A 105,469-nucleotide genomic window follows, 5' to 3' on the forward strand; every position below is an offset into this window, starting at 1 on the left:
TTGATTTTTAAACAGTCACAGCATTTTATTGGTAGAAAAAGCAATTCCAAATGTTTTTTTTCTGGACAAAAAAGTGCTACACAAACAGAATAAGACTCCAGGATACTAGTGAGTGCACCTCATATGTCACTCCCTCAACTCTACCACTTCTTAATAAATTTGTTAATTCTTAGGGGTAGTGTTGGTTCCAGATATGGCCAATGGTCAATGTCTACACTACACATAGTTAATATTTCATTAATCATGTCCATCTCTTGCTAACAGAATTAGTTAAAGGACTTTGCTAATTGTGTGCATGACTTACACTCTCAATATAAAATCTATCAGATAGTAATCTGGGTACAAGAGCCAGGATGATTAAATCACACTTTCATTTCCCCAAGAATTATATACTTAGGAGGTAAGGATGCAACTGCAAAAGTTTCAGACAAATGCCCAAAGAATTAAGAACAGACTACTCAGTAAGCTTGCTTGGTTAAGGAATTCCTACTATCTTCTACTTCCAGGTTTCTGATTTTCTTTCATCTAGACCCAGCTAACTGCACATGCCACATTCTCTGAAAAAAAATGGAAAATGGAAGACATTAGGAGACACTTATTTAATTTTCCATGCTTATATAAAGATGTGATAAGTGTGCTCATGACTCATGCTATAAAACACAGCAATGTGGGAAGCATTCCACCACACAGTGTGAACTTCAGTCATTCTTCCAGGGATGAATTAAAATCAGACAGCGAAGCACTTGCAACATGAGTAATCTGACATTTAAAGAAGATTTACTCATACAATGAACTTCCTTTCTGTCAGTAGGGGTTGTGGTTTCTTTTAAGAAAACACTAATGACAGAATTACAAATTTAACAAGAGAACATGACAGATACCAAGATGCTTAAACAATGTCAGTTGGAGTGAAAAAAAACCTAACAAAGGAAGGCTTAAAAGTGGCTGTAACAAAGCTTTTCGGGAAATATTTATATATTCTGGTATGCTGGGTTACGATTCAAGGAAAGTAATGAGACAAAGCCTTTCATCTTGAACTTGGTGGAAAATAGCTTGGAACAGTGGTAACTAGAAGTCTGTTCGACCAGGTGGCTGCTCTGTGAGGTCTGAGTTCCTGGTTTCAGTACAGTTTATATAGCCTATATTCCCACACCAAAACAGCCACCATTGCTAGTGGTACCTTGGTGGCAGCCTCAATTACAAAATTAAAGACTGAATGGATCTTCTTTTATATGGCATTTGAAAAGTAACAAGTTGGGATTTAAGCTGAATTTTAAGATAAGAAAGCTATTTTAATTCATCCAAGTTCCCTTTTGTTCCACCACTGTAAACATGAATGGGGCAATTGTGTTTCATGGTTCATATTTGCCCACAATTTGGTAAACCTTTTATTTTCCATTTGTGGAGAAAATAACCTTCCAGGTATGCAGTTGATGCAGGAAGACAGAATCCCAGGACTTCTTTGATTTGATCTTCAATCATTTCTCTGTTTGGGATGTCAGAAAAATCCCACAATTAGAGCCAGTGAGTGCTATTGTCCTTTCCATTGGCCTGAAACATTGATGCATGGATCCAAGAAGGCTTTCTTGATTTAAGTTGGGGGAGTGGCAGTGAAGTGAGATCTTGGTGGATGATAGAGATGACAGCCTTCACATGGTTTCCCCTGTTAGTGTAAAATCACAACAAATGTAATAAAATCAGTGGCTGAATGACCTTAAAGACCTTCTAGTCAGAAAAGCAATGACAATAATGACACACATCAGGGCCAAACTTTCCATCCAGTAAGCCTATTGTTGCATACTATGCAGCTCAATGTTGAGGGTCTATACAATGCAAATTACAGTCATAACACAATGATCCTGTGGGCTCAAAGCACTGATGTCCTTGCACTACAAGAAACACTACTGGAGAATGAAGGCTGCTGATCAAAGCTCAACAGATAAGTCCTTGTATCTTCAAGCCATCATCACAAATATGGACTTGCAATGTAAGCAAAATATGAACTTAAGTATTCCATCTGGGTCTTGCCTATCACACACATTTAATTAACTTCCAAACTGCCATCAAAATGAGTGATCTGACAGCCTTAAAAGCATACAAGCCTCCATCAATGAATTGGTCAGTTCCAGAGTTACCAAAATCAAACCATCCTATCACCCATGTCAGTGATTTCAATAGCTATAATAGCCTGAGGCTATATCAGGAACTACCATTATGGGGAACAACTGGCTTCCTGGGCTTTCACTGAAGACCAGCACCTCGTTTATGATGCCAAAGACATTCCGGTTAGCCCTATGGAAGAAGTATTACACTTCTGACCTTTGTTTTGTGCCATGCAACATTAGTGGTCATCCAATACCATCTACAAAGTCAGTTCTGGATGACGTTTCTAACAATGAACACCTTCCAGTTGTGATTTGTGTAGGCTTACAAGTTCCACTTATTCAATCAATCCCTTCTGAAACCATGCTGGAAATTACAGTCTGCTAACTGGTCCTGCTATATGGTAATAGCAGAAGGATCAACAAACCACAGTCCACCATATCCATTTTATTACAATTTTGTAGGCCTGTCAAATTGAATAATACAAGGGGCTTCAGAAAAGCTTTCAATGCTTGCTGGACAGAAGACAGTGAGGCATTCTTCTGGCAATATCAGGCTAAGAAAAGGCCTCAAACCACAAGGGCATTGATGGAGCTTCCCAACTCACCAAGAAGAAAAATGTAATGCAAAAGCATGATGGCTCTTGACTTCACAGGGCCAAGCCACAAAGCTGGGATAGTTCTTCATCTTTTAGACAATACATCTTCAGCAGCATACAAACTACCTGAAGTAAGTGCAGATGCTATCACAGTACAGTTAATTGCCAGTTGCCATCTGCAGATGGATAAAAACAAAAGGCTGCAAGTCCATGTTCAATTGCAAAGTGCACTAAATCGGTATAAGTTGTCTCCCCTTCTTTCTGTCCTCCTAAACAGTAGATGAAATGGGCAAGGGTCTGTCCAATAGTGAGTCTAGGAAAGTGGCAGGAATGGATAGAATATATTCAGAATTTCGAATAACTTTGGCCCAAAGACAAAAAGATAGTTGGCAAACTTCTTCAGCAACATCCATTCTTCTGGCACACAATTAAAACAGGGGAATTTAGCTAAGATCCTAGACATTTCTGAATCCCAGAAAAGCTAGTCGTCCTCCTGAGCTACTGCTTTACACTGTTGGAACAGCTTTGACTTAAAAGGTTACAGTTGATACCAAAGCAACTAGTTACCAAAGAGCAAGCTGGTTTAGAACTGGTCACAACTGCTGGGACCAGGTGCCGACCTTAAGCAGTGACATAAAATTCAGACATTAGCACATTTAAAAGTAGATACAGCATTTACTGACCTTTCTTCAGCAAAAAAAAAAAAAACAGTATGAAGATCTTCTGCTGACATTATCATTAGCTTTTGCATCCTAATCAAGCATCAGACTCATCATTCAGATACTGAGTAATAGGAAATTCATTACACGTTATGGTGAATCTGCTAGCAAATCTTGGATACTGAACAACAGGTTCCCAGAGAGATCTGTTTTGTGCCCACACTATTCAATCTTGTGTAAGTGACATTTGGGTCGCATCATCCAACTAAATTCATTTGTGCAGATGACAATGCACTTGCACCACAAATATCCTCACTGAAGGCCACAGAAAAGGTCATGAACTTGACCTCTGGACACTTGAGCTATATTTCAAAGTCTGACAACTAAAACCTACTGCTTCACAAATGCTTATCTCTGCCATCCACTTGAACAAATGTGAGACAAAAATGTCAGTGGAAGAGGACTTTTGCAATTTGCCTTTATTGCACACCTACAATTCATGGCACATTGGAGTTATCCTCGATTGGATGCTGAGGTATTGCCAATACTCAACAACATCAAAAAAAAAGGACAAAACAAGGACAAAATCATGCAAAACCTTACTGGCACTTCTTGGGATTGTGATGCATGCACAATTTAACTGTTAGTACAAGCCTTCACTTTGTTAACATTGGAGTATGGCACTTGAATTTGGTACAACAGTTCTCACACCAGCCACACAGACACAGAAATCAATGCCCCTCCCAGGGTTGTTAGCAGTTCTTTCAAATAAATGCCAATAGGTTTAATGGGAATTGTGTCAGTCAATATCAGGTGAGATGCTGCTGTGGTCTGGGATTACAATATGATCTCTGCCAGCATGGCCCTGCTGATACACTAAGATCTCATTGAATGGATAATGAAGATAGAACTACTCCAAAAAAAGTAACTATGCTCAGGGAATGACTACACGTGGAAATTTGCTGACATATCTAAATTACAACACTATAATTATACCAATATAACTCCACACATGGACACTCTTATTTGAAAATAAGTATGTTTTTTTCTGATTGAGCTTAAATTGCTTTCAAAGCACTGTAGTCATACAGGTAAATTTCCCCACATGGTGAATCCCTCACAAAGATGATGGTTGTATCTATTCTGGGGATAAATAAAGGACTTTGGTGAATGGGACTGTTAAAATAGGATTTCTCACAAGCACTAAATGCAGTCTACAAATTAAACAACAATTACAGATGCTGAGTTAAACAAATTGCTGATTTAAACTACTTATTCAGATAGCTCTGAAAAGGAGCATGGAGTAGAGGACAGGTTAGGAGCTCCTACATTTGCTGCAATGGTAAAATACATGAAATCTTGATGATGATTTAAGATTATTCTAACTCTGTAATCTCTGCAGTCTTAAATGTGTGATTTACTGTTTATTTGCCTTAATCACACTAGAGATACCATAAATCTGCAAACTAAACAGGACATCTACTAGTATGGCATTAGGATATCAAATGGGTGTATGGATAAACATGCTTTTTTGGATGGTTCTCAGAGCACATAATACACCTACTGAAATTTCCATGGGGTCTTCCATCCCTTACTTTCTCAGAGAGCAGCAGCAAAGTTAAATAGGATTTGCCATATTATACTTAAGATTTTCCTATCTGCCCTTTCTATGTCTATGCTACAACTTATGTTTGCATAAAGTACATCATTCAGGAGCGTGAAAATACCCCCTCCAGCTGTATTAGCTAGCCAAGATAAGCACCAGTGTGGATAGCGCTATGTTTGCAAGAGTGCTTTGCACTCTGACATAGCTATTGCCTCTCACAGAGATGGTTTTACTGTGCCAACAGCAGAGCTCGCTCCTATTGCTGTAGAGTGCCCTCACCAGATGCACTGCAGCCCCACAGCCATAGAAAAGCCCTTATCCTCCCAGTTGCGGGCATGGCACATTATCTGCTGCTAGATTTGTTGCAAAAATCTAGGTGAAAGCAAGTCCAACTGACATTATAGACATGAAATATGTTTTATGTCTGACAAAACACTTCCCTTCAACCCAACCTCTTTGATCTAGTATTGGGCCATCTTTTAATCTGGCTACAGCAGCATGGACTATATACAGTAGGGTCTCAACATCTGCAAGGGTTCCATATTGAGAACCCTTGTGAATGTTGAACTTCGCGAACATGGCAGCTGCTCCCCACCTGGAGCCTGGCTGCCAGGGCTTCTGCCTAGAGCCCCAGAGAGGCAGCAACTGCTGGTGCTCCCCGCTCTGGAGCTCCGGGAAGCAGCAGCTGCCGGCGCTTCTGCCCATAGCCCATCGGAAGCAGCCGCTTGTGAATAATTGAATTTGTGAACCTTTAGTTTGCAAATGTTGAGACTGTACTCTATTTGAATTTCAAGCTGTAACTGATTTAAACCCCTCCCCACGCAACTCCACTGAAGCCCATTGGGGAGGCATCTTGATAAGGAAATCTCCATGTGACTCTCCATCCTCTTGCAATGATTCTAGTCTCCCCACCACCCTGCCTTCCCCAGCCAGTTTTCCTGAAAGAAGCAAAGAGTGGTGTTTGTCTTCTGCAGAAATCGTCTGGAATGTGGTCACATGACTGGTATATCTTAGGGGATCTGTGAGAAGCCCAACTCCTGGCAGTGCAGTTTCTTCAGAAAGCCTCAAACCCATGGGTATATGATGGAACTGCTTCCAAATGACCTGGGTTGGACAAGAGGGATGCCCAAAAATGAGCTCTCTCCCTAATTTCCCCTTTATTTGCCAGATCTCTTATGCTACATCTGCAATATAAGATAAACTGGAATGTATTAATATTGATTTTGTAATTCTGGAATTTATAAGTTCAAATTTTACCATCCTCACCTCCCCACATGCTCCTCAGAAAGATGACTTATTGCTGCCATACTCAATTGGCAAACATCAACTGTTGCAGTAGTGCATTGTGGGAACCTATCCCACAGTTCCCTCATCCCCGCAGCATTCTGGGTATGCTCGCTGGTCTTTGAGATCATCTTCCCACATTGTATTTTCCTCATTCCCCTCCCGTGGTAATCAAACGCCCATTTTTCCCATTGGAAGGAAGGAAAGTAGAGCATCCACAGTGATAGCAAAAAGCTTACAGAAATATCTTTCTTCTGTAGCTGAAATCTCAACTGGACATCCACTGAGTGTCCCCCCTCCCATCATTGCACCCAATCCCTGAAAATAATACAGGGACCCGGAGTGTATTCTCAAAGTTAGAAGAAAGAGGATAGAAAAGTCTAGGAAAAAATAATTTTGACTTTCCTCTTCACTACACAGACATTGCGAACATGTGCGATGGCAGTGAAATATAATAAACTGAACTTAGAATGGATGAAGGAACCTCAACTAGCCCTCCTCCCTGTGTTTCTGAGGGGGTCAAAGCATGACAAATAGGAAATATTAGCAAAATATTTTTAAAACAGAAACATCAAACCAGCAGGTTTCTGCAATGGACAGCAGGCTCCCAAAAATATTTTTTGTCGGGGTGGGGGGTCGCAGGGGGTTGTGGTCTGTGGCTGCAGAGCAGGTTGGAATGTTGAAGTAGTTGAAATAGTCCCCCCAAATATCTTTGCTGCCGGGGGAGAATTCCCCCCAGCAGCAGCAAGCCCCCAAGTATCTTAGCCGCTAGAAGAGACTTCCCATCCCCCGGTGGCAGCAAGCCCCTGAAATTGTTTCCCACCCTTGGCGCCCTAAACATGCACAAGCTAGGTCACAGTGCTGCCTCACAGCACGGTCAGCACCGAACGGCAGGAACATCCTTTTATTGGGTCAGGAACTACCCACGTGATGTGGCTGAGTACAGGAAAGACCCCAACTGCGTGGCACATGTGGAAAAAAAAAGGGGTTTGCACACAAATGTAAATTACTGAGTAGAAGTTTCTCAGCCTCTTTTGCAGGCATGACCCCCACAACAGCAGTGTTGCCACGTGGGGTGGTAGTGCAGTGGCTGGAGCCTGGCAGTGCAGAAAAAAGTAACAAGTGTAGAGACAGAACCACAAACTCCCTGAAGGGGCTATTTGTAACAGGCAGATGCTCTCATGGTGCTAATAGCAAAGAAAGAAAGACATTTCTCAGGCTGTCATACAAACATGAGATCACAGCCACAGGCTGCTGCTGCTTTGAAATTCATGGTGTTCCTGTTACCTAATTCTCGTGCACCTGAGAGCAGCAGCCAGAGCAGAGCACTGTGGGGCACTGTGGGTTACATATGGGACACCTCTGGAGGCTAATAAATTCAATTTTAACACACGGCTCTTCTACACTGCCCTTTAATCAGACTTTTGAATTCGAGCTTGGCACTATGTCCATCAGGTAACGATGATACTATAATCTCGATATTAGTGCTCCCTATATCTAGCTAATGATATTGGAAGTGATATTGAAAGTCATGTGGTAATATTGAGCTAACTGTCTTAAATTCGAATTTATCTCGTAGTCTAGACGCAACCGTAGATACATCCCTCCTTCCTCACAGAAGCATGGGACGTATCCAGCTCTATGATCTTCTGGCTTATATAACAAGTAAATATTCCTAGAAACTTCTTTATCAATGGTAGGTATTTGCAGATTAAAAAAAAAAAAAAAAAAAAAAAAGCTACCAAGCCCACAGGATTCCCTTCAAATGCTTGGATTTCAGAAAGAATAATCCTGTTTACAGTATTAAAGGATTTAATAGAAAGCTATTAAAAGTGAAGCAAGATAGCTACAACTGATGAAGACTGAATAGCGCCAGGCAATAAAAAGAGAAAGAAAGCAAAGAAATATGGAAAAAAATGGACAAAATTGAAAGAAGTGTCTCCATTCAGTTTGTAATTTATTTCATTTTCCTAAAATTTTCAATTTTTTCTGTGTCCTCTGACTGTGACATTTTACTGAAAAAAATTCAGAGAGATATCCATGCTAATCCATATACTATCAAAACAAAAAAGCAGTCCAGTAGCACTTTAAAGACTAACAAAATAATTTATTAGGTGGTGAGCTTTCGTGGGACAGACCCACTTCTTCAGACCATATTCATATCAGAACAGACTCAATATTTGTTTTAAAAAAAATTCAGAGTGTCAGCTATTACTGGAGTTTCCAGTAAAAACTGAAATGTAGAGGTACTGATTTAGCATTTACTTATTTAAGAGACAGAAGAAAGCATTACAAATTTATACGGGCTAAAATTAATAGCTTTCCTCATCATTATTCTCCTATCCTGCTTTACAAACAATTATATTTTACCATACTTGTCTAAAGAAGCTTTATCATGACATGATGAAGTCCTATCCACTTACTTCTTTATGGATCTGCATCAGTTATGGTGCCAGGACACTTATAAAACATATATACAGAAACACATAAAATAGATATTGTATCCAGGCACAGTTTCAGAAAGGATGTCTGACAAAGCTCTGAAGATATTGTCTGTGCCTCACCATTGTAAGGCCCTAACTCCAAGACTTCAAATGTTTTCATAGCTTGGCTAGCATTCTGGCCCCTTTACATCTTTCCTGCAATATAAAGAGACTGAAAAGCACCTTAAGTCCCCCAGGCTTAGGAAATTCCATTCACATAAGAGGCTTCCCTGGACATCATAAGTCTGCTGTAATGGCTGTATCCCACCTTGTCTTACAAGCACAGCATAGAGATATGTTGTGGGCTAGAAAAGTTGTATTTGAACACATGGCACTCTAAGTATTCTGGCCTGCTGGACAGTCCCTTGGGGTATGTCTAAACTGCAGCTGGGAGCAAACTTTGCAGACCACGTAGATGGACTTGTGGTGGTCTGCTTCAGCTAACATACTAAAAATAGCTCTGTGGATGTTGTGGCATTGGACTCACCCTGGCTCTAAGCTTGGGTAGCTGTCTAGAGCCTCCTATTTTTAATGCACTAGTAGAAGCTCTGCTACCACAAGTCCTTTCATCTGGGAAGGGAGTATCACTCTCAGGTACAGTGTAGACACATCTGTAAGGATCATTAGAGCACAAGCTTGAGTTAGAGCAGCTATTGAGTAAGTGGCTGTTCTTGTTTCTTTATGACATACAAAGAAGAACCCTAAATTTTTGACTTTTTTCCCCATCCCCCTCAAAAAGGAGGGTGATGGGAAGGTTCTACTTTTTATTATTTATTATGATGACTTTATTATTGTTAATACTAGAAAATCAGCTTTTTTCTATCCTAGAAGACTCATGAACTTTGTCAATAAATGGGTTATAGAACAAAAATATCCCACCTGCACAAGTCCCCTTTCTGAGTTGTAACTGTAATATAGGTTCCTAGGTGTGGGCTGCATTTTGATCATCATATTGTAGAGAAACATGTTGTTTTGAATGGTTAAACATAAATGATAGCTATTGACATATTTAATGTCTTAGAGATAGATGAGTTGGGTTCATGTTCCATGTGTACAAGGTCTGTCTCACTTAGCTCTTTCTAGAACAGGGCTGGTCAAAATATGGGCCATGAGCCACATCAATCCTGCCAAGCTGCAGGGTTCAACCCACAGCTACAGTGGGTAGCCTCGGGCAGGCTCCCTAGCTGCCTTGCCTCTCTCTCCTGCCCATCATGCCACTCAGAAAAATGGCTGCAGGGCCCTTTTCATCTTTCAATAACTGAGACCAGTGTCGGGGGAAGAGAGGCTTCAGATATTGCCACTGCCCCCAGCACAATCCCATTAATTGATTTCTGGCCAATGGAAGCTTCCTGTTTGAAGCATCCTCCCCCCCGGCCCCTTCAGGCTCTCAGGCGCACTTGGCTTCTGGCATGGCTGGGCAGGTAGAAAGCCTGCCTGCAAAATCAGCTCCTGGCCCAGAGTCACCCAAGTAAGTGTCCCCCAACTCCTACCTCCATACCCTACATCACCCAAACCCTCTGCCATGCTTCCTGCACACATACCCGCTTCCAGACCCTGCACCCCAATTCCCTGCCCCAGGTCACAACCTCTCCTTCCTAAGGTCACAACTCAAACCCCTGCATCCTGTCCCTTGCTTCATGCCCCATCCTTCACCCGAACTCCCTCCCGCACCCCACACATACCCCTGCACCCCAGTTCCTTACCCCAGGCTCCTTTCTGCATCCAACCTCCACCCCGACATCATTCCTCCTCCATTAATATCATGGAAGAGTGCAGCCCTTGACCACTTCCCAAATTCTTGGAGTGGTCCCCATAAAAATTATTGCCCACCCCATTCTAGAATAACAAATGTACATTCTTGAACTGTTTGGGCAGGTACCAAATATTATGAACCTCAGGTAACTAAAAGTCACCAGATTAAATTATTCTACTCTACCAAAAATCCAAATTTTACCTGATTTCCACAACAGCATAACTTTAAACATCTTCATATTTATGATTACAATAATCTTATGTGAGATGTATTATACTATTGTGTATTATATAACATTCCATTACATATTTATGCTTTTTAGCATCTTTGTACCTTCACTGTAAATATTTTTGTAAATATTCTTGCTGTAGATATGAGGTTTGGGATGTTACTTACCATTCCGTAATTCACCCTTCGGGGCCAATAAAATCTGTTTTCATGTGTTTTTAAATACATGAGTTTTCCTCCAAAGGAAAGTAATTTTCTAGTTTTAGATGCTTTTTCTCCTGAATACACATTTGCAAACCTGCTAATGACTCTAATGAAGTTTTTAGCACAAGACTTAACAACCTTTTAATGATTATGACACTTACAGGTCCACTGGGGTTGCAATGGCCCAATTACAAATATTTGTTTCCTTTTTAAAAATAAAGGAAGGATAAATTAATAGAAAAATTACACGCTAGCTTAGTTATGGCTGACAAACTGACAAGAAGAATAGTAATGTGGAGTTTTCAGATCATATATTCCAAGCACATATTGTTAATTCTAAATATGAGGCTCAGAGTGAAGCTGGCACCTTTACTTCTCATGAGCAGTAATAAGCTGTGTCTACACGTGCACAAAACATTGAAATAAGTGGCCCTCTTTTGAAAGAACAGGAGGAGCATCCACACACCTAACACCATCTTTCAAAAGGAAATTGAAGGAATGAAGCAAAGACGTTGAAATCCGAACCCTGATTCCATATCAGGAAGATCGTCCCCTTTCGAAAAACTAAATCGAAAGAGTACACATGTAGACGCTCCTTATTCAGCTCTTTCGAAAGACGTATCCGCCATGGCGCCGGTCACCTGGAGCACAGGGCTGCTCCAGCCAGCAACAGCGGGGCTCTATGGTCCCTGCGTCCAGCTGCCTTAAAGCGGCATGCACACAGGAAACCCACCGCAGGAAACTGAGACCATGCTGGGAGCAGTACCTGAAAGTGCTCCAGCCCCACACTCCAGCATCGCAGCAATGTCCAGCAGCCAGCCCCCATGTGAGCCTCATGGCCCCCCCCCTTCTGAGCCCCCACAGGGCTCCCAGGGTGAGGAAAAAAAAAGGGACCCCTCCTGGATGGAACAGGAGCTGCAGGACCTCCTCGGTCTGGAAGAAGGAGGAGGAGGTCCTGCACGAGATGGGGGTCAAGCGCCGCAATGCAGCCGCCTTTGGCTGCCTGGTACAGGGCCACCTGACCGGGGGCCATCCAGAGCATACCACGGAGCAGGTATGCTCCAAGGTCAAGGAGCTGTGGCAGGGCTATGCCCAGGTCAGGGAACAGGCTGGCCACTCTGGGGCACACCCAGCCACATGCCCCTACTACCGGGAGCTCCGGGGCATCCTGGGGCTCCAGGACAGCTCCCCACCTCTGGCGTTCCTGGACACCTCAGCTGACGACCTGCAGCCAGAAGAGGAGGAGCAGCCCGGATCACAGACCCCAGAGGGCAGGGCACCACGGAGTAGTCGAGTGAGGAGGGGTACCTCGCCATATACATCCCCTCCCGCTTCTCCAGCTAGGCAACCAGGAGCTGGGCATTGCTGGACGTCATCGAGGGACCCTCCGGTATGTACATGGAGGGGCATGCACCTGCTCCGCAGGGCAGGGGCAATACAACAGCTAGTTGGCCGCACACAGGACTGGTGGTCCCGGGCTGCATGCAGGCCAGACCCACATGTTATGTGGCACCCTGCAGTGGCCCACTAGCGATGCCCAGCACCCGCCTTCAGTGGACAGCACCGCAAGCCGCACACGGGGCAGTAGCCAGTCAGTGCTGGACAGCACCTGGGGCCTGAATACCACAAGCCAGGATGGGTCACCTAAACGAGAGACCCCTGGATGCACCCCCATTGGCCAGGAGGCCCAGCCCATGGGGGTGGGTTGGTGCCCCTTGGAGGGGGTCAGTATCTCTTGGGGGGGCAGGGGCCCCATGGGGGGGCCTGGGTGAGTGGGCCACAGCCAGGTCCCCTCCGCTTGGGGCACCTTACTGACATGCTGTCCCCCTCTCCATACAGCCACACCATTCATGGGCTGGGAGAGCCCTGCGCCATCCCTTGTCCCTGAGAGCCCCCCTGCAGCTGCAACATGATACATCTAAAAGTATCAAAACAAAAAGCAGTCAAGTAGCACTTTAAAGACTAGCAAAATAGTTTATTAGGTGAGCTTTCGTGGGACAGATCCACTTCTTCAGACCATAGCCAGACCAGAACAGACTCAATATTTAAGACACAGAAAACCAAAAACAGTAATCAAGGAGGACAAAGCAGAAAAAAATGATCAAGGTGAGCAAATCAGAGAGTGGAGGGGTTGGGGGGGAAGGTCAAGAATTAGATTAAGCCAAGTATGCAGATGTGCCCCTATAGTGACTCAGAAAGTTCCCATCCCAGTTCAAACCATGTGTTAATGTGCCGAATTTGAATATAAAAGCCAGCTCGGCTGTTTCTCTTTGAAGAGTGGTGCGAAAGTTTTCTTTTGTAACACACATACCTTTAGGTCATTAACAGAATGGCCCATTCCATTAAAATGTTGACTAACTTGTTTGTGAATCTGGAGTGTTTTCGTGTCTGTTTTGTGCCCATTAACCCTTTGTCTAAGGGAGTTAGAAGTCTGTCCAATATACAAAGCATCTGGGCATTGTTGGCACACGATGGCATATATGATGTTAGCAGAGGAGCATGAGAAAGTGCCCGTGATTATGTGAGTAACCTGGTTGGGTCCAGTGATGGTATTTCCAGAAAGATATGTGGATAAAGCTGGCAGCGGGCTTTGTTGCAAGGAAAGGTTGCAAATAAAATAAAATAAATTAAAATAAAGAAAATAAAATAAAATAAATAAAAGTGTATTTTTCTTTAGCTAGCTCTTTACTTTTTCTTAAATTGGGACAGTAGAATAGCCGCTGCTCTTCGAAGCTGCGTCTACACGTGCAGGCTACTTTGAAGTAGCGGCACCAACTTCGACGTTAGGCAGCGAGACGTCGAAGTTGCTAACCTCATGAGGAGATAGGAATAGCGCCCTACTTCGACGTTCAACGTCGAAGTAGGGACCGTGTAGACGATCCGCGTCCCGCAACATCGAAATTGCTGGGTCCTCCATGGCGGCCATCATCTGGGGGGTTGAGAGATGCTCTCTCTCCAGCCCCTGCGGGGCTCTATGGTCACCGTGGGCAGCAGCCCTTAGCCCAGGGCTTCTGGCTGCTTCTGCGGCAGCTGGGGATCTATGCTGCAGGCACAGGGTCTGCAACCAGTTGTCAGCTCTGTGTATCTTGTGTTGTTTAGTGCAACTGTGTCTGGGAGGGGCCCTTTAAGGGAGCGGCTTGCTGTTGAGTCCGCCCTGTGACCCTGTCTGCAGCTGTGCCTGGCATCCCTATTTCGATGTGTGCTACTTTGACGTGTAGACGTTCCCTTGCTGCGCCTATTTCGATGTTGGGCTGAGCAACGTCGAAGTTGAACATCGACGTTGCTGGCCCTGGAGGACGTGTAGACGTTATTCATCGAAATAGACTATTTCGATGTTGGCTGCATGTGTAGACGTAGCCCAAATTATATAACAAGGTGATATTATGGCATTGTTGACATATGACAAGTGTTTTACAACATTTCCAATATTTTGTTAAAATTATATAAAGTAATTGACTACATGTTCAAGTACATTTTAATTAGTGTACTGGAAAAGAAAAAGTTTATATCTAGCATTTTATTCTTAGAGTATCAGGATAATTACTTGTAAAACAATGTATTCATTAATTCTTCATTAATTGTAAAACAATGTATTCATTAATTCATCTGATGAAGTGAGTCTGTGCTCACGAAAGCTCATGCTCAAAACTTTTCTGTTAGTCTATAAGGTGCCACAGGACCCGTCGTTGCTGTTATAAATATTACAAAGAGGAATACTTATTTGACCAACTGATCGTTCCGGGACTGATTTGGTACTCCCCACTAAAGGAGACAAGGGGTGCAACCAAGCCCCAAACCAAAGAGAAAATGGGGGAAATAGGAAGTAGGCCAGGGGATGATGGTCAGGTGTACCAAAAAGAAGAACATGAGGTTCTTCATGTCTCTCTCTCTTGGGTCCTGGGCAAGGATCACGTAGAGAGGAAAGTTTCTTGTCCCCTATCTGCAGAATTTGGCTCCTCTTTGCAGACTAAGAAAAAAATAATCCTTAAAAATAATGACATAGACAAAGGTAGGTTCTCTTCTTTATTATTGCATAAATATAGTCTTCCCATAATGTACATGCAGACAACCTTTTTACTCCCGGTGCCTTCTCCTTTCACTCTGCTTATCATATTCATGCTTGCTTTCAGTGTATTCTTATGGTTATTTCCATGGTCTTTGCCAAGTATTTCTGTTTTATTGATTCATATTGTTATTTCTGAAAAGTAACTAAAATTATTACAAAAAATCCCTTAGAAAAGGGATTTCACTTGTGTGTTACTAATCCTCTTTGCCTGTCATCTTACACTTGAATAAATTGTATAGTAAACCTTGCAGCAACACAATATAATTCCTGAGGTCCCAGACACTGCACTGTTATAAAACTTAAAATCCACAGAGCATACTCCAGATCTGTTTCAGGCCTTCAGCATTTTTCAGTCACTTTGTCCTGGAGTAAAAGATCTTATCAACACTTCCATATAATCTTCTAGAATCACATTGACTTTTCTCTGGCTTTTGTGACTTCCCTGTGCTGCTGAATCTGCTTGAGGCACCCTGAGTACAGCAAAGTATCTTGAATTCTTGTACTTATTCCTGTTTTTCCCTTTGCCCAGCAGGAAAATTATGAACCATTTCTAATATTAAAACATTCTCTCTCTGCTCACTAGATATTTGAACAGTATATTTTTAACACATCAGGTACATTTTGGGAGCAATCCGATGTGCTACTGTATTTCTTCTCAATATGTGCCTCGATGCCTGTTCAATGGGATTGCAAGTTGTGCTCAGAGGCCTTTTTCTGCTGATTGCATAGGCATTTTCACTAATAATGTCTTATAATCTTTAACTTGCCATGGTGGCTGTAAGACCATAAAGACCTCTTTAATTTTTAACATTGAATTAGCAGATGTGTTGTGAACAAGACACGAGAAATCATTCTCCACTCTACTCTGCACTGGTTAGGCCTCAGCTGGAATATTGTGTCCAGTTCTGGGCACCCCAATTCAAGAAAGATGTGGAGAAATTAGAGAAGGTCCAGAGAAGAGCAACTAGAATGATAAAAGGTCTGGAGAACATAACTTATGAAGAAAGGCTGAAAGAATTGGGCTTGTTTAGCTTGGAAAAGAGAAGATTGAGGGGGGACATGATAGCGGTTTTCGGATATCTTAAAGGGTGTCATAAGGAAGAGGGAGAAAACTTGTTCTTCTTGGCCTCTGAGGAGAGAACAAGAGGCAATGGACTTAAGCTGCAGCAAGGGAAGTTTAGGTTGGACATTAGGAAAAAGTTCCTAACTGTCAGGGTGGTCAAGTACTGGAATAAGTTGCCAAGGGAGGTTGTGGAATCTCCCTTGCTGGAGATATTTAAGAACAGATTAGATAGATGTCTATCAGGGATGGTGTAGATAGTGGTCGGTCCTGCCGTAGGGGCAGGGGACTGGACTCGATGGCCTCTCGAGGCCCCCTTCCTGTCCTAGTGTTCTATGATTCTATGATTCTATGATTATGTGTGGGAGTGGATCATTTATTAAATTACATGTTATTTTTATTTTTATTTGGTATTTATATTAAGGTATAAGGTATTTATGTTAAGGTATAGTATTTATATTAGAGTATATTAACCCTAAAGCACCAGTTCAGGAAGCATAAAAGCAGCCAGCCAATGAGTGTGCCACCTCCTCCTCCTGGACATCTTCTACTGCTGAGATGGCATTCTGTCTCCTTGTTTATCCAGTTCTTGGATCTCCACTGGAACTACCAATAACTGTGGCACTGGTGGGCTTTGTAAACGTGAACTCTGTCAACACAGAATTGTCCAGAGAGCACAACTTTTCCTTTTACACAGGTTCGACAGTCGCAGGTAATGACTTTCAGTTGCTACAAATCTGAGAGAAGTTGTGTTATCACTTATTCTGCAGCAAACACATGGACTTCCTGGCACCAGTCTGAGAGTACAGTTTCGCCTCTGCTCTAGAGCCATAGAATCATAGACTCATAGAATGCTAGGACTGGAAGGGACCTTGAGAGGTCATCAAGCCCAGCCCCTGCCCTCATGGCAGGACTAAGTACTGTCTAGACCATCCCTGATAGACATTTATCTAACCTGTTCTTAAATATCTCCCGAGATGGAGATTCCACAACCTCCCTAAGCAATTTATTCCAGCGTTTGACCACCCTGACAGCTGGGAACTTTTTCGTAATCTCCAACCTAAACCTCCCTTGCTGCAGTTTAAGCCAATTGCTTCTTGTCCTATCCTCAGAGGCCAAGAAGAACAAGTTTTCTCCCTCCTCCTTATGACACCCTTTGAGATACTTGAAAACCGCTCTCATGTCCCCCCTTAATCTTCTTTTTTCCAAACTAAACAAAGCCAATTCTTTTAGCCTTTCTTCATAGGTCATGTTCTCTAGACCTTTGATCATTCTTGTTGCTCTTTTCCAGATCCTTCTTGAAATGCTGTGCCCAGACCTGGACACAATAATCCAACTGAGGCCTAACCAGTGCAGAGTACAGCTGAAGAATGACTTCTTGTGTCTTGTTCACAATACTCTTGTTAATGCATCCCAGAATCATGTTTGCTTTTTTTGGAACAGCATCACACTGTTGACTCATATTTAACTTGTGGTCCACTATAACCCCTACATCCCTTTCTGCCTTCCTCCTTCCTAGACAGTCACTTCCCATTCTGTATGTGTGAAACTAACTGTTCCTTCCTAAGTGGAGCACTTTGCATTTGTCTTGATTAAACTTCATTCTGTTTACTTCAGACCACTTCTCCAATTTGTCCAGATCAATTTGAATGTTGACCCTATTCTCCAAAGCAATTGCAACCCCTTCTAGCTTGGTATCATCTGCAAACTTAGTAAGTGTACTTTCTATGCCCATATCCAAATCATTGATGAAAATATTGAACAGAACCGGTCCCAAAACAGATCCCTACGGAACCCCACTTGTTATACCTTTCCAGCAGGATTGAGATCCATTAATAACTACTCTCTGAGTACGGTTATCCAGCCAGTTTTGCACCCACCTTATAGTAGCCCCATCTAAGTTGTATTTGCCTGGTGTATTGATAAGAATATCATGCGAGACCATATCAAATGCTTTAGTAAAGTCTACGTATACCATATCCACCCCTGCTCCCTTATCCACAAGGCTCGTTTTCCTACCAAGGAAAACTATCGGATTGGTTTGACATGATTTGTTCTTTGCGAATCCATGCTGGCTGTTCCCTATCAACTTACCACCTTTCAAATTTTTGCAGATGATTTCCTTAATTACTTGCTCCATTATCTTTCCTGGCACAGAAGTTAAACTGACTGGTCTGTAGTTTCCTGCATTGTTCTTATTCCCCTTTTTACAGATGGGCACTATATTTGCCTTTTTCCAGTCTTCTGGAATCTCTCCTGTCTCTCATGATTTTCCAAAGAGGATAGCTAATGGCTCAGATACCTCCTCTATCAGCTCCTTGAGTATTGTAGGATGCACTTCATCAGGCCCTGGTGACTTGTAGATATCTAACTTCCCGAAGTGATTTTTAACTTGTTCTTTTTTTATTTTATCTTCTAAACCTACCCCTTTCCCACTAACCTTCACCATGTTAGACATTCCTTCTTCAGACTTCTCAGTGAAGACCCAAACAAAGAAATCATTAAGCATCTCTGCCATTTCCAAGTTTCCTGTTACTGTTTCTCCCTCCTCACTGAGCAATGGGCCTATCCTATCCTTGGTCGTCTTCTTGCTTTGAATGTATTTATAAAAAGTCTTGTTGTTTCCCTTTATGCCAGTAGCTAATTTGAGCTCATTTTGTGCCTTTGCCTTTCTAATCTTGCCCCTGCATTCCTGTGTTGTTTGCCAATATTCATCCTTCGTAATTTGTCCTAGTTTCCATTTTTTAAATGATTCCTTTTTTATTTTGAGATCACGCAAGATCTCCTGCTTAAGCCAAGGTGGTCTTTTGACATATTTTCTATCTTTCCTACACAGAGGAATAGCTTGCTTTTGGGCCCTTAATAACGTCCCCTTGAAAAACTGTCAATTCTCCTCCATTTTTTCCCCTCAGTCTTGCTTCCCATGGGACCCTACCTACCAGCTCTCTGAGTTTACCAAAATCCACCTTCCTGAAATCCATTGTCTCTATTTTGCTGCTCTCCCTTCTACCCTTCCTTAAAATTGTGAACTCTATGATTTCATGATCACTTTTACCCAAGCTGCCTTCCACTTTCAGATTCTCAACCAGTTCCTCCCTATTTGTTAAAATCAAATCTAGGACAGCTTCCCCCTGGTAGGTTTTTCAACCTTCTGAAATAAAAAGTTGTCTCCAATGCAGTCCAAGAACTCAGTGGATAGTCTGTGTGTCGCTGTGTTAATTTCCCAACATACATCTGGACAGCTGAAGTCCCCCATCACCACCAAATCCTGGGCCCTGGATGATTTTGTGAGTTGTTTAAAGAAAGCCTCATCCACCTCTTCCATATGGGTAAGTGGCCTGTAGGCGACTCCTAGCAAGACATCACCCTTGTTTTTTACCCCTTTTAGCTTAATCCAGAGGCTCTCAACATATCCGTTTCCTATGTCCACCTCCACCTCAGTCCAAGTGTGTACATTTTTAATATACAAGGCAACACCTCCTCCCTTTTTCCAGTCTGTCTTTCCTGAGCAAGCTGTACCCTTCCATACCAACATTCCAATCATGTGTATTATCCCACCAAGTTTCTGTGATGCCAACAATGTCATAGTTGTATTTATTTATTAGCACTTCCAGTTCTTCCTGCTTATTACCCATACTTCTTGCATTTGTGTATAGGTATCTAAGATATTGATTTGATCCTGTCTCCCAGTTTTGCGCTGACCCTCCCTTTTCTCTGCCATTATAGCCCGTGCACCCTCCCTTTTCCGACCCACCTCCCAGATCTCCATCTTCTCTACTTACCTGTGGGCTTTGCTTCCCTGTCCCCGTTGAACCTAGTTTAAAGTCCTCCTCACTAGGTTAGCCAGTCTGTGTGCAAATAGGGTCTTCCCTCTCCTCAAAAGGTGAATGCCATCTCTGCCTAGCAGTCCTTCCTGGAACAGCATCCCATGGTCGAGGAAGCCAAAGCCCTCCTGGCAACACCATTTATGCAGCCAAGCATTCACCTCCAGGATGCACCTGTCTCTGCCTGGGCCCCTACCTTTGACAGGAAGGACTGAAGAGAATACCACCTGTGCCCCAAACTCCTTCACCCGTACTCCCAGAGCCCTGTCGTCACTCTTGATCTGCTCAATGTCACACCTTGCAGTATCATTAATGCCTACATGGATGAGTGGCATGGGGTAGTAGTCAGAGGGCTGGATAATCCTCAACAATGCCTCCGTAACGTCTCGGATACAGGCCCCTGGAAGGCAGCATACCTCCCAAGATGAAATGTCAGGGCGACAGATGGGCGCCTCTGTCCTCCTCAGAAGAGAATCGCTGACCACCACTACTCTCCATTTCCTCCTCACAGTGGTGGCAGCTGACCTCCCAGCCTTGTGGGTATGAGGCTTCTCCTCTGCAGTACAGGGTGATTCCTTGTCTCCTGTATCAAGTACAGCATCACGGTTTCCTAGCACCCCAGTTGGAGGGTTGGGTGCAGGGGTGGAGCACTGCCTGCTGCCAGCTATGACCTTAAAGTAAAAAGCTCTCTGTCCTACTGTCAGTCCTTTGAACCATCTAAAGGGGAAAAATGGCAGATATATTCTCAGAGATGCTTTTTGTTTGTTTCAAACACAACTATTACACTAAGACCCCTTGCCTCCTACGAGACGTTAACTCTGTGCTTTTATAGTTGCCAAGTTTTGAAGTGTTCCCTGACTGACCTTTCTCATAGGTGCAAGAGAGCTTTAGCATAGAATAGAACATGCCTTCTTGCTGAAAAATTGTGGTGTTAGTCCTCTCCCACTATTGTGCTTCCCGCAATTGAGTTCCCCTTTCTCAGTCCTTCTTTCTTCACCCAAGTTTTTCTCTCCCTCATTCAACTTTCTCTGGGTATTATGTTTCCGTCAATTGCCTTCTTCCCCAGTTTGCTGGAGCTCAACTTCTCTACCTTCATTCCTAACTCACCAGTGGAACACTGACCAATCACCTCCCTTAAACCTCTTCTGCTGCTCCTTTCCTGCCAGCAGGGGAGTGCTAAGTAGCCAAAGAAAGGGCTATCTGGGTGACTGCCATCCGAGCCAAATCAAAGGTTGGCAATGAGGAATAATTGGAGGGAAAACCCAACTCAATGTATGCAGCTTCACCGATGTGAGATATTTCAAATGGGCTGCAAAAAGTGAATGGGTTGGGTGCGAGGTGCAAACTGAGTGTCATTCCTACGTGAGTTGGCATATCAGGGAACCTTGGCCATCTGTATGATCTTGAGCCCCTTTTGTTACCCCAGGTGTGTAACCAGGATTTTGGGGGCCTGTGTCTATCTATGGGCATTAGAGCTTGCTCCTTACACTCATGTGAGCTGGGTTCTATGTGGCATTTATGAAGGTCTGAGGTCCACTCCCATCCCCCCATATGAGCAAGTATCTGGTAGGAGACCAAAGAACAGGCAAATTTCATACAGGTCAGAAACTTTAAAGCATTTGGGAAGAGGGTGTGAACACTCACTGAGATGATCAGAGCAGTTTTCATGTCCCAGAGTTATTATCTTATGTTTTTTCATTTGTCATGGTGATTCTCATTCATCTGTGATCATCATTCTACTGTGAATGGGCCCCCTTATATCTCTTAGAAACTGTCTATACTACGAACTTACCTCTAATCTAACTTCGAAGTAAGGGGCTACCTTGAAGTAGCCTGCAGAGCATTTATGCATGCTTTTCCTTACTTCAAAGTTTGAAGTAAGAGAGGCTAACTTCGAAGTCACTATTCTATTCCTGGGAATGCAGTAGTGCCCTACTTTGAAGTTTAAGGAGTGTGTAGATATTCTGCACTCACTACTTGGAAGTAAGGGGTCTGCCAAGGAGGCAGCCCCCCTGGAGGATGGACACAGTCTGGCCAGCCCAGGCAGGGCTCTACTGTCCCTGCTGGCTGCCTTAAAGGAAGCAGCTCCCTGGCAATCCCAGGCGGGAAACTGACACTTTGGCACAAGCAGGAACAGCACAAGCTCTCCCTTGGACTGCCCTTGCTCAAAGTATCAGCCAGCCTCCACACTCCTAGGCCACCACAGCAGCATGCCATGACCCCCCTACCCTGCCAGGGGCTCCAGACAAGGAGTCCAAGGACTCACAGCACTTGGGCAAGGGCAGTGCCAGGAGGAGATCCTCCTGGTCTGAGGGAGAGCTGAAGGACCTCCTTACTCTGTGGGGGCAGGAGGAAGCCCTTTAGCAAACTGTTGCCTGCCAGCGCAATGCAGAGGCCTTAGACCAGCTGGCTAGTGGGCTCGCCACCCAAGGCCACCCCGAGTGCACTGGCAGCAGCATCAGGATAAAGATGAAAGAACTGAGGTAAGCATACGTCAAAGCCCTGGATGACGCCAGCCTGTAGGGAGCTGCACAAGCTCCTGGGGCTGAGGGAGGTGGCTGCCCTGGAGTACCTCGTGGACACTGCTGGTCCCCCTGCCCCTGCAGACACCAACAAGGAGGCAGGTCACTCTGGCACCACCAGCCCTCCCCCCACTGCAGGGACCAGCCTACTGAGACCAAGGGCGATGACAAGGGCTCCGGCAATGGGACCCTCATCATCACCCTCCCATCCAGGACACCCAGCCAAGCCTTGTTCACCAGAGCCTCGCTCAGGCCCTGGGAGGTCGCAGCCGGTATATACGGGGTGAGTGGGATGCCGCAAGGGCAGAGGACAGGGCCCCCCACAGAACAGCCCCACAGCCACATGCCTGGAGACAGGGAGGAGGAGCGAACACAGCCCAACCCTTGCCAGGTGGGAACCTCTGGGCACCCGGGATCCCACAAGGCTCATGGGCCATCGGGCAGCAGGGGAGTGTGGTGGGGGCGGGGACCCAGCACTCACAGGCCATCCCCCTATCCCCTTTTGTCTCCACAGGTCCATTGTTGGGAAGCCACCACAGCCCACCTGAATGGGCTGCAGCTTCAGGGGGTTGGGAGGCCACTCCAACACCCCCACCTGCATTCACCCATGGCCACAGCTGGGCCTCCCAGAGACAATGCTGGAGAGATGAGGAGAGGGCTACCAACTGGGTGGTCACGTGAGAGATGACCAAGGTGGTCCGGGACTTGCTGGTGATGGAGAGGGACATGTGGGTGCGGCTGGCTGGCAGCATGGATGCTGTGGCCCATGACTTGGCCACTGGCCTCACCCAGTCTCCCTCCCCACCACCAGCCCATCCTGCAGCCACCCCTCTGGCAGCCACCCCCGCCAAAGACACCCACCATGTGACAGACATGTCACTGGCCGCCAGTGTCAATCTGGTGTGTTGGCTGCTGGTCAGGATAGGCATACCTGGCTTGGCCCCAGTGGCTCCCCCCCGGCACACTCCCGCCCTGCAGAGGCCAATCCCACAACACCCCCTACGCCCAGCCCTAGCTCTCGATGGTCCTGGTCCCATTGCAGCCCCACAGGGGGCCCCAGACCTGGGGCAGCAAGGAGAGTAGAGGTCGCTGTGGCTCCCAGCACCCCCACCCCTGACCAACTGACCCTTCTCCCATCCCAGCCCCCCTTCCAGTTCAGTCCCCCCACCTAGCCCTCCACCTCCACTCTGTGAACCATTTCCCCTGCGCACTGTCAATAGTTTAACACATGGTTCTGTTTTGTTTTCTCAAATACATTTATTGCCCAAACTGAAGTGTATTGTTCCCACCCTAACCCCGTGTCCCTGGGGTGCAGTGGGAAAGTGGTGAGGGGGGGAGCAGAAAGGGTCGGGGAATGTGGAGGTCAGTGGTGCAGAATGTGGCTGTGTGGGTCAGGGCAGGCCCTGCGTGAAGGCCAGGCACAAGGCCGCCCAGACCCTGACTCCATCCCTTTAGGCCTTGCGGCATGGGGCAGCGGGCAGCTGTCCATAACCCGCCCCTGGGTCCACGGCTCAACCCTGGGTAAAGGGTTTCCACTGGCCCGCCACAAGACTGGGGAGGGCACAGCAGGTGGCAATCACCACGGGGATGTTTTGGAGGCTGATATCCAGCCTGGTGAGGAGGCCGCAAAACCTTCCCTTCAGCCTCCCAAATGCCCACTCAAATGTGCCCCTGGCATGGTTAAGGCAACTGTTGAAGGTGTCCTGGGCCAGCGTGGTGTGTCTGGTATGGGGCCACATGGGCCACAAGTGCAGCGGGTACACGGCTTCAGCCATAATGCAGGGAGGGCATCGTGATGTCCCCGAGTGGGGGCTCCCATGGAGAGACATATGTGCCCTCCTGCATCCAGCGTTCCAAACATGAATTCTGGAACACCCAGGTGTCATGGATGGGCACTGGGCAGCCACCCCATGCACATGTCCAGGAAACGGCCCCTCATGTCCTCCAGGGCCTGGAGTACCACCAAGTGGTACCCCTTCCTGTTAATGTAGGTGCCCCGATGTGGTCCAGATAGCCACATGCGTACCGTCCAAAGCTCCGAAGCAATAGGAGAAGCCCAGGTCTGCAAACCCAGTGAGGATGGGATCCAGGTCTCCCAGGGTGACAATGCGTTGCAGGAGCACTGTGTTGATGACTCAGATGACCTGCAGGTGGACGGGGGAAGGCAAGACACATCCACAAACTCCTGACTAGGAGTTCTCCCTGCTTCCTGCCCGCCAGGGGCCTCCTTCCCCCTGCCCAGTAGCCACGCCTACCGGGTGGGTCCGTGGTGGGGGCTGGACTTACCTCAATCAGTACTGCTCCAATGGTTGCTGTGGCAACTCCAAATTGGTGGCTGATGGACTGGTGGCTGTCGGGAGTGGCCAGCCTCCACAGTGCAATGGCCACCCTCTTCTGCAACAAGAGCCCTCGTGCTGGAGGACTGGGGCAAGCCAGTGGCAGAGGTCCTCAAATGTCTGGAGACTCATTCTGAAGTTCCTCAGCCACCACTCATCATTCCAGTCCTCCAGCACCAGATTTTCCCACCACTCAGTGCTGGTGGCGAAGGCCCATCAGTGGATTAGGGGAGCCTGGGGGAGGGCAGCAGGGCTTGGAGACTGGGTCCCATGCAGGTGACGCAGCCATGCCACTGAAATAGCAGGATGAACAGCATGGCCAGCAAGCTGGCCAGGATGGAAAGGACATTGTCCTTTCGGGGGTAAGGGGGTTAAGCAGGCATGGTCTCCGGATCTTCTCCCCAGCACGTGCTCTGCCGCTGTCTGCAGCCTGACAACCTTGAGCATGTGCATTGCGAGGATGTTGGGAGGGGCCCTTTAAGGGGTCGGCTGGCTGCAAGGCTGGAAGAGCTTGTTGGCCATGTGACCCCATGCCTGCGTCACTTCCTGGCCCCTCATTTTGCAGTAGGGGCTATTTTGTGTAGACATTTAACTTCAAAGTAGTGGGGAGCCTACTTCGAAGTAAGGGAGGGTGCATTTTGTGTGTGGATGCTCTACTTTGAAGTTGCTTTCTTGGAAGTTATACTTTGAAGAAAAGAATTTCAACGTTATTTTGTAATGTAGATGTATCCGGAGACTCCTATGTTGCAGACAGGGCAAAAGATCCCCAGATTTGGATGGACACACAAGTAGGAAAAATGTGGGATAGGTACCTCTTGCCTAAATCCCAAGCTGCCCTAAGTGAAGCCCCCAACCTCTCCTCTCCCTTACTACCATCCCCATTTATTCCCTTTCCTTAATATTCCTCCCTTCACTACAACCCCAAACTTCTCTCCTCCTATTTTCCCATTCCTCCATGCCCAATAGTCCTTCCCTCCTTCGCAGGAAGTATTCACGTGTGTAATTTTCTCCCCCAAGCACTCTCATTACATTTTCACAAAATAAAATTGCCACCCATAACTCACAAAAGCTACGTCTACAAGTGAAGCCTACATCGAAGTAGCTTATTTCGATGTAGCGACATCGAAATAGGCTATTTCAATGAATAACGTCTACACGTCCTCCAGGGCTGGCAACGTCGACGTTCAACATCGACGTTGCGCAGCACCACATCAAAATAGGCGCTGCGAGGGAACGTCTACATGCCAAAGTAGCACACATCGAAATAAGGGTGCCAGGCACAGCTGTAGACAGAGTGACAGGGCGGACTCAACAGCAAGCCGCTCCCTTAAGGGGCCCCTCCCAGACACAGTTGCACTAAACAACACAAGATCCACAGAGCCGACAACTGGTTGCAGACCCTGTGCATGCAGCATGGATCCCCAGCTGCCGCAGCAGCAGCCAGAAGCCCTGGGCTAAGGGCTGCTGCCCACGGTGACCATAGAGCCCCGCAGGGGCTGGAGAGAGAGCATCTCTCAACCCCTCAGCTGATGGCCACCATGGCGGACCCCGCTATTTCGATGTTGCAGGACGCGGATCGTCTACACGTGCCCTACTTCGACGTTCAACTTCGAAGTAGGGCGCTATTCCCATCCCCTCATGGGGTTAGCGACTTCGACGTCTCGCTGCCTAACGTCGATGTTAACATCGAAATAGCGCCCAACACGTGTAGCCGTGACAGGCGCTATTTCGAAGTTAGTGCCGCTACTTCAAAGTAGCATGAATGTGTAGACATGGCTAAATTGTAGCAACCTCCATCCACTCAGTCCAAACCCTTTTTTGTCTTAGGTGGAGGTGATATCTTCATGTTTATGTTAACTGAAGGACAAGTTCACAGTCATTAGTCATAACGAAAATTGTAATATACCTAGTCAGATTTTAGAGCACTAACAAGAGCACATAAAATGGTAAGAATGGAAACCCTATAGTCAATTTTCTGCATTGATTCAGGTGTGCTGTAAATAATGTACATTTTCTTAAATACACGAAGGCTACGTCTACACGTGAAGCCTACATCGAAATAGCTTATTTCGATGTAGCAACATCGAAATAGGCTATTTCGATGAGTAACGTCTACACGTCCTCCAGGGCTGGCAATGTCGATGTTCAACTTTGACGTTGCGCAGCACCACATCGAAATAGGCGCTGCGAGGGAACATCTACACACCAAAGTAGCACACATCGAAATAAGGGTGCCAGGCACAGCTGCAGACACGGTCACAGGGCGGACTCAACAGCAAGCCGCTCCCTTAAAGGGCCCCTCCCAGACACAGTTGCACTAAACAACACAAGATCCACAGAGCCGACAACTGGTTGCAGACCCTGTGCATGCAGCATGGATCCCCAGCTGCCGCAGCAGCAGCCAGAAGCCCTGGGCTAAGGGCTGCTGCCCACAGTGACCATACAGCCTCGCAGGGGCTGGAGAGAGAGCGTCTCTCAACCCCTCAGCTGATGGCCGCCATGGCGGACCCCGCTATTTCAAAGTTGCGGGACGCGCAACGACTACACGGTCCCTACTTCGACATTGAACGTTGAACGTTGAAGTAGGGTGCTATTCCTATCCCCTTATGAGGTTAGCGACTTCGACGTCTCGCCGCCTAACGTTGAAGTTAACTTCGAAATAGCGCCCAGCGCCTGTAGCCGTGACGGGCGCTATTTCGAAGTTAGTGCCGCTACTTCGAAGTAGCGTGCACGTGTAGACACGGCTCTTAATTTGGATCCCACAAAGATTTAGTGGGTACCAAAGATAAAACTTAGCACCTTTATAACATTTTAACCCCCATGAATCACTAACCTGATCTCTAATTCTGAGGGGAAAAAAAATACACTAGAAACCTTTTTTTTTTAAACAGATGTGATTTTTGGACTTATGTTTCCACAAGCCCTCATCTCAAATTATTCCAAATTTGGGTCACAGTCCTCCTGAGGCACACTGTATTTCCAAAGACTCTAAGTACAGGTATTTCAACTTTTGAAGCTTTAGAAAATAGGACTTTTAAATGGAAGTCAAGATATAAGCTTAACTAGTGTGCCATTGCAGTATCACCATAATAGAAATAGAAGTTGATGAGGGAAAACAACATTTTGAAGACAGCTTATTTAACTGTTATGGTGAAAGTCACTGTACTCACTGAATGAAGGAAAATATTAAGAGACAATAATAATCGCTGTGCTCTAGCCATCCACTAGTGCTGGATGGCTTGAAGCACGGTTTGCCGTAGTTAGGTTAATAACCAGTCCCAAATCGGTGCAATGCATTGTTACCCTCTTTTCCCTATATAGATTAATGAGACAGAATAGCACAGAAAGACACTTTTTTCACAGGAATGGTTAGAGACGGACACAGTGTCCATGTTGGAAATGCCACAAGGAATGCCCATGTCTATGACAAAAAGATTTACCAGTAAAAAGGCTCCCAAAATTGCTCTGTGACTGGCGTATATTCACATTCAGCTGCCTTTGCTGGTACTGCACATCTCCACAGCAATGTGTTGTATTAAAAGATATACAGCACTGCAGGAGGCATCCCAGTATTCTCTGCAACATTCTCCCAAGAACTACCTTCTCAGAAAATTTTTTGCAGTACAGTGTGAGATACCAGCGCTTCTCTCAGGGAATTGTGAGTTTGGGGTTAAGTTTCTACAGTTCCCTGTTTTCAGTCTCTTTGCTATCTTGCTGACAGAAGCCTGGATGCCACATAGATCAGCAGAGTTGTCTTTTTGTTATAGCTGTGTCTACACGTGCACGCTACTTCGAAGTACCGGCACTAACTTAGAAATAGCGCCCATCGCGGCTACACGCGTCGGGCGCTATTTCGAAGTTAACTTCGACGTTAGGCGGCGAGACGTCGAAGTTGCTAACCTGATGAGAGGATCGAAGTAGGGACTGTGTAGACGATCCGCGTCCCGCAACGTCGAAATTGCGGGGTCCTCCATGGCGGCCATCAGCTGAGGGGTTGAGAGACACTCTCTCTCCAGCCCCTGCGGGGCTCTATGGTCACCGTGGGCAGCAGCCCTTAGCCCAGGGCTTCTGGCTGCTGCTGCAGCAGCTGGGGATCCATGCTGCAGGCACAGGGTCTGCAACCAGTTGTCGGCTCTGTGGATCTTGTGTTGTTTAGTGCAACTGTGTCTGGGAGGGGCCCTTTAAGGGAGCGGCTTGCTGTTGAGTCCGCCCTGTGACCCTGTCTGCAGCTGTGCCTGGCACCCTTATTTCGATGTGTGCTACTTTGGCATGTAGACGTACCCTCGCAGCGCCTATTTCGATGTGGTGCCGCACAACGTCGAAGTTGAACATCGACGTTGCCAGCCCTGGAGGACGTGTAGACGTTATTCATCGAAATAGCCTATTTCGATGTTGCTACATCGAAATAAGCTATTTCGATGTTGGCTTCACGTGTAGACATAGCCTATAAGAGCAACTGATTCTTCAGTATTTGTGAAATGACAACTGTCACCGCAGCTGTGTGTGCAACACTAAAAATGAGAACTGTAGAGTGAATGATGCAGATGTGAATCAAAATTGCCAGATGCTGCTGGCACTATCTAATTAGCTGCACATGGTAGAGCAGCAGTGGAGGGTTTATGAAATGAGTACCATGTGGTAGAATGGTATTGTGATGCAAAGTGGCTGTAGAACTTTTGAGTGGTAAAAGCCATATTCCCAGGGTTGTGTGCTCAGCTTGCTTTGTCCATCTAGTTCAGAACACCAAAATGAGAGCTCCTGTGATAGTGGAGAAATGGGTGGTGATGGCTCCCCAAAACCTTGCAACTCCAGACTGCTGTGAGTAGGTCAGCAATTAATTCAATGCTGGAAAATATATGGTGGAGCACTTGTCATCCCAGTATGAAAGGAATCACACACATCTTACTACAAAAGATTGTGATGCCAGGTAATGTGTAAGAATAACAGATGCCTTCAGTTAAATAGGCCTCCTTAATGGAGGTAGGGCAATAGGCAGGATATATTCTGATTCTGGCTACCCACACCTAGCTTCTGAGTACATAAAGAGAAAGAGACACTTCTTCAGTTACACCAGCATTGATGTATCACCAAGGGCATTTACTGACAACAATCGTGCATGGTTTGGGAAGGTACATGATGCTCACATCTTTACGAATGCAGGACTTTCTGAAAGGCTACAGGACATTTTCAAAGGCTGCAAACAGGAACATTCATTTCTGGACCAACATATTCACATTGGTGAGACTGCAATGCCAATTCTGATTGTAGCCTACCCTTTGTCCCCATAGCCTGTGAAGTTCTAGAATGAACTCCTGGACAGCAGTGATGAAAGATTTAACCAGCTCCTGAGCACACGCAGAAAGACCGGGAAGCATGCCTCTGTCAGATTACAGGGACAGCGGAGACATCTTATGTAGGATCTCAGTAATAGTGGGGCCAAGACAAAATTATATTAGCAAGGTGGAGGAGAGAAGTGGAAAGATTTTCTTTTACTTTTGAGCAGCTTGACAGAAGGGCAACTACCAGAGACCATCAAGGCACAGTATGGCTGAGAGAGACCTTAAGAAAATACTCTTAACAGTTTGACATAGACAGTGAACTGACCAGGGTATGAATTATGATGAATCTGATGGGGTGTTATTGATTTGAGAGCTTACACTTCTGTGTTGTAGAATTTTATTGACCCATAATACATAACACACATTTGGAGGGAGGGCAGAATTGCCAAGCTGGGGCTGGCTGCACACTCCTGGAAGGGGTGAGGCCTCAGGCAGAAGGGGGGTGGCTAGGGGTGGGGTTAGCCTTCCCCTTCCAGCCCTTCCGTGCCACACAGGGCCTAGGACTGCTGCAGTGGGCCCCAAGGCAGTTGCCCTCTGTCTTACCTCTCCCTCCCACATTTGGCAGACCTGCACACACAGTTTTAAAAAAATGCAAATGGCTGGGTGCATCATAGGACAGGGTATATATTCTCAGGGCAGTTCTTATTGTTCACGGAGTTGAGGGAAAAGGATATGATTGCAGGGCATGCTGGTAGCTTTAAGGGGTGTGTATGACATTGAATCAGGAATTGTACATGCAGTGTGATGGCTCACAGGGTACAGACCCTTTGAACATTCTGTTCCATACTACTTTGCAGCATCTTAGTTTGTTTCCTGAGGAGTTGCATAGAGCCTTGGTGCATTTGTAAATACATTTCTTAGTCCTTGTGCCTCTTCTGCAGAGTGTTTTCCTCCAACCACCTCAAGTTATTTGGGCACAGAGGCTTCAAACTCAGAACTCTTAAACAGCTACAAAACCCATCGTACGCTCTTGTCCTCCCTGACCCCTTCTCTCACTGTGGTCAGTCAGGTGTGAAGAAGTGTCCTCAAATGTATCCCAGACATGGTCACTGATAAATAGCCAGATAAACATTGCAAGATTTTAAGGGGTTAGAAGATCCCTGGATCAGAAATAAGGAACTGGCAACAGAGGAGCGGTTAGCCTGCAGAGGCACATCCACATGGCCTCTTTACTGCTGGCAGTCCTCTCTGCCAAGAGCAAAATCTCGTGCAGCTATGCAAATGGCAAACCATTTGCAATTTCTAGAAACCTCATTATCATAGCACATAATGATATGAAACCTCATTAGCATAGCACATAATGATCCAGGGCCATGTAGATATGGCCTCTCTGTGTTTGGCGTAATCTTAAAAACCTCCTGGATGTCCACAGATTCTGTATCTTCCATGTGTCATTCCTCAATAAACTCTTATACATGTGCAGGTTGGGAATGCCTTCCTCTGCATGTCACTAGGGCTATGTTTACACTGTCATTGTTTCAAAATAATTTACACAATTTGTGTAATGCAAATTGCGTAAATTATTTCAAAATACCTTATTCTGAACTTATAAAACTTATTCTGAATTTACAAATGGTGCCAAAGTTCGGAATAAGGGGCTATTTCAAAAGTTCTGTTACACCCTCTCACGATGAGGTGGTAGCAGATTCAGAACAGCAGTTCCGAGAGCTAAAAGATGTGGTGTTGCTATTTCGGGATACCTTTGCATCCTGAAATAGCACCCGCAGTCTAAACATAGCCTAGATGTCTACCATCACTCATGGGTTGGTGATAGGATCTCCACTTAGTATGACATTTAGCGCCACATACTGGTGAACAGAAGTAGTGACCCTGGGAGACAGTGCCAGATGCTTTGTTGACTTCCCTTGGCTCCTGGCAGGACTCTTGCAGTTCCTTCCATTTTGCCTGACACTGGAACCTGTCCTGTTGCACCCCAGTTTCTGCATCTCCTCTGCAATATCTAATATAAACAAATTTATTTCTGCAGGAATTCTGTAGCTGTGCTGGCACTGCTTCTTCCCCTCACAGGCTGAGGCACTAATACTTCTTTCCTAGATCAGCTGCATCATGAGATTTAGCTAGATTTTTAGCTACAGAACTACACAGAACCATGCATGTGGGCTCATAAAGGTGAGCTAGCAAGAAGCAAAATTTTAAAAAATCTTGCTAGAGATTTCAAGAGGTAGATTCCAAGTCACTGTGACCACTATAATGCAATGTAGTGCAAAAATTCAACCAGAGCAATCAATGTTGTGGGGGCAGAGGAACTACAGATTGCTGCTGGAGGACTATTTGTACTGGTACAGGTAAAACAGCATACACATAAGTATGACAGCATTGGAAGAGTGCCAGCAGAATACTTACATTGCTGGGGGAGACAGTTTAATTTGACTAGCAGAAGTTCAAGATATTGTTGGAAGGACTCAAAACAGTACAGATGTATATCAGGCTGTACCGACCAAATGCAAAGTTTATCAATAAAACTTTGTATCATAGACCAGGCATGTGTACGTGCCAGGGTATCTGGAGTGTATCAGTCAATCTTCAAAATACCTAATCAGGTTTAAAGACGTATTATGTAGTTAAATTAAAACCTCATACTATCTTCATATCTACGGGACTGTGGAGAAAGTTTTTAGCAGTGGTGAAATAAATATAATCCTGCTCCATGGCAGTAGAAAAAAAGTGTATCACCATTTTGGCTAGAATATCAGATCTCTGTCAGAGTAACTAGTACCATTATGGAATACTTTTATTAAGCTTTCCCTTTTGTTCCTTAGAAACTACCCTTAGAGGTCTTTTTCATTAACATTTCAAGATCTAGACATTTTGCTTTCCATGGTGTCTTTCATGTTCTTCAATTAAATGCCTCTTTGCACTTATCAAATATAAATTGTGTCAAACTGAACCATTTGTAAATATTCTGTCTGCTTGGCTTCCAGAAAAAGCTATGCATGTTTCTGTTATTTCTGGAAGAAGTTTAAAAATGTTTTGTGAGGACTCTCCATAGATGTCAGCCTGATATAGAGGTTGCTGGGTCAGAATACCACTACACGGAGATTATATAATGCCACAACATGGAGAAGACTGATTATCTCCCCCAAAGGCCTAGAAATAACATGTAAATCAATTAATTTTATTACACTAATTTCTCTCACTTAGGTGTATGGAAATAACATAAGACTCGATCCAATCCTATTTTTCTGTCCACCAACTACAAATTCCCCATGTCACTCAACCTCTCCTAACCTAAGGAGGGCTTAACACATTTTGTTTTCCCAAAACTCATGAATGCTACTGAGTATTGATTGAGGACCATGTGAAGTGCTCCTGAGTAACACACAGTCATCTTCTCTAGAGAGTCAAAAATTTTCAGATTTTTTCACTAAAAAATAATTCATTTGTTTTTTCTTAAATAACTGGCTCTACTTACTTTCCCTGTTTTCTCTTTTGCTCAGGGGCTGAATGTACTACCATTTAACTGATGCTTCTTTCTTTTTTACTCACACGCAAAACAGACATAAAAACACTCCTGATCCACAAACCGGTCAGCTGACATTTTAATGGAGTGGGCCATTCCGTTAATGACTTAAGAGTCTGCGTCTTACTGAAGAGGAATGTTCACACTACTTTGGAAAGAGAGGCTGCTGAACTCTCTTTTATATTTAAATTTGACACATTAACACATGCTTTGAACTGGGATGCGAATTTTCTGGGTCATTATGGGGCTCTTTCGCATACTTGGCTTAATCTAATTCCTGACTCCCCGTTACCCCCTGCCCCTCTACTCTCTAATTTGCTCACCTTGATAATTTTTCTTCTAATTTGTCAACCTTGATTAATATTTTTGGTTCTCTATGCTTTAAATATTGAGTCTGTTCTGGTATGGCTATGGTCTGAAGAAGTGCGTCTGTCCCACGAAAGCTCACCTAATAAATTATTTTGTTAGTCTTTAAAGTGCTACTTTACTGCTTTTTTTGTTTTGATAGTATATAGACTATCATGGCTTTCTCTCTGTTACTAATTAGTAAAAGTTATCTACCATTAAAAGAAAAATACAACCTGCAGGGCAAATTAAAACTATAGCCCATTTTCTGTCATGAAATAAACATAGGTTTTGAATTAAAAATAGGACATATTCACATACATTTTATTATAAGCTCTTCTAGGCATTTACTGTATGTTTGTACAGCAAAGAACATGACAGTTCCAATCTCATTTATGCTTCTAAATAGTTTCCCAATATAAATGAAAAGTCTAGCAAAAAATCTGCTTTCAACAGCAGAAGAATCTGAAATGGTGACACTGCACTTTTTTATATGTTGGTTAAGAAACCTTATTTTTCAAAGTAAAAATGTACGTTAGGAAGACTAACAGAAACTGAAGAATAATATATAAACCACTAGTTTTCAAGCTTATGTTTAAATGAAAGAGGAGAAGTGTGTGCACATTTTACAAGCGGATTTGTGAGTGGCTATACACAGAGCCTTGTTCTGGAATTAAAATATTTGAGACGAGCCCCTGAGCTACATGTGGTAGGGAAGCAATGGTGGTGCTGAACCAGAGATGGGCAACCTGAATAATGGGTGGGAAGCATAAGTTGCCCTTCACTTCAGTGGACCTCAACAGCCCTCAGCCCACCAGGGCTCCACTTGCTGTCTTCCCTTCCACCACCCCAGTTGTCACCCTCTCCCAAGTGCCTTTTGTGCACTGGTGCACCACGGCCACAAACTTACCTGTCCTTTCAGAGTGCACGAATTGCCTGATTTATGCTCCATCCCCTCTCCCCTGCTCCTTCCCAGAGCAGGAGTGTTGCAAATAGCTGATTCATGGCTCTGAAAGTGCTGGCTTGGAAGAGAAGGCATAGGACATGCAGGGCTCCATTGCCCCAGTAAACAAGAGGCACTTGGGGAGGTGGGGCAGCCATGGGTCCATGGTCCACAGGTGGATCCCCAATGGGCACAAGTGGTCTATGGGCCAGAGATTGCTCACCACTGCTCTGAACCATCTTCTGTTTCTCTTGAGATGGGGCTAACCAAGGGATGAGTTAATCCTTGATATACTTCAGAGTAGTCACAGACAGCAGCTTTATGCTACCAGAAGAATCCCCTGTCTTTTTAAGATTCACCTTTACCTTTTGGTCAGCTTTAAGGCTCCGTGGCATTATTGGGCTAGTGCAAAGGAATCTCAACTGAGATAAGGAATCTGATCCTTTGATTCAAAAAGTTGAAGTTATATGAAAGAATGGTAACAGAGAGAAAGCCGTGCTAGTTTATATACCATCAAAACAAAAAAGCAGTCCAGTTGCACTTTAAAGACTAACAAAACAATTTATTAGGTGATGAGCTTTCGTGGGACAGACCCACTTCTTCAGATCATGGCCATACCAGAACAGACTCAATATTTAAGGCACAGAGAACCAAAAATAGTAATCACGGTGGACAAATCAGAAAAAATATTATCAAGGTGAGAAAATCAAAGAGTAGAAGGGCAGATGCGGGGCAGAGGAGGAGTCAAGAATTAGATTAAGCCATGTATGCAAAAGAGCCCCTATAATGACCACGAAAGCTCATCACCTAATAAATTATTTTGTTAGTCTTTAAAGTGCTACTGGACTGCTTTTTTGTTTTTAAATGAAAGGAGGACACATTTTTTCTCTATCATACAGCTCTGGCTAATTATCTTTCTTTTCTGCTACTTTATTAAGACCAATCATCCCAGAATGAAGCAAGACATCTTCCACAAAATCTCCTCTAAGGCTATGCTTAAAACCCACACAACCACATATGCATGTACTCCCACAGCAAAGGCATGAATGTCTTGAGAGTCTATTCATTTTTTTTCCATCAACCATATCATCACCTAGCAAACTTACATTAAGGTCACATCTCTGGAAATACTAATAATCAATTCTTCAAAATACAGGTTAAAATCTACTCAGTAAATAGACCCAGCAGAAGGCCCACAAACCTATTAAATCCCAGTTAAATGCCCAAGGATAAGATTTAACTGGGACTTCAGTGCTCAGGCTTTGCACTGGTCTTTGGTACACAGGTAAATTTTACTCATAGTGACTGTACCCAGAGTTCAATTTGTGTAATCTGAAGTGAACGTGAAGATGCTATGACCTCCTCATAAAATAAAATAAAATAAAATAAAACCACACACAAAAATATTTTGTACCATTTGGCATACTCTAAATAAAAAAAATAATTAAAAAAACTGCTCTTCAAAGTATATTAGTTAACCCCAGGATTAAGTAATTGTTATGAGAATAATTTAATTGTATCCAGACAGCAGGGTTTGTAAAAAACAGGGAAATTACCTTAATCCTGAATTTAAATAGTGATGAAATTTTAACAACAGGCTCCTGTTAACACCCTTGTAACAAATGCTCATCTGACTTTGCTATTTCAGTAGTACATTGTAAAATACTGACAATCTTTCGATCACCCTAAATTTATAACCTCGTTCTAAATATAAAGTGCAATGTCCTCAAGGAATGATCCATGTCATCTTGCGTGTTTGTACAGCACTTAGGAAAAGACAACCATGATCCTCTTTGTGGTCTCAGTTTAAAAGAGTGAATTTGTATAGATAAGAATGTAAAACATGCAAGTGAAGGAATTTTGTAAACTGGAAAGCTTTACATCACATGAAAGGAATGTGATATTATAGAATATAAAGACAGCCTACATGATGGCCTAGATCTTTTTTGACATTTTTCTTCATGAGTAAGGAGAGACCTGACAACTTAGGCACAGATACACAAACTGCATGATGGCACAGAAGTAATCAACCAGATACTATCTGAAATATTTCCATTCACTCCAACAGAGCCCCTGCAGCTCCAATTTCAAATATGGTGGTTGCTTGTGAGAGCAGTGAGAATAGTTTTTAATGTGTACAATTGTATCTCCTGAATAGTACATTTCTAAATCAAATGAAATGGAAATCTGTAGTTGGTGTAATCATTATTAAGGAGTTGATGTTTGCTGTAGATCTAAAATGGCATCCTGATCCTATTCAGGGACTTAACCTTGATGTTTATTTTAAATGAGAAAACGCCACATCTAATTTGTTCCTCTTTACTTAACATTACAGAACAGAGGCATTTCTGAGAAATATATCTGAAGGGTTTCCACTAATAAAACAGTGATGATATTCTGACTTTAATAATGCAAAGAAAATAATCACAATTTGAAACTTCGCAAATTAAATTAGTCCTTCACATATAGTTCACGTCCTCAGGTTAAACTCCAAGCTGTTTTAACTTTCACAGAGTGAGCATGGAGTCTGAGACTTAAGAGTTTGCCTCAATATTTAAATATCATTTTAATAAAACTTGGGATTTTTTTAATCAAAAGGCAAATGAGAAAAGTAAACAGCATTGAAAAAATTCTCCTCTTTCTCATCCGTGCTGAGAAACAGAGGTCAGTAATGTTTCGCCCTTTCCATTAAACTAGCAGAAACAAGTGATGTGCCAGACAAAGCATATTTTATATTTCAAAATTGGCCCCGCAACATCAGAAAAAGAGAATTAAGTGATTTCCTCTTGACTTTAATGTTATTAATCGTATGTATTAAATAATAGCAGTAATGAACAACGCCACTGAAAGTTTGTCCATTCAATGGACTAGTCAAATATGAAAAAAGTGATAAAATTTTATTTCCTCTAATCTACAATGTGCTAATAATTGGTAAGAAGTGTAGTCAGTACAAGATGGGAGAGATTCATCTTAGTTATCCTAGATAACCAGAGTACTTTAAAATTCCTTTATCAAAAGGCCTGATGCAGAATAAATCTGGATATCAGTATATGAAAACATTATTCTTCTCAATTATTTCACTTGCAGCAAATATCTTGCTATACCGTTCTATAACATTGTGAAGCACATCTGAGCTACTGCAAAGGGGTCTAATTCTCAGAAACAGCTGCATAATGACTACACTGCCATGAACAATAACAAATTAAGGGCATCTACAGAAGTCCATCTGAGTTAGTGAGTACTCCCTTCCTCTTATACAAAGGCAAGACAAATAATTGCCGGATTTTTAAAAATGTCATTCCTCTTATGCCTTACTTCTGAGAAAAGACTGAAAAGGATTTAATACGTATTCTAATTTGTGCATTCTAAATGATTTTACAGCTATGTACATGAGTGAATTGTTTTTTCTGATGTAGTTAAACTCTTGAAGTACCTAAAAATTTAACTGTTCTATTTCAAAATCAAACCAAATTAAATTAAATATTGGCTACAGAAAAAATATAATAATAAAGGTTGAAGTAAATCTATGTTTTCCAATAAAATCCAGAAAGCCATATTATGCAGTGAGCCAGCTAACAGCACAGTCTACTGCTTGAACTGTTTTATTTCTTCACTGATGGTTTTATTTATAGCTGTAATAACAGCAACAATTTTTGGATAATAAAATTTTCAAACAGGGGAGTGATTTTTTTCAGGACATATTCAAAAAATAAACACAAGAGATTAGAATAGTAACATAAGGCTGTCATAACATGCATCTATGAAAGTTAATACGAAGGAAGACCTAAAAACCTTCAAACCATCATTCACTATACATAATAAAGAGAGTGAAAGTCATAATAAAGGCAGCAACAAAGCATAAGGCGTATATCCACGCCCACACTCAACCTTCTGGGTTAATCTTCTGGTTTTGACTACAGCAGTACAGTCAGAATAGGCAACAGCAAGAGAAATTCAGAGCTCTTCCATTTTTTTTACAAGGGATTTTACAGTAAAAGTAGGCTTGGCAAAATTTGTTTTTTTAAAATAATTTTGACCAATAATATTATTGTTTATTGTTAAGCATTCTGTCATTTTTAATCAGTTTAAATTTACACAGTTGTGGGACATTACGGGGAGAGTCCAACCATTATTTAATGGCAGCAGACATTGAAATGCAAGAAGTTGAAGCTTTATAACTGTTAAAACACAAATCACCAAAATCATATCAAAATATACAAATTAAACATCCTCAGATCAAACTGAGCTCTCAGGCAACATTTTTCTTACTTCATCTAGTTGTAAATTTTGATTTTGATTTTTGTAAGTTTGTGTAGATATGATGAAACAGACATGTAACTAATAAAGATCTAATTCTTCCAAAGCTAGCTAAACACAAAAGTTAAATGCCATTTTGTCCATAAGCTGAAATTGCACTTGATACATAAAAAAGACAAAAAACACCAACCTTCCTTCCCTAAAGCACCCCCCGCAGCATCCCTTTTTGATTTCCTGTTCCTGAAGTGGATTGTCCTCAGTGCAACAAATGCATGCAGCACCACAATGTTTCCTAGAAAACTAAAATGTAAAATAATGAAAACAGTATGTAAACATAATGTGCAAATGTGATGTTGTCTAAATGTTACCAGCTCTGTTGTCACAACATCACCTCATTCACTTTTCATAAGATTACTAATACTTCTTACTGTATCATTTATCAATTATACATTTAAAATACAATACAGTTAAGAGTTCCTTCACAACTAATTACAAAGAGCAAATACTTAAGCACAATCTTAACTTTAAGCAAATTGATTTAAGCATGTATTTAAAATTAAGTAAATGCTTAATCATTTCCTGAATACTGATCTTGATACCTAAATAATCAAAACCTCTTATTTTCTTCTTAGACTCTTAAAATACTTACAACACAATCTCTAACCAGGTGATGCATCATGGCTCCCACGTTCTATTAATTCAATAATAATCAACTAAGTTAAAGACAGTAACTCTCACAAGATTTTCAATACTGCTAATACCAATAATGTAATTAAAATCTACTGCCTATTACCAACAATCTTTCTTCTGTAATTGCATGAATCATAAAACCGCCAGAGCATAAACATAACAATAGAGCACGATCTCCTAATTAAATCAGATTCATAATGACTAGCAGATGGTGCTGAAAATAAATTATTTACTTGTACATCATTCACAAAAATCAGACCAGCATGTCAATATTCAAGTGACAATAAAAATACTTTAGCTCTCCAGTTCTAATGACTGAAAGACCATCTAATACAGTGCAGAATCCAGAATCAATTATACCAGCAATAGAATTCCCATTGACTTCAGTGAATTCGGGACTTCACACACTATGGCTCCAAATCTCACAGCACTGAGGACCTCCACCTTCAGCAGAATCTGGAGATGCTCTCTCAGGCTATGTCAACACTAGAGCAAACTGTCAACAGAAGTTACTGTTGGGCTGTACCTTCCAACAAAACTTCTGTTGACAGATTGCAGCCAGACACGAAAGCAGATCACTCTTTCAATCTACTCTGTCAACAGAGAGCAGTCAGACTGCCCAGCCTCTCTCTCAACAGAACGGCCCCTGAAAGTCCACAGACAGGCTCGCATGCCCAGCAATCCCTTCCAGGAGCCCCAGAGACATGCACCCATAAAGGGCTCCCCCCTACGCCCATTCTCTGTCCATGCTGACGCTTACCTACCTCCACGAGGGACAGCATAGCAGCTACAGCAGGGCTCACAGGCATTCTGAGAGAGAAACAGCTCTTTCCAGATAGCCATGGTGCCAGAGCAGCCCCGGGGCTTGCACTGACCCCACCCAGAAGCGCTTCATCTTCTGCTGAACCTCATCATGTCTGTCCTCTGCCTCCTCAGGGAGGATGAACCAAACACCACCTTTGAGGAGCACACCCTTGCTGCCACACAGGCCCACCTGCATTCATCCCTCCCTGGGGTGCACAGGTGGGTCTGGAGGCACAGTACCAATTTCGATTTCTGGGACTGTCTGATCATGGGGCAGTGGGATGACCAGTAATGGCTCCAGAACTTCTGAATGTGGAAAGACACCTTCCTGGAGCTGTGTTCCTAGCTCGCCCCTTCCCTCCACAGACAGGACACCTGGCTCCACTTTGCCATCCTTGTGGAGAAGTGGGTCGCCATCACCTTATAAGAGCTCACCACCCCCAACAGCTATTGCTCCATCAGGAACCAGTTCGGCATGGGGAAGCCCACCGTCGGGGCCATCCTCATGCAAATAAGGCACTCTCAGCCTGCAGGCCCTGCACGAAGGGACGGGGTGCGTCCCGGCCAAGGGGGACCCTTGGACAGCAGGGTTGGGGTGCGAGGTGGGGGGAAGCCCTGACCCCAGAGGACTATACCATCCCACAGTGGATCTCAAGCCTGGTCCAGGAGGGAGCCCAATGTTTTGTGCCCTGGGGTGGCTCCTGGAACCCCTCAGCCTGCTCCCTGAAAGGGCCAGGAGGATTACAAGGGGTCAGGCTCTCTGCCATCTCACCCAGCTCTGTTATCAGGAGTAGTTCCAACAGCATGTTGAAAAGCAGCGTGCTGCTGGGCTGCTTCAATGCTCTTAGCCTCCTGCCACAGATTTTCCGTGGCTTCCTGCACCTTTAAGAATGGCTACAGGCAGGGACCATAGAGCCCCGATTGCTGTGACAGGGCACCCCCCAGGGCAGCTGCCCAGAACCTTGGAGGACTTTTCTGTCAACAGAAGGCCCTCCAGAACATCCATATCGGCTTTCTGTCAACAGAGATCTGTCAAGGGAGGTGTTCTGCCTCATAGGGGAATGGCAGAATGCTGTCAACAAAAGTGTCAGTTTCCTGTAGACAGAGCACCTTGGTAATGTGGATGCTCTGAGGATTTTGTCAACAAAACACCAGTTTTGTTGACAAAACTCTAGTGTAGACAAAGCCTCAGGGTTTAGCCCATTGTTTGTGAAACAAAGATCCAAAATGAATCCTCTTCAATATGGCTTTTCACTATAAACAGGTTTTAGCAGGATTTTTCAAAGGTGCCTGACTCTCATTAGTTGAGCACCCGGCTCCCTTATGCCTGGTTGGAAATTAAAGCCAGTTTTTTCAGTTATGGAACAGATGTGTTGGTGTATTTGACTCAGATCATAATCACTGGATATAATCAATGCAAACACTGAAACAGTCTATCTCCATTACTTAGCTTTTGTTTGTTGATTATGAACTTTCCATATTTTTTAAAAAAGCAAAAATATGGTCAAAAATGAAGGCTTGTAAAGCTTTAATATAGTATATTTGTATTCTTTTTATATAGCATTGACACAGGGTATCACAGACCCTCTGAGGCCCCCTGCTGGACACCTCAGAGCCCTGACAAAGTCCACCCTGAAAAATACAGTAGCAAGGGTCCTACCAAGCTACCTAGAGCCAGAGAGGGTGAAGATGGCATGGGGGAGACCTAGGGAATGCGAATACTGGCACTACTTAGCAGCTGTCTTCTGTGTTCCCTTATTTATCTACAGGGTCTGTCACTGGGATCCAGAACAGTAGGTGAGCCTGGGTTCTCCTTTCACTGTCATTAGCCACTCAGGTAAGTGGCTTGGACACTGGGGCACCCCATAGGGACAACTGAACTGCAGGGGCCCAGCTAGAGAGCTGAAGCCAGTAAGGCTTGAAAGGGTGATGATATGGTCTCCAGGGCAGGATGCCTAGGGCACTACCCTATTGAGAAAGATGTTATGGAGCACACTGAGAGAAATCCCTTTTGGATTTGCACCCTGGTAAGAGCTTTGCTTTGCTCTCTCTCTCAGAAAGTCTGTGTCTACACAAACCCCCTCCTTTTGGAAGGGGCATGTTAATGAAGGAGTTGAAAAGATGCTAATGAGGCACTTATATGAATATGCAGCGCACATTAGCATAATGGCAGCCGCAGCAATTCGAAAGTGCCACTTTCAAATCGTGCACTGCCCATGTAGCAGGGAGCCTTTCAAAACAACCCCAGTCTTCAAAAGACCCTTCTTCAAAAGCCAAAGCAAAAGGGAAGAAGGGGCTTTCAAAGACTGGGGGTTGTTTCAAAAGTCCCCAGCTACACGGGCGGTGTGCAATTCAAAAGTGGCACTTTTAAGTTGCTGCAGCTGCCATTATACTAATGAGGCGCTGCATATTCATGGCAGTGCCTCATTAGCCTCTTTCAAACTCCTTCATTAACATGCCCCTTCCAAAAGCAGGCAGCTCATGTAGACACAACTAAAGTGTGACTCAGCTGGTGGGTTTAATGACCAAAGAGCTATCACAGACAGAGAGAGAGCGTGCAGGCACGCACCGTTCAGCCAAGGGGCCACTTGGAAGAGGTGAGTGTGCCCTGTTACAGTAAGTGGGAATTTGGGACTGACCCCTGAAACGAGCAGGCTATAAAGGAGTTGGTAGGACTGCTGGCCTTGCATCAGCACAGCTCTATGGAAACCCAAAGGGCATTAGTTCAAGAACAGCATGAAGTGCAATTGTCCACTCAACTTCAGCTCCAGCAATACCAGAAGAACCAGGAGCAGCCATTCCAGGAGGCATTGCTGCAGCAAGCAACTAGCTCAGTCTCCTCAGACCAGCTGAACTCTAGGTCAGGGATACCACTGGCCAAAATGGAACTTCATGATGATCTCAAGGCCTTTTTAGTTGCCTTTGAGAGGGCAGACACAACTGCTACTTGGGAAAAAGACATCTGGTCCACACACCTAGCCCCATTCCTGGCCAGGGAAGCTCAAGTGGTTTTTACTGAGCTCCAGAAGACGAAGTAATAGGAAACTTTCAGACAGCAAGTGTTCACCACTTGGAAGTATCTCCAGAAACCTACTGGTGCAGGGTCTGCTCAGAGATTTTTGCCTCAGGGGCTTGCCTCTGGGCTGTAGCCCTGCACCTTAAAATTGGGCCTGCTGATAGCTATGCCCTGAGGTCAGCAGAACTGTGTTGCTCATAGATGCAATAGGCTTGGAGTGGTACAGAGACATCACACTATTTGTTCAATGCCTGGACTGTCAAATATACCCCACCAAGGCGTGATGACTAGCAAGCCCAGTATGCAGAGGCCCCTTGCTGGTTGCCAAAGAGTGTACCAAAAAGACCCAAACTGATCATGAGACAAGTCCCTCTGGATTTACCCCTGGAGCGCTGGTCATGATGGGGGCCTGTCCTCCCAGCTCAGAGCTTCACCACAGAAGCCCTGAGGAGAAGAGGTCAGCCAGAACCTACTGAAGACCTGTTGGTATGCTTTTGCTGAGGAAGACCAGGACACTTCAGCAAGTCCTGTTTCATTATGGAATGTAACTTTGTAGACTGTGGGATTACCAAAACATGTAGCAGCTCTGAGCCTGAGTTCAACCAGTGGCGCAAGGACTGTGTTTTTCAAGTCACTGAGGGAGGGCGTACCAGGTCCTGTGAACAGAATCAGGTACTTCCAAACCCAAGTTCAAGAGCTCCTGCTCAACCTTAGCAACTGCTAATCTGATTGCCCCTTTAAGATGTCATATGCAGATGGGAGTATCCACTCCTAACTCACAGCTTAGGTAAAACTGAAGGTGGGCAATCAGAAAGTTAAAATTAGGGTTGGCGTGACAAAGCTGCTTCCTTGGAAGCATATAATTGGGAGAAACTGCTAACGATTCTCCTCTTTGCTCCTCCCTCACACAGGTCTTCCTTCTCCACCTAAACCAATATCCCAGCAGCTAGATGAGATATTTCCAGTGCTGCGATCTGATCTTTTAGAGGGATCTGTCCCAATATAGAAGATTTGAAAGTTCCAATGGTAACGTTGAGAAGAAGAGAGGGCCTGGTTACATTCCTATCAGGCCAGGGAGAAAGAACCAGGAGAACCATCTCAGTAAAAGGACGATACCCCCAGAAGAGGGAGAAGTGCTGAAGATCTGGGAGACTCTCTGCAGAACGTTCACCCTCCTGACACAGACTAGCCCATTTAACCGAGAGCTACAATCCCGTCCGTGAGCCAAAGCAACAGGACACCTTGGCCGTGTCTACACTAGCTCCAAACTTCAAAATGGCCATGCAAATGGCCATTGTGAAGTTTACTAATGAAGCACTGAAATACATATTCAGAACCTCATTAGCATGCGGGTGGCCACGGCACTTAGAAATTGACGCGGCTCGCCGCTACGCGGCTCGTTCAGATGGGGCTCCTTTTCAAAAGGACCCCGCCTACTTCGAAGTCCCCTTATTCCTATGAGCAGATGGGAATAAGGGGACTTTGAAGTAGCCAAGGTCCTTTCGAAAAGGAGCCCCATCTGAATGAGCCGCATGGCGGCGAGCCGTGTCAATTTCTAAGTGCCGCGCCCACATGCTAATGAGGTGCTGAATATGTATTTCAGCGCTTCATTAGTAAACTTTGAAATGGCCATTTGCATGGCCATTTCGAAGTTTGGGGCTAGTGTAGACATAGCCCTTGAGTGAGTTATATGCATGGACAGCAGTGACAGACAAGACAGTTACTCAGGAGACGGAAGCTTCCCAATTTTCCCCTTTTTAAACTAAAGAATAATATGCTCTCTTGAACTGACTTTGACCCAAGGATTTCAACAAAAGTCTCAAAAGATTATTCCTGATTTCCTTTGAAGAGGAAAGGCTTCAATTCATTTTCCTTCCCCACACACCTCTGACATTTAAAACTCTTGTCCTTTTCAGAATGAAACCAGTCTACATTTTTGAAAGTGAAGTGGGAAGAGCTGTAAAAAATTCATTTACCTTCACAATTTTGTTTCGTACACTTGTAACACTTCTAGGCTACGTCTACACATGAAGCCTACATCGAAATAGCTTATTTCGATGTAGCAACATCGAAATAGGCTATTTCGAAGAATAACGTCTACACATCCTCCAGGGCTGGCGACGTCGATGTTCAACTTCGACGTTGCGCAGCACCACATCGAAATAGGCGCTGCGAGGGAACGTCTACACGCCAAAGTAGCACACATCGAAATAAGGGTGCCAGGCACAGCTGCAGACAGGGTCACAGGGTGGACTCAACAGCAAGCCGCTCCCTTAAAGGGCCCCTCCCAGACACAGTTGTACTAAACAACACAAGATACACAGAGCCGACAACTGGTTGCAGACCCTGTGCCTGCAGCATGGATCCCCAGCTGCCGCAGCAGCAGCCAGAAGCCCTGGGCTAAGGGCTGCTGCACACAGTGACCATAGAGCCCCGCAGGGGCTGGAGAGAGAGCATCTCTCAACCCCCCAGCTGATGGCTGCCATGGAGGACCCGGCAATTTCGACGTTGCGGGACGCAGATCGTCTACACGGTCCCTACTTCGACGTTGAACGTCGAAGTAGGGCGCTATTCCGATCCCCTCATGAGGTTAGCGACTTCGACGTCTCGCCGCCTAACGTCGAAGTTAACTTCGAAATAGCGCCCGACGAGTGTAGCCGCGTCGGGCGCTATTTCGAAGTTAGTGCCGCTACTTCGAAGTAGCGTGCACGTGTAGACACAGCTCTAAACTGCAGGTAGATGCCCAGCTAGTGATATGGAGGAGAGGATCTGTACTCTGATATGTGCCAAGTAAGGGTTGTCTATTATCCAGAGAAGCCCAATATCTTCCAGAGAATAACTGGAGGGTGGGAGATAACCTGGATAGGCTGAGGGCAACTGTGCTAGGATTGGATACAAACAGGAAAGGGATATGAGAAGCTGTAGATGGATTCTGTCCTTTACAAGAATTGCTTGCATTGTCCCCTTATCTGCAGTCTGCAAAACTCTTGCCCTGTTTCATCATCCTATTTCCAGCCTCTGTGAGATTGAGGTGAGAGGCATGATTAGCCATCACAATCTACTTGCTGCCTACATACAGACACCACAGATATCACTAGAAAGAAAACACAGAACCTACACATCCAGAAACAAAAAAATTCCACCCAGCTGAAATAGGGAAGAATTTCTGTTATCTGGAATTAACAGTAATGAGATTTTCACCAGCTAATAGGAATAAGCAGATTTCGATGTTTGCAGGGTCCTTTCGAAAAGGACCCCCGTGTAGATGACCTGTGCACAAGCAAAACGCGGCACTTTCAACGTGCCATGGCCGACAGCATGCTAATGAGGCACTAAAATGAACATTAGTATTCTCTGACTTGGCCATTAGCATGGCCATTTTCAAGTTCTTCCGAAGTGTAGAGGTAGCCACAGTATCATAATTTTTAATAAATAGTGTTAAACCCACTTTGACACCAGTGCCACACTGACACTTTGAGTGCAGAAGTTGGGGGCCTGCAAGAGGCCTTAAAAATACCTTGCCTCTATAGCAGTGGTTCCCACACTTTTTGGCATCACGCCCCCCCTTTTGATTTTTGAGAAACCCTCACGCCCACCCACACCTCTTCTTTGCCACCATCCATTCTCCCGTTAACAAAAAATTACATTTGTAAGTTAAAATAAACACAAAAACGCAATATAAAAATGTTATTTAAAATTAAAAATAAGCACAAATAATTCTTCTTGAAGCATTGCAGGTACCTGGTGCAGCCTGAGTTGGCCAGATGCCTGAGCCCCATGCCAGCCTCCAGAGCTGCCCACACCAGCTGCCCACCTGCCCGAGCTCTACACTGTCAGAGCCACCCGCCCAAGGCGATCAAGCCTCATGATGCTCGGGCCCGCTGCCCGCCTGCCCACCAGGCACCAGGACCGCATGTATCACGGACAGCTGCCTGCCTGCCAGACACCTGCCCAAGCAACCCGCCTGAGCTGCCCACCCAAGCTGCCATGGCCAGTCACCCATGCCTCGCACTGCCAGAGCCAGCCGCCTACCACCAGCCCGAGCCCCATGAGCCGCCCACACAAGCCCCTCCCCTCCCCCAAAGCCAGGCACTACCAGCCCCCTGCTCTTACCCCATCCCCCTCTCCTGAGCCAGGCATCCCTAGCCCCACATCTAACCACATCCTCCTCCCCTTCCTCCCCCAGTCCACACTCATTCACCTTTGCAGAGGCAGCTAGCTCCATATGGGTCTTTGCCAGCTGCCTGCTTTTTACAGCAGCTGCACCAGGTCGCCCACGTAAAATGTCAGGGGCTGAGAGCCAGAAGCAAAGGGCGGCTCTTTCTTGGGGTGGGGGGCATGATGGGTGGCTGGGTCGCCTTGTGCCCCTCCCAGATTTCTTCATGCCCCCTGGGGGTGGCGCATCCCTCAGTTTGGGAAACCATGCTCTATAGGCTTCTGCTTAAAAGCTTCCTCAGGTCACAGATTTCCTGACCTTGGGAAGTAGTTGCCACCACCAAATTATTGCCTTAAAAAGGTATATAGGATAAAGCACAGCTGGTTGCTAGGTGTTACAGAGCAACTAAAAAAAAGGTAGATTAAAGCACAGAGAATTACTTTCCTCTGATTTAGCTCAAAAGTGACAACGTGCAGGGCGGTACGTCAGCCAGCCTCTGAAGTACTGCACCAAGCCCAAAATAAAATATAACCTAATCATGTCTAACTAAACATTTACTTTTTACTTACATATCTGTATACCATTTTTGAGGCCCAGATATTTACTAAACTCTCCAAACTTGGCTCAGGCTTAAACCATTTCTGTGTCTCTCTTCTCCAAAAAAAAAAAAAAAAAAGACTTTTTCATCAGATAACTACTTCAATTCAAAAATCCCCTTCTCACCCCCCGATTGGCTCACCTGGCTGCTTGCCAAGAGAGAACCACTCTCTCTGGGTTTAACTGTTTACAGACATTTATAACACATAAACAATGAGACATTTCACATTTAGTTAATTTGCACTCTCTTTACTTTTACAATGTGATTTCTTTACTTCTGTTAAACTATTCTTATAAAACACAAATAAACAACTCATTTGCACACACACTTATGGAACTGTTGAAGCCTATATTATTAGGCTATTAGATTGCACTAACTCTTATCATTCATGTCAGGAGTTACCGCAATCTAATGTAGTAGTAAAAATAAGGTACATTTTATTTTGGTATTACTTAAAACATCAGAAAAAATATGTGGATACAATTGAGATATTTACATATAATGAGCTTCTTCTAAACGAAAAGATGTCCATCTTCCTGGACTATACTAGCCTCAGGAAGCTATGGGCAGTGGAAGCTCAACGGAAAGCCCTGCCCTGGAAGGAGGCCAAGAAAGAAAGCAAGCATGGAAAAAGTGCAGTTCTGCAATAAGATGCTGTAGAGTTGCTTGTGACAGGATAGCCAATGTATACTAAATTAGTTCCCCTTGCTGAAGTGTTTTTGCTAGCATGACAGAGCTTATAAGAGAGTCATCTTCCTACATGCCCTTAGGTGTGGAAGCAGATTTAAATAATATCTCTCCAAAAAGAAGGGCATAAATTGAGACCCATACAGTACAAACTACTTTTATATAATTATTTAACTAATTTTGCCAGTCATGGATTCAAGCACCATTTAAGAGTACGGTACAAGTACTGTTCAAGTTTTGAACCTACAATTCCACTATTCCAGCAAATGACTAAGAATTTAAATTAATTAATTTAATTGAAACCACACCCTGTTCTGAAAGTTACAAATCCAGGATTTGTTAGACCACAAAGAGTGGAGAGAGAGAGTAAACACCACAGTTGAGGACCTTGCAAAAGGAAACACCATGTCATGAGCAAGCCATTACCAGGTAATGAGTGGTTAGCTCAACCCACCACGCCTAGTCACAACAGCAGCATTATCACACTCAGAAGTTTTAGCCTGAACCAAACCATTTCAGGCTTTATAGATCAAATGCAACATAGTAACAGCAGTACTCTAACCGGTAAGTGACAAGAGCCTAAGGTCACAAAATCAGTATCTAGTTTCTCATCTGAGAATGGCAATCTTTTGCTAGCTGACATTGGAATACAACATATTGACACTTATCTGCACATCCAGAACCAATAATGAGTCAAGGAGTCATTACGTTTTCTGGAAATCAGGCTGACCAGAAATCATAACATCTTCAAAGAAAAATTCAAGAGCCACCTCTTTCCAAAAGCATTCTCTCAAATACATGCATGCATAAGCTATGCTTCACTGAAGGGCATTCAGAAATACCCCAGTGCTCTAACTAATATACATGAATTTAAAAAAACCAAAAAAATCACTGATTTCATTTCAGATCTCTCTTTCAACATCACATATTCAAGTCTATGAAAATCACAAAGATGTTACATTTGCTGAAGCTATATATTCACACTCAGAAGCTCTAATACTCCAGACAAGAACTAAATAACAGTGTAACTGTACCACTTAATTAAAACAGAAGTTATCTGCTTTAATCAACTTGAACTATTGGATCCCCCCACACGCACATTTTAAAAACATTTATTTTCTCTAGAACCACACACACACATACACACACACAAACTATAAAGACATTTCTTTTCTCTAAATCCACATAATACTCATACACTCTGGACACTATTAAGTAACTTCTGTTGAAATCATGTACTTTGTTGATGAGTGCAACTTGCCCACTCTAAACATGAGAACACAACTCCAAATATATTTCATGTTTGCCTGTTTGAAAATAGAAGAAGAAGAAGAAGAAAGTAGACATATGTGTGCCAACATTACTTTGCCTTCACACATGCAATCTTGGGGAAAACTATGCTAGAATTCAACATTTTAATTTGTAATACCTATGATTTCTCAAAAAATCGAATGTAATTGTTGATCATTAATTATACAAGCAATATCCATGCCGCTAAAACCCTCCAGCACAGAGTTTGTCTTGTAACATCACTAGGTTTTGATATAACCACCTGCTGAATTTTGACAAATATGCCAAATCTAATAAACCAGAAAAGGAAGACGAACCCTTAACCATCCTTGTTGTCAATAAGCAAGGGTTCTCAGAAACTTCAGCTAGAATAAATGCAATAGCTATACATACTTACACTGAACTCACAGAAATCAATGCTATCAAGACTTTTGCTTCTGTGTATTCTTCCTTTTATTCTTCTTAAAGAAGGTTTTCCTTGACTCACACTACAAGTAGCACCATTCGGATTTTCAGTTGATGGAGTTACCCTGTCAAGTTAAAAAAAAGATTATGTAGAAAATTTTCAGAAATCTCAGACACTTGGTTTAAATGAAGACACACTGCAAGGCACAGTATAAATCTAAACAACTGCTTAATCACATCAGAAAACCAAGATGTCACCCAATAAGCACCATACACATTGTCAAGGCTAAACAATTAAAGATTTAGATGACAATGTGATGGATGTCACAGAAATACTGACAATAAATAGAATAATACATTTTATTAAATGTTGTCAGAAAAATGAAATGGATCTTAACAGAACGTATTTTTCTGGCAATTGTAAGGGAATTTCAGCTCTCTGATACATGATCATGGCTCCCAAAAACTTTGATGACAGAGTACCACCTGTACATGCACATGCCCCTGTCTTTCAAACCTTTTCCAATTTATGAATGGATTTTGAAATTAATTAGCTCTATTAGGGAAACACATTTGAGCTACATTTACAAAGTCAATTAACATGCAGGTACTCAAAACTGAATCTGCAACTGCAGTACTGTGAACAAGTGATTCACATTTCAAGTTGCTTGTTGCTAGCTGTTAATGACTTTAAACCAGTAATAGGCAACCAAGTTCAGCGAGTGGCCTGTACGCACAGCCTTCCTTCACCTCAGGACACCTCACGGGCAACCTATGGAACACAGTCCACTGAGGTTCCACTTGCGGCCCGCATGCCCCCTTTCTGCCTCCCTCCCCACATGCCTCTAGCACACTGGGGCACTGGAGCCCCGCACTTCCTACTCCTTTTGCTCCTTCCCAGCACATCCAGAGCACCACGAATCCACTGATTCATGCTCCGTCCCCACCTCTCCTCCTCCATCCCAAAACTTGAACAGGCATGAACTTTGCTTTAAACTATCCTGCTTAATTAACACAGTCAACCTAAGCAAGTTTTGGAAAAGCAAGTTACAAGACATCAGAAATGGATCAAAAAAGGAAGAGAACACTTTAATAACTCGGACAATTAACAACATGGTGAAAGAAATCATATCTTTTACTGGACCAACTGCTGTTCTGAAGTACACAGAACTTTACAGCCTACATAATTAAAAAAACTGTTAACATGAATATTCATATTTCTAAAATGTTTTTCCAATTATAGACATAAATAGCATCTAAGATTAATATAGCTATTTTTTCAATTAGTTTTTGCATTTGACAGCACTTTGGAAACCAGTTTGATGTTTTTCCTGCAAAATTAAGATCCCTGTTCATAAAAATACTTGAAGGTTTGCTCAATTTTTACATTGTTTCTTTGGCATTAGTGTATTTATCATGTGCTTAAGTGTTCTGTTCAGGAGGGAATCTGGGGTAAAAAGGTGGGTGTTCTTTTTCAAGCTCCGCACATATGAATCATGAAAATGAGATGCTGCAGTGCAGACCATAGCTTGGGCTGATGTTCAAAATATGATTGGTTACAGTGGTCTGTTTGAGTTTGGCTCTTCCAAATAGGGAAAAAATATGCCAGTGGGTTCTGCTTGGTTCCTGGCGCTGGGCTTCTTCTTGACTGCAGTTGAAAGGAAAAAAACCACTGTAAATATTACTTAAGAGTCATGTGTAGTTGTTTGGTACATAGGATTAATTATACACAGTGTACTGCTATCGCCTTTGAAAATGTAATGTCTATTTATTTATTTATTTAGTAGGATTGTTAGTTGGAAGAGACTACAGAGCTAAGCTGGAGACGTGTTTTAGATGAGTTTAGACATTTCTTCCTCAAGGTACAGTGACTACAATTTGTTATTGTAAAGATAGCTAATGATTTTCACATTCACCTCAAGAAAAGTCAATTTAATCCTGAATGCTTCCTCATAGCATGTTAAATATATGTAAAGTGGATGATGTGCAGTGTTTTTATATATTGTGAGATCACCTCACCTCCATTAGACCCCTTTCCTATACATGAAAATTACTGAAAATTATATTTTTAAATCCATTGGCTGCAACACTGCCTCACACTGAGCACTGTTCTGTATTTTTAAAAAAAATTCTTCAGACACAGTGAGAGCATATAAAAATGATAAATAGGTTCAATCAAGATCATATGCTCTTTAATCAAGCACTGAAAAAGGATGTGTTGGAAGGGGCTATCTGAGACACTTGGAAGACCCTTGTTTCAAATCTCCTGACTGAAAGGAGGACGCAGAGTTTGCTGACTTCAATGGAGTCTGTTCCCCACTGCATAATGCTAAAGAATCTCTGACAGAGATTACTTAACTCTGGACCTTACAGAAACAAATCTGAAAAATCCGTTTTTACCTCTGGAGATCTCAGATTGTGCCGAGTATTGTTAAGAAGAATCTCTACTTTATAAAGCCTCTCATTTAACTGCCTTCCTCTACAAAAAAACAAAATGATATTTAATCAACTAATTAAAAAGCCACTCTCCAGCTACCAGTAGAGAGGGGGAAGCTTTGCATGGTATGTGGCAGTGGGGAAGGGAAGAGAGGCTAAGTCATTCATTTCTGCAGAATTTAAGTTATTACTTTTACATTTTTTCTTGCCTTTATTATAGAGAAGATGACCTCGTAAGTGTGAAACAAATATAAATCATACCAGTGTGGCCTTTCTGAATCTATATAGATTAAGATGCAGGTAAATTTTCCATTTCCTATACAGGGAACATTTTCAGGGACAATATTTATGGCATCAGAGGTATCCAGAAGCAAGGGGTGAGACTATGTTATGTTAAATAAGAATTCTTCAATACAATCAGATCCTCTCAAAGCACCATCCATAAAACTGACTACAGGCAACACCATAACAAAAGCAATTTATTTTTCACCTTCTATTCTTCTAGCCTTTCTCAAAACACATCCAACTGCAACCCCACCAGAAAGAGAGGAGAAACCTATTTATAATTTAAACATTTATAGCTAAAAAAACTAACACAAGTTGATGGGTGATGGTGTCTCCTCCTGCCCCTTCCTCCGCGCCTGTTATGAGAAAGCACTTTTGTTTAAAACTAGAAAAACAAACAAATAAATTATTTATTCCCCATCTTTAAATACTTTTATCCCTGGCATTTGGAATTTGTCATAAGCTAAATGGGGGGTGGGGTGAATTTGTGTTACATGTTTGTTAAAAAATTTGTAGTACATTACTAAACTGATAGCTTATGGGCTCTGTTGCCAGGGCCCACAAAGGAGATGTTCAAAGCAATCTACTGGATTTTTAAAAGTGAATATAGTCAAGATTTTCAAAAGTGACTAGTGCTTTTGGGTGCCTAAAATCTCATTGAGCCTATTAACTTACTTAGTGTCTATAATCCTTACTCACAAAAACAGTCTGACTTTTGCACTGAGTGGTTCCTGAGCAGATACTGTATTTTTGTTAATTTTATTCCCATTGATCAGAAAATATATCTTTTTAAAATAATTTTTCTAGAAACTAAAAGTCTAATATGAGATCTTGTTCCATTTATTTATTGGCAGATCCGCTAATCATTAAACTTTACTCACTCATGAATAATCCAACTGTCACGGGACGACTTAAGAAATAACTAGATAGAATGCATGTTCAAAAATGATATAAACTGTTTACAATGCATGGTATTATAGCTTTCAGAAAAGGCCACAAAATTTAGCCACTTTTCTGCATGTTGCAAGAACAAAAACAACTTAGATATAAGTTTGATTTGTTTGCAACACAATAAAAGAATGAACATGGTTTTTACATATTATTTTAAATATCATACACTAAAACATCTCCATATTATACACTAAAATGTGCACTGCTGTTTAATTTCTTGCTTGTGATATGAAAAGTTAAACAATTCTTTGTTACAGAATAATTCTGACTCAGACAAACTGAACAAATTTAAAAATCTATGCTATACAAGTCAATTACATTAAACAGTATCGCAAAATTTAATGCAATTTCCAAGGCAGCTCTTTTACTTTCATCATAATTAACTGGTGTTACACACTCGTATTGGTCTATTAAAGTTTACTAGATTGGCAGGTTTTATTAGCAGCAGTTCGTGTCGGAAGATATGTTGCAACAAAACTTCTGTCGACAGAGCACGTTCAGACAGCAAGGCACATCGAAAGAGTGATCCGCTGTGTTGACAGAGAGTGGCCAGTCAGCCTGGCTGCCCTTGGTAAAATGGCAACCCTGAACTATGTCAGCCAAGGTTATAGGTCACTAGTTCCTTCCAAGAGCTGGAGATGCATACTTAAAGGGACCCCTCCTGACAGCCATTCTCTGCCCCTGGTGTGGGCTCACTTCTGGCTGCGAGGGAAAGCAGAGCACTCACAGTGCACTCTGCGCTTGCCCTGCATTTGTGGGTGACACAACTGGTCCATGGGTGCCACGCAGCCAGAACTTGTGATGGCCCCACACAGACATGCTGCAGCTTGTGCTAAACTTTCAGGCAGCTGTCTTCCTGTTCCTCATCAAGGGCAAGCCCAGGAACACCTTCAGGGAGGGCGCCCTGACTGATAAAGCTACACACCTGCATACACACACACCACTGCACAGGCAGCTCTGGAGCACCACACCAGTTCGGACTGGTGGGACCAGCTGGACATGCAGCAGTAGGATGACCAGCAGTGGCTCCAAAACTTCCGCGTGCAGAAGGCCACCTTCTTGGAGCTCTGTGCCTGGCTTGCCCTTGCCCTCTAGAGACACGACACCCAACTGCAGCCTGCCATCCCCATGGAGAAGCGAGTCACAAATCGCCTTATGGAAGCTCACCACCCCCGAGAGCTACTGGTTGGTGGGCAACCAATTTGCCATTGGGAAGTCCATCATCGGGGCCCTCCTCATGGAGATAACACACTCCTGACAGCAGTTCCTGCTTGTGTGGTGGGGTGGGGGAGCAGGGCAGCCTAGCTAAGGGGGATCCTTGGGAAGTGGGGTTGGGGCTTTGAGGGGTGGAGCTGGGGTGAAGCGGGAAGCCCCAGGCCAGGGGAACATGCTGTCCCACCCTCACACAGCCCTCCTATTGGGGGGGCTCACAAGGGGGACTCCTGGGGAGCTCCAGGGGAACGGATGGGAGGGGACTCCCCAAGGGCCGAGGTACTCCCTCCCTCAGTTCCTGTCATGTGTGTTTGGTCACCCCCCTCAGCAGGTTGTGAGGGCCATCAACTCGATCCTGTTAGAGAGAGTCATCTGTCTGGGGGACCCGACCAAGTCACGGCCAGATTCATTGCCCTGGTGTTCCTTAACTGAGCCGGGGCCATTGATGGGACCCACATCCCAATCTGTGCCCCATGGCATAGCACAGACAAGTACATCAACAGTAAGGACTGCTTCTCGATGGTCAACCAGGCCCTGGTCAACCACCGTGGACAGTTCACGGACATGTATCTAAGGTGTTTATACACAAATGCAAGAAGCCTGGTAAACAAACAGGAGGAATTAGAGGACTTGGCACAGTCAAAGAAGTATGAGGTGATTGAAATAACAGAGACTTGGTGGGATGACTGGCATAACTGGAGCACTAACATGGAAGGGTATAAACTGTTCAGGAAAAACAGGCAGGGGTGAAAAGGAGGAGTTGCAATGTATGGCAGAGAGCAATATGATTGCTCTCAGAGCTCCAGTATATGGAAGGGGAAAAGCCAGCTGAGACTCTTTGGCTGGGTCTACACGTGCCCCTTCCTTTCGAAAAGGGCATGTTAATGAGCAGGTTCGAAATATGCTAATGAGGTGCTGCAATGAATATGCAGTGCCTCATTAGCATAATGGTGGCCATGGCAATTTGAAAATGCAGCTTTTCGAATCGCGCGCCACCCATGGAGATGGGAACTTCCAAAAGAACCGCACCCGCCCTCAGTTTTCGAAAGCCCTTCTTCCGATCGCCTGAGAAGGGTCCTTTCGGAAGGTCCCATCTCCACGGGCGGCGCGATTTGAAAAGCTGCACTTTTGAATTGTCGCGGCCGCCATTATGCTAATGAGGCGCTGCATATTCATTGCATTGCCTCATTAGCATATTTCGAACCTGCTCATTAACATGCCCCTTTCGAAAGGAAGGGGCACGTGTAGACCCAGCCTTTGGCTTAAGCTTAGAAGCAGAAGCAACAGAGATGATGTTGTAGTTGGTGTCTGCTACAGACCACCAGATCAGGTAGATGAGATAGATGAGGATTTCTTCAGACAACTAAAAGAAGCTTCTATATCATAGGCCGTGGTTCTCATGTGAAACTTTAATCACCCACACGTTTGTTGGAAACCATTACAGCAGCACACAGACAATCCACAAAGTTTCTGGAGAATGCTGGGATAACTTCCTGGTACAAGTGCTGAAAAAACCAACCAGCAGCCTTGTGCAGCTTGACCTGCTGGCCACAAACAGGGAAGAAATAGTAGGAGAAATAGAAGTGGGTGGCAAACTGGGCTGCAGCGATCATGAGATGGTAGATTTCAGGATTCTGACAAAAGGAAGAAAGTTGAGCAGTAAAATACAGACTCTTGATTTCAGAAGAGCAGACTTTGACTCCCTGAGAGAACTGATGGGCCGGATCTCCTGGTAAGCTAATAAGAAGGAGAAAGGAGTTCAGGAGAACAGGCAGTATTTTAAAGAAGCCTTATTGAAGGCATAGGAACAAACCATCCTGATACGCAGTAAGAAAAGCAAATATGGTAGGCAACCAGCTTGGCTTACCAGGGAAATTCTTGGTGAGCTTAAACACAAAAAGGGTGCATGTAAGAAGTGGAAACTTGGACAGATGACTAAGGAGGAGCATACACATATGGCTGGAGAATGCCGAGGGGAGGAGGGGCAAATCAGGAAAGCAAAAGTACAATTGAAACTGCAGCTAGCAAGGAATGTAAAGGGCAACAAGAAGGGCTTCTACAGGCATGTTAACAATAAGAGGGCTATGAGGGAGGGTGGGGGGCTGTTACTGGAAGAGGGAGGTAACCTGGTGACAGATGACATGGGAAAGGCTAAAGTACTCAATGCTTTTTTTGCTTCAGTCTTCACAGACAAGGTCATCTCCCAGACTACGGCACTAGGCAATGCAATATGGGAAGAAGGTGGACAGTCCTCACTGAGGAAAGAACAGGTTAAGAGCTATTTAGAAAAGCTAGATGTACACAAACCCATATTTAATGCACCCAAAGATACTGAGGGAATTGGCAGATGTCATTGCAGAGCCTTTGGCTATAATCTTGGAAAACTCCTGGAGATCGGGAGAGGCCCTGGGTGACTGGAAAAGGCAAATGTAGTGCCCATCTTTAAAAAATGAAAGAAGGACAATCCAGGGAACTATAGACCTGTCAGCCTTACCTCAGTCCCCAGAAAAATCATGGAGGGGGTCCTCAAGGAATCCATTTTGAAGCACTTGTAAGAGGGGAACGTGCTCAAGAGTAGTCAACATGAATTCACCAAGGGCAAGTCATGTCTGACCAATCTGATTAGCTTTTATGATGAGATAACTGGCTCTGTGGTCATGGGAAGTCAATGGATGTGATATACCTTGACTTCAGCAAAGCTTTTGGTACAGTGTCCCACAACATTGTTGCCCATCAGTTAAGGAAATATGTATTGGATACGTGGACTGTAAGATGGATAGAAAGCTGGGTAGACGATTGGGCCCAACGAGTAGTGATCAACAGCTCCATGTCTGATTGGTGGTCAGTTTCAAGTAGGGTACCCCAAGGATTGGTTCTAGGACTGGCATTGTTCAACATCTTTGTTAATGACCTGGATGAAGGGATGGATTGCACCCTCAGCAACTTGCAGATGACATGCAGCTAGGGGGACAGATAGAAACATTGGAGGGTAGAGATAGGATCCAGAATGACCTAGATAAATTGGAGGATTGGACCAAAAGAAATCTGATGAGGTTCAACAAGCACAAGTACAGACCCCTGCACGTGGGATGGAAGAATCTCAACCATTTTTACAGGCTGGGCGCTGACTGGCTAAGCAGCAGTGCAGCAAAAAAAGGACCTGGGGATCATGGTGGATGAGATGCTGGATATGAGTAAACAGTGTGCCCTTGCAGCCAAGAAGGCTAATGGCATATTGGGGTGCATTAGAAGTTATTTGGCACTGGTGAGGCCTTATCTGCAGCATTCCATCCAGTTCTGGCCCTCCCAATATAGAAAGGATGTGGATGCACTGGAGCAGATCCAGCGGAGGGCAATGAAAATGATTAGGGGGCTGGAGAACATGACCTATGAGGAAAGACGGAAGGATCTGGGGTTATTTAGTTTGCAGAAGAGAAGAGTGAGGGGTGATTTGATAGCGGCCTTCAACTCCCTGAAGGAGGGCTCTAAAGAGGATGGAGAGATGCTGTTCTCAGCAGTGATGGATGGCAGAACAAGAAGCAATAGTCTTAAGTTACAGATGGTGAGGTGTAGGTTGGATATTAAGAAAAACCATTTCACCAGAAGGGTGCTTAAGCACTGGAATGAATTACCTAGAGAGGTGGTGGAATCTCCATCCCTAGAGGTTTTTAAGTCCTGGCTTGACAAAGTCCTGGCTAGGATGATTTAGTTGGGGTTGATCCTGCTTCAGGCAGTGGCCTGAACTCGATGACATCCTAAAGTCCCTTCCAGCCCTAGGATTCTATGATTTACACTGGGTGGGTGGGCCAGGCACATGATGCCTGAATGTTTGGCAGCTCCAGCCTGTGCCAGAGCCTGGCGGTGGGCACATTCACCCCACTGCCATGAGCTGGCAGTTGGTGACATGCGGACACCACCTTGCATTGTGGGGGATGCAGCCTACCCCCTCATGCCGTGGCTGATGAAGCCCTATATCAGCCAGAGGGACCCGAGACAGGGACTATTTAATGCCTGTCTGAACAGTGCCAGGATGCAGGCTGAGTGTGCCTTTGGCCACCTTGAGGCATGGTTCAGGTGCCTGCTCACCTGCCTTGACATGGGGGAGCAAAACATCTGCATGACATTATGGAGGGGAAGGAGGAGACCTTCCTCCTGGGGTTGGGGCTGGACACCACTCATGAGGGCACAGCTGGGCACAGCTGCTGTCTGCTAGGTCCACCACAACGGGCTGCGGATCCAGGAAGCCCTGAGGGAGATCTTCTCCCAAGAACCCCAGTAATACTCCCCAGGCCCGTCCCAGTGGGGTCCTCGGGTCCACAGTCCTACGCCATCCCCACCACGACTTCTCCCTTTGCCCCCACCCCTCCCTGACCCCCCGCATAATAATGACAGACACTTGGTGAACAATTAAGTGGACTTTACTGAAAAAAAAATTGTGCCAAACAAAAACAGTGCAATTCAAAACTATTTACAACATAGGTGTACAAAATAAACACAGTGCAATTCCAAACTATTTACAGAAGTTACGTGCAACCATAACTATTTGCAGCAGGCGAGGGCTTTGGAGCTGGGGGTGAGGGGCCTCAGAACATGGGGGAGTCGGGGACTGGGACAAGGAGGCATAGATGAAGGTACAAATGGGGAGGGAGGGAGGGCCGGGTGGTGGGGGTAGCTGCACAAGGCTGGGACAGCATGTCTCACCAGACACTGGTGACAGTGTCACAGCAGGACATTAACTGGTCCGAGGCCCACAACCGCCACTCCAAAGTCAACCCGGAGGCAATGCACCATCCTCCTGTGGATGTCTTGAAGGACGGCAACATGCTGCCACATGAGATCTTCATGGACCCGCCAAAGACTCCTCTGGTTGTGGATTTGGCCTGGTTGCCTTGTGGGAATGGCCCAGCCCTTGGATGGTGTAGGTCCAGCCATATGGAAGACAAGGAGGAGAGATGGTGAGTCACTCATGCAATGCAGCCCCTCAGGCCTTGCCCCACACCATGAGCCGTGACCGATACCCTGGGCCAAGGGACAAGAACGTCTTGGGAACAAAGCCATGTGTGTCCTGCGCAGCAGACCTTGCCGCAAGGGGTCTCTGTTGTGCCTCTGGGGCCATGCTGGCTGCTGCAGCTGTCAATGAACGAGAGGACAAGGTGGCCATCCAGCCATAGAGGGGTCCTCTCATGGGCAGCACGTGAGCCAGAAGCAGCCTAGCCCTACTCAGGGCCCACTCACACACCTGTGACTTACAGTGCTGCTCACAGGAGTGGGTGCTGCCTCTCACCTGTGGGCATGCCCATGTGCTGGGTGCTGCATTCCTGGGTGTGCATGGGGTCAGGCTGGTGCCCTTGTAGCAGGTGGTGGGGGGACCCTTTCCCCCAGGGCCGGTGCTCGTTCAGCCTCCCGTGAGCCTGGAAGCAGGATATCATCCATACCTGGGGGATGCCTGCTGAATCCGGGTGGTTCCATGTGCTGGGACCGCAAAGTGAAGTCCCACCCGAGCCAACAAGCGACACTCACAGCACACCCTGTATGTGCCCACTGCCCGTGCCCTGGGATGTATACTCACCAGAGGGACCCTTGCCAAGATTGGAGGGTGCCTGTGCCATTGCCTGGCTGCCAGAAACCAGGTCTAACACCTTGACAAGGCTGCTGGCCTCGGAGTCCGGCTCCTGCAGGGGTTAGGCCTCGGCTGCTTCCTCTTCCTCTGAGGGCTCCTGCTGTGCTGGGGATGCCTCGAGCCCCACATCAAGGCTCAGGTGAGGGGGTGAGGTGTCCCCTCGCAGCATGTGGTGCAGCACCCTGTAGTAGGGACAAGAGGATGGCAGGGGCAGGAGTGTGGTCCTGTCCCCAAGCATTGCCGTTATGTCAACAAAACAGCTGTTTTGTCAACAAAACCTACCAATGTAGATATAGCCAGTGGGAATATTATTCACTGTGTGTGACTGGAGTAATTATAGAATGTCAGTACAATATTTACACACAAACTTAATCTTATAAATACAACTTAAATGTTATTTTTCTTATTGCTGACAACTTTTGTTGCAAACTTCCTCTTGTGTTCACCTTAACACCACACAAATCCTTCAGAAAAGACTAATCACATCTATTAGAGCTAGATGTTATGCAGGCAGCTGCTCTTGTGCAAATTTCCTCACACTTTTGCCATAACACCACATGTATCCTCCAAGAAAAGCCTGATCTTGCTCTGGAAGATGCTGGACAAACTAAATGTTATTTATCTAATTGCTACCTACTGTTCATTCAGAAAAGTGTACTATGAAGACATATAAATTTTCCCGTTTTGTGTATATTTCTACTGATGTTCCTCTGAAAAGTAATATTTAAAGTCACTACAACTGTTGTTCAGTTGCAGGTTAAGGAGTAACTGAATATGTTCACAATAAGCAACACCGGAACAGAAAAAAAATTAAAAATTCAGAATCTTAAGCAGATGGGACTTTTATCTGTTTTCTGACTAAAGTATCAGTACTTGAAATTATAGTAGCTTGACATTGGATGCTAAGCATCCCCACTGCTAAAAAAAGTGATGATGTTAGTAAGACTCAGAAGAACGTGATCAGTGTATCTAGTGATATTAACAAAAGACAGGAAGTGCTAACATTCACTCCTACTGATCACACTGGGAAGACTTCAAAGCCATTCCGTATTAGTATTTGTCTTTAAAAGATGACTTGATAAGGCCAGTTTCATTTTCATGAATAAAGGACTAATAACATCAATTAGAGCCAGGCACTGTGCAAACAGCTGCTGCTGTGCAAACTTCCTCACACATTTGCCATAACACCAGATGCATCCTCCAATAAAGCCTGATCTTTCCCTGAAACACGTTGATCATTCTAATACAGCAAAGCACTTACGCATGTGCTTAACTTTAAACACGTGGATTGCACACCAGTGACTTCAATTACATGACAATGCTTGAAATTAAGCAGGTGCCTAAACGCTAGGCAGGACTGGAATCAGAATGCTCAGCACTGTGCAATGTCTTACCCTACATGAATCACTACATCAGTTTTTCATGTCTTGTTAATAGCAGCCCTAAAAGGAGCAGAGGAAATCATCTAGTTAAAACAATGTACATGTAATTTCTTCAATCTGACACATTACATATTTTCTATAAACTAAGGGTCACTTCAGACAACCCCAAAACAGGCACAAGAGTCTCATATTTACACTACCCATATTTCTCTTAATTATTGCCATAATACTCTCAATACAACTGGCAGAATCTTGTATCTTGTATTCTGAACTTTCTCACAAAAAGTTCCTTGCTGTACTACTGAAGTCCACAGAAGTTCTAATATTGACATAAACAGGAGCAGGACCAAGCAAAGACGATGAAAGATTCTTTTAGACCTTTCAGGGAAGGTCTACACTACAGAGTTATTCCATATTATTTTATGGAGTTATTATTCCAAAACAAGCTATTCTGGAATTATACATACACACTACAGGGAAGCTCCAAAATAAGCAAAACTTATTCCGAAATAGCGTGTCCATACACAACAGAGCCTATTTTGGATTAGAGCCACTGGACGCAGCTCTATTTTGGATGCTCTAATCTGAATACCATGTCTACACAGCAGCATTATTTCAAAATAAGATATTCCAGCATAGCTTATTTTAAAATAGCCCCATTACCTGTCCACACAGGCTTCATTCCAAAATATCTGTTTCGAAATAGGCATTATTCCACATAAAATGAGATTTACCAAATTCAAAATAAGCCGTCTGCTATTTCGAAATTATTTTGAAATAGCAATTGCACTGTGTAGACATTTGCAAAGTTATTTCAGCATAGCAGCTGTTATTGCTAAAAAAAAATTGCTGTATAAACACACCCTCACAGACTGTGATTTTTCCCCCCTCACTAAAATTCTCTCCTGATTTCACATATATCTCTTACAGAAATTGTTTCTCCATTGGAAGGCTTTTAAGGTCTGGACATTAAAACCTTATTCACAATTTGATAGGAAATCATGTATTAATTGCATAATTTATCTCTTTTAAAATATTTATCTTGCTGATACGGAGATTTCAGCAAATATTTTCTTTGGCCTATTTTAAGATTCTTCCACATCAATAGTTAAATCATTTTTCAAGTGTGTTAATCCATGCTACACTCTACCTCAAAAAAAACAATGCAACTATCAGCTGACGTTGACAGTAAAAATCCCAGGTTGTCTTACCAAGGTTAAAGACACTGGCATAATTTTCTGGGTGTGATTACCACGTCTCAAATTCTTTGTTCTGTTCTTTAACAGCTGTTACAGCCAAGATTTAATGTTAAAATAAATGATTCACAATTCTTCAAACCTACAATCCTATTTCAAATTTGAAAGCAGCAGTTCTACCGGAAAATCTTAAAAATTCACATTTGTAACCATAATTTTCAATGCCATATAACAAATAATAGTTTATTTTATAGAAAGGGAATGCCATGCTCATAAAAATGTGCCAGATTACAATCGGAGAAGTGAAGGCCTTTATTCACAAGACAGGTGAAAAACAGTCCTGCAAGCTTCTCACACTCCTTCATCTCTGACCTGGACAGAGGAACCTCTTTTAGGAAACGGTTCAGTAAATTTTAGCTTCTCTGCTAATTACTGCCCAGTGCAATAGTAGTTTTACCACCTGGGAATAAGACTGAGAAAATCTGATTCACTTAATATGGCCTATTGAATAGACATCAGATTGAAAAACTGTCAGACAGCAGTATCATAAATTAGGTTTGAACTGGCAACCTAGGGATCAAAGTTTGTATAGCTGATTACCCATCCCATGAGATACCTAGCATCCATCTTTTTTGTTTTGATCACGTTCTGTGAAACACAAAAAGCACAGCTACAGGATTTACAATTTTATGAGGGGGGAGTGGGAAGAAATTACAATGACAGATGCTCTATAAAGGAATAAAAAATTGCTTCTACCTTTTTTCATTTCATTCAGTAGGATTCAGGTGGATTATCTCCACCAACAAAAGATAAATATTTTAAACCTTTTTTATCAAATGATATATTTTGCCTGCACTTACAGTATGTACTAACACATAAAACAACTTCTGAACATGACTGGGCAAAAAAAACCTCTGAAATTCTCATTTTTTAAAAATGAATATGCTACCATTTGATCAGATTAAAAGTGCCATACATTTTCTTTCTGTACATCAGGTTAGACACTATTGACAATATATGGTAATGGAGTATATATACCTTTTGCTTTGTATTTTTGTAATATACTGAATTGATTTACATAATAAAATATTTCACAAAAATTAAGCTTTATATGATTTGGAAAAATCTACACTTAAAGCACAATACAGTCTGTTAGTCTATAAGGTGCCACAGGACTCTTGTTGTATTTTAAAATACCACTTAAGCATACCTTTAAATGTATCACAAGTTACTATTTCACCCACCGACACATACCCACAGAATCTCATATGGACCCTACATAGGCACCCAATGAAAAGTTGAAACCCTTATTATCATGTCACACACTGATAGGGAGATAACATTTGTAAACACTAATCAAAATTTGTACAACTGAAGGATTTAAATAACTGGCACAAACTTTTGAATAGAAAAAAAGCATGTTTGTGTCTACTCCTTTGATCCAAGCCATCAACAACTCAACTGCTCACACAACTATGACATTGATACATAGCACACTTTTCCTTCAACAAACATTTGTTCCTCATACAAGACACACTATAGTGTCTTATTCAGCTCTCTTGAAGCAAGGAAATTACTCCATAAAGCTAGGAAATACTGCTTGATCAAATTCTCACTGAAATAAATAGAGGTATACATCTCTGTACACAGTATGAACTATCAGGAAAGTGAAAAGGAATAGATAGCATTGATGAGAGAACAGTATAGGTAACAGCACTTCATGCTTCTGGCAGAATCAAACCCAAGAAAGTGTATGTAGTAGAAAAGTAGGTTTTCTTAGGTTAATCAAAGATAATCACATTGAAGTGTATTTTTCCAAGGAAAATGCTTGATTTTGTGTATTACCGTTAACAAGATTGGGTTTTTTGCCAAATTAGGTTACTAAAGTTCACTATTCACGCTAAAAGTATTTTACTTTAATATGCAAAAGTATAATTTATATACTTCACATAAACCTCAGAGACTTTTTAAATGCCAGAATGCTAAATAATTTTTCTAAAGTTTATACTTTATGCAATATGAAATATAAACTATGAAACAAATATATCAAAGTGTACTTTGGAAACCAGTTGTTAATGAAAGATAAATGTTGGTTTAATGAAGCCGACCTACAGCAATTTTATTCTGCTTCCCTGTTTTATGTATTTCATGGACATTGCCTGTTATGGATAATCATGTGAGAATAGGGACAAAATAAAAGAATGTCAAGATCCATAGATGATATAATATGTGTGATATCACAAGATGCTGTTTGTGAAAACAGTTCATTCTGAAGCTACTTCACTGTTAAACAGCATGTCTTAGTGTTTCCTTCTCAGGCATTTTACACTCTGCCACTGTGACCCAGGGCCATGATAATAGAAATCACAAGAACATCAGGGCTCAAGTCTCATTTTCAATCTTTTGAAGATTTTTTTTTCTTATAGTGCAAACGCAGTCCAAGATATTTGCCACATAAAATGTGGTTTTACAGTCAGGTAGATTTTTCTTCTAAACATTATTTGTTCTGATGACATACAACCTACTGTTTCAATCAAGCTAACAGTGGTCACTTACAAGACAAAGAATGACTGGGTATTTCAGTGCCATATGCTTCCTGGTGTCCTACTCACCCACATTGCATTTTTACAGCTTTTTAAATTTTTCTTAACATTTTGTCAGTTCATGTAGCAAATCAGTTTAGTTCACCAATCAGTGAGCCAAAATAAAAAAAACCCTGGAAATGTGTGAAAGAAAAATAAGTATATTTTGAAAATAAAAGTATAATATTATAGTTAGATATTACACCTCCTTTACTGAGATTCATACCTGTCAAGAAAAATAGAGGGTGGCATTTCAAAGTCAGGGTTTATTCCTACAATCAACAAAAGAAGCAAATATAAAACAAGCATCAAAAATTTAGGATCAGACTGCCATACCTGTAATATGCAGTGTGATTGTAGCCTATAATAGACCTTGCTTGCAACTACCCAGGTACCTTTCTGAAGGAGCTGCCATTATTTCTTGTCTTGATGAATGTTTGTTTCTTTACGAAAACATTTATTACGTTGAGAATTACACTTTTGAATCCAGAGGCTTACATTACAGTTGGGCACTGCCTTCAATCAGGACCTTTTCCTAAAACTGTAGCTGGTAAATGGGCAGCACCTTCAACAAAAGGCTGGATATAATGACAGACCTTTGATTCTTTTTCTAAAATACTATCTGTAAATAATTCCTTCCGACCTCTGCACTGTGGTGTTTCCCGTGCAACCTCCGGGGCCCCTTTAACAACCTTCCTCGATTTGCTTTGAAATAGGACCCCGGTTTGTGCCAGAAAACAATAACAACTGCCTGGCAGCGGGGGGTCCGGCAGGAGTTGGTCCCTCGGAGCCCAGCCCCAGAACAAAGCGGGCCGTGCAAGCAGGTGCCCCGGTCAGCGGCTCGCCCAGCCCCCTGCATGCAGCGCCCGCCAGCCACCTGGCCCTCCCCTGCCCGCTTTGTGCCTACTCACCACAGCTTCCTCTTTAAGGGCATCAGGCTGCCCCTGTTGGAGGCGGTCACGCCGATGGCCATCTGCAAGACTGTCAGGTATTTCTGGTACTTCATTTTGCCGTCGCCCCCCCTGTCCCTGCCTCGTCCCCGCCGCCGCCACCGACAGAGTCTCTCCAGCCGCTGCATGCAATCATCAAATTTTTATTTCCAGGCATCTGCCGTCCCTGCGTCGCGCTTCTTCCCCTCCTCCTCCGCCGCCGCCGCCTCCTGCCGCGCTCGCTGCCTCTGCCGCTGCCGCTGCCTCTGCCTCAGCCCCCCCCACCCCCGGCTCACGCTCTCCTCCGCCTCCCGCCGCGCTCCTGCCTCTGCCTCAGCCTCAGCGGCCGCTCCCCGCCGCGCTCTGCGCCCCAGCTCGCCCCGGCCGCCTGCCGCACCGCTGCCCTCCGGCGCTCGCGCCTCTCCTCCCCGCGCTCCAGCTGCCCGCGCGGGTCACGCCCTTCCTCCCTCACTTAGCCCCCTCGCCTGGGCTGCCTCCCCTCCCCTCGTCCCCGGGCACTGCCGGCAGGGGCACTCTGACCCCCCCCCCCCCCGCCCTCTGAGGTCCGAGGCGGCCTGTCTCTGACCCCCCATCCTGCTAACAAACAAACAAGCAGTCATGTACCACTATCAGACGAACAGTAATTTATTAGGTGATGAGCTTTCATGGGACAGACCCGCTTCCTCTCTGTAACTATTCCCCACCCTTCTGAGCCACTGGGGGCCTCTGACCCCCCCATCCCTCTGGGTATCTGGGGGCCCATCTCTGAGCCCCTCCTTTCTGGGTATCTGGGGGCCTATCTCTAGTTCCCCATACTCATAAGTCTCTTGGAACCTCTCTCTGACTCCTCCCTCCAGCTCTCCTGTCATTTGTAGGCCTTTCTCAGCTCTGCTCCCTGTTCCTCTGAGGCTCCCTCCCACACACCATCACTGGGTCCCAGGTTCTGCTTCTCTCCACCCTCCTCCAATAATTGAGGTTTGGCTGTCCCTCCTTCCAGAGCAGCATTATGCCACATCCCATGGACAGCTCAGTTACCCAGTGCCGCTTTTCGACTGCCATGCTCTCAGCTCAGTACTGCCCTCTCCCTTCTGGGTCTCTGTCCTCACTTCTCTAATCTCATTAGAGACTAGAATAGCCCCATATTATTTTAATCCCCACCCTCACCCAGTGCCATCACCATCACTTGTGATTAGCTGTCATCGGGCTGTGGAGCCAAATACTGCATCAAATACACACACGCTGCTCCTCAGAGGCTGTGTCCATTGTGTCCTGGGCATAGGATCTGGGGAGCTTCCCAGCAATAACATCTTAATCAAAACCATTTTCTGAACACACAGAGAGAGGGAGAGAAATGGCAAGGAATGGGGTTACTGACCTCCGCTGCCCTACATTCACCTTTGAACCACAGAGATGGGAATTCCTATGCAAAACCTAAAGAACATAAATAATCATTTCTGATTCTCTCACATTCAGAGAAATGATAGCTAAGACTTTATTTGAAAAGTTGATGCCCACTAAATCAAACCTATAAATGTGAAATATTCATTCCTACATAGCCATCCTCTGGGCACCTTCACAAAAATAACTAAAAGCAATCATTTGTTGCAGCCTACAGTCAACACATAATACTACTATTAATTTCTTTAACCTGTTTGCGTCTTTCAACCCAAAGTTCCCCAATATTTACGTAGTATCGTTGATCATGGCACACCATAGGTGACTATAAATCAAAGTTCCTAATCAAAAGGGATTTCATTCTAAAGACATTCAGTATATAAAAAGAGATGGTGTATCATTATGCCATATTTTCTTTGTACTTACAGAACAAATGAGGTACAAACATCTGTAGGGTAGAGGCCAGCATTTAGCTGACAACCAATCAATATTATTGTGAATTTTCTTTTGTCTGCACAAACCAGAGCAAAACATGCTGAGGAATCTTTAATGTCTACATGAAACAGAAAAGACCAAAAACAATATAACATCAAAAAGGAGACAAAGTAGTTCGGGCTTTGGCACAAAAGATTCTATAGATAGGCTTGTGTGTGATTACTAAGAAATACAGGTTGAATGTCTCTAGTCTGGCACCCTCAGGACCTGACAGATGCCGACCAAGAGAATTTGCCAGATCACAGGAGGTCAACTTTGTTTAGCAGTATTACTAAAGACTTCCACTGCTTACCGGGCTCTTAGAAGACATTTAAGTGTAAATTAGTGCTAAATAACAGCACAAAATACTGAGAGCCGTGACTGGTGGCTGTAAACAAACTCTGTGGGACTATGGGAAACATGACCACACCCATGATTAGTGGACATCCAGCTAACTAAAATCATGTGCATCCTAGATGTTGCTGGGCTAGAGAGTGCCAGATTAGAGAGTTTCAACCTCTAATATCCAAGGCTCACAGGGTTGAACAGGGAAGACTCTACCACTAGTGCTGTCAAGATTATGAGAGAGAGTTCAAAATTATGATCCCACCCATCTCAATTGCCAAAATGGGTCAGTGGGCTGGCCCTATATTATTTAAGGGTGTGTATATTTCGCAGAGCACAGGTGTCACCAACTGACATTAAGGATGATATAATATGTAGAATACTACAGATGTTTTGTGAAAAACAGTGTTTACACTGGTGAGATAAATAAATGCTGTCAGCCTCATTAAATTAAAAAAAACTGAAAACATTTCAGTTGCAAGACTGAAAGATCAGAAATTTCCATTTTTTGTGCATATGTGCTTTAAAAGTCAAAATAGACTATTCTACCACAGCTTATTCCAGACATCAGGAGATAAGAAATACCAATATTACACTTCCAAGTATAACAAATTTCAGTTAAAATCGTATTCAAGTCATATTGTTATGGACACAACAGTGACCAGGACATAACAGTTTTTTTCTCCAAAAGAGGAAATCTGGAATTAATGGAAACATTCTGGGATTCCCAGTATCATAACTAGGAAAATGTGAAAATTCCAGCATTAGATCAGTATCTTTCACCTTGTTCTTCTTTTAATAGATCTAAAATTTATAAAAGCAGATGCTACTTAATTTTAAAAACCAAGCAATAAATTAGATTCTGATCAGGAGGACTCTACTTAACTATCATTTCAGTGCTTTCTAGGTTTTGCTTTTGAAACTAATGTTGGTAATGTACTGCCTATCGTGTATGGCTATGGCTACCCCAGAAGCCTCTGTTGACAGATATTTCTGTTGAAAGAGATTTTCTGACAACCAAGTCTGTCGACAGAGTGCGGCCATACACCAAAGTGGATCAAAAGAGCGATCCACTCTGTCAACAGAGCAACCAGGCTGCCCAGCCGCTCTCTTGACAGCTTTTTTCGTCAACAGAATCTGATTTCAAAGGCGATCTTCCTCATCACGGAGAAGCAGAAGGTTGTCTGCAGAAGTGCTGAGTTTTGTCAACAGACTGTCAACAAAACATATTGTGTGTGAACATGTGGTGAGTTTTGTTGACAAAACTCTGATTTTGTCAAAAAAACTCATGAGTGTAGCCGTAGCTAATGTGTATGTGTGTCATCAAAAAAACCAAAACATCCGACATGCTCAAGTCGGCACTACAAACCTTAAGAGAAACAATGTGGTGAAGATCAGAAAAGTGACTGAAAAAAGTGCCACTTTAATGTTCAATTAACCTGCTCTCTGTGCACATGCAGAGTGGTCTCTGTTTACATTAGTGACTTTAAAGGACTCTATTCCTTTTACTTACTTTAGCCCTAGAGCCGACAGAAGGCTATGAGAGAGCAGAAGCTGACTTTTATTCTCACATAGCAACAGGATTTTTTAGCTAAAATTACTTATCATACTCTGTTTTGCCCTTACTTATAGTTGTGCAACTCCATTAAGAATCATTTACACTTGTCCAATGCTAGTTAAGCCAGTCCTTATCACAGATGTAGCCACATAAAGTATTTTGGCTTCATTTTCAAATTCCAGGTTGAATATACAGCTCTGTCAGCTAGAAATATATATATTAGTCATATCTTGATATGAAGTTGTTGCCAGACTAAACATGGAGCTCTGCGATGTCATTTTTATAGAGTCACTTTAGAGACCATATATTCACTTTATAAACCTGTGCAGGAAGTTAGACATGGTTTTATTTCTAGAGTTTGTGTTTATATATATTATAATATCCTCTTCAATTATGTCTTCAGCTTTATTTTTACACATAGAGATTGAATAGAAAGATCAACATAGTCACAAGATAATAATTTGAAACAGGTACTCTGTTTTCCTATAGCAGCAACGAAGGGTCCTGTGGCACCTGATAGACTAACAGAAAAGTTTAGAGCATGAGCTTTCATGAGTTAACTCACTTCTTCAGATGCTGGTCCTTGAAATCTGCAAGGCCAGGTATAAATAGGCCAGAGCAAGGCAGGGGATAACAAGGTTAGCTCAGTCAGGCAGGCTGAGTTGTATTGTCATCAGTAGATCTGGAGGTGTGAACTCCAAGAGAGGGGAAGCTGCTTTTGTATTTAGACAGCCATTCACAGTCTTTGTTTAATCCTGAGCTGAGGGTATTGAATTTGCAGATGAATTGTAGTATTAGCAGCAGCAGCCACAGGTCTGGCTCCCTTTGAAATGCCACAGCAATTTTGCTACATTGCAGCTCTGAAAAAGGGGGTGAGGAGGTGCCAGTACTGTGGTTAGAGTGGCAGTAAGGGCTGACTGCCCTAGGCACCACCTCTTCTGGGACCACAGAGTTGAGCCCCATTCCCACTTTGCCCCAAGACCTACAGTTGCTGTCAGCCCCCTGCCCTAAGGGGATGTTTTGAAAAGCAAAAATACCTCCAAATGTTCTCTGGTACATAAAGCGGCTAGTACATCACAGTAGACATACATGCTTAGGGCCGTAGGGTGACCCTGGAAGAACATGAAGGGAGCAGCCATGTATTGAAATTGTTCCAGGTCCTTACATGGACTGTTAGGAGGAATGGCGATGGGATAAAAAGGCTTCTTGTGCTTTCAATAATAGTAAAAGATTGGATGCTTAGTAGTAAAATAGCATGTAGCTAAGACAAAATTTGCATATGCTCAAAATCCTGATTCTTCAAGGCATGACCTGGTTATTTAGTAGTGTGAGGAAAAACAACCACTCCTGTAGCACCTTAAAGACTAACAAGTGTCAGGAGAGAATTTCCTACTCCCATATTATTGCAGAACTGGCCACTTACCTTAGGGTAGGTTTTTACCTCTGACATATTATTGTGGCAGATTCTAGAGGGTTATGGTGAAGTAAAAGCTCTACTTGTTGTACGCTATATAGAAACAATATATAGTTTTCTAAAATAACTCAATCCTTTAGTTTAAATTCCTAAAGTAAAATGAGATGTCACTCAGTTATAGGTTACATAAAGGATATAAGTTTTCTCTGTGTTACTTCTGAAGAAGCAGAACCATGTATCTGTCCGTTTCCAGACTTGCTCTTTATGGAAGTTCATGGCATGTTTCCAAGTTTGGGCTGTCAAAAAGGGCTTGCTAGAATTTACCTTATGTAGTAGCCAGCTCAGCTCTTCCACACCTACTAGAGATGCATGGAGAGAAGGAGAGATAAAAGGAATCAGAACAGCTCATGTGGGGACAGATCAGGGAAGACAGCAGTGCTATAACTTGAAGCATCTCAGGGAAGAGCAGAAGGAAGGCAGAATCTCTCCTTACAACTGCTCAGAGATCCCTCCCTGAAGGAAGGGAGGACCTGCTTCAGATATATTATGAGGGGAAGGCATTCTCAGCTATGGCTCATGGACTCAGACTCATGGACAAATTCCCCTTGTTTTGCTTATGAACTAATTCAGCAAGGGAGACAGTTGGAACTGACATGACTGAGGGACAAACCACAGGAGGAGGCAGCTGTTGTCCTGAGAAAAAGGAAGCTACCACACTATGCACAGCCACAAGGTGCCAAATGGCAAGATGATCCCCCAGCACATCTCATCACAGGTTGGGATGGTAGGAGGTGTCTCAGGAAAGAGAGCCTAATGCACCCCTACCAGACATTTGGTCTGACATTTAGGGTCCTGGGCTGAAGCCAGTGGAGTGAGAGGGCTCAGACTCCCTTAGCAATCCCCTGCCCTGCAGTTTTAAAGGCTTAAGTCCTCATCACTAGGCAGCACTCCTCATGGGCGTAAATCATCACACTATCCCTGCCACATCCTAAGTGGAGTCCGTTCATGCTACTACAATAAAATATAGGCTGTTGCTGAAGCTAAAATGTGTAATGAGATGGACATACCCTACAGCTGCTCCTATGCTTCCAGACTTCCTTATGCAGGGTGAGTGGGGAGGAGGGATATTACATTTAAAAAAGAAAAAGCACCTTAAGTCAAAATTATCCACATATTATATTAAGTCAGAAAAACATGACCCTGTTGTAGGATTAAATAAGTTTGATGCAGAAAAAAAATAAGCATATGTATGATTTCTATTAATTCTCTCTGATATGGCTTAATCATGTAGAAAAGTACTGGAGGGAAGAAATCACCAAGATACAATTTCAATGTGAGAATCTTCAAAAAAAAACGAAAAACCCAAAACCTGAAAGTAATATAACTTTGCTTACAAGAAATTAAGAAATACACTATCATCTGGAACTCGTCACAACTGCCGTACACAAAGATCCAATTAAATTAAATTCTTAGCTGCATATAATACATGATTCTGAGGTAAAATTTGATTAGACCTTACAACCTTGCTTTGATGCAAGTGACATACCCGAGGAGGAAGCCTCTGAGCTCATAATACTTAGAGCTAGAAAGCAGGATCATGAGCACAGGGGATTGTAAGAGGCCTCTGAAGAGAAAGAGATGAAAATTGTGAGGAGAGAATATAGAATATTATGGGCCAACACCAGGAGAAAACCTGTGAACAGAAAAAGGACTCTAAGGAAAGAAGACTCTTGAAGTTTGCTCATCAATAACTGAGACAATTATTCCAGATGATGTTCAGTGATAAATAATATATACTGATTATATCAGTTGAATCTTAGTTATGAAGTTCATTGAATGGCCTGTTAGCTAGCAAAATATACAGCAGATGGCATTGTAGACTGTTTGGAAATGAGAAGCAATTGATGAGGCAGCTGTGTATGTTGGTGTAATCTGTGCCTATTCATGGCACATACGAAAATAATTAGGTGAAAATCAGAAGGTACCATATTAGTGCTTAAGGCTCTGATCCTACCAACACTTAAGCACATGTGTAATATTACTCCTGTGATGATTTCTATTAGAGTCATTTAGAACACTCACACTAGTAACATTACACATGTGCTCAACTCTTGGCAGATTCAAGGCCTTATTTAGCTCCATCACTGTCTTTGATTGACTCCTAATGGAAGTGTTTCCATATCCATGATCCTGCAGACCCTGCAGGCCAGCTGGATGTTACACTAATGTATTTAAATGCTTCAGAATTTTCATTGTAGGCAGTTTGATATGCCTAATTTTGTGTTTGCACATTCATTACAAACATAAAAAATCTTTTTAATTTTAAGAAGGAGGGTGGTCAAAAAAGGAAGTAGCTCTCATTACAATGTGTGTGACTGTAACACTGTATCTTTTTAATCAGATTAATGTCACAATGAAAATTAATGTAACAGGATTTACTATAATTAGGAGCAAGCGCACAATAAACTAATTTAACAAAAGGAAGACAAAAGTGTTACAGGAGACCTACTGTGTTAAAGATGCTATGTATTCATCTACATCACAATTTCCCTCTTTATAAGCACACTTTTTCCTGATGATGAAACTACCACAGGTCTTGCCTTATAAGACTAGAAGGTATTTTTTTTCAAAGGGGCACTATCTGAGAATTTAGCCACCACATGTAGGTTTTATAATTGTTTGTGTAAAATCTTCCAAAACCTAATGTTAAATAGAATTTGTTTTAAAATTTAAATGAAAATAGTTACACCTCAATAGTTAATATCGACACATGGAGGTGACGTAGATAGAATAAGACAACCAAAGATAACTCACGTCCACAGGGCAACTGCCCTCAGGGTTTTACCCCGCGACCCTGGTCGGATGTACACGGTGACCTGATCACAACGGGGTTTTCACGGTGTGTGAACGGTGCTGCAAATAACGTCTTTGCCCCAGAAGAACGACAGACAAAATGAGTAAGGTTTAAAACAGAACAGGGAATTTATTAAAGAGGAATGGATTTCTATTAAAGGATTAATACCTAAGTAACCTAACACTAACAGACTAACCTAAAATCCCTTATCTTACTAGATTTAGCACAGGATTTTTAGTTTTATAAGACACACAGCCTCGGAATTGTTTAACCACTGCAATGAGCAGCAATACTGTCTAACCCCAACTATCTACTTACTGTGATCCGTGGAGCCGACATATTACTCTCTTCGGAGTGTGCTGAAAAAGGGAACATAATTAAATACAGAGCTACTATATACTTAGATATAGTTCTGGATCCTTCCCACTATGGGTTTCACCAGTCGCTCTACCCTGAGCCAGGTTACAAAGGGGAGCAGATTGTACTTATTTTAAATTTACCTATTCTTAGGCTTACTTTATTTATTTAATTATTTATTATTGGGTTGCCCTGCTGGCCAAACAGGGGAGAGCCCCGGGATTGCCTAATTAAAGGCAAAGCCCTATGTACAGTACCGTTTATGCCGACTGCCCTTCTCAGAGGCCAGCCCTTTACTGCGGCACCAGAATTACCCTAAAAGGGTTTTACAAATCTTACCAGGGTTGTCCCACTTTACGGGTTATCCCTAGTTGCTCTACCTTCCTGATTACAGGAGGGAGCTAACAGCTCTGTTTACCGAATACAATAAATTAACATTAAAATCCTAGGCTATTCTTCTGTTTGTGTGTCAAATTCTTAGGCTAGGCTATAAAGACTAGCCTCCTGTGCTTTACAGTATGAATCTAGTAGACTTGGGGTACAAAATCTAAGGCGCCAGACATAATAACTGGGGCAGTCCCAGTCCTAATTCTAAACATCTGTTAAACCTTTAGATTCTCTATGTACCAAGTAACAATAGAGCACTATAAACTTCAATACAGCTAACAGAAATAACAAACACAGTAAGAAGAATACAAAACCTATATCCATTCTAACACATCCAACAAGATGCAAACAGACAACATAAACAATAAAATACACACATCCAATTAGACATAACTAGTACTAAACCTAACAAGTTTGGGTACCTTTCTCTCCTGTTCTGTATCCGGCCGCCGGGGCCGCAAGTCTCAGCTTACGCTAAGAAAAGATGGCCCTCACAGGCGCACTTTTACGGCAGCCGCGGCAGGCCAGACAGAAAGAGAAGGAAAAAAGAGCAGGAGGGAAAAAGCTGACTTGGTGACACAAAAAACCCTCCTGAGAGCTACGGCCTTTATTTCCGCCACCGGCTCAAGGCGGTGGTCAGTGGCAGAAAGGGCAGGGCCGCTGCTGCGGTTTCCCCGTGCAGGGCCCCTGCCGTAAGGCGTTAGCTCCTGCCAGGTAAACCCTCCGGATTAAACGCCAGAGCCTTTTGTTGGTAAATGGTGGACTGGAGCTCTTCACGCTGGTCCTCTTTGAGTCTTCGGCGGCCCACGGTGGCTAGCGTGCATCGACTGACACGCAGGTCTTCTTCGGACTCTTCCGCCTCTTCAGTGATTTCAGCTCTAGTCAATGACCAGCTCTTAACACAGTCCAAGCTCTTCTTCTTTTGGTCCCATGCCGTCGACGATCTCTGGCCGACTGCCTGGCTGCGGGGTGCGCTCACAAATTTATGCCGCAAGGGCGGACCTGGTTGAGCACCTGTCAGTTCAGGTCTGTGTCCCCGTTGCCCCGGCAACCAGGTAAACACTCTCTAATGTTTATTCATAAGGTATCCAAAGCTAACCTATCATAGTACAGTATTTCAAATCCTAGCTTATTAATATTAATGAACCTAATAAATATTCATAATAACTGACCCTAACCAACGGTCATTCCTATACACTTATATGGACCATTTCCATACATCAGATTAAACACATTTTTTGAAGTAAATTCTTTTTGATTTTTATTTAGTTTTATTGCGCTTTGATGGGGAAGAATGTCATCACTGCTAGGAAAGCAGAATTTTTATTTTAGATGCTTGGTTTTTAAGGCTATTTGGAAAGGATGCAGGGTAGTCACACAAACACCACAGCCCATGGCCAGGGACACATCAGTCACCTCAGAGGAGGATTTTTCAACAGTTAACAGTTCAGCATTTGTGCTAGTACATTAGAATCAGAAAGTGAAAATGACTGCAAACTACAGGTTGAATCTCTCTTGTCCAGCATCTGGGACCTGACTGGTGCCAGACCAGAGCATTTGCCAGATGACAGGAGGTCAATATTTTCTAGCACATTTCCAACACTTCCACTTCTTACTGGGTTCTTAGAAGAGATTTAGGGGTAAATTACAGCTAAACAACATCACAGAACACTGAGACCCAGGACTGGTTGCTGTAAACAAACTTCATGGGACCACAGGAAACTTGGTCACATCCATGATAAGCGTGCATGCATCTAATTAAAATCATGCCTGATTACGGAATTTGTCCGATGAGTTCTGAACTAGGGAGGTCCAACCTGTAGAAGGAAAAGTGAAACACATATTCTTGTTTCGTTGCTCACAATGGCTGTGTCTACACGTGCCGCAAACTTCGAAATGGCCATGCAAATGGCCATTTCGAAGTTTACTAATGAAGTGCTGAAATGCATATTCAGCGCTTCATTAGCATGCAGGCGGCAGCGGCGCTTCGAAATTGACGAGCCTTGCCGCCGCGCGGCGCGTCCAGACGGGGCTCCTTTTCGAAAGGACGCCACCTTCTTCGAAGTCCCCTTATTCCCATGAGCTCATGGGAATAAGGGGACTTCGAAGTAGGCGGGGCCCTTTCGAAAAGGAGCCCCGTCTGGACGCGCCACGCGGCGGCAAGACTCGTTAATTTCGAAGCGCCGCTGCCGCCCGCATGCTAATGAAGCACTGAATATGCATTTCAGCGCTTAATTAGTAAACTTCGAAATGGCCATTTGCATGGCCATTTCGAAGTTTGGGGCACGTGTAGACACAGCCAATGAGTTTTCTTTTAGTCTTATGCCCATCTATAGGGTGGTGGCTCTTCAAATCCTTCTCCATTCCAGGCTGTCTTGAAGCAGTCCTTCTGTAGGATGCTCATCCATGTGGTTTTGGATCTTCCGGTCCTTTTAAGTTTAGCACCCTGTTCCCTTTATAGCCTTCTGATTGTCTTTTCACATACCCAGACCACTTAAGCCAGGTCCCTTCAGCTTTCTGCAAGTATGTTCTGAACCTGCTCCAGCCTTGCAACTCTAAGGGGGAGGGTTTGAGCCTCCTAGATGCATGGCAGGCTTGGGGGTGGTCTTCCCTGTAAACTCTAAAGCATGGGAAAAAACTTTCTCAGCAGGTGCTCATAAATTCTATGCAGAGGAAAAGCCAGCAGCATGGTGGGAGGGGACAAGGCCAGGAAATCCTGCCAGCCACATGGCGGGGGTGGATGGGGAACACGCTAGCCACATAGTTCAGCAGGGGAGTCCTGGCAAATTTAAATGGCCAGAGAGCTGTGTGAAAAACTCTAATGAAACTTCCCATGCTTCTTCTAGGTTGCCAGAAGAGACATCAGCCTCCTAAGAATAATAGAGAATGAAAAAGAAAATATGCTGACACTGTGTAATGCCAGAATGCTGTGTGATGTCATGATGTCAGTTTCTTACTGGTTGCTTGTGTGGCAAGGTGTGCTATCATGGAAGCTGCAATAAGTCAGGCCTCCCCAAAAACCTTGTGTGAAAAACCTGCCTGAGACCTTTACAGAGATCTCCAAAAAGGATAAGTGCTCCATCCCCAAAAATATTAACAAGCTGTTCTAAGGGGCATAGACGTGCCGCACCTGAGGCACAACCCACTTGTAGCAGTTTAAAAAATGTGCTCCACAGAAGTAAGCCTATACCCCAACCCAGGTGCAACCTGCTTGTAGAATTCTGAAAAAATACTAACTGGAAGTGTCCTCTGCACCATTGCTGGACCCTGGAGAATCAGGTGTCGATGAGGGGACTGGGCTAGAGTTGAAAGTGATGAAGAGCTCCGGGCTGGCACGATCAGCTTCACTGAGTGTCTGCTGAACTTCGGCATCCTCCTCTACATCAGTCACCTGCTCCCTTTCTCAGGTCCCACTGGAATCCTTAGGACAGTCGACTTAAGAGAGCACACTAGCCACATGGTAGGGGAGTCCTGGGAAATTTAAATGGCCTTGGGGAGTGGTTAGCCTCAGGGAGTGTGGCTGGGTCCCTCCTAAGAATGGCGTCCAGCTGCTTGTAATAGCAACATGTCTTGGGAGATGACCCAGATTACCTGTTGGCTACCTCACTTTGTGTCAAGTATCGGAGAGGTAGCTGTGTTAGTCTGGATCTGTAACAGCAACGAAGGGTCCTGTGGCACCTTATAGACTAACAGAAAAGTTTTGAGCATGAGCTTTCGTGAGCACAGACTCACTGTGCATCTGATGAAGTGAGTCTGTGCTCACAAAAGCTCATGCTCAAAACTTTTCTGTTAGTCTATAAGGTGCCACAGGACCCTTCATTGCTCTCACTTTGTGATAGTTCAGCATGCTGAGTGGCCCAGGTGTAACCTTTCTTGATCATGTCCCATGAAATCGTCTCATAAATGTCCACATTTCACTTGCTAACTCACAGTCCACTCATCACAGATTCTTCATCCTACACTGAATGAAATCTAGGATCTCATTGTGGCTCCATGCTTGAGCTCTTTTGTAATCTTGAGAGTTCAGATCAGAAGAACCCTCAGTAGTCATGATGGCTAGATGGCTAGGTGCGATGGATGACTCCTGAGGTGCACTATCCATGCTGGTCAGAAAGAAAATTAATTCAAACTCCCAGGTTTCCTATTACCTACTTCCTGCGCACCTGCAGAGAAGTGAAGATGAAAGTGGCTAGAATGCACAACTGTCAGGCATCATGGGATATGTGTCAGACACCTCTGGAGGCAATAAGATTGCTTTAAAGTAATGCTATTTCTACACTAGCATTAATTTGACCTTTTAAATTCAAACTTGGCATTATGTCAGCTTGGAGGGTAAACATGAGAAAGTTGACCTTAGTGCCCCTTAAAATCGACATAATGGTAATTACAGTAAAGACAGTCACATTGTAAAATCAAGCTAAATGCCATAAAATCAACTTTATGTTGTAGGGTAGACATAGCCTAATAATCAATCTTAACATTCATGCTGTGTTCAAGATCTGGTCCTGTTTCTTCGTGTCCAACATCTGGAACCATGATGAGTGAAAAGTAATCATAGAGTATAAAAGTTGAAAAACAAAACTTTTTTATCTTTAAGGTTTTAGTGACAACAGTGAAGGAATGTGCTTTTCAATGTTTGTTTTTAAATCTGATAGTGTCTCTAATAATATAATTACATAAGGTGCATTTCTCCAGTTCCAATATAGGAAAAACTTCCATAGTCTGGTGCAGGTTTATAGACTACAGGACTGATTCTCAACTGATTACACTATGATTACCCATCTCCCTGTTCTAACATACTGATACCTAGTCACAATAAAATATAAAGGGCTTTAGTTACACCTGTATTTAGGGGTGGAAAGTCATCCTAGAGTGAGCTACAGTGGTCATTATACAATAAGTGATGATGGTGACTACTCCACAGGGGCATATTTGGAACCCCAATTGGCATAAGAGTCTATTAGGTGCAGGCTCAAGCTCTGCCTTATTGTTCTTTCATCAGAGTCAGTGCTGAACCAATACCCTAGCATAATGATATGCTTTTGGACAGGTGTCGGCAATCTGAGGCTCTGGAGCAGCATGCGACTCTTTACTGAGTCATTTGTGGCTCTGGACGCTGACGTCACTGACTCCTCTGCAGCTGTCTATGAGCCCTCCTGGCAAGAGCCCCACTGGGCAAGGCCTAGCCACCAAGCTGCCTCAGGTGGAGTCCCTCTTTGCTGGCAGGTTGCTGAACCCAGGAGGTGAGAGAAGTCTGGGGGTACACATGCCCGAGCCACCTGCAGCTCTTTGAACAATCACATGCTCTGAGCCGTGGAAGTGCTGTGTGCCACTCTGCGCACGTGTCCCTCCCCAGCGCTTTGGAGGAGATGGGCGTGGCAGCGGCAATGGCAGCTATGGCTCAGCTGAGTCACTGACATTGGATTACGGGGGGGTGGGGGATTACAGCCACCGGTCCTGCCTCTGTGTTCTGTGCTGTTGTTTAGCTGTAATTTACCCCAAATGTCTTCTAACTGCACATTAAGCAGTAGAAGTGTTGGTAATGTGTGGGGGAAGGTGTTGGGGTGCCTGGCTCTGGTAGAGGGGAGGGGGATTGGGTTAAAGTGGGGAGGGCTGGGGTTCCTGGCTCTGGTAGAGGGGAGGGGGATTGTGTTAAAAGTGGGGGGCAGTTGGGGGTTCCTGGCTCTGGTAGAGGGGAGGGGGATTGTGTTAAAAGTGGGGGGCAGTTGGGGGTGCCTGGCTCTGGTAGAGGGGAGGGGGATTGGGTTAAAGCCAGAAGTGGGGGCTGGGCACACTGGTACTTTTATTTAAAGGGGGGGGTTCTTTATAAAAAAAAAAACAGGTTGAGAAACACTGATGTGGAGGGTTGATGCAAACATCACTCCTTTCTGCTTAAGAGCCTATCTCCAGGCACAGTGTTTTCCTTTTTCTCATTTGCTCTCCAACCTAGGAGTGAAAGAAACTTAAAACTTCTAACTGGTGCAAATCATTGTGTGTGCACTGTTTTTAAAATAGAGATTACAAAATGTATGCTTTGCTGTTACTTATTAAGGACTGTCTCATATTCACATGCATTGGCTTTGTAACCTAATTTGAAAAGCTGTCTCTTTTCACTAGTTTGGTTGCAGACCCCTGCTCTTGGAGGTGTTGAGCTAGATTCTACTGTCAGTGCACTCACTGGAGTTCCTCCATATTTTAACTACTGTAACTGAGCACAGAATCTGGGTCTCTTCTTTTGGCTGACAGAAAGCAAGAAAGAAAAGCAAGCAAGCAAGCAAGCAAGAACTCCGACCACGCTTTGTAAGTGGGGAGATTTGATTTCTGTGTAACCTAGAAAAATGCTAATTTGAGGAATAATTATTTTCTGTGATCTTAAATTTCACCTGAAAAAAGTATTTTTCCTTCATCTCCTAAAAAAGAACAGTTCTGTTTTGTAGTATTACTGATAATGGCTACCACATTGCACTCCAGGAGTTGCTGCATTTCTATGATGCATAGAGATCTCTACATACACTGCAAATCACTTCAGGATCCTTCTGTTGAAAGACACTTCAATCCTTCTGAATAAAAAGAAGTGAAAGATTTTAATTATTATTTTTATTATGTTGGCATCACAACATATCAGTCTTCAGGCTAAAAATATCTCCTCTTCTGTGCTGGGAAGCATTTACAAACACCACAATTTATGCAGCGCAGACTGCATTTTTATTTGCTGGGTACAGATAGCTAAACTAAGGAGAGACTTTTCTTTATGCAGTGGCATAGTTTCACACTTAGCTATTGAAAGGTGCTAAACGTGACCTCACATTCCAATATATATTTAAAGTAAGACGATGGGTTATGGTGGAACTGTGTATCACAGAGAGAGTGGACTCCCTGTGTAGACCAATATTGCTGCTAACATTTTAGGCAGGTGCAAATGCAGAAAGTTTCAGTTGCTAATTTCACATCTGGTCTTTGCATGTGTTAATGATGAGTTAGTTCTTGGATTGCTGGGGATGTATACTGACTTGATTAGCTCAGTAATTGTTTTGTTTGTTACAGTTTAGTTACTAGTAAATAGTGCACAAAATACCATGATTATTTAATTCAAAAATGTAACATAGCATTCTAAGAGATAAAAAGAACATAGAAAATACAAACAATATTGCAGTAGAATCTTGTTCTTGGGCAGTATTTATTTAAAAATACAGTATTTGCTGATTATGCTGCACAAATAGAAATAATAAAATCCATAAGTGGCTATGTCTACACTAGGACACTATGTCGAAGTAACAACATTGAAATAGGCTACTTCGATGTGTACCATCCACACATGCTCCGTGGCTGGTGCCATCGATGTTCAACGTTGAACTAGCGATGTGGAACATTGAAAGGGGCTGCCCTGGAAGGAAAAGCAGAGCGTCCACACACATAAGTGCTCACCTTCGAAATAAGGGGCCAGGAAAGCCTGTGGACAGGGTCACAGGCTGGACTAGTCCTTCCCGGGCAACAGCAAGCTGCTCCTTTAAAGAGCCCCTCCCAGACACACCTGGCCTGCACAGCACGAGGTCTACGGAGCACTAGCTACACTCTCGTAGACCGAGGCACAGTAGCCATGGAACCACAGCAACAGCAGCAGCTGCACCTGGAAGCCTTCCAGGTTGTCACCCAGGGAGCAAGCACCCTGCTAGGTGCTGCACGGCAGGCCGTGCAGCAGCTCCCGGCAGGGGAGCCCTCCACGGGGGCAGATGGGAACGCCTTGACCACCGGGCTAACCTGTTCCTCCCCCGCCAGGTGCTCCGCTGCCTCTGGAGCTACCCGACCAGCTCTGAGTGGTGGGAGCAGCTAGTAATGGGGGAGTGGGATGACGACATGTGGCTGTGGAACTTCCGCATGCACCGGCAGACCTTCCTGGAGCTCTGCCAGTGGCTCACCCCCGCACTGAGGCTCCAGAACACCTGGATGCGGCGCACCCTCCCTGTGGAGAAGAGGGTCACAATAGCTGTCTGGAAGCTGGCCACTCCAGACAGCTACCGCTCTGTGGGACACCAGTTTGGAGAGAGAAAGGCCACAGTTGGGGCCATCGTCATGGAGGTAAGGAGGCCTGGGCACATACCCACTGCAGGGCAGGGTGCCAGGGAGGGGGGCCCGGGTGTGGGGCTGGGGAGGGAAGGAGTGCCAGGGAAGGAGGGTCTGGGAGGTGGGGCCTGGGGGTGCCCAAGCAGGGTGCCTGGAAGGGGGACCCGGGGGAAGGGCCTGGGGCAGCCTGCACACCCTCATGGGCGTTCATGTCCCTTCCCCACAGGTGGTCTGTGCGCTCAATGCCTTGCTGCTCCAGGGGGTCATCCAAGTTGGGGACCTGGATGCAGCCGTCACCGGATTTGCTGCGATGGGGTTCCTGAACTGCTTCGGGGCCCTAGACGGGACCCACGTCCCCATCCACACCCTGGACCACAGTGGGGGAAGATACATAAACCGGAGGGGCTACCACTCCATGGTCCTTCAGGCCATGGTGGACTGCCGGGGCCGCTTCTAGGATGTGTATGAGGGCTGGCCTAGCTGTACACATGACTCCCGTGTCTTCCGGAACTTGGGTCTGTGCCACTGGCTGGAGGCGGGGACCTACATCCCCCAGAGGAAAATCCCTCTGGGGGACACCACCATGCCCCTCTGCCTCATGGCAGATGCGGACTATGCCCTCCAGCCCTGGCTTATGTGCCCGTACACCGGCCACTCCACTGCCAGCCAGGAGTGGTTCAACGGTTGCCTGAACCATGCCTGCCAGGTGGTGGAGATGAGCCACGGCCTCCTGAAGGGCCGGTGGCGGTGCCTCCACGCCCACCTGGACGTCGGCCTCCAGAACATGTCCCACGTTGTGGGTGCATGCTGCATGCTCCATGACATTGTTGATAGCAAGTGGGAGGCCTTTGTCCAGGGGTGGGCAGTCGATGCCGGCATAGGCCTCCCCTAGCTGGCCACCACACCCAGCTGCCAGGCCTTCCGCGAGGGAGTACGGATCTGTGAGGACCTGAGGGCCCATTTTGATCAGGAGGACCCCTGAGCACCTCCCTGGCCATCTTGTGCCTCCCCTACACTGCCCCCACCACCCACAAGCTATCCCCTCAACAAGCACACATCTCAGGTTCTTTGAAAAATAAAACTGTGGATTATTGAAGAGTGATAAAACTAGCTGGTGGTGTGTGCACAACAAAAACTGGAACATATACAAATGGGGACACAACTATATACAAATGGGGGGGCCAGTGTACAGCTTGGCCATCAGCCCATCAATCTGGGATGGGGGTAGAGGGGCGTGACCCCCAGTGGGTTCGGGTCACGGGCCCCCCCCTTGTCCGTGGTCCCTGGTGTGGCAGGCTGGGAGCCGGGAGGACCAGTAGGTACAGCTAGGATGCCTGCACCAGCCAGTCTTCAGTCCCAGGGGGTTCCAGTCTTGGGGGCCTGGCAGGCAGGGCAGGCGGGGTGGCAGGGGGTCATCGGGGTGGAGCAGCAGGAGGGCAGCAGGGGGGCAGTAGGAGGTGGGAGCCGGGCCACAGCCTCCTGGAATGAGCTGGCTATATCCCAGCAGACCCCCATGAACTCCTGCCATGCCACCCAGTGCCAGGTGGACTCCTTGTGGTCGAACCACAGCCTCTCCTCAGCCACCTGTGCCTGCTGTCAGAGAGCCTCCAGGAGCTGGGGGTCCACAGGGGCCATCCCCTGGGTCTGGCAGCGGCATGCCCATCCTGGCCTCAGCGGTGTCCCCAGGCAATGGCACTGCCTGACCTCCAGCAGGCTCTCAGGGACAATGGAGGGTGGCTGGCTGCCTGGGGCCTCGGATGGTGCAGCTGCAGAAAGGGAGAGAGAGGGAGGGGAAAGCTATTAGTACTGTGCCCTGGCCTATGGCCCATGCCCCCTGTCCTCCCTAGGGTGCTGGGTCTCTGTCCCCCGGCTGTGGGTGTGATGTCCCTGTGGAGTGGCCCCATTGTATGGTCCCCTGCCCCCAGGGTTAGGGCACAGTGCTGTCTATGGGTGTGGGTGCTAACAGGCGCTGATGGCCATGCCACCGTCCTGGGACCTTTGCTGTGGCTGGGCAGTTGTGGGTCGGGGTCTGCTGGGGGTGCATGGGGCCCCCGATCATGTCTGGTGCCCCTGGGGTGTGTGACTTCTGGGGTACATACCTGACCATCCACTGCCACGGTCGGGGGAACTCCGGTGGGCATACGCCTGGCTGGTGCTCTGGGATGGGAGGTCTATGAGGAGCCCCCACACTCGCTGCTGGACTCTGCCTCTGCCATCCCGAGGGCTGGCTCCACAGGTGGGCCCCGGGGTGCAGGGCTGGCCTCCGGGCCAGACTCCAGCTTTGAGGCCTGCTGGGACTCCTTGGCTGCAGTGTCCAGTGTGGCCAAGGGAAGGAAGTGTCCTGGGCCCAGGATGGCCCTGAGCTCCCTGTAATAGGGGCAAGCAGCAGGGGCAGCCCCAGACCAGCTGGCCAAGTCCCGGGCCTGGGTGTAAGCCTGGTGCAACGCCTTCACCTTGCTGAGGACATGATCCAGAGTGTGGGTGGTGACCCCGGGCAGCCAGGCCCTTGGCCAGTCAGGCAAATGCTTCTGCATTCCGTCGCTTGCTCCCCATCATGTGAAGCACCTCCTCTTCACCCCAGAGTCCCAGCAGGTCCCAGAGCTTGGCATGCGGCAAGGAGGGGCCCTGATGCTTTTTGGCCCCCTGTTTGGCTGCCGAGGGGCTGTGGGTCCCCTCAGGGGTGGAGCCCTCGGAGCACTTGTGGGGTTGGCTGGATGCCATGGGTGCAGGATGGGTGGTTCGGGGCCTCTGGAAAGTGTGCAGGGCTAGCATGTGCGTGTGCTGCTGTCTGCATGCTCTCAGCTTCCTGACACAGGAAATCCAGGTGTGTGGTGCTTTAAGGGCTGCTGTGCATGGTGATCATAGAGCCCTGCAGGAGCTGGACAGCACGTCTCAAACTCTCAGCTGATTGCTGCCATGGAGGACCCCACTATGTTGAAGTAGTAGGATGCGGATCATCTATACATGTCCTACTTCGACATTTAACATCAATGTAGGGCACTATTCCCATCTTTGGATAGGAATGGCGATTTCAACATCTCACTGCCTTACGTTGATTTCAATGTCGAAGTAGCGCACAGCATGTGCAGACACAACACGTGCTATTTCGACATTGTGCCGGCTACGTCAAAGTAGCTGGCTAGTAGTCACGGCCAGTAAGAAAGAAAATAATGAAGGTAACCTTCAGCACTGGCTTTCAAAATGCTCTTGGAAACTTAGCATAGCAGAACCATTATATACGTATAAAGTAGAAAATGTTTGCTAGATAAAATTAGCTCTATGCTGTAAGTAGCATTGCAACATCAGTTCCCTTTGGCCATGATTTTACCTTGCGGACATCAATGGGAATGGAGAATGCTCAGCACCTCTCCCCAGTGAGCTATAAAGTTCTAACACATGAACATGGGATATTGTCAGAAAGTTACATTTTATTAATTGAAATGGCTTAAATCAGTCTGAAGACATTACTAAATTTTGATCTTACTTTATGAACCTTTATTTATGGAAACAACCAATAGGTTTATTTGCATAAATCAGAACTAGTCACATTATTAAGCATTTTCAAGACCAAATCTTTGTCATTGTATTCTTAAAGAAGAAAAGAAAGAGCAGAGACAGCAAAAATGCTTTCCAGATTTTGCCTAAGTGGCATTCAAATAAGATAAAAACAATCCTATCTCATTTTCGCAAATCCTTTAAATAGCAAAGCCAAGACCCTAACAAAATTAACACAACATTTTCACAAGTGGGCAGTAATTCTGGATGCCTCAATTTTTGGGTGCTGGATTGGAGTCCTTTTGGGGTATCTCAAGCACGGCAGTGAATATCACTTGGAGCTTTTCAAAGTTTTGTCCCAAATGAATAAAAAAATGTTCTTTAAATTTAAAAATGTATCTCTGAGGTTTTGGATTTGTTTACTTCTTTTTAAGTTCATGGATGGAGATAACATTCTAGAAACACTGTACTTCACTTTGGTTTCCTTAAAGTATACCTGACAGATAAAGAAGAACAATATGGCTGTGTCTGCACTAGAGAGCTTTGTCGACAGAACTAGTGTTTTGTCAACAAAACCCACACCGTGTCCACACTACAAATGCGTTCTGTCGATAGTAAATTGACCATAGGCAACACTTCCATCAACAGCGTTCTGCCTTTCCCTCAGGAGGCAGAATGCCTTTCTTGACAGAATCTGTAGACAGAAAGTCAGTGTGGACGCTCTGGCGCGGGAGGTCTTGTGTCAACAGATAAGTCCTCCATGGCACCAGCCAGCTGGCCCAGGGGGATGCCCTGTCCACAGCAATGCTCCCTGCCAATGCTCTGGGCTCCCTGCCTCTGGCCAGTCTTAAAGGTGCAGGAAGCCCTAGACAGAAACTGGAAAGCAGCCCTGCAGCATGCTGCTCCTTTCAGTGTTCCCCCAGCCACTCCCTCCTGCACTCCAGTGTGATGGTGAGCCAGCCTGTGAGCCAGCCACCCTGCAACTCCCTGGAGCCATCCAGGGAGCCACTGGAGGGGTTCCAGGAGCACCCCCAGGGCACAGAATGCCAGACACCACCCTGGACCAGGCCCAAGATACAGGACCTCCTCAGCCTCTGGGCTGAGGAGGAGATCTTCTTGGACTCCACAGCCAAGAGGCGAACAGCCCAGCATAACGCCCTGGCAGCACAGGGCCACCTCACCCACACCATGGAGCAGGTGCAGGCAAAGGGGAAGGAGCTGTGCCAGCGGTACACCAGAGTCCGGAACATTGGTTGGAGGTCAGAAGCAGGAACCACAACCTGCCCCTAATATCAAGAGCGCCACCACCTCCTGAAGGGTGAAGCTACCTCCCTTCCCATAACCACTCTGGACATGGCTGAGGAGGCCCCCCCAACTACTGCAGGAGCTAAAGAAGGAGGAGGAGCAGCCCAGGACCCAGCCAGAGCCAGAGGTGGACATGTCTGAGACCAGTGGAGGCACATTTATGATCACCCTAGACATGGACCCCTTGAGCCAGGCCTCATCCAAGGCATCCCTCGACCTTTTTGAGGGTCCTTCTGGTAAGTGCCCTGTGCATCCTATGGGTGCAGACAGGGCATTCTGCAAGGCTCACCAGGCTCGCTTGGGCATGACCTCACGCTGCAGCCCTAGCACATGGAACCCTGTGCAAGGGAGCATGTCACACCAAGACCCAAGAAGCAGCCCTCAGGCATAAGTGCCAGCTTGCTTCCAGCCTCACAGAAGGCCAGACAAGCCCCAGACCCCAGGGAAGGGGAGGGGAGGCCTGTCAGCCCCTGCTCTGGCTGGAAGCGGCTCAGCCACACAGGCAATGGCCTGACCTCAGACACACCACTGAGGAGTGTGGATCCCAGCACATGGCCATGCCCACAGGCAACAACTAGCATCCACTCCTGCAGACAATCCCATGAGCTGCACAGATGTGGGGGGTGGGGTGTCCCAGGGAGGGCCAGGCTGCATCTGGACCACTCACCACCCTTGTGGGCACTCCTTCATGGTTGGACACCCCCCTTGGCTGCTAGCCCAGCTACGGGAGATGGGCCTACAACAGTCAGCCTGGTCCCTGAGGCACCATGGTGTCTCAGGGCTGCATGGCATACATGTCTGTGTTCCTGAGACATCCCTGTCCCTTAGCCCGGGGTGGTGGTGGCTGCTGTTCCTGGTGGGTGGGCGGCAGGGCCTAAGAGGCTGTGTTGTATGGATGACTCACCGTTTCTCCTTCCTTTCAGCTGCACCATCCCAGGGCTGACTCAGCCACACATCCCTGCCAGGGCCAGTCAGCCACTCCCTGACACTGGACCAAGCCAGCCCTGAACTGGGACCAGAGTGAGCCAGCATCCCACTACCAAGAGGGTGGACCCATGGCCGGAGGGCCTGTTGCCACCCAAATGAGTACCTCCTGTGTGCCCAGGCCACCACCTTCTGGAGGCTCACTGGCCTCATGGAGTGGTGGCTGCGTGACAACCTGGAGTGGAGGGCCTGGGAACAGAAGTGGCACACATGGGTCTGGGACTGATGTCCTGCTTTGACACCGTCACTGGTATCTTGTGGGATCTGGTAGCCCAGGCACCTATGACTTCTGCCCCCTTTCCCCTGCTGCCTCCCCCCACCACCACCACTGCCACTCCCCCTCCTGCTGCTGCTCACCCATCCCTGCCCCCCACCCCTACTGCCTTACCCTCAGGCATGCTGCAGCTGCTACAGTGAACAGTGGCCATGGCTGGCCCCCCTGCTCCACAGGCCCCCCACCACAATGGCCACCCCCACTGCTATGCCCTCCCCGCTCCCCAGTCCTCCTGCTCCCCTTGCGAGCCTGAACTCTCTGCAGCCCCATCACCTCCACCTCTCCCCATGTTCCCAGCTCCAACCCAGTCCCAACAAGGATCTGTGGCAGGAGGGGATTCCAAAGCTAATGCCACTCGGGGTCCCAGTTCCCTGCAGGGTTGCAGTCCCCACCCCATCTTGGGACAGTTGCTCCTGCCACTATATATAGTTACATATCATTGCATTTTTTGAATAGTTTTTGACATTAGCGTTTATTTTACATGTTTTTGTATGTTAAAGTATACGGGTTCTTGGTTCACCACCCCCGTGTCCCTTTTTATTGGGAGGAGTTGAAGAGGGGTGAGGGAGCAAAGGGAGGGATCGTGGTGGGAATGGGGTGGGGCTGTGGGCCTGAGGCCCCACTGGGGATGTCCTGGGGAGGGTCATTGAGGTCCACGGAAGAAGCTGTCCCATAGGACATCCTGGATCCGCACCCCATCCCTGTGGGCTTTCTGGACTGGAGCTGTGCCCAGCTCTTCATAGTCATGGCCAGCATCTGCCCCCACACTGTGGGAGGAAGGCTGTGGAAGCATGCGGCCATTACTTGGGGGACACGGGCGAAGAGGCACCTTAAATATGCCTTGAGGTGGCCTAAGGCACAATCTGCCTGGTTCCGTGCCTGGTTTAGGTGGGTGTTAAACAGTTCCTTCCTTGCATCCTGGCTTGCAGGTAGCCAGTGGACAGCCTCATGAGCCAGAGTGTGAGGGGGTAGGCAGTGTCCCCCACCCTTCACAAAGGGATGTTCAGATCCCCAACTACCAGTTCCCATTGGGGGACATAGGTGCCCACCTCCATCCTCCTGCACAGGCCGGAGTTAAGGAACACCCATGCATTGTATGCCTGGCCCAACCACCAAACATAAACACCGAGGAACCATCCCTGGTGGTCAGCCAAGGCCTGCAGCATCATGGAGTGATAGTCCTTTTGGCTGAGGAACCATGGCATGCTGTGGTCCAGGGCACAGATGGAGATTTGGGTCCCATCAATCACCACGAAGCAAGTGGGGAACCCCAGGGTGGCAAAGCCGGCCATGACCACATCTAGGTCTGCAAGGCAGAAGCATGTTGATGGCCATCTGAACCTGAAAGGGGAGGAGACCAAAAACACATCAGAGAGTGAGGGAGGGAGACCTTGGGCTGGAGGGAGACCCTGGGATGGAGAAGGCTCCCTTTCTTCCTTCCTTCCTCTCTCCCCCAGACTCTGCAGATGCACTCCACACCCCCTGTGAGGCTGTCCCCCTGGCAGTAGATCTCTGTGAGGGTGAGATGGCATGGTCCCCCAGGGACGGGGCTTCCCTCTCACCCCACCCCTCACAGTCCTGACCCCACCTCTCAAGGGTCCCCCTTGAGCGGGACACCCCCCTCCCTTCCGCGCAGGGCCTGCAGCCTGAGAGTGCCTTACCTGCCTGAGGATGGCCCTGATCATGGACTTGCCCCTGCCAGATTGGCTCCCGATGGAGCGGTAGATGTCTGGGATGGTGAGCTTCCATACAGTGGTGGCAACCCACTTCTCCAGGGGTATGGCAGGCCACAGCCAGGTGTCCTGTCTCCAGAGGGCAGGGGTGAGACAGGCGGAAAGGTCTCCTTTCTCATTCTGAAATTCTGGAGCCACTGCTGGTCATCACACTGCCCCATGACCAGCCCCAGCCCCACCTGTCTGAGCTGGTCCAGACCTACCTGATGACCTGGGGTGGGGCGAGCACAGGTGGGCCCATATGGCACCAAGGGCATGCTCCTTGAAGCTGGTGGAAGGTGTTCAAGCAACTGTGAATGGATCTAGTGCAAGCTTGGGGACTGCTCTGGCACCACGGATATCTGGAAAGTGCAAGCTCTCACATAAGGCATGTGAGACCTGCAATAGCTATGCTGTCCCTCGTGGAGGTAGGCAAGCCTCAGCATGGACAGAGAACAGGCAATTGGGAGTGTAGGGAGAGGCCCTTTAAGGTTGTGCCTGGCCGCGGCTCTTGGAAGGGATTGCCAGACATGTGACTTTGTGTGACAGTGCTCTGGGGTCCATTCTGTAAAGAAAGCAGCTAGGTAGGCTGACCTCTCTGTGTTGACACAGCGGATGAACAGAGCGATTCGCTTTGTTGTGTGGACATGATCTGTTGACAGAAGTTTTGTTGGAAGATATCTTCCGACGGTAACTTCTGTCAACAGATTGTTGTAGTATAGACATAGCCTGTATCTTCTTACTGGAGTTTTGGATGTATATTTTTCATTTTGTTGAGAGTACAGAGGATTTGCAAAATCTGTTTTAACACATATGTAACCTATTTAAAAATCCTACACAAATCACACAACCAATTCAACATTGTTGTGGCAAACAAGCAATTCTCTGTCCTCTACCTCACAGATAACATGATCAAGGCTGTTTTTCGCTCATAATATAATGCCGTTACTGCTGTTTTTGGCATAAATATTCTGTCTCAATTTTCAGTGAGTAGATAGAATTGAAAAAAATTGTGCCTGGCATAAAAATAACTCTCTCTCCATGGTACTGATGTTGCTGCTACAGTATCAATAAGAAAAGAGCCCCAAAGTACTGAATAAACTACATAAGGACAACCAGAGCAAAGCCACTGGTGAGCTGAGCAGCCAGCCATTCCTGTCTCCAAATACCAGCCATAACTGTTCACACACCCATCAGATAATTAAAGACATAATTCACTGCTAAGTGATTGGTCTGACAATGTGTATTAGGCTTAAACACCAGAAGTTGTGAATTTTGTTCCTCTTATTATTGTTACTGACTTTTCTGGTTTGCTCAGCTTTTTCTTGATTATCCTGCCTAGGCATGCTATGTAACAGTAATATATACAGTGTTTTCATTACAAGATTTTATTCTTCCCAAACATCAAAATTGATCTCGAAATAAGAGCAACTCCTTTTGGAGTTCAGAGGGCATGGCCCCTTTAAATCTTTTTCCTGAGGCAGGAAGTGCTGATTGTTCCAGAAAATGCTCTTCACAGGAGGGGGGAGTAGAGAAAGAAGTGATTTTTCCAAAACTGCTAAAAACCCACAGAAATGTGTCTTGTTCCAGGCTTCAGTAGCTTGTCATGCATGTAGGTTAGTTTTTGGCTTGTAGCTCTGTGCGGGTGGGTGGGTGTGTTTTTGATTGGCTCCCACCAAGCAGGGGAGAGAGTTAAGGGCACACTCTCTTTCCACCACAATTTGAGGTTGACTGGCAGGGATGGGGAAAATGTAGTCACATAACAGTGTTGGGGTTCTTTTAGGACAGGGGTGGAGAACCCCTGCCCCAAACTGCAGCTGTACTCTGAGGCTCAGGGCTCCCTTCCATAGAAACCAGCCACCAGTGGGTAGAGATTTTGGATTCCTGAGTGGTCTCTGCTGAGGCCAGAGGCTGGGGTGTGAGTCAGGAAGCAGCTCCAGGCTCCACTTCTGGCTGCTGCTGTTCTCGCAGGCTGGGGAGCAGTGGCTGTCTACATGGAGAATTCCTACTGCTGTTTTGATTGGCCAGAATTCCATCCAATCAGACCAGTAGAGTGTGGTGCCTAGGAGCGGGGCGGGGGGGAAGGCACAGAGCCGTGTGCATCCAGGTGTGTTGCTAAGGTAAGTGCACCAGCTGGAGGAAGCCAGTGAACCTTGTGAAATACGGGACAATTAGCCCCTTTTGTAAATAAATCAACACACCAGAATGTCACCCAAAATACAGGGCTGTCTTGCTGAAAATGTGATGGACGGTCACCCTAGCCCTTGGTATTAATCCAATTTCACCTTTTCTGCATCAGAACATTTTGCTGTTGCAAACACAGGTTTGGTCTACACTAGGGGTGTGTCTACACTACGAACTAACTTTGTAGTAGCCCTTAACTTCCAAGTAGCCTGCAGAGCACCTACATGTTTCCCCTTACTTCAAAGTTGACTTCTCAGTAAGGGAGTCCAACTTCAAAGTTCTTACTCCATTCCTGGGAATGGAGGAGTGCCCTACTTCAAAGTTTAACTTTGAAGTAGGGTGTGTGTAGATGCTCAACTTTGAAGTCTGTTACTTCAAAGTTGTACTTCAAAGTAAGCAACTTCTAAGTTATTTTTGTAGGGTAGACACGGCCTAGGATATTAGGTCAAATTTAGGTGACAAGTCAAATTTCTAAGCACTCAGTCCCCTCTATAAGGTCTATTCCACTGATTTTAAGGGATCCTAATGTTGACTTTTATACTCTTCCTTTTCATGAGGAGTAACTCAAAATTTGTCTTTGCATGGTCAACCTTAGGGTAGTGCACATGGAGCACTGTGAAATTCAATGTTCTTACCCACCTGGATGTGTCCCACAGTGGCCCAATGTGACCACTCTGGCCCCCACTTTCAACTCTGCTGCTCTCCAGTTATGCAGGAAATAGCCCAGGGAAAGTTTGCATTTCATTTCCTCTCTGGCGGGGGCAGAGCAGGCAGTACACCTCCACAGCAACACATTTGACCATGAATTTCTAGGAGAGCAGACAGGCTCTAGCATAGAGCAAGCAGGAGATCAAGGGCCTCATTGCTGTTGGGGTGGAGGGGGATGGAGGGGGAATTAATCTGTGTTGGCAAGCCTACGAAGCAGCAGAAGAAATGCAGACATCTACACCAAGATCTCACAGTATGGTGGGAAAAGAATACACCAGGGACACCCAGCAATTCCACAGGAAAATAAAAGAGGTCAGGCAGGTGTTCTAGAAGACAGAGGAAGTAAACGGATAATCTAGGTCATCACTGCAAACATGCCACTTCTCTGAGCTGCTGCTGTGAGGGATTCTAGGGGGTAGACCCAATTGCTAATGCCAAATGGTTCATAGATACTTCTGAAGAGATTCCTCAGGAAGCCTCTGGCAAAAGCAAGGAGGACATGGATGAGGAAGAAGAGGACAATGATAACGGTCAGCAGGCGAAGGCAGAAGTTGATCTTTTTGTAACTTTGGATCTCATCTCCTCCTCCCAGGATGTTTTGGAGCTGGACCCTGATAGCAGAGAGGGCACCCCTGGTGAGTTCTCATTTTTAATCATGCTACAAGTGGGCAAATGCAATTGTGTGCAATCTGTCTGAGCGCTGTACCTACACAGCCCGGGGCTCTCAGAATAAGTTGTAAACATGTTGGGACGGAATGCTGATCCTCCCTGCATATCTGCACAAAGCTCTCAGACGGGTACTCTTCAATTCTTCTCACAAGATTTCTGAGGAGGCCTGCCTTATTCTGACATACTGGATAGGACGTATTTCCATGCCAAGCGACCAGTATGTAATCTGGCATCATTGCACCCCAGAGAACTGCATCATACTGACCGGCCTTTTGCCTACACTCAGTCAGCATCCCTTCCTTATCAATGTCTGTTATACTAAGGAGGCTAACACCCTCCTTAGAAAGGAGCAGAGGAGAAAGCAGGAAAGGTGCATTAAGCTATTATGATAGCACAAGCTGCTCCACCATGCCTGGAACACCCCTTTTCCTGCCCACCCTTCCCCATGCTCCTGGGGAGAAAGGGAAACTATCATCGTCCCAGCCACTTATTATTCTTAGGAGGGTGATGTCTTCCCTGGCAACCTAAAGTAGCATGGGAATTTGGATTCAATTTCTTTGCAATGCTCCCTGGCCATTTAATTTTCCTGGGACCACATTGCTGCATCACATGGCTCGTGGGTGCTCCATCTACAACCCTCCGTGCAGCTGACAGGCTCTCTTGGCCTTCTCTCTTCCCACCACAATGTGGCTTGAGTGGCAGCCGATAAGAACCATTCCCTTCCCCCGCCTTTCTTTGCCCTTTTATAGGGATCCCTCTCCATCCAGCCAGCCATGCGGCTGGAATTGAACCCTTCCCCCTCGCCAGGTAGCTGCTGGGCTCTGTGAACCCTGCTCCCAGCTACTGGCATGTCACTGATTGTAAAGACAGAGTCATTCATTCTAGGGATAAGTGGTGTGTGTGAATTGTATCTCAGTTTTGATCTTCACTTTCCAGCAGGCATCCTCAGTGTGGGAGAGACAGTGGGGAAGCACAAAAGGTACAAGCAGGACCTTATCCTGCAGACGACGGAACAGCCTGCCAAAGGGCCACAGAACAGCAGTGGCAGAGCATCCTGGAGTTCAGGGCTACGTCTACACGTGAAGCCTACATCGAAGTAGGCTATTTCGATGAATAACGTCTACACGTCCTCCAGGGCTGCCAACGTCGATGTTCAACATCGACGTTGCGCAGCACCACATCGAAATAGGTGCAGCAAGGGAACGTCTACACGCCACAGTAGCACACATCGAAATAAGGGTGCCAGGCACAGCTGCAGACAGGGTCACAGGGTGGACTCAACAGCCAGCCGCTCCCTTAAAGGGCCCCTCCCAGACACACTTGCACTAAACAGCACAAGATACACAGAGCCGACAACGAGTTGCAGACCCTGTGCATGCAGCATGAATCCCCCGCTGCAGCAGCAGCAGCCAGAAGCCCTGGGCTAAGGGCTGCTGCACACGGTGACCATAGAGCCCCACACGGGCTGGAGAGACAGCGTCTCTCAACCCCCCAGCTGATGGCTGCCATGGAGGACCCCACAATTTCGACGTTGCGGGACGCGGATCGTCTACACGGTCCCTACTTCGACGTTGAACGTCGAAGTAGGGCGCTATTCCGATCCCCTCATGAGGTTAGCGACTTCGACGTCTCGCCGCCTAACGTCGAAGTTAACTTCGAAATAGCGCCTGACGCGTGTAGCCGCGACGGGCGCTATTTCGAAGTTAGTGCCGCTACTTCGAAGTAGCGTGCACGTGTAGACACAGCTCAGGAGAGATAAATTGGTGCACCTGAGAAAGGACACAGCCCAGCCCCAGAATGCAGCAGGACTAAGACACTGTGGAATAGGTACCCATGGTGCATTGCTCATACAATCGAACTTGAATAAGGCAATGAAGAGTGGGTAAGTTGACAAGGAGAAATGATAAATCAACTTTTCTGAACATTGATGGACAATTCACTTTGAGTTTATAAGGCTGATGTTAAAAAGTTGAATTTATTAAAGTCAGTTTTATTCTGTAGTGTAGACATAGCCTAAGATAGTATATGCTTGGTAGCTGTAACTTACACTATGCACACTGAGGAGCATGCAAATAGTGGGATCATTGCTTCTAATTTTGGGGTTTGGTGGAAGGCAAGAAGCAAAGGCTCTACTCATGTCTGTCCAGAGGTCATCAGGGTTCCTTATGTCTGCAGACTAAGTATAGAATTAAAATCATGAGCCCTACTACGTCCATACGCACACAATTCAATCTTGCCAAAGGGAGCATGTAGCAGTTATTTGCAAGAACAAAAGCTATGGAGGATTTTATGTAACTGTTCCCCTTACATGAGTTTTAATGCAGACATGGAACATATGGTCCTGCTGAAGCATTACTACATAGGTACAGCTGGTCTTTGAAGATTTTAAGTGATCCAGATAAAAAGAGTGAGCAAACTCCTCCCAAGGGAATCTGTGGTTGTTCAGAAATTGTTCCCTATTGTCAATGTTTCTTTGATAGGAAGTTGTCTCAGAAGACCTAAAACTACAGTCAGCATTTCAGATGGGGGGAGGAAATCAGACATACAAGAAAAAGAGACAAAAATAAAAACACTAAACCTGGCCAGCAACAGAGAACTTAATCATAGTTTTACAAGCTGGCAGCAATGGGAAATCAAATTGATTTATTCATCTATTGTTTTAGTTAATGCAACAGTCTACCATTTCTTTATGACACCAGCCTCTCGGTATAGGTTTTTATTATAGTGTGGCACTGACAATCTAAAGCTGCAACCACTCATAATTCAGACTGATTTTTTTAAATAGTTTTGCAAACTATAAAAGCAGTTCATATCATCTGTGGTCTCCATGGAGCAGTGTCAGTTTATAGCAGCTGAGAATCTGGCCCATAGTTCAGTTATGGGGATAGGTGAATTTAAAAGTAAGTTGTATCTTAAGTTCTTATGCAAAAGATCTCCAGAACTACCTTTATATGAGAACTGTGACCCAGGCAATAAACCTCTCATTCTATATTTAAGCTTCATACAGGTCTAGGCATACCAAGATGCTTTACCCACTCCAAAGTCCCAAGGAAGAATGCCAATACTATTAGGTGGATAGCATTTCCAATGCAAGTGGCTCATTAAGGAAATGAGATTGTCAAAAAAAATGGAGAATAGCTATCCTTTAGAAAATACAACATTTAGGGCAAGGAATGACATAATGGAAATGGTGGGCCTTCAGAATTTGTACAAGCAGAAACAAACAGCATGAGGAGATCATGTATGTTGCACACATGATTTAGTTGTTTCATGACCACAAGAGATTAACGCATGGAGCAGAAAAAAGCAAAAAAGAGGACAAATAAGATGGAACAGAAGTTCAGAAGCAGGAAATGAATCAGACTGCTGCGCTGTGAAGAGGAGATGCTTTAACTGCCATTGAGATCAGTAGCAAATCCAAAGCTTACTGTTATTACAAATGAGAAAGCTGAACCACAGAATCAGAAGTCAGAGGCAAAATATTACAATTAATGAAGCAAGGAGTCCTATCTGGCAGGACTGTTCAAGGCAAAGATGCCATTAGAGGAATAATGCAGGAACCCTGCTACAATATGAGAAACAAAAATAAAATCACAAATTTACAATACCAATACAAACAAGCCATAATTTCCCAACAGAATGACTGTGGGAAGGGAAGCAAGGAATTCTTTATCGAGATTATAAGCAGGGAAAAAAGTCTTGCTTTAGGATGGCACCTAGATGATATGTCCCTGATTGCAAGGATTAGAGCTACCATGACATAAGAAATCCTGGGCTAATTTGGAAGCACAACAGCTGAAGAAAGGCTGCTCAACAGAAGTTGGGATTAGGGCATGAGGTTAAATTACTTCAGATTCTCTGTATCTGTGCTGATTTTAGCGCCAGATGTCAAAGTCTGGACAAGATAACCAACTTCCCAAAGCACCAAAATCTTCTCCAGGCAGAAGGCTTGAGAGGGTAAGAATATAGATACTTGAGCTATATGTGTCGGACATGTGAACAGAAAAAGATCAAAAAGATAGTTTTTGAATAACCAGAGAAAACAAGTTATGAAAAATACAGAAACGTGAAGGGATAGGGCACGTCATTTCTGAGGAGAGGGAAACATTAAGCAAAAATATGTTGATTTGTGTGTGTGTGTGTGTGTGTTTTTTAAAAGAGAATTTGTCGAGCATATTTCAAGTTTTCTTGCCCACTTGCAGAAACAGTTCCTTTGGCTGAAGAATAAATTTGCCAATTTTCTGATCAAACGTATTTTCAAAATAAAAAACCCTATGCACACAAGAAAGAAGGACTCTAGTAAATATATAAGGAGCTGGTTGCAGTCTTACTGCCACAGTAGCAGCATATTTGTAATTATATAAGTTGTCAGACATATCTGATATGTGATTGATGTGTATATACATGGTATGCTTCATATTGTTCTTCAATTTAACTGAAAGGCACTTTCTACTGCTTTGGTTAATTTTCTTGTAAATGTAATATAATATAATTTTAAAATAAGCTTCCTGAATACCCTATGGGAAAAGTTAGCTGACCATAGATACCACACAGAGAAATCCTAACTATACAGTACATTAATAACAGCTGGATGACTTGGAACCAGGAAGCTTCACAGTGCAGGACAAATTTCAGTCAGCTTACAAAATGACATTGCTTTTCCTAGAGCAATGAAACTAGGCCTCCAGAATGGATTTGCAGAACCCTGGGCTCCCACGTGAAGCTATGTGTTAACTTAGTCATGACAAAGATGCCATGAGATCAGCACGCCCAGCAGAGAAATTGTTCTGCTAGGAAGGATTTCAGTTTAAGAAATCTTGATAGCTTGAGGAGGTCTGAGGAATCACAAAACTGTGCTTGCAGATACAAAGTTTAAAAGAAACTCTGTAAAACAGTATTTTTGGTGAAAAATTCTGTGTCCTTCAGCAATGCACCTGTATTCTGTCATCTTTGACTTTGAGATTAATTTCATTTCACAAAGCTTCCTGTTTTAGACTTTTGTCCATAAGTTTAATTTTGTGGGTAGAAAGGCTCTGACTTTAGTAGCACATTTTAAAATACTCTGTCACATACACACATACTACATATCTTATCTCTACTATATATTGCAGAGTGCCTCTGTCAGTGCTATGTCTGTTCAAGAACCCCTTTTTCAATCATAAGAGCTATGACCAAATAATTTGGTGTGCAGCTTCCTCTGACCCTAACTTAAACCAGGCTCAGGGTTTCATTGTGCCTGGAAAGTGGGAAATGCCTGAAATCCCAATATTTCCCAGAACATGTAAAGGGCGGGACACTGACAAAGACAACATATTTCAGACTCGCCACTGGGATGAATAGTGCAGAGAACAGCCTGACTGCAGAATGACCATTGGGGACAGCCACAGCAGGAACACAGTGGCCATGAGGAGACAGGGCTTTCCACCCTGCTGGGAAAGGTAAGTGCCCCACTACCCCATCCCACCACTTGGCCACAGAACTTTGCAGGGGGAGCCCTACTGCCCCCCACAACTCTCTCAAGATGCTGTGACCATGAACCCTGGCTCTGGCTCTGGCTCTCCCCAAGCTCATGCTGGGGCCAGGAAAACTGCCCCAGTCCAAGTCCCTGGGGACTCTCTCCCCAGATGCTTTGGAAGATGGGGTTTACTTTCGAAAGAGCAGCATCTAGACTGGTTTTCTTCTTTTGAAATAAGAATATGCAAACAAGGTACCAAAATATGCAAATATGCACCTCATTTGTATTTTTGATTTCCCTCATTTGCACACCTCTTTCAAAAGAGGAATGCAAGTGTAGACGCACCCTTGCACTCTCTCTGTCTTTTGCTAGAACAAATAGAGGGGGTAGGTGAGTGTTGGAATGTGGGAGGGCTGAAGGTAGGGGGTGTAGAAATGAGAGCATGGGTTGGGACATTGGGCAGTCAGAGAAGGGGTTGAGGGTGCTGCAATGAGGGCACAGAGTAATGGGTAAGGGCAGAGAGCTTGTTGTGTGGTGGGCTAAGGGTAGAGGGTGGGAATGGATAAACAAGGGCAGAGGTTTGGGCATGGGGGCTCCAAACAGGGAGTGAGGGCAGGGTAGTGGGGACACAGACCCCCTCACTCTCACCAAACACTGTGCTCTGGCTAGAGGATGTCACTTCTGAGAGCAGAAGTGACAGAAGTTTTTCTGTGGGGCAACTTAGAACAAGGGTGGAGTGTGGTAGAGTGAAGGCAGGGGACAGGAGGCTGAGAGTATGATGAAGGGGGCTTAGAAGCAGTCTTGGGGTCTCAGGGTAGGCTGTGGTCAGGGGCAGGGATGGAGAAGTTCAGGGGCTGGGAGGCTTATGGGAAGGAGTGGGTTTGGTATGGTGCAGGGAGGTGGGGATGACAGCAGAGGGAGTTCAGTGTGTGGGAGGGTCAGGGCACAGGGTGGGGGTGAAGATGACAAAGTAGGTGTTTGTCGGGGGGTCAGGGCAGGGGGTGGAAGGTAGTGGAATGAAGGCAATGGGTGGGAGCTGATAGCAGGAAGTTCACTGGGCGGGGGTCAGCGTTCAGTATGCGGGGGTGGGCAGCACAGAGTAAAGGGCTTATGACAGGAGATTGAGAGGTCTTGGGGGCTTATGGGGGGCCATAGCAGCAAAGGTGGAGCTGATCCATGTGGGAGGGGGAGGACTTTGCTGCCCTGACACCTCCTTGCAGGGGTCTAGGTAGAGGCTCCTCATCTGAGTGTTTCTGAGGGAAGGGCTGGGCTGAGCTGGCTTCTGCAGCCCCAGACATATTCTGGTTGTGGGGGGTGGCAGGGAGGGAGGTATCTTCCCATACTCTGGGGTAGGCTGGGGCTCGGCTCATTGCTCCGGGGCCCCTTCCCCACTGGAGCCGGGGCTCTTTTACCTAGCCCTGGTACAGCAGCAGTGGGGGAGGGGCATGGATATTTTTCCCCTGGCCCAAGCACAGGGGCAGTGGGGAGCCAAGGTTGGAACTGCAGCTGTTTTCTGTCCCTTGTCACAGCAGCAGTGGGGGTAGAGGGGTGGGGACAGGGCTTATATCTATTTTTCCCCTGCCTCCACTCAGTGACAGCAGGGTAGGGGACTGGCCGGGCCAGAACTGCGGCTTTTTTCTCCAGCCCCAGCACCGCTGCAGTGTGAGGACTGGGGACGGGGTTCATGGAAAAGAGCCATGGCCGAGGCACGGCAACAGCGGGGGACCAGGGCTGTTCTTCCCAGCTCTGGGGGGAGAGTCCCCAGGGGCCTGGACTGGGGCTGGGGTGGTTCTCCTGGCCCCAGCATGAGCTTGGGGAGAGTCAGAGCCAGGGTTCGTGGCCACAGCGTCTTGCAGGGGGGTTAACTGCATGGGAGAGTTTTGCAGGGGCAGTACGGTGGCCGAGCACTGGGGTGGGGTAGTGGGGCACTTACCTTTCGCAGCAGGGTGGAGAGCTCTGTCTCCACATGGGCACTGTGGTCCTGCTGTGGCTGCCACAGTGGTCACTCTGCAGCCTGGCTGTTCTCTGCACTTTTCACCCCAGTGCTGAGTCTGAAATATGTTGTCATTCCTGTCAGTGCCCCCGCCCCTTCCGAGGTCTGGGAAATACTGGGATTTCAGGCATTTCCCACGTTCCAGGCACAATGAAACCCTGAGCCTGGTTTAAGTTAGGGTCAGAGGAAGCTGCACACCAAATTATTTGGTCATAGCTCTTATGATTGAAAAAGGAGTTCTTGAACAAACATAGCACTAACAGAGGCACTCTACAATATATAGTAGAGATAAAATAGCGTGTGTATGAGAGAGAAAGGAAAAAAAGTATTTTAAAATGTGCTACTAAACTCAGAGCCTTTCTACCTACAACATTAAACTTATGGACAAAAATCTAAAACAGGAAGCTTTGTAAAATGAAATTAATCTCAAAGTCAAAGATGACAGAATCCAGGTGCATTGCTTATATACACATACACAACATTTTAAAATTATTTTAAAATAAACAGCTTATTTCAAGTTCTGTAAACTTCATTCTACAAGAAATAATGCCTATTCTCAAATAGATAATTCAAAATAGAGGCTGTATAGACAGAGAATAGGCGCTATTTCAAAATAGGGGCCTCTAGCCCCACTCAAGGTGCCCCACTGGCCAATCAGTGTGGAGGCCCTATTTCAAAATAGCTGAACATTATTTCAATGTATATTTTCTGTGTAGACATGTTATTTTTAAATAAGCTATTCTGGAAAAATCTTCCAAAATAACTTATTCTGAAATAACACTGCTGTGTAGACATAGCCTTAGGCAATGGTTTTCAACCACGAGTATGCAGCAGTCTCCTGGTGGTACATCAGTTCATCTAGATATTTGCCTAGTTTCACAACAGGCTTCATAAAAAGCAATAGTGAAGGTAATACCAATTAAAAGTTACACACAAACAAAATGAGAAAGTAAACAATTGTTCAGTAATAGTATGCTGTAACACTTTTGTATCTGAATGGCTACGTCTACACGTGAAGCCTACATCGAAGTAGCCTATTTCGATGTGGCGACATCGAAATAGGCTATTTCGATGAATAACGTCTACACGTCCTCCAGGGCTGGCAACGTCGATGTTCAACATCGACGTTGCGCAGCACCACATCGAAATAAGCGCTGCGAGGGAACGTCTACACGCCACAGTAGCACACATCAAAATAAGGGTGCCAGGCACAGCTGCAGACAGGGTCACAGGGCGGACTCAACAGCCAGCCGCTCCCTTAAAGGGCCCCTCCCAGACACACTTGCACTAAACAGCACAAGATACACAGAGCCGACAACGAGTTGCAGACCCTGTGCATGCAGCATGAATCCCCCGCTGCAGCAGCAGCAGCCAGAAGCCCTGGGCTAAAGGCTGCTGCCCACGGTGACCATAGAGCCCCGCATGGGCTGGAGAGACAGCATCTCTCAACCCCCCAGCTGATGGCTGCCATGGAGGACCCCACAATTTCGACGTTGCGGGACGCGGATTGTCTACACGGTCCCTACTTCGACGTTGAACGTCGAAGTAGGGCGCTATTCCGATCCCCTCATGAGGTTAGCGACTTCGACGTCTCGCCGCCTAACGTCGAAGTTAACTTCGAAATAGCGCCCGACGCGTGTAGCCGCGACGGGTGCTATTTCGAAGTTAGTGCCGCTACTTCGAAGTAGCGTGCACGTGTAGACACAGCCAATGTCTGATTTTGTAACCAACTAGGTTTTAAGTGAAGTGAAACTTGGGTACACTAGACAAATTAGACTACCAAAAGGGGTACAGTAGTCTGGAAAGGTTGAGAACTACTGTCTTAAAGCAGTGATTTTAAAATCTTCCTTTCTCATTTGTTTCTACTCCCCAGTTTTGTTGCAACCTGTTAGTTCAATTGGTTTATAGTTGTCTAAACAGAAAAAAGGATGAGTTGCTGCATGACGTTACCGCTGCATTGTATGAACACACTGTAATTTCCACAGCACTGAGTCAGCATTCTGATGATTTAGCATTTACATTCCCGACAGCTGTTTATTCCTCTCAATGTACTTTCAAAGTAAATGTCCAGAAGGGATTTACTGCCCCAAATCTATCAAAAAACATATTTACGATATTCTGTGGTATTTAAATCATAACAAAAGCTATTATTCCAGTAATCTTAGGACAAATACCATTTCATGTTACAACTATTTAATTTGGATCTTAACCCTTGTGAATTATTTAAAATGCAAACTAATTAAGAAACCAAAATACAGTTAACATTCCCCGTGCGCCCCCCCTCCCCCAAATCCTGGTTTGGTGGTTTCAGAATATATCTTTAAAATTTTTTAAGATTATTAAATATATTACAGCTACTGGTACTGTGTTTTGTTTTCTCATTACGTCTTATCTCTGGAAGACAGAAAGCAATATGAAAAGGAGAGTTAGTAACAGGGGTATATATTGGGCCCAAACAATTGCTGAGGTAACTGCTACATGTGACCTCAAGAACTACCACTAGGCTATTATTCGT

General features: G+C 45.1%; 1 long non-coding RNA gene across 1 annotated transcript; it reads right to left on the reverse strand.

The window, feature by feature from the left end:
• Positions 1 to 1,526: 1,526 nt before the first annotated feature.
• LOC142019925 (uncharacterized) lies at positions 1,527 to 67,409 on the reverse strand. Its single transcript, XR_012647232.1, has 3 exons — positions 67,313 to 67,409; positions 50,730 to 50,862; positions 1,527 to 1,663 (listed from the first exon to the last, which is right to left on the reverse strand). It is a non-coding gene; the product is annotated as an uncharacterized LOC142019925 (long non-coding RNA).
• Between the last annotated feature and the right edge of the window lie 38,060 nt (positions 67,410 to 105,469).

The sequence above is a fragment of the Carettochelys insculpta genome, chromosome 12 (assembly GCF_033958435.1).
Source record: "Carettochelys insculpta isolate YL-2023 chromosome 12, ASM3395843v1, whole genome shotgun sequence".
In the NCBI taxonomy this organism is placed as follows: Eukaryota; Metazoa; Chordata; order Testudines; family Carettochelyidae; genus Carettochelys; species Carettochelys insculpta.